The 142,546-nt window shown below is 46.6% G+C and overlaps 5 protein-coding genes and 2 non-coding genes across 9 annotated transcripts; all 7 read right to left on the bottom strand.

The window, feature by feature from the left end:
• Window positions 1-8,220: 8,220 nt before the first annotated feature.
• LOC115523957 (myelin associated oligodendrocyte basic protein) lies at window positions 8,221-33,806 on the bottom strand. Its single transcript, XM_032594648.1, is given in 6 exon segments — window positions 8,221-8,319; window positions 8,321-8,363; window positions 8,365-8,478; window positions 8,740-8,949; window positions 26,621-26,699; window positions 33,666-33,806. Coding segments are annotated over 4 exon segments (462 nt in total). The 5' UTR covers window positions 8,946-8,949; window positions 26,621-26,699; window positions 33,666-33,806.
• Window positions 33,807-67,886: 34,080 nt separating this feature from the next.
• Window positions 67,887-73,480, bottom strand: RPSA (ribosomal protein SA). The gene is made up of 7 exons (XM_030328707.1): window positions 73,406-73,480; window positions 72,428-72,593; window positions 71,268-71,386; window positions 69,471-69,716; window positions 68,609-68,737; window positions 68,338-68,503; window positions 67,887-68,049 (listed from the first exon to the last, which is right to left on the bottom strand). Exons 2-7 carry the CDS (start codon window positions 72,558-72,560, stop codon window positions 67,955-67,957), a joined length of 888 nt encoding a protein of 295 aa, XP_030184567.1. The 5' UTR covers window positions 72,561-72,593; window positions 73,406-73,480; the 3' UTR covers window positions 67,887-67,954.
• On the bottom strand, window positions 69,260-69,408 carry LOC115524353. Its single transcript, XR_003972056.1, has one exon. It is a non-coding gene; the product is annotated as a small nucleolar RNA SNORA62/SNORA6 family (small nucleolar RNA).
• Window positions 71,454-71,604, bottom strand: LOC115524354. Its single transcript, XR_003972057.1, has one exon. It is a non-coding gene; the product is annotated as a small nucleolar RNA SNORA62/SNORA6 family (small nucleolar RNA).
• A 2,890-nt stretch (window positions 73,481-76,370) lies between the features above and the next one.
• Window positions 76,371-96,995, bottom strand: LOC115523065 (caspase-14-like). Of its 3 annotated transcripts, none has more exons than XM_030328705.1 (7): window positions 96,196-96,750; window positions 94,557-94,609; window positions 93,204-93,353; window positions 89,960-90,185; window positions 89,371-89,487; window positions 80,019-80,128; window positions 76,371-78,444 (listed from the first exon to the last, which is right to left on the bottom strand). In XM_030328705.1, exons 1-7 carry the CDS (start codon window positions 96,548-96,550, stop codon window positions 78,343-78,345), a joined length of 1,113 nt encoding a protein of 370 aa, XP_030184565.1. In that variant the 5' UTR covers window positions 96,551-96,750; the 3' UTR covers window positions 76,371-78,342. The 3 variants fall into 3 exon arrangements, 2 of the variants coding, with proteins under 2 accessions (XP_030184565.1, XP_030184566.1); XR_003971629.1 differs by having other exon boundaries at window positions 78,355-78,444; window positions 80,019-80,201; window positions 96,196-96,995; XM_030328706.1 differs by lacking the exons at window positions 76,371-78,444; window positions 80,019-80,128 and adding an exon at window positions 82,679-84,429 and having other exon boundaries at window positions 96,196-96,994.
• A 3,921-nt stretch (window positions 96,996-100,916) lies between these two features.
• Window positions 100,917-111,706, bottom strand: SLC25A38 (solute carrier family 25 member 38). Its single transcript, XM_030329426.1, has 7 exons — window positions 111,258-111,706; window positions 106,383-106,504; window positions 105,740-105,824; window positions 104,880-105,059; window positions 104,476-104,644; window positions 102,895-103,061; window positions 100,917-101,761 (listed from the first exon to the last, which is right to left on the bottom strand). The coding sequence occupies exons 1-7, from the start codon at window positions 111,324-111,326 to the stop codon at window positions 101,639-101,641; spliced, it is 915 nt and encodes a 304-aa protein (XP_030185286.1). The 5' UTR covers window positions 111,327-111,706; the 3' UTR covers window positions 100,917-101,638.
• Window positions 111,707-127,899: 16,193 nt separating this feature from the next.
• Window positions 127,900-133,496, bottom strand: CCR8 (C-C motif chemokine receptor 8). Its single transcript, XM_030329834.1, has 2 exons — window positions 133,425-133,496; window positions 127,900-129,141 (listed from the first exon to the last, which is right to left on the bottom strand). The coding sequence occupies exon 2, from the start codon at window positions 129,109-129,111 to the stop codon at window positions 128,044-128,046; it is 1,068 nt and encodes a 355-aa protein (XP_030185694.1). The 5' UTR covers window positions 129,112-129,141; window positions 133,425-133,496; the 3' UTR covers window positions 127,900-128,043.
• Window positions 133,497-142,546: the final 9,050 nt, after the last annotated feature.

Genomic DNA, 142,546 nt, shown 5'->3' with positions numbered 1-142,546 from the left:
GGCCAAAAGATTGAACACACACCTGACCAATAAACAAATATCACCCATCTTTAGTGGATGGTATATAAGTTCATTTAAAGATGCTCAACACCATTAGGCATTAAGGAAATACAATATTAAAACTACGATGAGATAGCACTGCACACCTATTGGAGTGGATAAAGTTTTAAAAGCTGACAACACCAAGTGCTGACAAGCACGCAGAGCATCCCACGTTGCTAATGGGAATACAAAACAGTACAACCACTTTGGAAAACAATTTAGCAGTTAACATGTGGTCTAGCAATACCAGTTTTAGGTATTTACTCAAGAGAAAAGAAAATTTACACTCACGTGAATGTTTACAGCAACTTTATTCATAGTCATCAAAAATTGGAAATAACCTAAATATGCTTCAACTGGTTAATGGAAAACTATGATAGGCACATGCATATAATGGAATGCTACCCAGAAATAAATATGAAAATAGAACTGCTGATTTGTGCAACAAATAGTTCAATCTCTAACGCATTATGCTAAGTGAAAGAAGCCAGACTCAAGAGGGTACACACTGTATGATTCCATTTATATGACATTTTAGACTTATAAGGCAAAACCATAGGAACAGAAAACAGATTGGTGGTTGTCAGGGGCTTGGGGATTGACTGCAAAGAGGAAGTATGAGGGAAATTTGGGGGAGAGGGTGATGAAAAGACTCAACATCTTGATTGGGATGGTAGTTACATAATGGTGTGCAGAGAACTGTTTGCTGAAAAGGTCGACTTCTGCTGCATGCAAATTATGTTTCAACAAACCTTCTCTATGTAGGGTATGTGTTTGGGGGTGGTGTGTTTCACATATATACAAGTCACTTTTGGGGTCCATGGCTTCCTCCTTTGTCTGCATGCAGGTAACTTAACTACGACTGCGCAAAACTAACACTTAACAAGCTACGTGATATTATGGGCATAAATTCTACTTATGCCCAACTACCACTGCCCTGCTATGTGTTATTTTCCAGTGAGACTCAGCTGCCTGGAAACCGACATGGTGAAGACAGATGGCTGGATTCATCCAAAGTTAGAGTTTTTCCAAAAATATGAGACGGATATTCAGAGGGTAGGGGGGTGTAGGGTATTTTTAAAGAGATTAAAATGTTGAGCCACAGCTTCTAATTTGGAGAGGGAGGAGAGGGAAGAAAGGAGTCTGAATGGACATTTTTTCAGAGAAGAGATAAGATGACCAACAGGTACATGAAAAGATGTTTAACATCACTAATCATCGGTGAAATGCAAGTCAAAACCACATGAGATATCACCCACACCTATGAGAATGGGTATTATCAAAAAGACTGGAAATAACAAGTGCTGGTAAAGATGTGAAGAATAGGCAACCTTTGTGTACTGTTGGAGGGAATATAAATTGGCACAGCCACTATGGAAAACAGCATGGAGGTTCCTCAAAAACTCAAAAATAGAACTACAGTATGATCCAACAATTTCATTTCTGGGTATTCATCCAAAGAAAATGAAAACACTAACTCAAAGAGCTATATGTAGCTCCGTGTTCATTGCCATATTATTTATAATACCCAAGATATGGAAACAGCCTAAGTGTTCATCAATGGATGAATGGATTAATAAGTGTTCATCAATGGATGAATGGATTAATAAATTATATATACAATGGAATATCATTCAGCAATAAAAAGAATGACTACATTTGCAACAACATGGATTACCTTAAGGGCATTACACTGAAGGAAATAGTCAGACAGAGAAAGGACAAATACAAGCTCATAGATAAAGAGAACAGATTGGTGGTTGCCAGAGGTGGAGAGTGGGGAGTAGGGGGCAGGAGAAATGAGAGAACTTGGGTTCCTTTTAGTTTCATAAATTGAATAATTTACAATACAATACAATCCTATACAATATAATAAATATAAAAATCAAACTTCCTAGAGAACAAAAGGAGAGTCTGGTGAATGGAGAAGGAAAAACAAGGGTCAGAGCACTAGGGGTTCCTGGTGAAGTTTAAGAACAGTTGCTGTGGGAACGTTTGGCAAGCAAACTGGAAGAAAAGAGACTTGATGTGGAGTTGGATGAGCTGCTGGAGACTGTGGAGATGGTAACTGGTTTCCCATCCTGGAGAATAATCTCCATAAGAACAAAAGATTCATATGCAGCTCCATGGATCAGAGCTCAGCTAACCCTCAGTATTTTCCCCAGCCTGGTCTCTGGTGCTCAAAACTCTAACCTTCTCACCCACCCCCTGGCTCTCTCATCCTTGAGTAGGACTTGCCTTCATCTTAATGCCCACTAATGGGTCTTTCTCATTCCTTTGCAAAACCAAATGGCTTTTCCTGCTCCCATCAAAGGCCAGTCCCTCCACACATACTACGAAGGAGCGTTACTCTATCAACAATCTCCATGCCCCCTCTTTTGTTTCCAGTCTCATTCTCATGTCCATACCCCTTCCCATTGGCCCTTAATGTGCTCTAAGTTATAGGGGAAAAAAATCTAGAAGTAAAATTGGCAGTCATGTGTTAGGGGGGAAATTTGGAAGTTAAGATGGCGCTTAGCTTTCAATGTGGATGCTGGGAGGGGCAGTAGCGTTACTTGCTGAGATAGTAAATAAGAGGAAGAGCAAGTCTTCGTGGGAAAGAAGTCAAGCGGAGACGGTTGGGTTTGACAACATCCAAGTTGATCTGCTGGGCAAATGGGCCCAGAGTTTAATGTCAGGACTCAAGTAAGGTTTGAAAGTCATCAGTGTGCCCATCATGAAAGAACAAAAAATTGCCCAGGCAGCAAGCTCAGGATAAAACCCCAGAGGATCCCAAGGTTTCACAATTAGCAGAAGAGCAAGGATTCACAACGGAGGCAGAAGAAAAGTTCACACGGTAAATTAGGAAATAGAAGGGTCATGGAAGGCAAGCGAGCAGAGAATTTAAAAGTTTTTTTTTAAATGTTTATTTATTTATGAGAGAGACAGAGACAGAGCGTGAGCAGGGGAGGGGAAGACAGAGAGGGAGACACAGAATTGGAAGCAGGCTCCAGGCTCCGAGCTGTCGGCACAGAGCCCGATGTGGGGCTCGAACCCACAAATAGTGAGATCATGACCTGAGACAAAGTCGGATGCTTAACTGACTGAGCCACCCAGGCACCCCTAAAGAGAGCAGACAATTTAATGACTGAGTGAGTGAGTAGTCAACAAATTTGACAGACAGCACCATCGATATAAAGACTGGATTGAGCATTCATGTAGCAAAGCAACACAAAGACCACAGGGAAGCTGTTAAAGCGGGTGCTGCTAGTACCTGGCCTATGGCCCCTCGCCTTTACCACTGTGTGCACACTGGCTGAAATTCCAGATGGCTTTCTCTGCCTGTGGGCTCTTTCCTGCTACAGCAGCTCACTTTGCCAATTGCTTGGCAGGTCAGAAGTGTCAAGGAATTAACACTATCCTCAAAGCAGCATTAGTTGACAAATGACTGATGGCCTGGTGTATAAATACCCCAGCTCTTTCACCCTTTGGCTGGGAAAACTGAGTGCACGTCCTACATTAGCAACTAGGGCTCCCTAGCAGGACTAAGCCCTGGGAGCCCACAGTGAGAACTGGTTTGATAACACACTCTCTATCAGCTGCTTCCCTTTCTGTCTCACTTCCCCGTTCCTCCAGCATTCCCTCCCTCCCCCTCCCCCCAAATGAACTGCTTGCCCGAGCATTGTTGCTTCTGGAGGAACCTGCACAGGAGAAATTTCAGTGAGGTGCTATGGGAAGAATCGGGGCATAGTTGAGGAGTAAATGCAATTTAGAGAAGGTGATACATTTATGCTACTTTTTTTTTAATTTGCCTGAGAAGAGGAGAGACCAGACAGGGCCAGAGGCGAACTCAGTCATTATGAGACAACTGAGCATGTTTAAAAGCTAAAGCACTTTCTCTTGAGACCATAGAAAAAGGCTGAAGCTGTTGGGGAAGTGTAGCAAGACGCCGGAGGAAACACGAGTTGGGGGAGGAAGATCACGCAGATCACACATGAGTGGCAGAAAGGATTTAAAGACAGATGCATATCCTGATAAACATGTTGGGGCTGGTGGAGGCAAACTAGTCTGGAGAGAGGCTGGTGCTCACCATTCATGGTGGCACCAACCCTTAAGGCTACAGGCTTCTCCTAGCTGTGCTCAGCAGCTGTCTGCAACCATGGAGCCTTACTCTATCAACAATCAGCTGGAGGCTGGAGTAGTGCACATAGGGCATCAACTTGATCTAGGTGAGGGATTTGTGGGATGAGCGTGGCCAGAGGATGGGCAACAATGGCATTAAGGTTGTTAGAGAGGGTGGTTAACCATGCGCTCTAGACTGGGGGCATGGAACCAGGCAGGAGCTGTCCAAATGGAAGAGTACCCACAGCTCATGGGACCAGAGGCCTCTCTGGCTAACCCCGGCCTCCGTGAGAGCCTGCTCTGCTCAGGCACCATGCTATGGGGACGGCCACGATGTGTAGAAGCCTGCTCCTGGACAGGAAGGGATCTATGCCTCAGGTAGAGCAAGACTCAAGAGTTCAGTCATCCAAACTCATAAAAGCAATGATGCAATCTGAGAGGCAGGCAGACCAGAGCCCGATCTGAGAGTTACCTTTCCCTAACTCCACTGTTACCTGGGAAATGGTAGATGCATTTCTGATTCTGTTTGGCTGATGAGCCCAAAAATAGATTGCCAGGGTGTAAACATTGGGATGTGATTAAGCATAATATATGCCTGGGTGCGATTTTTCCACAAGCACGTAAGGAATAAATTCTTTCTAAGACATGAATACAAAGTCAATGCTTTTGCTTGTGTAAACTCAGGGAGGGCTCAGAAAAGGGACCAGAAGGGTTAGTTTGGCCAGTCCTGCACAAAGAAAGAGAAAATGGTCTGCGGTTTTCCAGAAGTGCAAAATGGCAGAATGTACCTCTTGGCATGAGGAAGGACAAAAAGAGGACAAAGTCATGTCGTAGAAGGGTCTGGAATAAATTTGGGTCTGCACACCTGAAAAGCAGGCAGATGCCCCTTATCTAACAGTCTGAACCTCAGCCCCAATACGTGGTTCTGTCAGTGCACACTCTCAGACCCTCAGAATAATTGCTCTGGGTCAATGCTCTTTGGAAGTAAGTCCTAGCTTGTCAAGTATGTAAGTATTTAGAATTGGATTGTTGTTTGGCAGTCCCGATAATTCCAAACAACTCGAACTATACTATTATAGATAGATAGATACAGATATAGATAGCATGTAGTCATTCAGTGGGTGTGTTTGTCTTAACCTTTAGAAGCAATGCCCTGTCATGCCTCGGCCAATAAAATACCGAACCCTGCTTGCTTCAACTTGAGACTCAAGCTAAAGCACCCTGTCTCCGAAAGACCAAATTCTGTGGAGAACCTGAGAGCCACTTAGAACTTTACCCTCTAGCAATACGGTTGTCTTTCTTGGGCTTTGATTTTATCACCTGCTGAAGTGAGACAAGAGAGTGAAAAGGCAAGCTGGGGAAGGAGATGAACCAGGCAGGTGGGACCCCTGAATGTGGGGCCGGGATAGAGACAGCCGAGCTCAACGTAGTTTCCTGGAGGGAAGAACAACATCATTGAGGAGGGCCGCTCCGAAATCCATCCGGGCGGCCGGACCAGGGGCGAACGTCATTTCCTTTGATTGCCCAGAGCTTGGTGCATTGCTGTGCACATGGTCTTGATGAATAAGCTAGAAAATACACGTGGGAAGAGATCGGTCCTCCAAGCTCCTGGTGTGCGGGGCCCAATCTGGTACAAGAAATTCTGTGAAAGAATGAGTCAAAGGTGCACACAGCACTGCTCGAAGATGTGCACTTGGCCCCAGTCACTCACAGGCCACAGTGGCTTTCAGAGAACCGCAGGTCCTCCGCTCCCAAAGCAGAGCCCTGCGGGGCCAAAAGAGGCTTGGCCCAGGAAACATGTGTCAACCTAAAGTCAAGGGTGACCTGTGAATCCTAAAATCTTGAGGAATTGAGAGTAGGCTAAATTAAGAGGGAGATGCCAGGGTTTCCTCCCATCAGATATGAGAATGTTTCAGTCGGCTGCAAGGAATTCTACCAGTCCTAAGTCTTGAATATTCTCTGGTTCTTGAGATCTACCCAAGGGGGTTACTAAGGATCCGAAAGGCCTTTCTCAATATCTTTTTTAACCTTTAAAGGTCAGAATTCAGGAGTGGCACCATTTCAGAAGGGAAGTGTGCTTCAGAAAATCTTTTTTTGAGCCTGTCTTTAAGTGCAGCTTAGTAGCTCTGCCTAAGAGTGAATTTTTTCCCATTAACCTTCCTCCCACCCCTTTGATTTGGGATAGCCAACGAGTGTCAACAGGGGGAATAAACTCGTGGCAAAGCAATGGCTCTAGTGCATCTCCTCAGGGAATCTGAGAAGGAAAAAATGAGGATCTCAGGAAGGGCTCAAATCGCGTATCCTCAGTGTCGTGGGACCCTAGGAACAGAGGCTTGTGGGTCCCCCATCCCAGGGGAGCGACAATGGCTGAGGAGGCAAGGACAGCCTGATACCCACTGAGAACAGTTAACTGAGGGAAGCAAATCACACCAGCCTCTTGAGTTCCGCTGGGCAGAGACAGATGAACTTGGCATTCACGTTCTTCCTCTCCTATCCATGTCCTGCTTGAACTCCCAGCCACCCAAGCAGCCATCACACAACTCACTACACATGGTGTGGCTTGAAGCACCCCCGCAGATGAAAGGCCTCGTACCCAATTGGTTTCTCTACTTCTCACAATTCCCTAACCACTTCCATATATCACAACTTACCTGGCCAGGCCCCCTGGACTCAGGCCCCTTGGGGGGCCCTCATTAAGGACTCGTTAACCCCTGCACACAGCTTCCTATTCCAGAGTTAGACCTGGCGGGCTCTTACCTCCTTCACAAACTAACCTCACCCCATCCTGCACCTTTCTAATGCTCTCACTTTTAGTGCCACGCGTGTGGCCCCTTCCACATGTCTTTACTGCACATCACAGACAACGTGGGTCACTTATTTATGGATGACGTAGGTCAGCGCTTCTCAAAGGGTGGTCCGCGTACCAGCGGAGTCGCTATGCTGGGGTGGAGGTGCTGCTTGTTGGAAAGGCAGATCTCCAGATCTCATGGGTCACCCAAGGAACTGGATTCTTTGGGGGGGGGGCATCTTTAATCCGCTCCTCCGTGGATTCTTCTGCATAGTACATCAGTAAACAGCAAGTGACATGCACCCCGAGTAACGGGCTATGCAGAGTAAGGATGAGAATCTCAAACACAATTAGCGCCCGCCATTAACCTACAAAGCAGCTTCATTTCCACATATTAAAAGAACTAAACAATTGGCCTGCCATGCGTGTGGGCAGGGACTATATGGGAAATCTCTGTACCCTCAACTCCATTTTGCTGTGACCCTAAAACTGCTCTAAAAATGAAGTCTATTAAAAAAAAAAAAAAAGCTGACCCTCCTAAGATGAGACAGGACAACACATCTCTGCCTCACCTTCTCTCTGCATAGGTTCCTTTTTATTCTCTACTTACCCTAGCCTAACCTCCTCTGTGAAGCCCAGATGGGTCAAACCCTGTTCCAGGCTCCCATAGCCCCAGCGTACTTACTGATATGACAACGTTAAGGTACGTACACCCTACACTGTGACCAACTACTCCCTTGTTTCATCCTGGTGAGTCACAACCTGACTTGTTCACTGCCGTATCCCCATCCCCCCACCATGACATATGGAACTCTGTGGAATGCTATCAAGTTTGTTGGATGAGTGCGCGGTGAATGGATGATGTTGCCACTGAGATTAACAGCAGCTGAAGTGTGTCAGGGGGACGGGTGATTGAAATGGCTGAACCTCCCTTTTCTACACGTGTGCAGCTATCCCTAGAGTCACCCTTCTTGTCTCTGAGGCACAGCGATGGAGGGCCTCATTTGCGTGCTCTGTTTCTGGGGTGGCTACTCTGAGTTTATACAGTAATCGGTTGCAGTCCTCTCGGACCAAAGAAGCAACAGCTACTGTCCCTGAAGTACTACACCCACAGCTTGATGAGGAAAACAGAAGCCACACTAGGTATTTCAAACATGGGGATTTAATGCAGGGAATTGACACGGGTTGGGTAAGGCCAAGAGAGGGCCATTGAGGTAGCCCAGACGTTAGTAAACACAGGACGCAGCTACTAACCTTAGGGCTGGGGCAACAAAAGGGAAGAGATGGTGTTACCAGAACCTAGAAGCTTTGATGGGGGACCCCCCACGGCTGGTGCCCGGCCCTCTGTGGGGGCTGCTGCGCGGCGGCTGCTTGGACTTCTGAGGGGGGGCGCTGCTTGGCTGGTGGTGGTCGGACCTCTGGGCGGGGGCGGCGGTTGACGCTCGGACCTCGGAGGGGACCGTGGCTTGGCCGGTGCTCTGACCACCGCGGGGGGTGCCGCTGGCTGTTGCTTGGGCCTCTGAGGGGACGTTGCCCGGCGGCTGGTGCTGAGGGGGCCAAAAGAAGCTGGAAGCTGGAGCCATGGCTCTCCTCTGCTCCTTAAGGGATGCTGACAGGAGCTGGAAATAGGGAGGCAGGCCCTGCCCCCCCCTCCCACCTTCCAGTCGCCCTCTGGTACCTTCGGAACCTAACAGGGAGCGGACCACAGGGCACTGGGGGAAGAGCGGCCCAGACTCGCGGAGCAGAGCAGGACTGGGCGTGGAGCCAGCGCCCAGCCGGATGCCCAGTGGGCAGTGCAGCCCACTTACCTGGTTTTCTGGCAGGCACAGCAGATCCAGTCCTCTTCTTTCTTCTGGTAGAAGCAGCCACTTTTACAGATGCTGTACTTCCGATCCACGATCTCCCGTTTGGAGTTGAGGAAGGTGAACGGCGGGCAGCAATGTATGCTGAAGTGCTCCGAAAACTTCTGGTTCTTGGAGAGTCTGGGGCCCTCCTTAACCGTTTTCTGACTCATCTCACTAGAAGTCATTGATGCGAGGAGAGGTGGGGAGACACGAAACAGCACGTCAGGGGGGGGCTTTCTACTCCAGGAGCCTAGGGCCGGCCATTCCCGCGGTCCAAAATTCACATTCAGCCTTGTCCTACACCCTGAATCTGGAAGCTCAGTTTCTGGCCCGGCTCTACAGAAAGGGAATCAGGGCTTATTAATTTTTTATTGGCCTACTTTTCAATCATGTTTTCCGAAAACGGACACTTTTTAACTTACGTATCAATGACCCGTTTAGGATAGGAAAAATATTACAAAACCAAACACACTTGTGGAAAAATAATATTCTAGGTTTCAGAAAGACCTCTTCTTTAAAATAATGATAATAATAATAATAGGTTGGTGCTAAAACCGTGGTCACTGTCATACAAAAAATACTACACGGTCATGAAAAACAACAGTCGCCATGTTTCCATCTCACGAACACAATGTTGAACCAACAAAAGGCTGAACACAAAGGAATATAAGCTGTATGATTCAATTTACATGAGGCTCAAAAACAGGGAAAGCTTAGTCTACAGTGCTAGAAATCCGAACATAGCTATGTTTGGAGAAGGTGAGGTCTGGCTAGGAAGGGGCATCAAAGTGCCGGCCGGGGGCAGATGTTCTGGGTCTTGATCTAAGAGGTGATTGCTTGGGTGCACGTGTATGTACAAATTCAGTGAGCTACACACTTAATTTTTGTGCATCTCACTATTTACTTGGGTTAAAAAGAAAGAGGAGAAGGAGGAAGATTGGGGAGGAGGAGGAAATCAAAGAGAAGTTGAGTCTTGAAAACAACCTCCCAAACAGGGGTAAAAAATTGAATCACTACAACACCCTTTTGAGGAATGCAACAAATGCAGTAATTGTCCCACCTAACACCACAACACTAGCACGCAGGGCACATAAGTGATTATATTAATCAATTAAGAGTCAACAAATACACACGGTGACATGCATATATTAGACACTGAGAAAGTCCTTGCTCTCAACAAACCCAAGGTCAAGGTAGACACACAGCTGTGCCGTCCGTAATTACAAACTGTGATGGTGATCAATAGACGTATGTACAAAGGTCGAGGGAAGCACACAGAGAAGGGATGAATTGTTTGAATTCAGAACAGATGATCTGGGTTTTAAGGATGAGTACATTAAAAACAACTGCGTTACTCTGAGGGGATATGTTCATTGTTTCAGGACATTCATGTGGAAGGTGGGTGGGTATCCAAAACACAGCAGCTACAGCCGCCATCTTGAGAGTCCCTCACCTCTGGAAGAAGCCCAGCCTTGGGAATGGATGTGATGAGTAGGAACTGAGCAAGAAGCCAGGCCAGGGAAGGCTCCCAGGAGGGGTAGTGGGCCTACCTTCACCCTTCAGGGAGAGGGGCAAGGGAAGAAGGAACAGCAGAGGCAGCCAGAGAGGTGGGAGGAGTAGCAGCCTCTTAGAAGAGAAATTTCCAGATTTGCAGAGGAGATGGGCAACAGTTCTCAAAGAAACCCTTGGTGCAAACAGGCATTTTTAGAACAATGAGAAACTGAAGTTGATTTTTAGGGTCTGATTCATTGTAAAATCCTTAAAGACGTGCCAAATCCTTACCCAAACCCTACACAATGTGGCAAAAAGTTCAGCTCAGGTTTGAAAATAAAGAAACACTGCAAGACTAACCTGTAGGAGTCATTTCTTTTCACTCCTGGCACATGGAGACAATGTTATCCGTCTTTTCACAGTCAACCCAGACCCCCCCCCCCCAATTCCTCCAGCTTTCTGGAATCCTCTTTTCCCAAAAGGGTCAGGTATTCAACACAAACAGCAGAAAATCTAGCACTTCCCCAAATTTTTAAGAATGACTGGCATGGGGTAAAAGGGGGACTTAAAATCTCTTGTGACTCTGAGTCCCCCCTCTGACAGAACTCTCAATTCCTACCCACCTGACGTGATGCCTTGGCCCACCCCATGCCTGTCCAGACCCACACCCAGCCATTTCTTCCCCCAGCACATCAAGGGAAATTTCTTAAATTCTCATTCCATGACATTTCTCACCCTCTGCCTTCCCCAACCATGTCCAGCAGGGGGCAGCCTCACCTCCTGCTACCCTCCGTGTGTGATTCCCTAAAGGAAAAGAGGTTCTCTTCCGTGGAACCTTGACATTCTTCCAGGGCAACCAGCTGAAAATCCACCCCTCCCCCCCTTTACCTTAGTATGATACTTATAGTCTGTGGAAAGGCTCTGGCTACTATTTCTCCTCGTAGTGGAAATGCAGCGTTTAGCTGGGGTACGTGATTAATTGCATATGCGCACTGCCTCTCCAACTCTGCCCGCACCATGTTCCAGTTCAGGAATGTTGAACCCCACACGCTAAGCAACAGCAATACACACGCGAGTCATTCTTTCCCAACACTCCAGGCTTACTAGTATATTAGTTATAACCACAAATAACAGCACAGGAAAGAACTCACATTTACTGAGCACCCATTGTATGGTGGTTGCTTTCTATGCCTCCTTTTATAACATGGGTATTATCACCAACAAACTAAAGACGGAAGAAGCTAAAAATCATGACCAACTTCATAAAGCCAGAAAGAAATAGACAGGGGATATGAATCCATGTCTGTGTGACCCCAACATCCCTGTCCTTTGACGAGGTCCAACACTATCTGTGCCTTGCTGTGCTCAACCCTCCTCTCCCCCAAAAGACTGGACCTTGGAGGGCTGGAAATGGGCCAGAGAATGGGATAAGGCTGCATAGATGCAAGGGTCTGTGTCTTGGGGTGAGAAAGACTGTAAGTTGGGAAAACAGCTCACGGAAGAAGGAAGGATAGAGACTGGGCCTGGGGACATCACACAATATGGCGGCCTAGACCTCCCTGTCAGAGCAAGAAACACATGATGGGGCACTGGGATGTAAACCCCTAGTGTCCTGAAGGCAGTGTGTCCCACGGGTGCTTCCTCTGCCCTTCCCCAATTGGCCCTTAATGGGTTTTAAAATCTACCTTTACTGTTGAAAATTAGAAAACTTGGATGGATAAAAATAACAAAAATCCCATAGTTAACCACTTACAAAATATTTGGACATTTTTTTATTTGGTAATATTTAGAGAAATATAGTTAATAAAAAGCAGGACCATACCTTACATACTCTTCAGATTTATATACTTGGAAAATCATCCATTTTAAGGTTTACAGATATACACATTATTTATAGTATTCTTATGCTTTTTAAATCTGTGATAAATTTTATAGTTACAGCCCCCTTTATAGTTCATATCATTTATTTGCATCTTGTCTCATTTTTCTTAATTCATCTTGCCAGTAGTTTTCCTACTTTATTATTCTTTTCAAAAACAGCTCTTGGTTTTCTTGCTTGTCTTTGCTCTTTTAAATTTTTTTTCTAGTTCATTAATTTCTGTAGGGATATATTATTTTCTTCCATTTTTTTCTAGGTTTATGTCCTTGGGTCTTTTTTTTTCTATATTCTTTTTTTTTAATGTTTATTTATTTTTAAGTAATCCCTACACCCATCATGGGGCTCAAACTCACGACCCTGAGATCAAGAGCCACGTGCTGTTCTGACTGAGCCCTCCAGGCACCCCTCTCTATTCTTGAGTCACACATTTCTCACATAGGCTTTTACGGCTACAACTTTTCCAGTAAGTACAACTTTAGCTGGATACCACGAGTATTACCTTAAGCCATTTTCACTTCATTTTAAATATGACTGAGTTCTTTGATTCATCCATTGTTTTTAAAAATCTGTCGCAAAATTTCCAAGTGTGCATTGACTTCTAATTTTAATGCATTCTAGTCAGGGAAAGTGGTCTGTATGATAATGACTCTTTGATAATTGTTGAGATTTGCCTTATGACCTCGTTCATAGTATTTTTAAATGTCCCACATGTGCTTGAAAGGATTGTCTTTTCCAGAACAATTTGGAATTATCTATGCTTGGGCACAGCAGCCATATTGGACCATGGCTCAGCCCGACAAGGAAGCCATGTTGAGGAACACAAAGACTGAAGGAGCCTGAGTCTGAGGACCGTGGAGCTGCTGTTCTAGGCCTGACTCTCAAACACTGAACATCTTTTACATGAGAGACAAAGTTGCATCTCCTTTAAACCACTATTATTTCAGTTGCAAGCGTGTACAATTCAAATTAAAATGCTCAGTTTCCTCATCTAAAAGAGGGTGTCTTCGTCCATGTAGGCTACCATAACAAGATACTATAAACTGGGTGGTGTACAAACAACAAAAATCTATTTCTCAAAGTTCTGGAGGTTGGGGAGTCCAAGATCAAGTTGCCAGCAGATTCCGTGTCTAGCGAGAAGCCCTCTCCTGATTCAGAAGTGGCATTTTTCTTGCTGCGTCCTCATGTAGTGGAATGAGCAAGGGAGCTCTCTGGGGTCTCTTGTATGAGGACTCTAACTCCATTCATTAGGGCTCCAACTCTCATGAAGTTCTTCCCAAAGGTCTACTCCTAACACAATCACATTGGAGATTAGATTTCAACATATGAATGTGGGGGGACACAAACATTCAGTCCGTAACGGAAGGAAAGAACAAATAATAATAATGCTTAAGAGATGCCTGGCCGGCTCAGTCAGTAGAGCCTGTGACTCTTGATCTCAGGGTGGTGAGGTTAAGCCCCACGTTGGGCATGGAGCCTACATAAAAATTTTTTTTAAATAATGCTTAAATCAGCAGCCCTTTAAAGATAATAAATAGGAAGAGAACCTAGCACTGTACCTAATGCAAATAATTTGCTTAATAAGTTCCATTTCCCTTTCACGAGAATTCCTTCGAATGGTCTAATTCTACGACTTTGTCAGACACATTCTCTAAGAATGTGTATATCTCTGATGACCTTTAATTCAAACATGAATTACATCTTTACTTACATTAGTGGCTAATGGCAAATCTTTATAAACACTACACGATGTTTTCACAAAAGATATCAGCTACTTGTGGGGCGCCTGGGTGGCTCAGTCGATTAAGCATTCGACATTGCAGCTCAGGTCACGATCTCACAGTCCATGAGTTTGAGCCCCGCATCAGGCTATGTGCTGACAGCTCAGAGTCTCGGTCCTGCTTCGGATCCTATGTCTCCCTCTCTCTCAGCCCCTCCCCCACTTGCACTCTCTCTGCCCCCCCCCAAAAAAAAACATTAAAAAAATAAATTTAAAAAAATATTTAAAAAAAAGATATCATCTAATTGCACAGCAAAGATAATATGAACTATCTGGCAGGATGAAGAATTTTAATTCGAAACTGTAAAATATTGTCTCAAGGCTTTCCAGATGTTTCCACATACTCTAAAACTAAAGAGGAGGGAGTGCCTGGGTGGATCAGTTGGTTGAGCATCCGTCTTTGGCTCAGGTCATGATCTCCCAGTTCATGGCTTTGCACCGCCAGTGAAAAGCCTGCTTGGGATTCTCTGTGTCCCTCTCTCCTTGCCCCTCCCCTGCTTATGCTTTCTCTCTCTCTATCTCTCAGAAATGAGTAAACATTAAATTTTTTTTTAAAGAATAAAAGAGGAGGGAAAGTAAGGCAGGTATTTGAAGAAGAAGAAAAAGGAAAGGAAGGAGAGGAACCAAAGAGAGGGGAACGAGAACCACCCCCCCCTGCCCCTACCACTATTTATTGACTACCTGCTATGTCCCAGATGCTTTATAGCCATCATTTCTAATTCCCAAAGTAACCCTTCTAGCTAGTCCCTACTTAACCCATATTAGAGATGAAGAAATCAAGGCCTGAAGAAGTACGCTCTCCAAGATCATATAATACTACTAATAATAAAATAGCAAACTCATTTCTGTCCATTTGACTAGTTGACTGCCAATATCCACTCTTCCCTTCAGTAAGAAACCTGGATTTTGTTTGGCACCCTAATAATGTCGAGTTAAGTACATACAACTGTGTGATCACACTGTAGCCAATGAGATATAGACAAAAGTCCACGAAGAACGTGACCTTTCTTTAATAATAGGCTTTATTCAAGAAGGGACTGCCCCCTGGTGAATGCATTCAGCCCAACTCAGCTGTTCCCCCGTTCCCAAGTGGTAAGATTATTTCAAGCCCTTGGACCTTGGTCCATAGGGCTCCTTCCCGCTGCTTCCTACCCACCCAACAATTACACAGCAAAACACCTCCATCATCTTTGCTCAAAAGCAAGTCACTCCTTCGAAACTTTCCAGAGCCTTCCCTTCCCCCAAAGAGAAATGATAGCTTCTCCCTCTTTCCAGCGCCAACTTTGTGTGCTATACATAACTTTAAGAAAGCATCTGGAAATTTTGTTATGCCTGCTTCACCACCTCTTTAAATTTTCTGTCCTTGGAGGCTTGTTCAATGCCTGATTCAGAACAGGTGTTCAGTTGATACTTGATTAAAATGAGAGAATGAATAAGGACATTTCTCACAAGTGCTTCCTGTCCCCCGATGCTCTTTAGCAGTCCCCTCATCCCCGCAGGGACCTCTGCTCTGGCTCAGGCAACAGAATCTGTTCGATGAGAAGGGCAACACAGGAAGGGACCTTTCCACCTGACCTTGAAAGTTATAAAACTGGGCTCTTTAGAAAGAGCATTTCCAAAGACTCTGTGAACCTGCTACATCTTTTCTTAATTCATGCAAATTAATTAGCAAGCTTTAGTCAACACATTTAATTACACATCTTAGAGATGGCACCAGCATCTTTGTATTTAAACATGTGTTTAAACATGGCTTCACTTTTCCCTAAGGGGACTGCAGGTGGCTACTAGGACCTTCAATGTAAGATGGATTTTCTTGGATGGAGATAGAGTGCATTATGCTAAGCAAAATAAGTCAATCAGAGAAAGACAAATACTATATGATTTCACTCATATGTGGAATTTAAGAAACAAAACAGATGAACACATAGGAAGGTGGGGTGGGGGGAGAGAAGAGAGGGAAACAAACCACAAGAGACTCTTAACGATAGCGAACAAACAGGGTTGCTGGAGGGAGACGGGTGGGTGATGGGCTAGATGGGTGATGGGTACAAAAGGAGGGCACTCGTGATGAGCACTGAGTGTTGTATGCAAGTGATGAATCACTGAATTCTACTCCTGAAACCAATATTGCTCTGTATGTTAACTAAAATTTAAATTTAAAACATAGATCCAAAAACTAAGATGGATTTCAGGGGCGCCTGGGTGGCTCAGTCGGTTAAGCATCGGACTTCAGCTCAGGTCATGATCTCGCAGTTCGTGAGTTCGAGCCCCGCGTCGGGGTCTGTGCTGATGGCTCGGAACCTGGAGCCCGCTTCACATTCTTTGTCTCCCTCTCTCTCTGTGCCTCCCCTGTTCATGCTCTGTCTCTCTCTCTCTCTCAAAAATAAGCATTAAAAAAATTTTAATACTTAAAAAATTAATAAATAAATAAAATGGATTTTCTTCCTCCCATCCATCTGCCCTTCCTACCATGTTTTCCTAAAAGAGAATTGTAGGTATTTGATAGAAGTGGAATGTCGCCCTTGTCCCGGGCCGTCCCTCTGGCAAGGAAAGACAATGCAAGCAGTGAGCTGATGTGGCAGCACAGGAAGTCAAATGTGGAAATGGGTGCAGGCTCTGTGAAGAGTGGACACAGGTCAGCACTTGGGAAACACACTAGTCCTTCAGTTCTTAGCAGTCAGATCCTCAGAGCCATGAGCAAAGGCCTGCACTTATCTTGTTTAAGGAACTCAACATGCGAAGCACAGGAAGCAAGCCTTCACCCCAATCATGTAGGGCAGGAAGCCCATGTGAGAACAATATTCTGGCTTCAGATATCAAGACTCCAAAAGAGAGACAATGATCCGTCCCGAGGACTTAATGTGTCATATGGATTAAGGAATGGGATGTTTAATATGTGCTTAGGGAAAATTTTTCATTAAAAAATGAAGCAAGAACTGTTGGTGGGAATGCAAACTGGTGCAGCCGCTCTGGAAAGCAGTGTGGAGGTTCCTCAGAAAATTAAAAATAGACCTACCCTATGACCCAGCAATAGCACTGCTAGGAATTTATCCAAGGGATACAGGAGTACTGATGCATAGGGGCACTTGTACCCCAATGTTCATAGCAGCACTCTCAACAATAGCCAAATTATGGAAACAGCCTAAATGTCCATCAACTGATGAATGGATAAAGAAATTGTGGTATATATACACAATGGAATACTATGTGGCAATGAGAAAAAATGAAATATGGCCTTTTGTAGCAACGTGGATGGAACTGGAGAGTGTAATGCTAAGTGAAATAAGCCATACAGAGAAAGACAGATACCATATGGTTTCACTCTTATGTGGATCCTGAGAAACTTAACAGGAACCCATGGGGGAGGGGAAGGAAAAAAAAAAAAAGGACGTTAGAGTGGGAGAGAGCCAAAGCATAAGAGACTGTTAAAAACTGAGAACAAACTGAGGGTTGATGGGGGGTGGGAGGGAGGGGAGGGTGGGTGATGGGTATTGAGGAGGGCACCTTTTGGGATGAGCACTGGGTGTCGTATGGAAACCAATTTGTCAATAAATTTCATATATATAAAAAAAAATAAAAATAAAAAATAAAATAAATTTTGGTATGAAGAAAAAAAAAAAATGAAGCAAGAAATTCTTAATTTATTTCAAATCAGCTCTGTTGTATCCCCCAGAAAGGACTTTTTTTCATCTCACTATAACGGCATAATTGGTGTAGCTGTATTGGCTGGGAAAGGAGAGAGAAAACTAACTTCTGAATTCATTCCACCGTGATCACTTCTGGCATAAATTAACTCTTCCTAGTAAGTGGTCAAAGTTCAGCTCCCGGGCAGAACTATTCCCCACCTCCCTCTGATCCTTCTCATGGTGGATAAGGGTACAGTCCTCATGGCGATGAGGGAAGGGGTGGCTGGTCTGGGTAGTGTCCTCGTCTGCTGGCCATGGGGTGCCATAGCATTAATGACACAAGTTACTGCTGCTCCCACCAAGCCACTGCTCATCAGCGTCCCCGCTCAGTAACCCCCATTCTGGTCGAGCTGAACAGGTGGACCTCTCAGCTTCTCCATGCCTACTCAAGGTAACTCCTGGTTCCCATGCATGAGCTACAGGTGGGGAACGGAGAACCCTATCTTGGGGCCATTGGCCTAGACAGCTCCCCAGCCAAACTTGTGCACTCACTCATGGGCCACATTGGACGTGGCTGACGGCAGGCCTCTCCCAGGGACTTGAAGCCTCTCCTCACTGTTCCTGTGTGTCGGTAGGACCTCCCCATCCCCACCCCCACACACCCCACACGCATACACACAATTTCACACCTATCTGGACCTTTCTACGACACCCTACCACATCCCCTGCTATGATTCTCAGGCTTCATCTGGAGAAAAGAGAGAACATGAATCCTCGTTCCTTAACTTTCCCTCTCCCCCCCAACCTTGAATGAGCTTCACAAGGTGAAGAGTTCCTGCAGAAATTTGCAAAGTGGAGAAGGCTTGAGCAAATAAGGGCATATTCTTCCTAGACCTTTTCTTTCCTTTACTCAACTCCTCCTGATACATGGTTATAGATTCTCATTAAATCCCCACCCCCCACCCCCGCCACCCTCTCTGCCTTCAAGCGATTAGGAAATCGGTAAGGAAGAGATGGAAAGTACCAGCAATTGTAATTCTCATAGACTAGTTTCGAGAACAAGATGAAATGTCTGGTATTTTTTTTTCTTAATTTTGTTTAACTTTTATTCATTTTTGAGAGAGCATGAATGAGGGAGGAGCAGAGAGAGAGAGACAGAGAGACAGAGAAACAGAGAGAATCTGAAGCAGGCTCCAGGCTCTGAGCTGTCAGCACAGAGCCTGACATGAGGCCCGAATCCACAAACCATGAGATCATGACCTGAGCCGAAGTCAGACGCTGAAACGACTGAGCCACCCAGGCGCCCCTGAAATGTCTGCTATTTAAAATACTAGGGGCACCTGGGTGACTCAGTCCATTAAACATCCGACTTCGGCTCAGGTCATGCTCTCACGGTTCATGGGTTTGAGCTCTACATCACATTCCGCACTGACCACTTGGATATCTCTCTTCCCCTCTCTCTCTGTCCTTCCCTGGCTCGCTCTCTCTCTCTCTCTCTCTCTCTCTCTTTCTCTCTCTCAAAAATAAGTAAAAATAAAAACGTTAAAAAATAAATAAAAATAAAATAAAATACTAAATTAGGGGCACCTGGTTGGCTCAGTCAGTGGAGTATCGTGACTCTTCAGGGTTGTGAGTTTGAGCCCACATTGGGTGTAGAGATTAGTTAAAAATAAAATCTTAAAAACAAATAAAATAAAATAAAATAAAATACTAAATTATCTTGGAGCATGGAGAATTAACTTCAAGTGCTTAAAATATTTATAAATCTTGAATGAATTTCTGTTAAACTTACCTCCACTTTACAATCTAACATTTACTCTGAAAAGCAAAGCCCTTGAGAGCAATAAACTCTTTTAACCTTTCATTCCTTGAGAGGAGACAGACATAAAATACATTTTCAGTAATAATGTAAGAATATGGAGGGAAAAAATTGTAAATGGGTTTTTACTTACTGGGAGGGACATTCTCTGGGGACAATGGTAGGAAAACCCCCAGCTTCATTCCTGCATATTCCCCCAGAAACAGGGGACGGTCTTTCAAGAAGTTGTCAGAACAGAAAAAGGACAGCATTCATTATTCTACACATTTCTTAAAATCAGGCTGGTTTTTTTTTTTTTTTTTAAATCAGGCTAGTTTATTAGAAAGAGAAGGGAGGCAAGGGGATTTCCTAGCGTTTTTGTGCAAATACAGTGGAATCGGTCACACTTTGATTTTTGTTGAATTATTAATATTTTATAATTGATTAATCATGGAATTATTCATTCGCCATTTGAAGATTGACTGAATATTAGGCAGCCCTTTCACAAGGTGAAAGAGATTGTACTGACATAGAAAACATGTCCAAAATATCCAGTGAAGGCCACAGGAAGCTAGATTCTTTATTGCATGGCATTGACTCAGGGCACCCAGCCAGCCCAACTAAAACCAGCTGACGATCTATATGATAGTCTCTCAAGTACCCCCGGACACCTCCGAAGCTAACAGCCTCAGTAGGGGCTGGGACAAGAACCAGGGGGCCCTCAGCAAGGTGGCTGCACACTCAGACCCTGCCTTTATTTGTTTTTTAAGATTTTATTTTTTAGTAACCTCTACACCCAACGTGGGGCTTGAACTCACAACCCCATGATCAAGAGTCACATGCTTTTCCAAATGAGCCAGCCAACCACCCCGCAGACCCCGTCTTGAAGAGATGAGATACTGGTCCTCTGGAGACCTCAAGCAATCGTGGGCAAATCTTCAAGCTGGCGAGCTCCCTCTGACGTGTAGGAGGGGCTTTTAGAACAGTTTGTGACCACAGTGGACTCCAATGACAGAGGGGGCCAGGTGACATCAGGCTGCCACATGTAAAAATTATACACAGCAAAAGACCCGAAGTAAATGTGGCCAAACACCACCCACCCCTCAGCCATCCATTCGAACATTTACTGAATGCTGAAGTGCTGAGGCGAACAAGACAGAGAAGGTCTGGGTGCCCATAGAGCGCAGGGGACAAGGATGAAGACTGGCCAGCCCATCTCATGAACAAGATAGCACATGTATGACTGCAGCGTAATGAGGGCTCTGACGGAAAGGAGTGGGATACTAAAAGACAATACAGCAGCGAGACCACTTTAGACTCAGGGGCTAAGGCGGGGCTCCTGAAGAAGAGATCATCTGTCTGAGATCTGAAGGATAAGTGGGAGCCAGAGGAGGACAGAGCTCCAGACAGAGGTCCCGAGACTTGATGTGCTGAAGAAAACAGAGAAAGGAGATGGCTGGAGCATTGCGAGGCTTCAAGGGGAGGCACGGGGAGGCCATGAAGGGCCTTGAAGGTGAGATAAAGAATAGGAAGAATGGAAGGCATTGAAAGATCTTGACTAGAAGAGGTAAGTCTTCCTGTTTATGTTCCGTGAAGATCCTTCGGGCTTCCTGCAATGTAGACTGGAGGCAAGGGGGAGTGGAAGCAAGGAGACCAATGACAGAGGACAAGGACTTCAGCCAGGGCAGGGGAGCAGAGGTGGATCTTGGAGGCAAAACCAATAGGACTCGAGGATGGGTCAGATGTGGGGTTTGTGGGCAGTCATCCTTGCCATGCCTATGACTTGAGCGAATGCCCAGTGGAACCATTTACTGAGGTGAGGAAAGCCGTAGGGGAGCGGGGGAAGGGTACCGTTGTGAACACTCATTTATTCAACATATCAACTGAGCACCTACTGTGCCCCAAACATGTTAAATCGGAGATGCTTATGAGGATCTAGGGGTGATGATGACACACAACAGACTAGAGGGATTGGCAGATGCCTCGAAATTGTTAAGGATCAGAGCCTAACTAGTTTCCTACAAGTGAACAGTGTGGTTGTTTCCCATCTGTTATTATTGCAAATGGTGCTGTAGTGAAGAAAGCGATACACCCTTCATTTCCCACATGTGCAAATACCTGAGGGATGAACCACTAACAGTGGGATCACTGACTCAGGGAAGACTATGCATTTGTAATTCTAAAGACTTTGATGGATTTTTTTCCAACTTGCTCCCCATGGGATTTGTACGAATTACTATTCTATAAACAATGCATGATGGACCCCATTTTCCCATCACCTCAGTAATAAAAGTAGGTTATTACACCCTCAGATTTTTGCCGATCTGATAGGTAACATGTTTCATAGTGCAAACCAAAGATGCAAATCTCAAAATGTTTTAGATTTGGAAAGGCTATATGTCTGATTTACCATACTGACAGAATAAGAGGGTATATAAACACTAAGTAACAAACGCTAAGAAAGCATTCACTAAAATTCAATATCCACTCATAACAAAAAAAAACTCTTAACAAAGAAGGAAGGGAAGGGGATGTTCTTAATGTTATTAAAAGCTAGCTACCAAAATACCTATCAATAACGGCTTACTGTGGGTGAAATCTTAGAAACATTTTCATCTGAATCAGATACCCCAGGAAGGATGCTCTCACTACCACTATCCACACCGTGCTTGAAATCCTAACCAGTCAAACAAAACACCGTGAAACTCTACAAACTGTTAGAACTGAAAAGGAAGTTCAACAAGATTTCTGGACACAAGATCAATATTCCAAAATCAGAACCATTTCTAAAGATGAAGAAGACTGAATCAGAAATGTAAAATGAAAGAATCCATTCAAGCTGGACACAACATCACAGGACACCTACAAGTAGAAGGATATCTGATCAAAGAAATGCAAGAACTTTATGAAAAAATTTGCAAATCTTTTTTTGAGGGCTGCAGAAGAAACAGTATAAGCAGGCTGAATATGTGCTAATAAATATCAAATTTTCATGTCATTGACAAGACGATTTCATACTTCTTACGGACCTATAAAGACGGAGATGAGCCAAGACAATTTTGAATTATACACACGTGGGGCTGGAGGACTCAAGAAAATGACAGCGAGGAAACGTAATAGACGCCCATTCCAATTGACCTCCCTCCAAAAAAAAGGAGTGACAAGGGACTCCCAGAAGCGCACAGGGATGGGAAATCAGGGAACAGGGTCTGGGCTGGAGTTCAAGGCGCACCAGGGAGGAATGCACGGGGGCGCTTTGTGGAAGAGATGTTTCTGGAATAAAACCCCGGCGGGGGCAGAGGCCTCACTGCAGACCAGGGCTTCGTTCAGCTACCACAGCCTTCCAAAGCTCCTCCCCTCTGGAAAACAGTTATCACTGCAGTGCTTAGCCATTGCACGCTTAGCACCTTCCTCACAGACCTTTAACGGTTCCTAAAGCCTTGCTCATTGTCTCAGGCCGAGGGTAATGCTTTCCTCTGGGTGTCGATTTGCGCGCTAAAAGGCAATGGCTTCCGAGTGGCTTAGTCCGCAGCAGCAAAAATACATGGAGAAAGTAAACTTGGGTTGTAACCACTGCGTGCTGTCTCTAAGGAGGCCTTTATCCGTTTGACCTCCTTTATCCATGTGTCTATCTCCTTGGCAACCAAGATGTCTACAAATCGGTAGAAGGAATGTTGAGCGGTGGATTCTTGAACTGGGAAACCGGTTCCCGGTAATGGAAAATTTCATCTAAATATTTATTTTGATTCAGGTGCTTTTCCACAGAGAGCATCATCTTGCCAAACTCCGACACTGACTTGGGGAACGGCTGACGCTATAAAAATAACAGCATAGAAGTGCCTGGATTATCTTGGGGTTGACAACCAAGCAAAGCCCGCGTTGCTTTGCTCTGTGCCAGGGGACAAGGACAAAGGACAGTGGCCCCAGGACCACCCTACTCACACACCACTATCTCGTACACTTGTGCAGAGCCCTTTCTGACAACAAACGCTACCTGACTCCAGCTGTTCTAGGAAAAGGAACAAGTGTGACCCAAGTTTGATATCCTTAGCACATAGATAATATATTTAGCAAATGTTTTGGGGGTAAAAACCTTGCTTATTATAGCGGAGCCACAGAAACGTGTAAGAAGTACAGTAGTTTTCTGAATGTAATTTTAATAACATGACATTCTTTCTTCTAGAAAGTATGCAACACATTGTTTTAACTTATGGGTATGTGAACTTTACACTAGAATTTTATATAGATCAATAAGTCTACAATTTTCTATAACCAGGGGGGGAGGGGGGTGGTGGGCAGGAGGGTCCAGGAGAAAGAACCAAAGGCATGAGTTTGTCTCCTCATGTATCCATTTCCCTACTCAACAGAGTCTTTCCCCAGTTACAAGGCCAACGCCTTGCTTCTTAGTTAATATCTCACACAAGACTCCTCATAATTTGGTCTTTGCCCACCTTTTCCCTGTACAGAGAACCCATCTTCCAGATTTGCATTATCTTAGAGGGGAAACTTAAATGTAAATTTGGCCTGTGGTCACAGCAAGGGGGTAAAAGGAAGAACCTGGATTACCTGATCAGCTGATTTATTGTTCCACTGACCACTCGGGGAAGGTGAGAGCTGTGAAGCTGCCTTGGGTTCTCCAAGGGCATCAGTTTCAGGGAGACAGAGAAAAGAACCAGCCAGAAAGAAGCTGAAATAAGCACCGGGCTGTTGACTACCCTCTACCTAATTTTGTGTCCAAGGACACAGTGGTGAGTCACCAACAGCAGCTACGCTGGTAGACTTCCTCGGATGGATGAAATGCCACTTAGCTTGTTCCATTTTTGCAATTTATTTCCTTCCATCTTTATATTTACTTATTACATTGAAATCACTCATCTAACCAAAGAAGCAGGAAGGGGAGTCAAGGATGAGTCCAAGGTGTGTAGTTCAAGGAACTGGCTGAGCAGCAGAAGCATCTACCAGAAGAGAAGTTTTAGGGGAAGAGGCTGACTCATGAGTTGAGTTTTAGGTGCACTTGAGTTGGGGTGTTTGAAGGGCATCTAGGCTGAGATGTCAAGTGAGCATTTCAAAGAAGATGGAATTTAAGTTGTGGGAGTATAGGGAACAACTGAAGCCCTGGGATGGCATTGCCCTGGCATCAGACTGTGGAGTGAGGAGAGGGTGGGGTGTGCCTGGGGGCCCTCCCGTGTTTCCAGGCAGGCAGAGGAGAGGTGATCGGCAGAGGGTAAAGAGAAGAACTGGGGCTGGGGGAGGTAAACTGGGCTGTGTGGTATTGTGGGAGCCAAAGGGAAGGAGGGTTTCCAAAGAGTGAGTGGACACCTTGGTGGAATGATTCTGAGAGGTGGTGTAGTAGGAGGACCAGAAAAAGCGCATTGAATTAAGTGATACAGAGGTAACTGGTGACTTTGACAAGAACTGTTTCCATGGCGTGGTTGAGACAGAAGGTAGATTAGAGATTAGTGGATTTGTGGGGCTGAAGGCATGGAGAGACACTGTAGGCAACTCAGGCCAGAGATCTGAGAATGAAGGGCAGGAGAGCAGTGGTAGGGAGAGGAAGATGTAGTTTCGAGACTTTGGGCAAGCGGAGGGGTGACTGGTCAATTTGTTGATTTGTGGAGGGGTTTTTAGTTGTTGTTATAATGAGACAGATAAGAGCAGCATGAGTGCTGATGGGAAGGGACTAAGAGAGGAAGAGACTGAAACCAAACAAGAGAGAAAGTAAGTAGTGTCCTTGAGGAAACCCCGAGGAGACGGGAGTGCAGAGCACACGCAAGAGGCAAGAGGGAAAGCAGTTGGCTGTATGAAGTTCCCACCGAATGGATTCCATTTTTCCAGTGAAATGGGAGGCAAAAGAAGCTGAGAATGAGACGGTTGGAGATTTGAGAAGAATAACATGCGTTTAAAAGAGATTTTGTAGGGGTGCCTGGGTGGCTCAGTTGGTTGAACATCTGACTCTTGACTTTGGCTCAGGTCACGATCCCAGGGTGGTGGGTTCGAGCCCCGCCGTGGGCGAGACGCTGAGCATGGAGCCTGCATGGGATTCTCTCTCTCTCCCCCTCTTTAAATAAATAAATGAGATTCTGTAGACATTTGAAGGTCAGGCTGCCAGTTTAGATGGCCTGGGTGGGGTCACAGACTATTCATGTGTAGTGATAGAGGTAGCCTTCTGCCTCACTGTGTTTTTCCCCAGTTGTTCTCAGTAGCCAGGGCACAGACAGGGCAAAGACACATGGTTCATCTAAGGACGGGATTTGCCAGAGAATTTGCAGGAAAATCATTGACATGATGGATTCCAGAATCTACCAGTAATAGGAAGAAAATAGATAGAAAGGGGCACCTGAGGAATAGATACATAGAGGGACGGGGAGAAGAAAGGGAAAGTCAACTCAAAGCACCTGGCCGAAGAACAGTGGTTGTGGGGAACGTAACAGAGCAGGTTGAAAGAAAGGAAGGCTGTAAATGAAATGCTAGATGTTGGCACCATTTGATTCGGAAATGGAGTCGTTTCGAGTATTGTTGAGTGCCGTAGCATGCGATGGACAGATGAGGCAGACTGGGTAATTGACTGGAGTAGTGAGTAGTTCATTCACAGGAACACTGAAGTCATGTGGGCTGATGGATGGAGTAGGAGCGGAGAGGGATGGGGAGGCTGACCACAGAAACATCGGTGGAGGAGGCGTGACTGGAGGCCAAGTGAAGACGGGCACAGGGAAGGGAGCACGAGCTTCCAGGGGGGGGAAGACCAGCTAGGGAGTGAAGGAGTAGTGGTCTGAAAGTGGCAATGAGGAGGACACTGGCTCACCCAACCCTGGAGCCACTTAGAGCGTACATGTCCCCCATTTGACCGGCTGACAGATGAAGCCTTGTTATCAGAGGACTGTCCCGGTTCAGTTAAGACAAATAGAAGGAATCCCCCGAGTAGGGTTTAAAGACAGGGGAAGGAAGTCTCTTTTTCACAGAATGGCTCCTCCCCCATGCATAGGACATGAGTTTGCCAAAAGTGGACAAATGGTGAAATGGTGGCCGGGGTCATGGTCCCTTTGCTGTAGAGAAGTGTTTTTGTTCTTTTTTTTTCATAGTTGTATGTCCCCAAATCCAGGATACCGTGAAACACCTGCAATAGTTTCTTTTTTTTTTTTTTAAGCGTTCAACTCTTATGGAAAGTTTGATTGCTCAGTCTTTTGCCGATTCTGCTTTGACGTTTTGAATACTAGGAATCATTATACAATAATTTAGATGCAGACCGAAAAGAGTGTAAGAAATTCATTTTGTACCTGTGTTTTCATCCGTACACATCTGGCAATTAGATCTCTGTTATGAGCTTGTCTTGGTATCATTTGCTCCTTTTTTCCCCTGAAAGTGAAGCAATAGAATGTGTTCTGGTTAATTTGGTGTTTTGGTTATTGAAGTTGTCATAAATCCAAATGTGCTATACACAGAGCTTCATTCTCACTGCCCTAAGAAGGATTATGATGTTCAATTTAGATGTGAACTGTCAGTTGGGGGCTAGGGAGAGGACAGCATTACAAAATGGCAGGCAAACTTTTTAAAGACCATCTTATCATTATAGAGGAAAAGTGCTATATGTCCAGTTAATTCACTGTCATTAAGGAAAAACTCTTCAGTCACTTCTCCTAGTAAATCTGGAGCTTTACGACAAATCTGGTGTTTTGCTTATAACACTAATGAATGAAATTCCTAAAATACATGAAATGTTGGAGTCTGGCTTTAAAAATGCAAGCCATAGCAATTAAGCGTCTCAGGAAGAGAGTTAGACTGTCCTCCTCCAGTACAGCTCCTGAGGAGAGACGTTAAAAACTCAATGAAGGAATCCAATTTGATATGACATTAAATTGAGAATTTCAGAATATCAGTTTTGTTTTCCCATGCAATATGGAGATTTGTGACCATCCATAACCATCTGTGCCCTTATTTCTTAATATATATCAAATCCTGGAAGTGTCGTTTGAACAAAGGGGTCTTATAGTTCCAAAAAATAACCTGCAAAAGAAACCTGTAATTCCCATTAGTTGTTCTTTTAAGGTTCCTGGACCCAATCCCAATGTTGTGGGGGGAGGGGTGTCCTCCCACCACGCACACAACACCAAGCAATTCTTGGACATCAGCAGGGTGTCGGGGAATTCAAGTCAGTTCTGACGCTACTCGGAAACAGCATCAGATTCCACAGGTTAAGAGTTCTGTTCCACAAGACTGTCTCTCACCCCCCCATTTCAGACTCCAGACCCATGGCAAACCCCAGGATGTTACCTGTGCTTCTACAAAGTGGCTACAGCTTGGAGGTTTTAACAACCTCTTTGGTAAGTTCCATTAATTTGCTAGAGTGACTCACAGAACCCAGGGAAACAGTTATTACATTTCAACAGCCAAGTGAAGAGATACAGAGGACAAGGTTTGGGGGGAAAGGGGTGGAGCTTCCCTGCCCTCTCCAGGCACTTTGCTGCCCCACATCTCCAAGCATTCACCAACTGGGAAGCTCTCCAAGCCTTTGGGGTTTTAGAGAGGTTTCCTTATACAGTCATGGTTGACTAAGTCACTGGCCATTGGTCAACTCCCTTTAGCAGCTCTCTCCCCAAGGTCGGGGGAGTAGGACTGAGAGTTCCATTCCTCTAATCACCTGGTTGGTTCTCATGGCAACCAGGCCCGTCCTTAGGGTACCTAAGGGCTTTCCCAACTCACCTCATTAACATAACAAAAGACACCTTTATTGCCCTTATCCTAGGAAATTCCAAACGTTTTAGGAGCTGGGAGTCAGAAACTGTAGATAAAAACCAAATACACAACAAAAATTTATTTTGGCCATTTGAATGACCAAATGTATATTTCTTGTAAATCACAATATCACAGTTGTCTTGGTTGATAATTTGTCTTAGTTGACAGCTAATCATTGTAATAATGATGCAATTGACAATTCTGTGTCACTAACTGTAAAAATTATTGTAAGATTGCTCCGTCAAATCAGATGATCATGTTCCTTTTAAATTTAAATTAAGTTAAAAAAAACTTTCTATTTTTACATTTATTTATTTATTTTTGAGAGACAGAGAACAAGTGGGGGATGGGCAGAGACAGAAGGAGACACAGAATCCAAAGCAGGCTCCAGGCTCTGAGCTGTCAGCACAGAGCCCAGACAGCCCCACGCAGGGATCGAACTCACAAACCATGAGATCATACCTGAGCTGAAGTCGGACGCTCAACCGACTGAGCCACCCAGGTGCCCCAATTTAAATTAAGTTTTAAAAAGTACATTGCAAAGGGGCACCTGGGTGGCTCAGTCGGTTGAGCGTCTGGCTTTGGCTCAGGTCATGATCTCATGGCTCATGAGTTCAAGCCCCGAGTTGGACTCTGTGCTGATGGCTGGGAGCCTGGAGCCTGCTTCGGATTCTGTGTGTCTCTCTCTCAGTCCCTCCCATGCTTGCACTCCCTCTCTCTCTCTCTCTTAAAAGTAAATAAACATTAAAAAAAATTTTAAAGTACATTGCAAAAATAAACTATTGAGACTACACTAAAATAAAAAGCTTTTGCACAGGGCAGGAAACCATCAACAAATGAAAAGCCAACATACCGAAAGGGAGAAGATATTTGCAAATAACATACCTAATGAAAATGAGATTTCAAGATACAGCAAGCAAGCTGAGATAAAGGATCTCTTTAAAAAAAAAAAAAATAGGGCAGGGATGCAGGTACCTACCTAGCTCAGTTGGTAGATCATTCAACTATTGATCTTGGAGTTATAAATTTGAACCCCAAGTTGGCTGTAGATACAGATGACAAGGTACTTAAAAATATAAACCTTTAAAATGAAATAAAATAGGGCCAGGAGGCCATAAGGGAGAAGGAATTTATGCACGTTCTCCTGAAGGAACTGTGAACTCTTCACCAGCTACAAGCCCTAGGGCTGGACTCCTTCCTCACCAAGACACCAGAATCTTCACCATTCTTCAACTCCCAAAGGAGCCAGTGAGATTTGACACGTCTCAATCCCTCATTTGCATATTAACCCAACCAATCCCAGTTCACCTCGCTCTAATCCCTGTTTTGCATAACAGACCTGATTGAGAATTGCACTTGTAACCTTTTGCCTTTATAGCCCTGTCCCCCTTAGTCTTTCTCTGAACATAATTCAGGTTTCTATCTGAATCTGTGTTTCCCTTATTACAATTCTACTTGCTCAGATACGTGCCTCTTAAATTTTCAGTGAATTCTTATTTGGTCAACATCCATGAGGGGTTAATATCTTAAATACAAAGAGAACTTATGCAACTCAACACCCCCTCCCAAAAAAAAGAGGAATAATCCAATTTAAAAATGGGTAGAGGACCTGAATAAGCATTTTCCCAAAGAAAACATACAGGTGGCCAACAAGACACATGAAAAGATGCTCAACATCTCTACTCACCAGGGAAATGCAAATCAAAATTGCAATGAGATACCACCTCACACCTGTCAGAATGGCGAGTATCAAAAAGACAAGAACAGGTGTTGGTGAGCTTGTGGAGAAAAGGGAACCTTCCTGCACTGTTTTGGGACTGCAAATTGGTGCAACCACCATGGAAAACAGTACGGAGTTTCCTCAAAAAGTTAAAAATAGAAGTACCATACGACCCAGTAATTCCACTAGGGGTTATTTGCCCAAAGCAAATGAAAACACTAATTTGAAAAGGTATATGCACCCCACATTTATTGCAGCATTATTTATAATAGCCAACATATGGAAGTAACCCCAGCGTCCCTCGATAGATGAATGAATAAGGATGTGGTACGTACATATCCATGCAATGGAATATGACTCAGCTATAAACAAGAATGAGATCTTGTCATTTGTGACAACATGGATGGACCTAGAGGGTATTATGCTGAGTGAAATGAGTCAGACAGAGGAAGACAAATACTAGATGATTTTACATCTAAATGTGGAATCTAAAAAATCAAAACAAACGAAGAGATACTCTCCCTTAAAGAATATTTCAAATGAGTAAAGGGTAGAAGCAATGAGGGAAATAGAAAATCATCATTAGAATACCTGGGGACGCACAGGACTTCTCTATGAGTATGTCTTTCATACACAAACCAACCAATCGAGAGCCTACCCTTGTCAATTACCCTCTTTATCAAGGTCCCGCAGATTACGCCAGCATTCCTATCCTCAACACCCCAAGGCCAGGAACCAGACAAATCAGAAGAGCCCTTCTCAACAGGCCTTCCCAGAACCCACTGAAATTATTCAAACTAGCTCATCCTGAATTTACCTAGCCTGTTTACACTGCCTTACCCAGTCCTCCCTCCAAAACACACAATAAAGCTCTTGCCCATATTTTCCCCTCATTCCCTCTGGCTTCTGATCACCCTGGTGCTTCCTCATGTGGCCCTGCGTGGTCAGGCATATGCCCTCCTTTTGGTAACTGTGAGTAACAATCTTATCAATGGCAATCATCTTCTGATCTGCTGCCCTCCTCAAGCCTAAATAAAAACAAAATCCTGAGTACACTTTCAAACAGACTGGTCTTTTACTCACCCAGAGCACAGCTAATACCTCCAAGTTTTTACCTGTACATTAGGGGTAACAGGGTTACAGAAATCAGAGAGGCCTGCACAGCCAAAAAGAGGTCACTTTTGGAGCCTACACAATGGAACCTAATCCTAGGGTCCCAGCCCAGCCCAGCCCAGCAGACTTCTATATTGTGGAAAGAAACTCAATTCCCATCCATAAGACTCTTCTGGCCTTCCAAGGCTTCCATGTACTGGCCCCCAATTCTTTTGGCTAAGTGAGAGAAGGAGGACCTCATTTTTCAACCCAGGATGGCTCATTATGGGAACACATAATCCTCTAAGTAAAAATCATTTCTTCAACTCCAGGGTGACTTCCAGATAAGACAATCGAAACAGCTAATGCTACATTTTCCCAAAAGCTGAGTTCCTCCATAGTAAATAGTTGTATGTCCAGAACTCTAAATTTCTAATCTAATTCCATATTTAGGAAAGAAAATATCTATCTACCTCATCCAGGGAACAGTCCTGTTAAAGCCATAATACATTTACTTGACTACAAAGATCATATAAGAAGTTAACAACTGCTTTACATTTATGTTATGATGACTTCAGCATTTTCTCTAGGGGGAAAAAATGGATGCTTTCTATTTGGAAATCTTAAGAATCTATTTAAATAACTTTCCCAAAAGAGAGGAAGTCTGTTAAGAAGTTAGTCTCCACCTTCAGAATGATAAAACTGTCAGTCACCTCCAAACAGAAGTTTTCTCACAAATAAAATGAAATTTCTTTCTTTTCTAGCACTCTGCCAATGTGCTAAAGGTCACCAGCAGGCCTGGAGTGGCTATCCAAGACCACTCTTTGTGAACTGTATGTTTTCAGTGGATGCTTAGAAAGGAACAATCACATTCACGAAATGAACACTCATAAAGCAGTAGACATGAATCTAGCACATGCAAAGAATCTACGTTAAAAACTTCACTATATACCTACCAAGTTCATGTACATATTGTTGCAATTGTTATTTTTAACAAAAGGGTAGCACTTACACACTTTTGGTGAATACTTGAGAATTATCTGTAAAAGCTCTAGATTTTAGATTTTGTGTGTGTGTGTTTTCTTGTAAGATTTTAGGTACTCCTTTAAATGTTTTTTAATGTTTATTTATTTTTGAGAGAGAGAAAGACAGAGGTGAGCAGGGGAGGGGCTGAGAGAGAGGGAGACACAGAATCCGAAGCAGGTTCGAGACTATGAGCTGTCAGCACAGAGCCCAAAGCGAGGCTTGAACTCATGAACTGTGAGATCATGACCTGAGCCAAAGTCAGACACTTAACCGACTGAGCCACCTAGGCGCCCCTAAGAACTCATTTAAAATTCTAGTTACCATTAGCAAACCCAGACCCCGAGTTAGAAGTCTGTACAATCAGATTCAAAGATAAATTTGGAGACATACAGTCTGAAATGCAAGCATATTCCTTACAAAACTGCCTAATCTGGACCTAATCATGTGAAGACATCAGATCAAACCTATACTGAGGGACATTTAACCAAAGAAAAGGCCTATACTCTTTAAATTTCTCTATACTCTTTAAATTTCTAAATTTCTCAAGGTCATGAACGAGAATGACTGTCTCAGGTGCCCTTCCAGACTAAAGGACACTATAGACACATGGCAAGTAAAGTGATGCATGATCTGGAACTGAAACCTGGGACAACTGACAAAATCTACCTGTCTGTGGATTAGATAATAGTATTTTCTCAATGTTGGTTTTCAGTTTTGATCGTGTCTGGAAATTCATCTCAAATGGCTTAGAAAAAAATACATATAGTGTATATAGAGAAAAAGGAGAGAGACTGACAAAGAAAATGTGGTAAAATGTCAACATTTGGGTGATCTGAGTACATCTGGAATTTTTGTACGGTTTGCAGTTTTTCTGCAAATCTGAAACAATTTCTTAAAGCAGACTCAACACTCAACCTGGGGCTCGAACTCACAACCCCAAGATCAAGAGTTGCACGCTCTACCAACTGAGCCACCCAGGCGCCCCCGAAACAATTTTTAAAATCCACTCACGAAGGCATTCTCCCGCTAATCCAAATAAACATAAAATAGCATAGCTATACATATAACAGTGATCTGTTTTTTTCCTTCCTGTTTGATTTCACAAAGCAGAAAAAATTATTTTCCCTATTTTTCACCTAGTACTCTAGCCAAGTTAATTGTTTTATTCCCATGACACATAATCTTTTCTTTCCTTGTTCTACCCCACACACACTGGAAAACTCTGGTTTCTAAGAGATTCTGCACAAGATTGAGCTTTAACATCTTTCCATTTAAGGTTGTTAGTCTACAGGGAGCAAAATTCTAACAAGATTTGGGCTTTCTTGTTCCATAAGTATCCCCCATACATAAACCCAGCTGCATGAAGGAAGACTTTTTCCTAGATAAGAAGAAAACAACTCATTTTCAAATCGTGACAAATAATAAACGCATACATAGAAAAAGAAGCTAATGGCTCTATTAATCTAGTTCTGGGAACATCAATCTTTAAACCTGAAAGAATCTGAGTTAGGGTTTGGAACCTCTTCCCCAGGCTCAGACAATTCCCATTCCAGGAGGGCCCTCTGCTCACATTAGAATAACCTTGCTGTCCTCTGCTCTTGTTTTCTCCACCATCTTATGTTCTCCCGATCTTGACTGCTATTACGCCAAACTGCCCCTGGAATATAATGAAATGGCCCATACCAAAATGTGCACTTGCCACTTGAAGATGAAGTACAACCTGAAGATGAAAACCTATGGAATTCCCTTACCTTCGAGTAGCAGTTGTGTGAAAGAGGCTCCACCGGATCGGGTCCCTGGGGGGGTTGAGGTTACCTCAATGCATGCAGAATATATAGGGAGAGATTATATATCCGGGTTTTTCATTACACAAGGTATTTTTGATGGGTTCTCAGCCAAGATCCACTTAAAAACAAAAGCCACACAAAGACTACAAAAAGGCCACACAAAGTTTAAACAAAAGGCTAAAGAAAGACCAAACAAAAGCCAAAGAAAGTTTAAACAAAGAGTGAAACAAAGACAAAACAAAGGCCAAACAAAGACGAAAACAAAGACAAAAACAAAGGGCAAAGGAAAATCTAAACAAAAGCTAAGCTGAGCTACAGCCATACTATACACACACACAAACCCACACATATGCGCACCCCACATCCACACTATATCTCCACATACACTCGAATATTTCAGTCCCCCACCTTCTTCCTCCCACATAACCAACACTCCATGTCAAAGCCCTCACCAAGGCTCACTCCATACCAACTCCACGGCACATCAAACCACATGCCAGGTCCAACCAAACCAAACATCAGCTCCAAACCACACACCCTTTGGTGTGTGATTTGGAACCAGAGACATGCATAGAGGAGAACATGAGAAGACATGGGGAGAAGATAGTCAACTACAAGTCACAGAGAGGGATCTGGAATAGATCTTCTCTCACAGGCCTCAGAAGAAACCAACCCTGCTGACACCTTGACCTCAGACTTCAAGCCTGAGGACAGCGAGGCAATACATTTGTTACTTATGCCACTTGGTTTGTGGTACTTTGTTACAGCAACCCTAGCAAACTAATATGCCACAGTCCCCGTAAGTACTATTTTAATTAATTTTCATATTTATCAAAATAATATGCCACCTCACTCCGCTCCATAATCCCACTTACCAGAGGCAACCACATTGCCACATTTAACTTTTTTTTTTAGCTATTTTTTCTAGATTTATTTGCACATTGCTAAATAATTCCACAAACAGCCATTTATATACTTATTATTTATTGTAGGCTTTTGACTTCTTAATGAGGGTTTCATTTTCTTACTCTCTACTCTTTGCTCTCTCTTCTCCTTCACCCACTGAATGTAGTCTTGTCAGTCAGTATATCTATTCCTATAAACATTATTTCCTACGACGGTGTCTGGGTGGCTCAGTGGGTTAAGCGTCTGACTTCGGCTCAGGTCGTGATCTCACGGTTCTTGAGTTTAAGCTCCGTCAGGCTCTGTGATGACCACTTGGAGCCTGGAGCCTGCTTTGGATTCTGTGTCTCCCTCTTTCTGCCCCTCCCCTGCTTGTGCTCTCTCTCTCTCTCTCTCTCTCTCTCTCTCTCAAAAATAAATAAATATTTAAAAATAAATAGGTAGATAGATAGATAGATAGATATTATTTCCTACAGAACTTGTAATCAACTCTATTATTTCCTTCCTCTTTACAACTTCATTTTTTTTTTTGGAGTTAATAATTATCCCGTTTTTGCTTTCATTTATTTATTTTAATTTGCTTAGTTTTTTATTTATGTATCATTCATTTTTTTCCAAATATTCCAGCAGGTCTCTCAAATATCTATCAATAATTTTCTCAAGCATTCCTATCCGTCAAATAATCATTTCCATCTATTGTCTTCTGTGATTGTCTATTCTCTAATTGTTCTGTTTTTAGACTGGATGCTCTCAAAGCCAGTGCAGGGCGGGGACTCCCTTTCATTGCTTTCCTGTAATAGATCACCAGTGCCCCGGATCCCATGTCATTCTCATTTTTGCTTTGCCCCTCATTTTCCTGAAGCACAACCTCTAGTATCTTCCTTAGAAAGGATATATATGTATATACAATAAAACCATGGTTTGCAAGCAAAATCCATTCTGGAAATATGCTTATAATCCAAAGCACTTGTATATCAAAGTGAATTTCAGGAACCATCGGCTCAGTTGTGATCACGTGACATTCGGTGTCAGCTACTACTCGTATTGCAAGACGTCGCTCGCTTATCAAGTTAAAATTTATTAGAAATGTTTGCTCATCTTGTGGAAAACTCACAGAACAAGTTACTCGCAATCCAAGGTTTTACCACATATGTAAAATGAATCTTTTCGAGTGCTCGAATACCTGAAAACTGCTTTATTCTATTCTCACACTTGGTTGCTTGTTTGTCTGGGTATAGAATTCTGTGTTGAAAATTAGAGTTCTGGGGCACCTGGGTGGGTCAGTCATTCGAATATCTGACTCTTGATTTTGGAAGTCATGATACAAGAATCATGGGATGGAGCCCTGCATCAGGCTCTGTACTGAGCCTGGAGCCTGGTTAAGATTCTCTCTCTCTCTCCCTCTGCCCCTCCCATGCTCTCACTCTCTCTCTCTAAAATCAAATAAAAAAAATTCTTTTTAATTTTAAATTAAAGGGGCACCAGTTGATTAAAGGTCTGACTTCAGCTCAGGTTATGATCTCATGGTTTGTGGGTTCAAGCACTGACAGCTCAGAGCCCGGAGCCTGCTTTGGATTCTGTGTCTCTCTCTCTCTCTGCCCCTCCCTGCTCCTTCTGTCTCTCTCTGTCTTTCAAAAATAAATAAGCAGTAAAAAAAAAAAAAATTAAAATTAAAAAACAGAAAACTAGAGTTCCTCAGAATTGTGACTGTATTGTTTTTCTGTGTTTTTTTCCTACAGGGCAACTTATTGTTGAGAAGTTCTAGGCCTTTCAGATTCCCATTCTTTTTGTGATTTTTTTAAAAAATATTTTATTTCGGGGCGCCTGGGTGGCGCAGTCGGTTAAGCGTCCGACTTCAGCCAGGTCACGATCTCGCGGTCCGTGAGTTCGAGCCCCGCGTCGGGCTCTGGGCTGATGGCTCAGAGCCTGGAGCCTGTTTCCGATTCTGTGTCTCCCTCTCTCTCTGCCCCTTGCCCGTTCATGCTCTGTCTCTCTCTGTCTCAAAAATAAATAAACGTTGAAAAAAATATTTTATTTATTTTTGAGAGAGAGAGAGAGTACGAGCAGGGGAAGGGAAGAGAGAGGCGGAGACACAGAATCCGAAGCAGGCTCCGGGCTCTGAGCTGTCAGCAGCAAGCCTGATGCGGGGCTCAAACCCACGAACCGTGAGATCATGACCTGAGCCGAAGTTGAAGACTTAACTGACTGAGCCACCCAGGCGCCCCTCCTTTGTGATTTTTAAAAAATGTCTGGAAATGTTCAAGGTCTTATTTTCAACCTAATTGTCCTGAACCACCCCCCCCCCCCCCCGCATTCCTTCAACGTGAGTGTTTTCTCACCCCCACTTGGTAGGTCATTTTCCCCTGGAAATTTGTAACACTCTATTCTTTAATTTTTATGTAGTTTTTATTCATTATCCCTGTCCACTTTCTTTCTTCTGCCTGAAAACTTTTATTGGTTGGCTCTTGAAAAGTAATGATAGAAAACTAAATGGATCCTCCAAATTGTTCCTCATTCCTCTCTTTCCCAGCTTACAGTTCTTTGACTTTTGGTTCCACCTTTCGTGAAGTTTTCTTATTTTATTCACTGTATACCATTGTATATTTTCTTTCGGTGATCAGATTTTTCAATTCTTTCTTGTTTGCTGACGTTCCCTTTTTCAAAGCACATAGTCTTTTCTCTAAGCCCCAGGGAGATAGTAACTATACTCTGTGGGATTTGTTCATTACTTTTGTTTTGTTTGCTTCTTTGTTGGCTTTGTTCCTTAAATTGAATTAGCGAGCTTATTCCAGATTCCTTCATCTTTCTTTTGTTTTCATCTCTCCTCTTCCCGTTGAAAGCTCTCTCCTTTGTCTGCTGACCTTCACTGTCTCTTTCTGTCCGTTGGGCATTCAGGGGGTGACTGGATGCTCCAAGTACCAGCACAGGGCTTGTTGACGAGTGGTCCAATGGGCAGCCACTCTGGCCTTTATGTGGGCAGATTTGAAAACCTAAGTAGCTGGAAGGTTTTCCCCTAGGGTCATTCAGGTTGTTCAGGGAGGAGCAATGCGTTCTCCAGCCTGGAAGGAGTAGGGATGTTAGGGGAATTTGAATATCTTGCTACTGATTCTGTGATCGGGAGAGGCTAGGGACGGCACGACTCTGCGGATGTGTCCCCTTTCCAAGCCCTGCCCATCACCTCTGCTCTCCACAGATCCTGAGTCTGGAAATTTCTCCATAATCAACGTCCAGTGACCGGAGCAAGTTGGTGCAGTGAACCTGGAAATCCATTCAGGATGTTGTTAAGCTTATTAAGCTTATTGATTTATTTTGAGAGAGGGAGTGCGCCTGTGCATGCAAATGGGGGAGGGGCAGAGAGAGAGGGAGAGAGAGAATCCCAAGCAGGCTCCGTGCTGTCAGCACACAGTCCCGTGTGGGGCTCGATCCCCTGAACCGTGAGATTGTGGACCTGAGCTGAAATCAAGAGTCGGACGCCCAACCAACTGAACCACCCAGACACCCTTTGAAAGCACTTAAATTGGAATCTCTTCCACTCTGCCAGGTCAGTTACTTCCTCCACCAAGTCTGTATGTCCCCAAAATGGGTTCTAATCGCTCCCTTTTTGGTGTCTCCCTTTCTTGGGGGGCTAAAACTTTTAAAAAATTCTCTACTGCCCCTCTGGAATAAAATATTTTTTTAATTCTTTACTTTTTAAAAGGATACTTTTTACTACTATAATTTTAATAAGTTTTTGGAAGAGAGAGGAAATAAAATAAGCATGTGGAGTTAACCTGGCACTTTTCTACAATACATTTTTTTTTTTATTTTATTTTTAAGCAATCTCTACACCCAATGTGGGGCTCGAACCCGCAATCCCAAGATCAAGAGCTTCATGCTCCACCAACTGAGCCAGCCAGGCGCCCCTAACCTGCCACTTTTAAGCAACAAATGCAGTAATTGGTTTAATTGAGATATAATTTACATACCACGGAATTCACAATTCTGTGATGTAAAATTCAGAGATTTTTAGTATATCCACAAGGGTGTGGAGGCATCACCACTACCTAATTCTATAAAATTGTCATCACTCTAAAAACAAACCCCAACTTATTAGCACTCAGACATAATACTATTTTATATCAGCACATAGAGAGTCAAGCGTTCAATAGGTTAGAGAGTATGGCAAATATTTTGTTAGAGGGATTACTGACAATGAGTATAAAATGAGTGACTCATCTATAGGAGAAAATTACCCTAGGAAAGTCATCGGTGAGATAAAGACATCCCCATGTTTCACCTAAAAACTGAAATGTACGAAATGTACATAAAGTCGTATCCGCCGTTAGATAAGCCCTTCTCCCTATCAAATTATGTATCAAAATATGTGTTGTAAAAGTTGCTTTTTGATTAAAAGGATAAAAGACAAGCGAGAGATTTTCAGATTCCTAACAAGAATGCTATTTTTTTCCTGTAGAATAGGGGGGGGGGGGTGGAGTTTTATAAATAACTGTAAGACCATTTAATTATTACAAGACAATTCGTTGATTACATCTGAGAGAAACAAAAGTCAATGGTTTCCAGTCTGCCCTTCAATCCTCGCTTTCAGAGCAAACCTGTCTCCTCCAAGACTTTGACTTTGGTCTTGTAGATCTTGGACTACACAGAGCCCGACTTTCGATGGTAAACAGAGGATTATGATACCAACTGAGCCGCCAGCCGCTCAGACAAAGCCTCTGTGTGTTCCCAGGCTCCACACCCAATCCCTCTCTCCCTCTGCACTATGCCAGGGGCCAGTCACAATTGTGTTCTGGCCAGTGGGGACCTGCAATCATGTACATTGTGTTCCCTAATTGAGGGTCTGGTTTTGTCCAAGTTGCTGTGTTAAAACCCGGTCTGCGGCAGACATGCCTTTGCTACTCAGCTTCCTGGGCCCTGTGCGTGGATTTAGTCCTTGTAATATTACCGCTAGAGCGGGAAAAGGTGGACACAGGGTAGCAAGATGCAAGGCTTCTAGCAAAAGGAGAGACTCAGAATATGATTGTGTCGGTGTGATGCGTTAAAGAAAACCGGACCCTATCAGTAGGGTTAAGGATAGATTTTATTCAGGAACTATTGCAATAGGGGGAAAGAGACTTTGATATAAACCTGGGTTTAATTCCAAATACAATAGGGACGGTGGGGATTTATAGCCAAGGAGCAGGTTGGAGGAACTGGTGGGTAGAAAATTACCAAGAGGCGAAAGAAAGAAAGAAAGAAAGAAAGAAAGAAAGAAAGAAAGAAAGAAAGAAAGAAAGAAAGAAAGAAAGAAGAAAGAAAGAAAGAAAGAAAGAGAAAGGGACGCCCCGATGTCTCAGTTGTTTAAGCATCCAACTCTTGATTTCGGCTCAGATCACGATCTCACAGTCGCAGAGATGGGTACCCAGAGGTGGGGTACTTCTGGCTGAAGCAGCTTGACAGGGTCCTTGCTGCAGGTGAGCCAGGGAGATCAGGCATCCACCTGGAGGTGGTGGGGGTGAGGAATTTGGTCAGAGATGGGCTGGGGGATTCTCGATAAACTGACTTAGCCAGATTCTTGTTCAAGTTGGTCAAGGCAAAGACAGACTTGGAAGTCCCAAGGTGGAGGCCTAATTGGAAAGAGGCACCAAAGGAGCCTGACTGAGGTTGGTCAAGAAGGGTGTCTGTCACATGTCAGCATGCTGCAGTGAGGGACCCCTGATTCTAGTTAGTGACGTCAGTTATCTAGAGACAGGAAATACACACAGTGAGATGCGACCCGACGTTAATGGGAATAATCTTATTTAAAAAAGAACTGTCTTTGTTTTTAATTTTAGGCTTGCCAAACAGCCAAGAATGTACCATTTTGTTACCTGGTAGTTTGTTGAGAAAGTGCCTTGAGAAAGTCACAGTTGCCATGTAATCTGCTTCAAAAATAAAAGTGCCTATCACACCGCCCACACTGTATTATTATACAATAATACCTCTGGCTTCTCTAACTTATTGCCCCTTGACACACTAAAAATCTGGCTTCTGATCCTGTAAATCTGAAGTCTACATTAAGTGTAGACAGCACACACGTGACTGAGAACAGACGATCTTTAACACAGTCTTTACTGCAGTTTGCATCTAAAGTTCCAAGTGACCCTCCTCCTCTGCTCTTGACTCCACGTTTGGCTTCTGGGCAAGTGCAGCCTCACTGGAGGAAAATCTACAGCGGGTTCCACGGAGCCCGCGCTGCGCCCTCTCATGGGGCACAAGAACCCTGAGATCATGACAGGAGCCAGAGTTGGCTCTTAACCGACTGAGCCACCCAGGCCCCTCCTGTAAATGAATTATTTTAAATTTGGGTTGTGTTTTTGTTCAAAATCCATCACAACTCTGCTCAATAGTCGATGAATGGAGCACCAAACGACTTCAGTGTTTGAAGCTTTAGCAGATCACAATTATCATTAAACCTGAGGAACTTGGTAATCAGTTCCCACCCTGCCCAGCACCTCTCTGTTGAGACCTGCCTCCAGAGTCCCCAGTGGATGGATCGCCCACTTGGCCACAGCACTTGCCTGCCCAGTGATGTCCCCAGTTTCCCTTCCCCACTCTGCTAAGTGTCCAGGCTTCCTGAGATGGCCCCCCACCCCAGTAAATTACTTGTACTAGATTCCTTGTCCCCGGGTCTACTTCAGGGGGATCCCAACCTAAGTACAGACCACAGGATGGTCTTCCCATGAGCCTTGCCCTTTATTCCTTCATAAAATATGGAGCCTCATCAAACCTGGAAGGTGTATCTGCCTCGTAAGGGAAGGCGTTCCCCACCTGGACCAACTGAGCCCTAGGTCATCCTAAGCTTTTGGCACGATTCAGCCAAGTGTTTGCTTCTGTTTGCTGCTAAGACAGATGCCACGACAGTCCTTGGTCCTACAACCAGTTCCTGCTCCAACAGGTGCAGTAGCAGCTTCTGAGACCGGGGCCTCTCCATATGAAGGTGCTACCCATCACTCAGTTTTAGATTGTTATTAGCTTCTAGATATACTCTTTTTTAAAATAATACGAACACGGGGCACCTGGGTGGCTCAGTCGGTTAAGCATCTGACTCTTGATTTCGGCTCAGGCCATGATCTCGTGGTTTGTGGGATTGAGTCTTGCGTTGGGCTCTGCACTGACAGTGTGGAGCCTGCTTGGGATTCTCTCACTCCCTCTCTCTCTCTGCCCCTCCCCTGCTCGCTTACTCTCTCAAAGTAAATAAACCTTAAAAAACCTTTTCCTAAAAACAAAATAACATGAACCGATTATGGATATAGTATATGTTAAATTCTATAAGTGCGCAACACTGGTTACTAAAGGAAAACCACTTTATGCTTGAACATTCGGGCATTGCAGATAGACACATATCCAACCGTAGTGATTCGTAGCAAAGCCGTGAAGTCCACACTCGTGAGGCTGTAGACTTGGTCTCGTGGAACCAGTGACTGGAAGAAATAAATACTGAAGGGCAGGGCACCCAGGCATGCAAATAAGGAACGTGTAGTGTCTCTCAACATCTGCAGTGTCTTTGTTAGTCGCACAAAGTGTGATTTTACACTCTAAGGACAAATGCCCTCAGTCTTTGTACAGATTTGACCATAGTGGGTCACAATCAGAGTTATTTTATAACATGAGATTCTAATCTCTCTGCAAATAATTAACATTTTGAATATGACTTACTTGCAGCGACTGGTTTAGAAGAAAAGAAAAACAACAAGGCCCCAAACCAAGATTCCATGAAAACGTTGGTTGAACACGATCTTTATTTCAGGAAACATGCTGAGGAGATGGTATTTTACGGTCAGTGTTTTCATTTATTCATTTAAATATTTAATATTGATTTGGTTTTTCTCTCAGTAGATTTCAGTGAATCACAGTGTTCGGCATGATAACTTGGTAACTTGTTTTTATTATGAAGAATTTTTTTAAATATACACAAAGTTCAGGGAGAATTCTGTATTTGTTTTTACCTACTTCCAGTAATAGTATTTTCCTTTCTTGTTTCATTTGCCCCCCATTTTCACTCCCCCCCCCCCAGACCCACACACACTATTTTGGTGGGGAAAGAGGGAAAGGATCAGAAGTTTAAACATCAAATTCTAGGGTCGCCAAGTGGCTCAGTCTGTTAAGCGTCCTCAGGTCATGATCTCGCGGTTTGTGAGTTCGAGCCCTGAATCAGGCTCTGTGCTGACAGCTCAGCCTGGAGCCTGCTTCGAATTCTGTCTCCTCCTCTCTCTGCCCCTCCCATGCTCACGCTCTGTCTCTCAATAATAAACGTTAAAAAAAAAATTTTTTTTTTAAGTCAAATTCTAGGGGCACCTGGGTGGCTCAGTCGGTTAAGCGGCCGACTCTTGGCTTCCGCTCAGATCATGAGCTCATGGTCCGTGAGATCGAGCCCCAGGTCAGACTGTGCTAACAGTGGGGAACCTGCTTGGGATTCTCTGTCTCTCCCTCTCACTCTGCCCCTCCCTCCCTCATGCTGTCTCTGTCTCTCTCAAAATAAACAAACACACAAAAAAGATATGGTTACAGAGAGAGCACATAAAAACAAAGTTTCTCCTATCTTTTTTAAGTTTTTCTTTTTAAGTTTATTTTTTTTTAATAACCTCCACACGCATCGTGAGGCTCAAACTCACACAGCAGATCAAGAGTCACATGCTTTTCTGAGACAACCGGGCACCCCTCTTATCTCCAATCTATTTTTTTAATGTTTATTTATTTATTTTTGAGAGAGAGAGCGCACAAGCTGGGGAGGGTCAGAGAGAGAGAGAAAGGGAGAGAGAGAATCCCAAGCAGGCTCCTGTCAGCACTGAGCCAGATGTGGGGCTTGATTTCACAAACCACAAGATCTTGAGCTGAAATCAAGAGTCAGACGCATAAGTGACTGAGCCACCCAGGCACCCCTCTAATCTTTTTTTAAAATTTTATTTATTTACTCTCTCTCTCAAAATTAGACACTAAAAAATTTTTTTAAGGTTGGGGGGAGGTAAAAATTGGGTAAAAATAGGGATATTATAAAATAGACTATCCTACTTATGTGTTTCTCACATCAGACACGATGGTTGGAAGCAAAAATAACACCATTTGGTGTTCTCAATGTATATAGTGGGAATACTTAAGACAATTACATTTTAAAAGTGGGAAGCAAAGGGTCGTAAATGGAAGTAAGGTTTCTGCACTTGGCTGATTGAGAAGTTATGTATGTATATTGTCACATCTAGAGCAGCTACCAAACAAATTTTGACAAAACGATATACTAAAGCACAATATAAATCAGGGTGGAATTCTGCAGATGTTACGAGGAGCCCAAGAGAAGGCCAGAAAAGAGCGACAGAAGAACAAGGGGGCCGGAGATACACTGAAAACAAACAAAAAATCCTCAGTCTCACATTAATCAAATGGCTCTCAAGAGGCTAGATCGTGACTCTATGTCAAGGTTTTGTGTTTTCGTTTTTCATTTTCGGATAAGAGTAATAATAATTGTGAGGAAAACACGCTGCTGTAATAAGCCAGTCACAAAAAAGACAAATAGTGTATGGTACCATTGCGAGGTCCCAAGACCCCCTGTCCAGTAACAGGAAGGTGATTTTTGTATTTCTGGAACTTTGATCACTGGAAGGCAGGACAAAGCAAGCTTTCTAAAATTGCCTTAAAATAATTTTTTTTAATGTTTATTTATTTTGGAAGGAGAGACAGAGTGGGAGGGGCAGAGGAGACAGAATTTAAAGCAGGCTCCAGGCTCCGAGCTGTCAGCACAGAGCCCAACGTAGGGCTCCAACCCACGAACCGTGAGATCGTGAGCTGAGCCGAAGTCCCACGCTTAACTCACTGAGCCACCCAGGCGCCCCTAAAATTGCCTTTTTTTTGACAATAAGTGTGGGATTGGAATTTGTCTTCTGTGGAGGGCTTTTCTAATTCTGAGAGGAATCTCCTTATGTGACATGCGGGAGTGACTCACTCGATAAATTATTATACATAAAAATAAATGGCCCCCTAGCTTTACTTATATTGCTAGTTTATTATAAAGGACCTACCAACTCAGGGGGCACCTGGGTGGCTCGGTGGGTTGAGCGTCTGACTCTCGATTTCGGCTCAGGTCTTAACGTCACAGTTGGTGGGATTGAGCCCAGCGTCAGGCTCTGTGCTGACAGTGCAGAGCCTGCTTGGGATTCTCTCTCTCCCTCTCTCTCCCTGCCTCTCCCCCACTCTCTCTCTCTCTCTCACTCTCTCTTCAAATAAATAAACCTTAAGGGAAAAAACAAAAAACAAAAAACCTAACTCAGGGATCGTCAAATGGAAGAAAAACGGGGAAGAGATATTTCAGTGCAGGGGGTGGAGGGTGGTCTGTACAGATGTCATGTGTCCTCTCTGAGACAGCCACATTCCGATGAGTCCTTCAACCCAGAAGCACTCTACGTTTTTATTGTATTTGTATTTGTATTTTTAAGTAATCTCTATGCCCAATGTGGGCTCCAACTTGAGACCCAAGATTGAGTCACATGCTCTCCCAACTGAGCCAGCCAGGCACCCCCACCCAGAAGCTCTTTAAAGGATACTTTATTTTCCTTTTATCTTTTTTTTTTCTTTTTCTTTTTTTCTTAAATTTATTTCTTTATTTTGAGAGAGACAGAGACAGTGTGAGCGGGGGAGGGCAGAGAGCGAGGGAGAGAGAGAATCCCAAGCAGGCTCTGCACAGAGCCTGATGCGAGCTCAAACTCACAAAACTGTGCGATCATGACCTGAGCTGAAACCAAGAGTGGGACGCTTAACCGACGGAGCCACCCCGGTGCCCCTCTTTTTCTCTTTATTTAAATCAAGGTTTCATCACTTAAGCACGATTGATTAAATTGTTCATCATTGCTGATTGAACACAATCTCTGGTCCCTCTTGCCTCCCTGGAGGTCACAGTGTTAGGGCTGTGCTGAAAGTTCTGGCCTTCTGATCACCTGCCTGCTTTCTGGGTGAGCAGCTGCCATCCTGAAGTGATCTAGGGGACCCCACTTTGAGTCATCTTAGCATACAGGGCACTCTTCTTCTCCCTCAGGAATTGCCAAGGATTTTAGGAGCTCTGTGCCAGGAACTGGGGACAAAGACCAAACATATACATATCTATTTTTTATTAGACCAAACAAGAAGGGTAGGAAAATTCTGTTAAACTCATTTATCTGCATAAAAGTAGGTAGATACCTCTTCCTGGCCCACTTCTAGACCTATCTAATACGACTTCTATTGACTTTCTATCTAATGGAAAGAAGAGAAAGCCAAAGTAAGACCCCACAGTGGAGACATACCTCTTACTCACAGTGGGTTCCAAGGGCCAAAGCATCCGCCCAGGGCTCCCTGGGGACAGAATTCTACACAGACCGTTCAGAAGTTTCTCCAGCTCAAGCTGACACCTAGATCTGTTGTCAGAATTCTGTATTTAACAATCTATCTTTGACAAGAGCTACATTAAGAATGCATTTGGCATCTTGAATTTGTTCACTCATGCTATGAATAACTGAAACGCAATTTCACCAAACCCTGCTCAATCACATTAGGAGTGATTTTCTGGTGTTTTCTATTTTATTACCTCGCTCATAATGCTATTCCCTTTCTTTATAAAGATGCTAGGTGGACTATTTCATTTGAAGAAGGATTAAGAGTTTATTCTGTGTGGTTTGGACAGCACTTTCTTATATTCATAGGAAAGTGGAGAAATCCATAGCTGTTTCTATAATCAGAATCAGGGAACTTTGCTCTGAGTTTTTAAGTTCCTTTTCTCTGTGATGTACAAAGTGATAATCCTCCTTGGTGAAATCTGAAAGCATTTTCCTATTTTTTTTTTCTTTTGAGAGAGAGAGGGTGCAAGTGAGCAAGAGGCAGAGAGAGAGAGAGAGAGAGAGAGAGAGAGAGAGAGAAGAGGGGTGGCTTGTGTTCTCCTGAAGCGGGGCTCAAACTCACGAACTAGGAGATCATGACCTGAGTCGATGTCAGATGCTTAACTGACTGAGCCACCCAGACATCCTCCTTCTCTTTTAATGATTATTTCCCAAGATGTAAGTAATCTTTCAGCGCTCTGACGCGGGGATACAGAAGACAGGACTGATCAAGGAACAGTGGAAAGTATTCGGAACAATCTTGTGACCTCCCTTTAGGGGGAAAGACCACAAGAAGGAAAAACAAAGGATCATGGAGAGTCCTGTTTTCACCCCAAGACTTTACTCCTTTTGTTCTGTACCGCGAGCCCTCTGGCCAATCCTGTATTAAGTGTTCTTTCCAATCACAGCTGTCGCTTTACCTGGCGACAATGGATTTATTCCATTTATTTATTATTATTTATTTATTCTGATCCATGCCTTTGGTATACACCCTGACCCCCACCATGCAAAATATGATCTTCCTCTTACCAAAATCCAGAGGTAAAAAAAATCTGCCCTACCTTATGTCATGATAAAGCACAGAGCTTTAGTAATTAGGAGAATGTAGCATTGGCCTAGGGACAGACTCATAGAGCTAGCTGGGGGAAGGACAGAGAAACCAGGATCAGACCTTGCATGGATGGACCCCGGATTTCTGAGAGATAGCAGTTCTACGCAACGAAGAAAGGATGGGGTTTTCAACAGAATGTGCTGAGGGTTGTGGCTATTCATAGGATTTTATATACGGTTATGAAACCATTTGACATAAGTTAGAGTTTAAGACCCACAGTGGAGAAATTCTAGCACACCAGGCCCTATCCAAAATGTTCAGACACCCTTATTGGTAATGGCCAGAACCTAGAGATAATTCAAATGACCATTGCAGTTGCTATGGTCTGAATGTTTGTGCCCTCCAAAATTTGTATGTTGAAATCCTACCCTTAAATGTGATGGTATTAGGTAGGACATGGGGCCTTGGGAGGTGATTAGGCCATGGGGTGGAGCCCTCAGAAATGGAATCAGTGCTCTTAACAGATAGATGTCACAGAGCTCCCTAGCCCTTCTACCCTGACCCAGAAGAGGACCCTCATTTGACCATGCTGCCATCCTTATCTGAAACTTCCAGTCTCCAGAGCTGTGAGCAATACATTTCTGTTGACCATAAACTACCCAGTCCGTGGTGTTTTGTTACAGCAGGACGTGTCGTGAATGACTCGACAGGAGCATGGCGACTGTTGACGGAAGCACAAAAATAACATCGAGGAAAGGAAACAGATCACACAAAGCATAGTAAACGTGCTATGCTTCCATTACAGGAAACTCAAAAACAAACGGACCCAATTCGAAAGCGGGCAAAGGATCCGAATAGATAGCTCTCTAAAAGAAGGAAAACAGATGGCCAATAGGCAGGTAGTCATCAGGGAGATGCACGTCAACACCGCAACGTAAAAGGCAGATAATACCAGTACTGGTGGGGACATAAAGAGAAATCATCACCCACTGCCGATGGGAAGGTAAAATGGCCCAGCCACCTTGGAAAACCGTCTAGTAGTTTCTTAAGGTATAATCCAGCAATTCCACTCCTAGGGACATGAGCAAAAGAAATGAAACCATATACCCACACAAACACTTGTACACAAACGTTCGTAATAGCATTATTTATAACAGCTCAAAAGTGGAAACAACCCAAATGTCCATCAACTGGGAAACAGATTTTTTTCAGTGTGGCATATCCATACGATGGTAGGTTATTCCGCAAGAAAAAGAAATAACGCACTGGGGTGCCTGGGTGGCTCAGTTGGTTAAGTCACGAGTCAGACGACTCATGATTTGGGCTCAGGTCATGATCTCATGGTTCACGAATTCGAGCCCCTGACGGTGTAGAGCCTGCTTGGGATTCTCCGTCTCTCCCTCTCTCTCTATCCCTCCCCTGCTCTTGTTTGAGGGCACTTTATCTCCCAAAATAAATAAACTTAAAGAAAAAAGTCCTGCCACATGCTACAATATGGATGAATCTTGAGAACATTATGCTCAAGTAAGAAACCAGTCACAAAGGGCTAAGGACCATATGTTGTATGATTCCATTTATATGAAACGTCCAGAACAGAAGGTATCTATAGAGACAGTCAGCACATTAGCAGTTGCCTAGGGTTGGAGAAAGAGAAGGGAGGTGGGAAAGGGAAATAGGGGATAACTGCTAATGGGCATGGTTTCTTTTCGGGATAAGGAAAATGTTCTAAAATTGAGTAGGAAGAAGGTTGCACAACCGCTTGAGTATATTAAAAAACACACAGAAATCGCACCCTCTTAATAGCTACATTGTATCGTACGTGAATTATATCTTAATAACGTTGGTTTTTTTTTTTTAATTTTTTTTTCAACGTTTATTTATTTTTGGGACAGAGAGACAGAGCATGAATGGGGGAGGGGCAGAGAGAGAGGGAGACACAGAATCGGAAACAGGCTCCAGGCCCCAGAGCCTGACGCGGGGCTCGAACTCACGGACCGCGAGATCGTGACCTGGCTGAAGTCGGACGCTTAACCGACTGCGCCACCCAGGCGCCCCATTAATAACGTTGGTTTAAACACACACACACACACACGCACACACACACACACACACACAGGAAAACTGAACAACGTATGAATCAAAGGGGCATGTTTAGGGGTAAAACAAAGTCAAGTCAACCAAGCTATCCCCAGAGTAGGAGCTCTGGGACCATGGGAGAAAGGAAAGGTCAGAAAACAATTCACACGGTATGTTTTGAGGAAAGCATCTCTATATATGTAGTGAGAGGAAAGCAAGAAAAAAAGTAGTTAAAGAAATCACTCCAGCCCTCCTGGGAAGATAAAGCCACCTGCTCGCCCTCCCGCTTCCTCCTGCTGTGAATCAGAGCAGGAGCAGGCCCAGAGCCCAGTGGGAATACGGCCAGCCCCTCGCCCCGGGCATCTGCACACCGGTCACGCACCTGCACCGGCGGGCACTGTCCCCTCCCTTCCACACAGACAGGGGGCCTGGCCAGAGCTGGAGCCGAGCCCCGCGTTGTTCTCAGAATCCCCCGCCACCACTAAACCGCTCAGTGCCATTGGGCCAGCTCCTCAGCCTCCGGCCTCTACACCCGGCTTTCCCCTCACCATGTTGAAATTAACACCCTTCCTAAAAATGACAGCGTCCTTCGGGTCCCTCTGCGCGGGCACCTGCCTCTCCCCTCCGACCCTTGGGTTTCCCACCTGCCTCTCACAGCCACCCGCTGGCCTCTCTGCATGGTTCAATATGTTCTTAGAAGAATGCTTCGAGGGGATGGTTATGACCTTTCACGTTTTCCAGAACTTCCTTTACTTTACGCGCTGCCCTGGTAGAATTGTCCTTCGCAACAAACGTTCTGACATCTGGGGCAAAAGCATACAGGTTTACTTCCCAGCCAAGGCCAGAAGGGGGCGTCCTTAGTTGGGATGGGATGAAGCTAGGATGTCACAGGGGAAACAAGGGCTGGGGGGCGGGGCTTAAAGAAGTGAGGGGAGAGGGTTCACAGGGGACCACATGGCAGATACAGGAAGGGGGGGGGACCACAAGCCCCTGGCCTGCTGTGATCACCCCAAGAGTGACCCTCCCATTCCTGGGCACACAGTTGAGTTGGAAAGGCTTCAAACTGACCCTCTCCCTACCAAGACTCAGGGCTCCACCTCCCCTCCAAAGGCACTTTTAAAAAACTACCCGGGCGCAGCACGGCGGGTGGTAGGAAAGGGCTCTCTTCCCTGGGAAAACGTTTCTGAGGCCTCAGTAAGCATCCTGGGGCCTGTCGGCCACTGTGCCCTCTCCCGGAGCCCTCTGGGCAGCCCCGTGAGCTTGGTCCGAGGGAAGGCGAAAGCATCTCTTTCTCCTCCACTCCCTTCAGAGGTCTCCACCTGGGGTCCCCCCATGCCCCCACATCTGGGATACTCAGTCCCCTCAGCTAAATTGAGCACCTCTCCCCTTCCTTCCGCTAAACACACCGGCTTCTCCAGGACGGCCACGCCAACAAACACACAGCCACACACTTAAGACACCCACACAGACACGCACTGTGCCTCCAAGGCCTGTAGATGAGCAGGTGGCCGCCAGAGGACAGAAGACGCCTCTTCCAGAGTGGAGGCATCCTGTCCCGAGGCTGGGCTTTCAGCTGCCTTGATCTTGCGTGCAGCTGGAGAACTGGGCAAAGGACAGAATGAGCGGGGATGCCGGCCAGGCTGGGGGAGGGCAGGAGGGGGGCTCCAAGTCAGCTCATAATCAAGAAGACGCCCCCCTCTTATCTTTTCCTTTCTTGGGCATAGGCTACAAAGGTTCTCGGCCTTTTGCAGAGGTCGGTGGGGGCGCCAGTGTAGACAGAGGAACGGTCATCAAGGAGACGCAGACGGGCCCCAAAGCTCCCGCCTCCCTGGGAACCCTGCCTCGGCCTGCTTGAAAGCCTGCCAATCTGGGAGTAAAGAGGCTTATGCCTTTTTCCATGATAGGTACTTTTATTTTTATTTTTTTTTTAATGTTTATTTTTGACAGAGACAGAGAGTGGGGGCGGGGGGCGGGCAGAGAGAGAAGGAGGCACAGAATCCGAAGCAGGCTCCAGGCTCTGAGCTGTCAGCACAGGGCCCGATGCGGGGCTCGAACCCACCAACCGTGAGATCATGACCTGAGCCAAAATCGGATGCTCAACCGACTGAGCCACCCAGATGCCCCATCATCATAGGTACTTTTTTAAAAAATACTTGTTTGGGCACCTGGGTGGCTCAGTCAGTTAAGCTCCTGACTTCTGCTGAGGTCATCATCTCACCGTGTGTGAGGTCATCATCTCACCATGTGTGAGTTCGAGCCCCGCATCTGGCTGTCTGCTGTCCGCAAAGAGCCTGCTTCAGATCCTCTGTTCCCCTCTCTCTCCACCCTCCCCTGCTTGTGCTCTCTCTCTCTCTCAGAAATAAATAGAACATTTTTCAAAAACTAAAAAAATACTTGTTTACTTCCAGTTGTGTCATTTTTAATTATACCAGTAACTTTGCATCTGCCTATTTTCTTTGTTGGAAATCGAAGTTCAAATACTCTTTGGTATCGCTGTAAACCCCTGTGCCCTCAAGTCCTGCTCAGTATAACCGCTTCTGGGGTGTCTCTCTCCAGGCCCATCCTTACGCTTTATATTCATATACATATACCCCTTAATACATAGGAGTTTTATTGTCTTTGTTTTAAGTTTATCTGAGAGAGAGAGAGAAAGCGCAAGCAGGGAGAGTGGGGAGAGAGAGAATCCCAAGCGGGGCTCGATCTCACGAACCTAAGATCATGACCTGAGCCGAAACCAAGAGTCGGAGGCTTAACTGCTTAACTGACTGAACCACCCAGGCGCCCCAGGAGGTATTTTTTCATTTAAAAAAAAAAAAAAAGTCCACGTGACTATATTCGTATACTTTTGCTTGTTCAGCAGTGTTTTTAGAATCTGTTCAGATACATAGGTATGTGGATTCCTGGTTAACCGGAGTACGTCCTGTTTTTATCACATGCACGGACCATCTCTGGTTTTGCCTCTCCCCTGTGGATGGACATGTAGGATGTTCCCAGAGTTCCTGTTATAAACAACGCAGCGGTAAGGTTAGCACTAGCCCCGTGCCCAGTCGGAGGGGCTTAAGGCAGCGGGGGGCTAGAGTGGGGAGGACTCTACCAAGGCCTTTGGTCAGAACTCCTATTGAATAATGATAATTAGAAGCAGACACGCTTTTGGTCCGATAGGTCCTTTTAAATTCTGCCCAACACACCCCTTATTATTGCCCGCAGGGATCGACTGCTCCCTCCCTCTGTCTTCCTGGCAGGAATGACATTTCTTCCTGGTAGAATGACATTTCGATTTTCACGAGTGCGGCCGAATATCTGCTCCAAACTCCATTCCAGAGCGGATTGTTTTCCATCAGCCTTTAAGACACCTTTACTTCGGATTTTCTTCTCTCGCCTGGCCCTCTCAGCCTCCTGGGAACTTTCTCTCCCTCTCCCTGGCCCTGGGACGGGGCTGAGCCCAGCTCTCTGATTTCATCCAGTGGCTCCAGTACATGTTGGTCAATCCGGCCCACATCAGACCCCCATGTCCACAGCCTGGACCCCTCTCCCTGTGAATCCTGGATGGGCTCAGGGTATCTCTGCTTACAAACAAAACGTTCCCAAATTGAACTTGGCATCCCCAACCCTCTCCCCACCACAGCCCTACCTTCTTTTACTGCCGCTTCCCCATCTCAGGTAGGGGCAGGGGCAACTCAGCCACCTTCACCCTTGGCCCACTGTCTTCAAAGCCCTGTCCCCACTGTCCCGACTGGTCTGTGATGTATGTTCCTCTTACTTATAGTTTTAAAAACAAGTCCACAATTCTCCAACCGAAAGGACCGTCTTCTAACCCAGGCCACCTCCTCTCCTTGGTCGCTCAGCCACACAATCTCCTGGCCAGCTTCCCACCCTGGACTTGCCTAGGAACTTCATCCATTGCCCCCCCCCCCCCCCCACCGTCCCCAGAGCTTCCTTCCACACCACACGTCCATTCGAGCATAGAAGCCTCCTGACCCGCTTCCACTCTCCTATCCAGCGCTGTCCACTCCCGTCTCCCCCAGCTCTAAGCTGCACACTAGCTAACCAGAGAGGCTCCCCCAAGTTATGACTTCTCCAGGCACCTTCCTCCCCTCAGCCTGCAACACCCTGCAGACCTTCCTCGTGGGCAACTCCTCAGCCTTCCTGCCCCCACTTAAATAGAGCGTCCCCTAGGGCCCTCCCAGCACCAGCGCCAGCCCCACCCCACCAGTGATGGAGATTAAATTCTGAATGCTGGGTCATTGAGGGCTATTGGAGGCTGATCTGGGTTGGCTGGGGACCGTTGGAGATCTGCTGGAGGCCTTTGGAGGCTGGCAGGGGACCGTTGGGGATTGGCTGAGTGTCGTTGGGGATTGGCTGGAGGCCTCTGAGTGCCGGCTGGAGACTTTTGGAGGACCCTTGGGGACCCTTGGAGGCTGACTGGGGACCCTTGGGGATTGACCGGACTCACTTGGGGGCTGACTGGGTGCCATTGGAGACTGGCTGGAGGCCTTTAAGGGCTGACTGGGGGCCTTTGGAGGCTGACCCAGAACCCTTGGGGATGGGCTGGCTTTACTTGGGGGCTGACTGGGTGTCGTTGGGGATTGGCTGGGTGCCCTTGTGAACTGAGTGGGGGCCTTTGGGGATTGGCGGCTATTGTAGACAGTTGCTGAGAGCACTGAGGGAGGGAGGCCTGCGCTCAGTGCGGGCGGCCCGAGACAAACAGGGCTGGAAGGTGGGGTCCAAAGGGTAGGCGCCAGGGGGGCCCGCTAGTGCCCTGGACCTGGAGTGAGGAGGAATCCGACGGGAGCCCCCAGTCGCCGAGGCCCCGGCAGATGAGGCAGCACCATGGTGCCCTGGAGCAGCCTCCCCGGCCGAGGCCTCGGAGCCCCTGTGGTCTGCAGGGCGAGGGCGCCCCCGGGGCAAGGAGCAGGTGGGGGGGCGGAGAGGCTGAGCCCCCTGGCATGTCCTGGGGAGGGGGGGAGGGGGAGGGAATGGGGGAGGGGGGATGTCGGGTCGCTGTAAGTCCAGGGCCGCCCCTGCCGGGAGCCCCGAGATGCCTCGCGGTGCCGCGAGGGATAGGGGACTGCACTCGGTTCCCCATATTCCTGTGCGCCCTTCCCGACCTGTTTGAGCACAGGCTCCAGTGTTAGAGGCTGTGGGGGACTGGGGCAGGGAACTTCTCTGGCCTCAGCTTCTGACAGCTCTGCTTTCTGAAACCCTCCCCCCAGGGCAGCTGCGTCCCGGTGGCCTTTGTCACCCTGCTTGCTTCCCGAGGTCAGGGCCCGGATCACCTGTGACGCCCAATCTCAGGAACTTCCCTAATTTTTTGTCTTACGGTTAGTTGCCTTTTGTCTCCTCTCATCCCTCCACGGGGTCACCGCGGCCCCTGCATGTGCTCATGCCTTTCTGTACCCAGACTTGGGGAACCTTCACATCTTGAGACTGGGCTTGGACAGGGGACTTGCTTTGGCCAATAAGACAATAGCAAAGGTGATGCAAAAGGAAACTCAGAACTTGCCTGCTCCTCCTGAAAACCTGCCTCCCTCCATTCGAGCAAACCCTGACTCTTCTGATACATGGCATGGTGCCCATAAAGACCCGGCTGAGAGAGAATGATCCAGGAATGATCCAGCTCCCAGCCCTCCTGCCACCTGACCCCAGACATGTGAGGAAGCCCAGCCCAGGTCTGCTGAGCCTGGCCCGGACCAGAGGAAGCACCCGGCGGAATCTCGACTTCAAGTGTTACTGAGTTGAGGTACAGTGCCCTGTGGCAACAGACGGCTTGTATACTATTCAAACTATTTGTTCTCCCCACTCTTCCCTCTTCCACCTTTCTGTCCGGACCCTGTCACAGCACCTCCACATGAGAGTTTCTAAAAAAGCATTTCCCCAATTATTATTATTTTTTTACATGGAGCCCCCTGTGTCAGAATGGCCTGGAGAACCTCTTGGAAATATGGAGTCCCGGGAATTGCCAGGAATCTCTGGGAGTGCAGGATGAGAATCTTCAAGTTGACAAGTTCCTCTGTGCCTTAAGACAGGGTTGGTTTTTTTAATTTTTGTTTTAGTTTTTAAAAAAGTTTATCATAAGACATGTTAAAATTTTTTTTAAATATTCACTTACTATTGAGAGAGCGCAAGCCAGAGAGGGGCAGAGGGGGTGGGGGAGAGAAATCCCAGGCAGGCTCTGTGCTGACGGTGCTGGGTTTGAACTCGCAAACTGGGAGATCGTGACCTGAGCCAGAATCAAGAGTCAGACGTTTAATGGACTGAGCCACCCAGGCGCCCCTCACAAAGACATGTTTGGACAGGTCCCCTTCCTCATCCACAGTCGCTGCGGGGGTCCGATTGCCCCATCCAGATGTTGACCTCAGAAGATAACCCTGGAGAGTCTAGAAGACGTCAGCAGTACAGTGTGCGACCCTGAGAGCTGGGGGCGCCCAGCTTCCCCTTCTCCTCTCCGTGGCTCCGTGCTCTACTCCGGCCACTCGCAGGGCTGACTCACCGGGCCAGCCTTCTCTCAGGCTGATCTCTCAGCCCAGGCACTTCTGAAGACTGAAAATGAAGCGGGAGGAGGAATCAGGGCGAGGTCTCGGAAAACGGTCCTCCCATTCGATTGACTTCGCGTTCAGGAGTTCACTGAGGACGTCAGTTTTACAATAATTCTCTCTCTGCGGTGCCCTGAGCTTGCTCTTCTAAGAAAAGGGGCCCCGGATCCGGGCCCTAAAGAGAAGAGAGTCAACCTTCTCTCCACCCTCTGCTTTACCATCTCACTTCTCCAGAAGGTGAGTCCCTAGGAGGGCGCTTGGCCCAGGCCCACCACCACGTCTTTTCCCTCCTGCGGGCTCTTCCCGGACTGGCTGAGGGCGAGTGCTCAGAAGGTCTCGCCGGCTGCCCAGCCAAGTGCTCGCTCAAGGGCTACCCGCTTGTGGCTGGAACACTGAAGACCGAGGGCTGACCTCAGTGACTTAGAACAAAGGGATCGTGTGAGCCGTGAAAACCCTGAGGTGTCCTGATCCCCAACACGCAGCTCCTGAGCAAAGGGTTCCCCACGTCCAGGCTTAGACCAGACTTGGCCGCTTCTACCAAGAGCTTGTCTGACAAAGACCTTGACAGACGAGGTTGGATTTAGCCCTTCACCAGTGGATTTAGCCACCACGGAGGCGGGACAGGTGAGTTTCCTAAGCCCACGCCGTGGAAACAGACAAATGCATGAACGTCAGCAAAGATGATAGAATTATGAAGGCCCGGTTGTGACAGTAGCCGGGACAGGGACGACCCTTAAATCCTCCGTAGGTGGCCCAAGGTTCGGTGCCTTTATCCTACCACTGCCTGTTTCTGGACGAAAGAAGAAGCCTTAGCTGTTTGTCGGTCACTGGGTCCTTTTTCCTTCAAATATTAAGTGTCCCCCCAAAGCTACTTTTCCCACCAAACTCCTTCGTGCTGTTCTTTTTCCCCAGCAGTCACTTGGACTTGGGACTTACACTTGAGATCCAGCATCCGTAGACAGACGCCCTTCTTTTTTTTAGACAATAACCAAGCCCAGAGAAGGGACCCAAAGAGGAATTTGGGGAGGTGACATCTGAACTCTAAGAATGTTATTACTCTTTCTTGAGAAGGAAGGAAACAGTCGCTGGATGCCTGCCACGTGCTGTACCTCCTGTGGCTGGTCATTTCACAAAGATGTCCTTTGTCCTTGAACGGCCTCGGGTACACATTGCCATCCTTGCATGTGTGAGAACATGGACAGAAAATGCATTCCTTTCTTTGCAGGAGATGACGGCCAGTAGGTGCCAGTGGGGTTACAGGTACTTTAACTAAATTGCCTCCAACTAGTTCTCATGACTCCTGCTGGAAGACCACCGGATTCGATTCCTGCTTTAGCTGTCCTCTGATGGACCGAGGTTAACAAAAGATAACGGCTACAAAAAATGGAAAACTCATCCAGTGGCTTCATTCTTGTAGGGGTCAACTCCCTTCCAGGATCCACTTTCCACTTACTTTTTTTTTTTTTTTTTTTTTTTTTTTTTTTTTTTTTTGTATCTTAACAGCAACAGTTTTTGACATTTCCCCCACAGAGATTTTAATAGTTATCCGTGCGAGATCGTCTGATAGAAGCAGCTTGGCCATTCCAAAAGCGGGTCCAGTGTGTCAGCAAAGTTCTGTGAAATACGGGTCGAGTTTCATGACTGACCCTTAAACTACAGATGGCACTTGCACAGGAAGGTTGCCCTTTAGGTGCCACGTTTAGGGGGGTGCCTGGGGGGCTCAGTCAGTTAAGCGTCCGACTTCTGCTCAGGTCATGATCTCACAGTTCGTGGGTTTGAGCCCCGCGTCGGGCTCTGTGCTGATGGCTCAGAGCCTGGAGCCTGCTTTGGAATCTGTGTCTCCCTCTCTCTTTCTCTGACCCTTCCCCGCTCAGGCTTTATCTCTCTCTCAAAAATAAATGAACATTTAAAAAAACAAATAAGTGATTAAAAAAAAACGCAAAACATGTTTAGGACTCCTCACTGGAAATAGCTTTTGGAACCAGATTAGAAGTCATAGAACCTGGTCTCGTTCATAAGAGCCAATTTCTATTTTCCATCCCAAGTGGTAATATGCAGTTTAACTGCCCTTTTATTTGCCTCATTGATTCCAAACTTCTTTCAGTTTTTATGAGAAATTTAGTTCATTCTCTTATAAGGATTTCTCACCTTGGAAAATATTTCAAAGCCCCTTGAGCTAAGGACTTTGAGAGGGGGGCACCCCAGAGGAGTTCCAGGGTGGTAATAAGCTGTCACCTCCCAAGTGGAGTGGCTAAGCTGCTGCCCAAGGGGATTCTTTAGAAGGTAAGAACAAGAACTCAATTAGATTTATCTGGGTTGTTCCACAAAAGCACACCTCAATCTGGGATGTGTATAATATGCACCAGGTTCTTTGTGCAGAGTTAAACTGGATATTCTTTACTGAAAATTTTCAGTCTCATATTTAAGGTGCTGGTCTCCTGAACAATGGTAGATGGCATTTTAACAAGTGGTTGGGGTCTGTGCTTTGGCAAGTAATGTACTAGCGTGGGTCCTGGAAGGTTCGAACGAAATGAAATCGTCTAAGACAAAAGACAAGAAAAAGCAACCCAAGATAGGGTCATTCTGGGCCTGCTCAGACTGGGATGGCAACCGGGATGGGACAGCATGTCCTTCTCAGCCTCAAGAAGGTGTGGTGAGAAAGACACCCGTTCCCAACCACGCCTTCTCATTGTGAATGTCCCGCTCATCTGAGTTGGAGGAAGTCCTCTGGTGATACTGAGCCCCTCGGATTGCCCATCACTGGCAAGATACGAGGGGTTCCAAGCAATTCCTTGTGAATCTGTCACAAAAGGGACGCTTTCCCCCCGGCCTTTGACCTGTCTCTTGGTGGATCCCTTGTGAAGGTGAGAGCCCGAGTGACAGGTGAGAAGCCACGTTTTAAGCACCGGGTGTCACGTTCTGGTCCTGAGCACCAGATCTCAGATGGTGGGAAAGGCACAGATCCTCACCAGGGTTTGGAAAATACTAGCGAGGAAACGTCACATGCAGCATTCCTCTGCCCTCCTGTGGTTAACAGGATGACTGATAGTGACCTGTCAGGTGCCCTGCTTAGGTTTGTGGATTTAGATGAACTAAAGCCATAAATTCCTCCACTTTCCCAATTTAGATGGTAGTCTCTATTACAGGCATGGGTAAGGTGAAAGATACAAATTCTTTGAAAAAGCAAATGGGAGGTTTTTCTCAAGTACTGTATCTTTAATTCATAAACCAACCATTTTACAGGAAAAAAAGAAGTGGTATAGATCTCTCTCTCTCTCTCTCTCTCTCTGCTTTTTAGTGCCTTCACATGATAAATGCCTTTCTATTGGTCTTCTTTCCAAATTGCAGGGTAAATTCCTGGAGGGTAGGGAATGTTACTAGCTCTTTGTCAGATCCCATGTTCCTAGCTCAAGGAAGAGCACATTGTTTTCAGCAAATATCGTTGAGTAGCAAAATTACAAGGTGTAAGAGTTTACAGTATTTTTTCTCTTTGTTTTTGCAGCACTGGCAGGCAGTGGCTTTTTTATTTGATCACCTTAGGCACAGATTATTGCCGGTAGAGGGGATCGTATGCTACCAAGACCCATTTCCTTTAAAAAATACATTTTTTTTAACATTTATTTATTATTGAGAGACAGAGAGACACAGAGCATGAGCAGGGAAGGGGTGGAGAGAGGGGGAGACACAGAATCTGAAGCAGGCTCCAGGTTCTGAGCTGTCAGCACGGAGCCTGACGCGGGGCTCGAACCCACAAACTGCGAGATCATGACCCGAGCCGAAGTCGGACGCTTAACCGACTGAGCCACCCAGGCGCCCCTACCAAGACCCATTTCTCGTGGCATGGCGAAATTCTCAAAGCAGTGAGCCTTGCCGCCTCTCCCTGGATATCGAAATCAAAACAGGTCAGCAATTGCTCTCTACCAAAGGTGAAAGGCAAAGAAACAACCATGAATCAGATTAACAAAAGTCAGTGCTTTGTATGGTGGGCGATGATACTCTGAACCCCGAACTCTCTTTTGTCGCTACTAACCCTGCGAGTTCAGAAAATGTCCCTGTCATGTGGTCCCCAAGCCTCAAGGATTTTCACGATAGCTGTGTTTGTAAAAGGAGAAATTTTGTAAAATGTGAAAAATAGGAAAACAAACACACAAACTACGTGGTGGCCACGTAACAGTTCATTACATAACTAACCTATACAATAGGTACGAACGCTAAAATATCACGGAGAAGTGCTTACCGTCAATTCTGTAGGAAAGTCAGCTGGCTCTTGTGGTGTATAATTGCCTAACTGCATCGCCTGAGAAGTTCATTGCTATGATACAAAGGAGCGGCGATAGCGAGCATCCGTTTCTTTCTGACCGTGGTGAAAATGCCTCTAGGATTTTCCATCACAGCAGCTGTCTATTGTGGAATGACCAACTTTCCCAAAGTGAAGCTGCTTTTTCATTTCTTCTGCTCACAAACACTCAAGTGTCGACAGAGCTTGACAGGAATGACTTCCCCTTGGCTCCACACGGCATCCGCGGAGATGGCTCAAGCTGAGACCGGACCATCCACTTCCAGTCCGGATCACCCCCATGACTGGAAAGCGAATGCAGGCTGTGGGCTAGCAGCGGCGGGTCGCGGGTCTGGGAGCAGGGGGCCTTGCTTCTTCTCCAAGTGGGTTTCTGCCCTGGATGATGGCTGTGTTCCCAGAACAAGTGTCCCAAGAGACCCAGTCCGAAGGGGGTGGGCACTCTTATGCTCTATCCTTGGAAACCACCCAGCATCATTTCCACTGTTGCTTATTAGTGGAGGGAGTCGCAAAGTTCCACCCAGGTTGAAGGAGGACACAGATTCCACCCATGACATAGTGGCAAGGTTGCATTATATAATGAGTGGGGATGAGAGACATTCTTCTATTCTAAATTGTTTTTAGTGTTTCTTATTGAGAGAGAGAGAGACAGAGTATGAGGGGGGTGTGCAGAGAAAGAGATAAGGAGACACAGAATCCGAAGCAGGCTTCAGGCTCTGAGCTGTCAGCACAGAGCCCAATGTGGGGCTCGAACTCACCAGCTGTGAGATCCTGACTTGAGCTGAAGTCAGACGCTTGACAGACTGAGCCACCCAGGTGCCCCGACATCCTTCTAGTCTAAAGTTGACATTTTAACCTCTCTTATTAACAAAGACATTGAAACGCTTGATCTTCGAAATGCACCCCCCTGCTCTTTGTATATATTTTATTGAATGCTTTTTTTTCCTCTTTTTGGTTTTTACCCCAGAAATTGGATGCTGTGCTTTCTTCGTTTCAATAATGTTTACCACCAAGGAATGCATCTCTAAGGATGTTACTAAATAATGCCAAACTGTACCAATTTATACGCCCACCAGGGAGTGTGAGAGCTCCTGTTCCAAGCCCTGTTACCATAATCTGATTTTACCAGATTTCTTTCTTGTTGATGGTAGGTTTGTAATGGAAAAGAACACGTGGATCCTACTTTACTCTCGCCTTCCTTCAGGCCATCTTTCCAAAGAGTGAGAATGTTATCTCCTTTAAAGTCTGCCCCTTCAGATGCATAGCTTGTAACTGTTTGACTTGGTTATACAGAAATATCTGGCCGAGTATATGGAGACCAGAGGTAGAATGTGCCTATATTAGCAAAACTCTGGATCCTTCCATTTCTGCTTTAGTGGCTGGCTAGAATTAGCTGGAGTTCTTGTCTCTCTCATGACTTTGCTCAAAGCAGTCAAAAAATGGTCAACATAGGCCATCATTCTGGATCTTTCCTACCATTTCCCTAATGCTACATAATTGATCAAATTGTAGTCCACCCTCCAAAATAATGCTGGTAATAAAACCTGACCAAACATTCTACCACCAGGTAATCTGAGGTACCAGTTTCCCAGTCTACGCCCAGCTACAAAAATCAGGGGACCTGTTACTATGGAAGAAGGAAGGATGGACATTGGTGGACCACGAGCACTCTTGGCCACAGCCTCCTTCTGGCATCACTTTTGCCCCCCTTATTAACTTTTTGTTTTCTGGAAAAGTCTTTAGATTATCCCAGTTCTTGGATAACAGAGCTGGGTGGACCATTCATTTTTCTCATTCGACCGTCTCCTGTCACCATTGATGGGAACACTCGGGTATTCTTGTCTCCTTGGCTGCTTTCAAGAACACTTTCATTTTTGGTGTTTCCTTGATTCCTCAACAACGTAAAGGATATGTTTTTAAAAATTGATCCTACTTGGTACACAGTGGGATTCCTGAATTTGTGGATGCATGAGAATTTCAGAAAGTTCTCAGCCTTTTCTTTTTGACACCGACTTTCCTCATTAGACTTTTCTCCAACAGTGTCTTATTGTTAAATCTGCTCTGTTTCTTTTAAATTGTGATCATATTTCTTCATTTCTAAGTTGCAAATGCAGAGTAGTCATAGACATTGTTTTGAAAACCAATTTACTTAACAGAATCATATCCATATGAAATGATATACACTAATACAAAAACAAAAAGTCCTCTATCAGGGATTTTGAAATAAATGTCAAACCAGCCCTTCATTCCTTCAGGCTTACAAGCCTGTGAGGCCCCGGGCACGGTCCTATGTATGGCCATGATGGTCTGGAGAACTACTTTCCCAGGCTCAAGGCTGTGCCTTTCTCTTGCAAAGCATAAATTGAAGATACCTTTGGGTTAGGATAGGGCATTGGGTAGAAGGGAAAACAGAGGTCAATGGCTGAGTAGGTGGTGGAGGGCCTTTTGGTGGGGACATGATCATGGGCACTTCTTGGCAATGTGGGGTGTGCCTTGTGCCAGTGTGAGCTGAGCCAGCCACCATGGAGAGGGGAAAGTGCTCCTTGGGCCATTGTCTTTCATTAAGGGTACGGCGGGGGACAGAACTGGGGTACATGTCTATGCAGTTAGAGATTTTTTCTTGGTCCCCAACTCATTTCCAGACATATCTAAAGGAGAAGGGAGAAAAAATGTAGGTGAATTTTCCAGGGGGCAGACAGGAGATCTACACCTTTCACATAGCAAGGGCTCCAAGAGACTCGATGGCCTCTGGTAAAGGCCCCCAGCCCCCCATGAGAGTAAACCTCTCTCAGCTCCACTTGGTGAAGCTGCGTGGAGACTCCTTCCAGAGGGGTTTCTTCGTGTTCTTTTTTTATTCTCCCCCACGATTCTCTCCATTTGTTTCTCTTTTCTATAGCCTAATGCCTAGGATTCTTGTTTTAGGCAAACCTTCTCCGTGTTCCCATCACTTCTGTCCCCATAGAAAATGGTTTCCTTGTTAACTAATGACTCGCCTCCCCGATCAAAATATATGCCACAAGGTCCCAAGCTTTGATTTCATTCACTACTCTATCCCCAGTGCTTAGCATAATGTCTGGTCTAGAGTAAGTCCTTAATAAATATTTGTTGAATGTTGAATTCTGATTTTACTTGAGATTCTTGGCAGAGATAAAACTGATTAATTCTTGGGTTATTCCTAAGTGAAGCCTGCTGCACTTAGCACCAGAAGTATGACAGGCTCTGCTCTACTCAAGGAGTACAATGTGTGGCTTGGAGGTTTGGCGCAGGTTTTTCATGGATGGAATTTAGTAATGCCATCCTTCCCTTGCACAAAAGGTCTGGACTGCTCAGGCAGGGTCAGAAGCCCCATGGCAACGGTGACATTTACCATCGGATATCTACATTATTTAGAATATGGATAAAGTTGTTACGAGATCCCTAAGAGTAGTTTCGTAAGGGGTACGGCTTAAAACATCTTGAGTACCTAGGAATAAATTTATCAGAAGATGTGCAAAACCTCTCCAGGAAAACTTATAAAATTCCATTGAGGGAAGGACATAAAATGAGAAACTGGCAAGAGATAAAGGTTGTTCATGGATCAAAAAACTCAATGCTGTAAATCAGTCGGCACTGCCCTAAATTATAGAATCAATGCGATCCCAACTGGGTTTATAGTAGAACTGTACTAATTGTTTTAAAAAACATATATAACAAGGAACCGATCAGTAATAGCCAAGACCCTCTTGAAGAAAAGAAGGCAGGAGGATTGCCATACCTGTTGCCATAATAGATTATGAAATTCCAGTAAAAAGGGAGGACAGTGGGGCACTGGCCCAGGGACTGACTCACAGAGCAGAGGGTAGAAGAGGGAGGCCATGGGATCCTGCATGGATGGGCCCTGGACTTTGAGAGGCAGGGGTTCTGACCACTGAGGAAAGGACGGTGTCTTCAATAGAAGTTACTGAGGTTCGTGGCTGTGTTTTTATAGGATTTTGTATACGGTTGTGAAACCGTCTGACGTTATCTGGTGAAGTTGGAGTTGAAGGCCACTGTGGGGAAATTTTGGTGCACCGGGATCAAAAAATGTTCAAAGGAGCTGTGTTGACAATGGCCAGAACATGGAAATAACCCAAATGGTCATTCAGGATATTGACGTCATGGACGACTCTGTAGGAACATGGCAACGGGGATGAAAGGCACAGAAATAACACTGAGGACAAGAAGCAAATCACACAAGATATGCTATGTTTCCATCTACAGGAAGCTCAAAAACAGGGAGACTAGAAACAATCCTTGAAAGGGCCCACTTAGCTAAAACAATCAAGTGAACCAAGGGATTGCAGGAGAGGAGCCCTGTGACTTCTCGGGACAAGGAACAGGACGTTCCCATGGCAAACTTCTCAGGTCCTGGCACCTTTCTGTTTCAAAACCTGCATAAGGATTGCAGAGGCCTTCGTTTGATTCTTATTCAAGGATATACAAATATGTCTTTTGTCATCATCTGCATATATGGTGCATTTGACAATTAAAAATTATTTTTAAATTCTGTACTAACAAAAGACAATGTGACACGTAGAATGTTTACTACGTGCCCGGACCCAGGGTAATTGCTGTGCACAGCAATCCCCGAATCACATCCCTATGAATATCCCCATGCCGGAGTCACTTGGGCCACTTGATGACGTTGTCTCTTGCCCAGAGCCACACAGGAGGAAGGGGCTGAGCAGGGCTTTCATCGTCTCAGGCGTGTCTGATTCCAAAGCCCGCTTCTGCTATCCTACCTAGCGGCACATGAGGTCAAGAGTAATGCAATAGCCAGGGTCCCTTCACGGGTCACTGGGATATATGAGGGTGTCCTTCGTGCTCGGCCATGACCCAGACCAGACCCGGTCTCACCCGCCCACTCCTCAGAAGACCACAACCCAAGCCAACCTCAGGGAGTACAGCCCGTTCCTGAAACGCCACGTGAGCCCGCGGCTCTGACGGAGGGGAACGACTAACACCCTAGTGAAGTTCAAAGCAGGCGACGCAGCTGCCTGTGCTGAGCCACGTGCCACTGGACAAGGCGCCAGAGAGTGGGCACCTCAAGCCTTGGTGGGAGCCTCAGGCTTGCCAAATGGAGTTTGCCTCTCCAGCTCCTTCTTAAACGCTCAGTAAATCCCTACCATTTATTCTTAACCACTTGCTCTGTTCAGGGAGTGCTTAGTGCTATCTCCCAAGTGTCAGATTCGGTATTAGGCTGAGTCCAGTGGGGATGCCGATTTGCCCTTGCACTGGGATGCGAGACACGTGTCCTACGGAAGGAGAAGTCCCCAAGGTATTTAGGAAAGCGGGGGGAGGAGAGGGGAAACTCTACAGACCTCTGTATGGAATTGTTTCTACGAGTTTAGAAGACAAAACCCTCGACGTGCCTCCAGAGCTGGAAGCTGTGGTAAGAACAAGAAAATCCTGAAGCCGGAGGCTTGATCGCCGCAGGTTAAGCAGTGTTTCCACAATAAAGAAAAAAGCCGTGTATTATTCACAGCAGTTTCCAGGGTCAGGCGGGACAAGAGATCTGTCTGGGAAGACCGTGCCTGGGTGACTAGAGGAGGCCCACTCGGCCAACTCAAGTGCAGTACCGGGGAGGGAGGGGTCTTCCTCCTTGATCCAGTACTGGTCCCTGAAGACTCAAGGCTGCCAACGCCCATGGGGGAAAGCCCCAGTGGCAGGTGGCAGGGTGAACACTTGGAGGGGGAGATTAGTCACTTAGATTCAGCAGTGCTCGGGCACTGACCATCGGGTAGGCACCACTGAGCCGAAAAACGGGTGTTTGAATTAGCTTAAGATGCTTTTCCACATCGGGCTGGCTCAAAGGCACTGGCCTGCAGCCGTATGGGCCCGGAGTGGAGTGACTTAGGTCTGGGCCACCTTGGGTCCTGGGTTGGGGCAGAATCTCAGTTGACATGAGGAACAGAACCTAATTCTCCTGGAGGCAGCGAGGAGGGTGTGAGGCCCCGGGCAAGCTGAACCCAAGTAGGATCTGTGAGAAATTCCATCTGGGATCTGGCTGCATCACATCGGGCATCAACCAACTGGGCCAAGGGAATCCCGTCTCTGGTCTTTTCGGTCTGGGGTTCAAGTCGAAGAACTTAGATTCTAGGGGGAAAAGGCTGTTTGTGGAACTGCTGTGGGAAGCCAGGAGGCAAGGGCCAGGGCAAGGAGCAAAAGCAATGCAGACAGGTGCCCAGGTTGGAAGGCACGGGCCCCTGGTACACACGGCTTGAGGGTAGGGATGGGAGCTGGGCCAGCAATTACCAGTCAGCATGTGATGTCAGGACTATTTTCTGGAACAGACTAAATTGCCAGGAAACCTACTGTTTTCCTAGTCCTTTCGGGAACAGCCTCCTCCACCTCCTCCACCGCAGAATCTGATAAATGAGCTCTTAGCACCATTCACGCCTCCTCTGAACCTAAGGTCTTCCCCGTCCTCCTCCCGCACCTGTCCCTCACTCCAGCCATCCTGAATCCAGGAATTGGTGGGGTTGACCATTTGGCAGCACTTGAAAGTGCCACGGGCTCAAGGTCTAAGCACATCAGAGCTCTGCAGGCCAACGGCAGAGGCGTCCTTGCTCTGAACAGTCAGCGCAGAATCCCCACGAAGCTACTGATGCTTGGGCTACGGGATCCCTTCATTGCCCCTCCACCCGGGAAGGAGCCCTGGGAATAAGGGAACGTGAACACACACAGCTCTTCCAAGAGGGGAGTGAACCGATGTAAATTCAGGCTCCTCAAAACCTGGGCCCACCCTATTTCTCCATTCTCATTTTTTTTTTAAAGTTAGAGTGGGCACGTGAGTGGGGGAGGGTGGGGAGGGAGATGATCCCAAGAAGGCTCCGCTCAGCACTGCTGGTGCAGAGCCCAATGTGGGGCTCAAACCCACAAAGCTGAGATCATGACAAGGGCCAAAACCAAGAGCCTGACGCTTAACTGACTGAGCCACCCAGGCATTCCCCTTGTTTTAATGGGTCAAATGTTATTGTGAAATCAGGAAAGCTGCTAGACATTTTAAACAATTGAAAATGTGTAGTAAATGGCAAATATGGAGAACATCATCTAATGCCCTTTCCATACACCCATACAACCCTCCTAGAACCTGTAGGCAAGCTGACCTGGTGACAGGCTGGGGGCCCTCTAGTGGCTCCAGAGTAGAAGGCATCCCACCCGGGCCCTAGGCAGGTTTTTCAAATGCCAGATGTTATCCAAGGTTTGGCTGCGTAACTGGCATTAACAGCAGGGTGGTGACTGAGAATCAATTTCCTTCAGAACTGACTCGGCACAATGTACCAATGCAGATGGTAATACAAGAATATTGGGTCGGACCTAGGGAAAAATATTTCCAGGGTTACCACCTATTTACAATTATTTAAATCTACTTTCACAACAGCTGTTCCCTACGCAAAAGGGAAGCGCAGGGAAACTCCTAAGAAAGCAGCACTGTCTTCTAACTAACGTGGACTTTAAGATGTGTACACATACAACGGACTACTTGGCGATGAAAAAGCATGACATCTTGCCATTTGGAACACGAACAGAACTGGAGGGTATTATGCTAAGTGAAGTTAAGTCAAAGACAGGTACTTAACAGAAGACCACAGGGGAGGGAAGGAAAACTAAGTTACAGAGAGGGAGGCAAGCCCTAAGAGACTCTTAAATACAGAGAACCGAGGGTTGATGGAAGTGGGGGGTTGGGGGGGGAGACAGGAACTGAGGAGAGCACTTCATGGGATGAGTACTGGGTGCTGTATGTTCAGTAGTGAATCACAGGAATCTACTCCTAAAGCCAAGACTACCCTGTAGACACTGTATGTTAGCTAACTTGACAATAAATGATCAAAAAACAAAATTTTATTTAAAAAAATGGAAAAAAAAGAGTAGGCTTTAGAAGTAAAAGGAACATCAAGGCCTGAAGTAATCCCAGGCATCTTGATTTGGAATGCAAAACAGACAGACATGGACCCAACTTATAGAAACGGTTTATTTTCCGTCAACCTTATTTCCATTTTGCTTCTCCGCAGAGCAGCAGCTCAAGACCACTCGGTGGTGGTTCCCACCCATTCGGTGGCCTGAGCAGTGGGGGCTGCAGACCAGTCTTCCGTGGCGGGCTGAGCGCTCCAGTCCTCTGTTAAGGAAACACCAAAGAGCAGTCAGGCCCCTTCGGTGTTCTCGTCACCCTACCCCCACCCAGCACCGTGCCCTGAATCCCACCAGATACACATTTCAAAGGACAAACAGCCGAGGCCAAACCACTTCGAAAACACCCAACTCCCATCTGTCAAGTCAGCAGCTCAGCTATAGCACACTGGGATGCAAACCTCAGCTAGACGCTACATAGCCAGGGAGATCCTTCAAGCTAGACTAAAAACCCCCCAAGATGCAAGCCGCCCGCCTGAAGCGTCAGGACCCGTACCGGTGGGGAACTGCTGGATAGGCACGGAGGGCACCTGCACGCCTTCGGACCAGTCTGCGACCTCAGGCTGCGCAGCAGTGAACTCAGGAGCTGGAGCAGTCCACTCTCCCTGAAATTCCTCCTTGGTCACAGCCTTCTCGGCAGCAGCCTGCTCTTCCTTTTCGATCTGGTGAAGACAAAGCGCACGGGGACCGTAAATGTTACTTCTTGAGCACAAGCCAAGAGCTCTGACTGACTGACGTGCCCACGAGCCTTTGGGGAGCAAACCTACCTCTTCAGGATCCCTGTAGAAGTAGAGGTCAGGCATGACCTCCCAGGGGTGTTCACGGGAGATGGTGCCACGCATGCGCAGAACTTCCCGGGCCAGCATCCACCACATCAGACCCACCGAGTGAGCTCCCTGCGGGAGCGCCAGGTGTTAACAAGCGACGCTTGGTCAATCCCCAACAGCACGTCCTTCCCCAATCCACCCATCTGTCCCATCATCCAGGTCCTCGGTACCGAGAGACAGGAGACCCGTCTCTTGGTTTGCAGACAGTGTACTTCTAACAGAGCACTCCGGAAATTCGTCTCAACCTTGATGGTCACTGGAACCAGGGGGATTAAAACACAACTATCAAGACTCCACCCATGAAATGAAATACCTGTGAGTGCCTGGACACGGATACTGCTATTAAAACATCTCTTTGGGGGACTCTTACACGGAACCAGGGTTTTGAGACCCAGGAAACCGGGCCAATTTGAATCACAGGCAACCCACCTTTTTAGGATTTCATAGCAGTTCATCCAGTTGCTCTGAAAACAGAAAGGCCTAGTAATGCCCGAGAGGCCCAAGCAGTTAAGAAATACGGAGAAGAGCAGACGAACACACACGCCACTTAAATGATTTCTCCTTAAAGTTGTTCTGACACACTCGAATCATACTTGTAGCAAGAATTACTATCAAACTCCACTCACTGGGCCAGAGACCCTTGTGGTGTTAGCGAAAGACTTGCCCCTCGTGTAGCACACTACCTACACTTGTGAGTTCATCGGCCAGAGCCTCAACTCCAAGCTCTAACAATGTGCAGAGAAATGCCCAGCTGTTTCCGTAGCGCTCTCGTGAGCTCTGGTGAACGTCACAGCGTTAATACCTTGTTGTTGCAAGGGATGGCGATGTCCACGTAGCGCAGAGGAGAGTCTGTGTTACACAGAGCGATGGTAGGCAGGTTAACGTAAGACGCCTCGGTGAGAGGCTGGTGGTCAGCCCTGGGATCGGTGACCACCAGAAGTCTGGGCTCCCGGAAGGCTGCCTGGATCTGGTTAGTGAAGGTTCCGGGAGTGAAGCGGCCAGCAATAGGAGTGGCTCCGGTCGCAGCAGCAAACTTCAGCACGGCTCGCTTGAAGAACGAACATCGAGAGTTACCAGCGCTCGAGAAATGGCATCGCAGGAACTCCCCCAAGCGTCCGTGTGCCGACACCCGGGTCTGTAACCGCCGAAGCGGCTCCCTTCCAACAGTGAAAACATCAAAGCACTTCAGACACCCAGTCATTCTTTGTCCTCCGCGTTCCCCGACAACTACTTGCAGAACTGGGGCCCAGAAACAGTAAGCACGCCCCACCCTCTGATCCTGTCTGGAATGCTCTCCCCACTCCCACCGGCTGGTTTCAAGAACCGGGCAGGTCACTCGTGTGCTTCCACATTGTTCACGGGGCCGTGACGACGAGTCAACACAGCACACAACAGTGCCCGACACACCAATAAGCACTTCTCTGCTCTGGTCGAATTCCATCGCAGCTACCCTATGCACCACAGCAACATACCCTTCCTTTTTACCCCGTAAAACTTATTTCCTGCATCCCTAAAAAAGGCAGAGTTACGTTTTTTCTGCTACATCCCAAACCCCCTGCAACACTGCCTGCCCAATACGGATGCTCAGTAAATCTTTGCTGAGGAAAGCCATGAGAGTGGTCACTGGGTCCATTCTACAGCAATCCTTAAGTCTTCTACTGTGTACCAAACTAGGGGTCCTGATACAAGCCAGCCTATGGAGAATAACCCCCTGCGCAAAGCACACCTTCAGTTCGTGGCAATCAATTTTATGGTCAACCTAAACAATACAAACGAACCTATCTTACTACACGATTTAAACATCTGTCAAAATCCAAGTCAAATATCTTTTTCAAATTAGAACTGGGGTCAATGAAATCCTTGCTAAACCTCCTGTAGTGGACTGTTGAACACGTTTTAAACTCTTCAGGGCCACTTATATGTGGATTTTTTTTTTTTTAACAGCACTCTACAGTATTTTCCCTTCTGGCTTATTCTTTAAAATACAGTATGTAATACATACAGCGTACAAAACGTGCTAATTGACTACTTAGGCTATCGGTAAGGCTTCCAAAGGTATTGAAGGCTATTAACAGCTGAGTTTTGGGGGAGCCAGAAGTTAAAACAGATTTTTGACCACGTTGGGGGTTGGTGCCCTTAATCCACCATGCTGTTCAAGGCTCAACCATAAATCAATTTTTAAGGAATCCACTGGTTTTCTCCACAGAAAAACAAAGAATTGTCAAAACAGAAATGGGGCAATACAAGTTTTACCCATTGGCTATTACAAAAACTAAGTTATTTACGCTAGCAAAGATTTCTACTCTTGCTTGGAGACTTGGATGAGGACTGGCACCCTGTTAGAAAACCTTTCTGAAAAATCCTGGAGTTGACACCAAAGCTTGGACCCAGTGTTTCATCATCGTCAAGAGAAAGGTCTGACTACAGAGACATGTGGTAAACCATTTTTACAGGATTAGGTCAGTACCTAGCGGCACAAGAAAACACACAGGAAAAAACAAAGCTCGACACTCTACCAGATGCCAAGTAGCGTGTAAACTGAAAACACCGAATCCGGGCAATTCAAGATTTCTAAAAACCAAGCATATTGTTTCCAAACCTGGCCAGTATTCCGGGATGATATGACACTGACATCAGCTGGGTTTTCAATGGCAACGATGGCCCGAGCTGCCAGCAGAAGCTTCTCCCAGGTTCTCTTCAGATTGATGATGTAGATACCTAGGTGATGGCAGAAAGCTTTGTAGTACCAGACTTAATTTTCAAGTGGACTTTGTTCTAAAAGGCTGAATGTGGCAGCGAGTACTATCAATCTCCAGTCACAGAGGCAGGCTCTACTGGTGTTAGCGAAAATCCTGCAATTTATCTAGCACACTTCCGACACTCAGAAGTTCATCGGCCAAGGCTGGCCTCCACCCTGAGCTTTAATAGTGTGCAGCCTTAGTTCGGTAGACAAAGTGCATCTTCTTGGTCCTTTCCTGCCCTAAGCCTCCATCAAAGCCCCATCCAGATTCCTGTAAGTTCTCACCCACCTCCTGGTCTCCAGCCCCACTTTCCTTACAACCTGTCTCAATGCCAGATTTCACCCCAAACTGCTTCACAGCACACAACCCCCAGGCTTAAGTTCTTCAGTGGCTCCATCTGAGCTTGAAGCACTGCCTTGCCCAACGTTACCTTCCAAAGTCTTCACAACCTACCTTCCCTTTTCTAGTACCTTCCAAGCCTCCTCATTAAGGTCTTAGCTCTTGCTCAACTTTACTCTCAGAATTCAGTTGAACGAAGGGAACGCCTGACCGGCTCAGTTAGAACATGCGATCCTGGGGTCAGGAGTTTGAGCCCCACATTAAGTACAGATTACTCAAAAACAAAGATCTTAAAAAAAATAAAATTCAAATGAACCTGCTTTCAGTACCTGTGAAATACAAGACACTATGGAAGATAAACTAATGAGCTTCCTCATCATTTATACATCTCACAGCTCCTTCATGGCCCAACCTAAGTCCCAGAAACTATCAACTGACATACTCTTGCACTGGAGCCCAGAAAGCGGTCCTTCCAAAAACCACCAGTACGCTTTTGTTTTTTGCAAAAAAAATTTAAAAAAAATTTTTTTTAAGATTAAGAGATGCATGCTGTATCAACTGAGTTGACCAGGTGCCCTACGTTCACTTAAGTCTCAAAGCTTACTTCCGATGTAGACATCTGGTTTCATTTATTACTTAGTTGGAATGCCCTCCCTCCCAAATCAAAGCAACAACTGACCATCACTTTTCCTTTTGTAGATGTACTGTTCCATCTGGAAGTCAAGGTTGGTGCCACCTAAGTGGGTTCCTGCGGCAAGAAATTTGAGGACATCCTCCTCCTTCATTTGCAGGACATCAAGGGCTCCGGACATTGTGAAAGTTTCCCTTTAAGTTACGACGGGAACCTGGAAAACAACGGTTAACCATCCAGCTATTTTCAATTCATTTCAGTGGGTTATGGGACCAGGTGCAATTCTAACCACCCTGGCGAGCCAAGCAACCTATTTGAAACACAGCCCAAGGACCACACCTTTTACAGTAGTGTAATGGACAAAGACCCAACAGAACAGACCTATCCCACACATTACACAATTGCGGCACATCTTGAGTGCGTGGAGGTGGGAAAAACCAAATAATTAAGCAAAATGAAAACGGTGATTTGCCACTTAACATTCCAGAGGGCAACCGTGAGTCGAGTTACCGATGAGCAAAAATAACCAGATGCGAACAAGTTTATTTTCAAGCGGATTGAAGGCAGGGCGCTTCACAATTATTTCTCTCTACGGTCACAACTGATTTTCTACAAAACCTTGCAAGGTATCTTAACGCGAACGGGATACGTCAACCAGCCCAAATAGCTGTCGTAAACCGGGACCGGGGCCTGAGCTCACGGCCGGCCGAACGCCGGGGTCCGAAGCAACTGCAGCGCGGTACGCTGATCCTGTTTGCTGCGCCACGGCCGCCCAGCCGCAGCCCGGCCCGCACCCTCACCCGGTGCCCTGGCTCCAGCACGACCTCCGCGCGCTCCGGGGACACTGTGGGAACCCGCGGGCCCGAGTTCGGCCACGTGCGGGCGGCTGGGCGCAGAGCCGGAGATAGACCCGCTTCGCCTGCTGGCTTCCATCCCCAGTCCTCACACCCCTCACTCCAGCGGAAGGCTATTTTAATAGCCTTTGGGACTATTTGGGGGACGCCGGGAACCCCACAAGGGACTCACGCAAAACAACGCCGTATGGACCCCTCTCTGGGTAGCGCGGAAAAAGGCCGGCGGCCGGAAGTGACGTCCTTATATACTCCGCCGCCAGCCAATGACAGCGAAAGCTAAGCGGAAGGGTGAATGGGCCGCCTAATCCAGCGGGGCCTTTTGCGACGTTAGTGCTTTCCGGCCGCGGCGCGCGGCCACCTCCGCTGTAATTCATCAGGGACGTGCAGTTGGAGGCCGAATCGGCTTTCTGGTCCCTGTCGTAAGTTGAAGTGTCTTTACGTAGGGAGCCATGTTGAGCACAGCGTGACAAAGTATTCGTTCAACAAAAGCCGGAGAAATTATTTTCATTTCTTGGAGAGCAATTTATCAGTACGTAATTCAGATTTTGAAAGTTCGCTTACAGGAAATTTTCCTGAAAAGCTTAAAACGAAAACACTACAGATGGCAGGTTTCTTTTTCTAGAGGAAAAGGAATCAGTATCGATAGATGAGTAATTAAAAATTCATTCCGTTCATATAGTACTATGCAGCCACTAAAGACCTGCAGGGTGGGGGAGATTATTTTAAAAAATTGAAGCCAGTATTAATTAAACTTCAATAATAAAAAAAATTGAAGCCCTGCACATTAAAAGATGATGGTAAAGAGACCGCCAAGTTATTAACTTATGTATTGGGTTTCCATCTTTGCTGCACTTGCGAATCACGTGGAGAGCTTTTAAACATGTGCCCAACCCAGATTTTAAAAATTATATATATATATATATATATGTGTATGTATATATATATATATATATATTTTTTTTTTTTTTTTTTTTTTAAAGAGAGTGCATGCTCGGGTGAGGGGGAAGGAGGGGAAAGGGGGAGAAGCAGAGGCAGAGGGCCTGAGCTGGGGTTCGAACTCATCAGCGGTGACCTGAACTGATGTCAGAGGTTTAACTGGCTAAGCTTCCCAGGCACTCCAAAAATCTGATTTTTTAAATGGAAGTATTGCCATAAAACATATTTGTATATATTGTGAAATGATCACCACAATGAATCTAGTTAAAATCTGTCACCATCCAGTTACAAAAAGTGTGTTTTCCTTGTGATGAGAACTTTTACCCTCTTAGCAACAGTGAAATACACAATATGGTATTATTAACTATATTACATTCCCAGGACTTAAAAAAATCTGATTCTTATAAGTACCTCCCTAGGTAATTTTAATGTGTAGCCAGGCTAAGAACCACTAATATACTAGTAGAGAAACTGGGTGAGTTTGTTTTCGTCTCATTTTTAGCATTTTTGAAATTTTCTGAGGAAGACAGGTTAAAAAATTAAAAAAAAAAAACAAAACTCCATTGCAGCTGATAGAGAAGGAATGAAAACTTAGGAATGGCTTTAAGCATCCTTAGAAACTGCTGAAAATATCTGGAGACATTTTGGCTCCCAAAGAAAAAATAGCTATGTGGAAAATAGAACAGGTGGCTTTTGGGGGCAGTTTTCTGTCACTGTATTGCATGACTTCTCTGGAGGGGCTTCCCCAGCCACCTCAACAGCTCCCTCCCATATGCACGCCGGAGTCCCAGGACTACTTCCTTTGTTGCAAGAAGGACATTGTACTGGGGCGCCTGGGTGGCTTAGTCATTTGGGTGACCAGCTTTGGCCCAGGTCATGATCTCACAGTTCATGAGCTCGAGCCCCGTGTCAGGCTCTGTGCCGACAGCTCAGAGCCTGGAGCCTGCTTCAGATTTGGCGTCTCCACCTTTCTCTGCCCTTCCCATGCTCATGCTCCGTCTCTCTCTGTCTCTCAATAGTAAATAAAATGTTTAAAAAAAAAAAAAGACATTGTACTGTAATTATGTTTGGGTGTTTGTCCACAAAATAGTATTTTTCTCACAAAACAACTTTGCTCTTGAGAACCAATCCGCGTAAGGAAAATCCTTGGTGAGGAAATGAATCGACAAAAGTCCAAAGATGAAGAAGGTACTATAGTAAACCACGGTGGGGAGCCCATGGCCCAAGAGGCACTTGTCAAAGAAAATCTGTAGCGAGCAGCTAAGTGTCCTCCCCACCTTCCAGGGTCCCTGGTCGTCTGCACAAGTTTCTGCAACATTTTTTATCCGTGCCTGTTTTTTTTTTTTTTTTTTTTGAGAGAGAGAGAGAGAGAGAGAGAGAGGGAGGGAGACACAGAATCCAGAGCAGGCTCCAGGCTCTGAGCTGTTAGCACAGAGCCCTTTGCGGGGCTCAAACTCAAGAGCCATGTGATCATGACCTGAGCCGAAGTTGGATGCTTAACCAACTGAGCCACTCAGGCGCCCCCTCCCCTCCCCCTGTGCCCTTTTTAAATAAAACTCTCGGAATTTCCTTTGGCAAACTTTTGATCTCGGGCATTCATATTTAAAAAGAGAAAAACTCGGCTTAAGTTTTTTTTCCAAATGCAAAATTGTGGTAGGGACTGTAGTTTTGGGGGGATACACTTCATGTGGCATTGGATGGCTAGAGGAGACCCTGTTCTGGTTTACAGCCGAGAGAATACGGAGGACACCAAGTTGGCCCCAGGCTTCAAGTTCATCTTGGGCACCTTCCCACCTCCCTCTCTAACCTGACTTCCTCCTTGCTCCTCCTTGACCTGTTTGTCTGGTATGCAGCCATGCTCCAGTCCTCTCCAGGAATCTTACCTGCCGTGGCCTGAGCAATGTTCCAAAATAACTGTTCCCTCCTTTGCCCCAAAGCTCATTCGTTCCCTTAGTTAACTGGCATGGGCCTGTTTGTTGAAAGGATTCTGTCTTATAACTTTTCTCTCTCACTTGGCACTTTTTGTCTTGTATTTTCATGCACTGGAATGTATTTCATGCACTGCCGCATTGCTAACTGGGACTCTGAACTAGTCACTTAACCTGCCTCAGGAAACGAGCTATTGCCTGTGTTCGCTGCTGCCGTCCCCCTGAAATGAGTCCCTGGGCCTGGAGTCCCAGGATTGCACAGGATGCAAAATGAACAGAGAAGGCTCACCTGATGTTCATATTTTATGAACCAAGGTGACGTTTTAATGGTCTATTAAAAAAAAAAAAAAAAAAAAAGCAAAGTCACATATCAAACATCAAAACTCAAAAGTTTTCAAAGTTAAATCACACGTATTTAGACTTGAAAAATCACATTAACTAAAAAGGACACAATTGTCCCTGAAATGGAGACAGGCCTGGAGATTCCGGGTTGCTTCAGTCATCGTGACCCTCGGTCTTCAGAGCATTTCCACCGAACACCTGCATCCTCACCCAGGCCCAACGGTCTCACACAACTGCCAGCTTGAACCTCTAGGATCAGGAATAGCCACACCTGCAGCATATTCATCAACAGTTTACTAAGAGGCCGAAGTTCAGGGAAGTCCAGTGACTGGATGAGTTCTCAGCCGAGCCAAATCTCCTTTTATGATGTGGAAACCAGGGTTTAGTACAGTCCAAAGTTACACGAAAAGTGAGAACGCAATCACAACGAAAGCTCATCTTCAGCCCGGAGTTTGTGAACTCTGAGTAAACGCAAGTCTACATACAGTTTTCCTTCTGGTGGGATGGGACCCAAGCCGCACCCTAAAGAATGTGTGGCGTAGAGAAAGCACACGGTGGGAACAAAGGACGCTTCAGGCAGAAGGGAGAGAATGAACCATAGTTCATTGTTCAATGAACATAGCCAAGAGCATTCATTCAACATTCATTAACCCACAAGCCTGATTCTGTGAGAGGGGATGCCTGAGGGGAGGACAAATCATCCCGTGTGGTCAAGACCCAGGACAAACGGGCAGTACAGGCCTGACAGAGAAGGACTTGGAATATTCTCCTAGGGCAATCTGAGTATATTCCGCAGGCAGCGGGGAGTCAGAGGATTATTCACAATGGGATGGGTTTTGTAAAGAGATTTAAGGGAAATGTAGGTTGACTTCCAACTTAGGGAGTTAAAGACGCCACAGGACAACCAACCAGGTGGGGATGGCCGGAAGGCGGCCAGATGCACAGAGGTAATGAGGCGAGGTCTGACGAATGGACAAAACAATTAAAAGACAGAGACTAGTCGTTCACCAAACATTCATCACATCGCTTCTGTATGTCTTAAGGCACCGATGGAAGCTGGGATACAGCAATGAATGAGACACACAGCCTCTGCCTCTTGGAGCTTATGACTGAACTGGAGAGAGATTCGTGGCCACTGCACGGTCCTTTGAGTACAGTGGTGCTAAATGCTGCAGAAGAAAAGCACCGGGTCTGTGAGCACTCGGGAAGAGCTGACCTAGCACGAGGCCTTGGCGAAAAACTTTCCCGTGCGGAGGATGCTTGACCCAAACCCGGAGGGGCGGAAAGGACTGGAGTGGAACAGAGCATCCCAGGCAGAGAAAACAGCATTCAGAGGTACCGCGCAGCAAGGGAGAAGCTGGGGAATGGGTGGCGGGTGGAAACACGAGGCATCAAGGGCAACAAAGTACAAACGAAGACACCCGGGTCAGACTCGAGAATGGCTTATGGAGTCAAAAAGGAGACGAGTCTGGCTGCAGACAACAACATGGGGGAAATCGGGCGAGCCAGGACAGGACTACACAGAGACAGCTCTTGAAGACTAAGCCAAGAAAACGAGGATGAACGCCAGCACCAAAGTAGGAGAGGGTGGAGTGTCATCAGTAAGGGAAGCACATTATAAAAATGGTCCACAAATCGAGCTGGGCTTCCCTGTTTTGGTAACAGCTCAGGAAAGCCCATTTTCAACAACAGTGATCTTTTCAAAGAAGTCAGATTATTTACAAGCGCCAACTATACGTGGCCCAATCTTGGAAAAATACACATATATGCAAAACAAACTGGAGAAGTACCACTGGTGACAGAAATAACCCCAAATGATAACCATTCGAACCGCGCTACAGACGCTCTCTGTTCTTTACACCGTCGGTTATAAAGCAGCCCTTAGTTTTTCATCCTCCCGACGTCAAAAGTACACAGATTTAGTTAAAGTCGATTCCATGACAAGTGACACTTTTATGGGTTCCTCGTGTAGATGAAACTCAGTGTGCACCACTCTGTTATTCACCTGGAAGATTAAAGTACAAACTGTTCAAGAGCCCTGAGAGAAAGCCTTTTAGTCAACCCTACGGCGTGAAATGGCAGAATTCTATGCATTTCGGAAAGCAACATGCAAATGGCGGTGGAAAGAGCATGGCCCCCAAGTGCCTGGAATGCAGCTGTCTGGACTCCAGGGTCCACAGACCTGGGTTTGGTCTCAACTTGCCCCTGGGGATGAGTAGGCAAGGGAACCTGCCGTAAAATGAAAGGGTTGGGTTATGCTATGTCCAAAGCACCCCGTGGCCCTGTAATCCCAGGGTTGGCTGTGAGCACATCAGCCACCCTTCCACGTCACTGGGCCGTGAGGGCCTTTAATGCAAAGGCCCCATCATGCTCATTTATGGATTTTTTTTTTCTTTGCCAGTGTCCACTCAGCAAGCACTTTAAAAATAAAGGGTGTTCGGTAAAGGCTTAATGAACGTCGGTCAGCCAAACAATTTTTCAGCTAGCCTTAGCTACGATGGATTTCCATTTACAGTTGGCCAAATCTGTCTTTATTATAACATTGCTGAGAAGCTGACAAGAAACTGTTTTCTCAGAGAAATTGAGCGATAGAAAATACTCGGGCATTTGGTTGGAATGAGTGTCAAAATTGTCTGTGGTCCCTCCCTTTCACGTCCCACCCCCACCAAACTCTGACCTCAAATGAGGTGAGAAGGAGTTTGAAGGGCTGTTAAGCATCATATGTAAATTATTAAAATTAAATCTTTCTATTTTAAAGAAACAAAAATAGTTACCATACCTTGGGCAGGTGTGGACTAATTCATATGTAATCGTGATTAGGGCATGAACTCTAGAAGCACTCTGCCCAGGCTGGGGTGCCAGCTCGGCCACCGACTCGCCCCCATCTGTCACAGGGGATGTGAATCCCAGGAGGTCCCTGAGGGGTGTTGGAAAGCTTAACTGGATTCGTATCTGGGAAGCGCAGAGAATGGTAACTGGCGTGGAGTGAGCCACGCAATCGATGTTAGCCTCGCTGTTACTGGGCGCTTCTCTGATCTCTTCTCATTAGCTCTCTGTGGGCGTAAACCTCTCAGAATGAGAAGAAAGTTTCTCTTCAATCCTGATACGATAAACTACAATAATTGGGCCATTCTCCAAACTAGGGTTCGTGTGCAAATCCACCGCCATTATCGAGCACGTGTTCATTCAGTGAATGTTTACTATGGGCTACAAGCTGGGGAGACAAATGTGAGCTGGAGTCTGTCCTTAGAGATGTCCTAAGGCTCTGCCCTCTCTAGGGGTGCTGAGTCGGGCCAAAGCTGGCTGCCATGGTGGGCTACACAGCAGGCAGGGTCTTTAAGGCTCACCTAATATCCAATGCCCTTCTATTAGCAAGGAACGGAAGGTGTCATTCTGTTTCCCTCGGCAGGTGGCTCAACCATGTTTTCTGAATGCTACGGTCATTGTAAGTCATGATCGGCCCATCACTTCCAAGCAACTTTTCAGTATCTCTCCTATTTTCATGGGTAAAGCCAACCTCATGAAAATGCTCCGATCAAGTACATGAATGAAGCACGTGTTCACTTAGAATCTACTTACTTTGGTGAAAAAGTCAGCGATGTGCCACTTATTTCCATGCTGTTTAAAGACCTCAGCCATCGCTTCAATCATCACCGAGCCCGTGCGAGGGTGCCGTAAAGCAACGTGATCTACAAAGTGAAAATATTTCATGTGTTTTCCTCCTCTGGTTGCACCGAACTTTTCTTTTACCCATAGTGAAACCTGTAAAATGGTTTTGAACTGAGAATACGGAAGCATTCTTGTATTAATAGGAGTGGGCCTGGGTCCATAAGAGACACAGACACAGAAAGAGGAAGCACTGAGCCTCCCAGGGGACTCCTGTGACCAACAGCACATAACCCCTCAAGAGGGCAATTCTCTTCTATCAATCAATTTTTAAAATAAAACTTCTCAAATATTCACAAAAGGAGAAAGCAAAGTTTAACAAACTCCCATATAATCATCCCCCAGATTCAACAGTTATCATTTTGCCATATTTCCTTCATTTATCCCTTCTTTCTATATTTCTTAATGTTTATTTATTTTTGAAGGCGGGGGAAGTGAGAGAGACAGAGACAGAGACAGAGAGAGAATCTTAAGCAGGCTTGCACTATCAGTGCAGAGCCCAATGTGGGGTTCAAACTCACCAACTATGAGATCATGACCTGAGCTGAAATCAAGAGTCAGATGACCAGCCAACTGAGCCACCCAGGTGCCCCGTCTATTTTTTTTTTTTTTTATTTCTGACTTTTGCTATAGGATCTTAAGCTAAATACCCCCCAAATACATCAGTATAGAATTTATTTTGGGGTCCTCAAAAAAATTTAGTGGAATTGTTTTTATTAGTAGTTAGTAAAAAACATGAAACGTTGTCTTTTTTTTAGTGTGGAAATTTGATGGGAATATCAAAATTGTACCCTCTGATAATAAATCTAGGTTGGAACAGAAAAAAAAACATGGATACACCTTTGCAATCTCAATATAGGCAAAGGTTTCTTAGAACACAAAAAGCATAAGCCACAAAAGAAAAAGATGCTAATTTGGACTTCATCGAAATTAAAAACTTGTTTTTTGAAACACGTTATTAAGAAAATGAAAAGCAAGCCACAGTTTGGGAGGAATATTTGCAATACATACCAGGCAAAGAACTTGTATCCAGAATATATAAATAATTCTCAGGGGTGCCTGGGCGGCTCAGTTGGTTAAGCGTCCAACTCTTGGTTTCGGCTCAGGTCATGATCTCCCAGTTTGTGAGCTCGAGCCCCACTTTGGGCTCTGTGCTGACAGCACAGAGCCTGCCTGGGATTCTCTCTCTCCCTCTCTCTCTGCCCCTCCTCTGTCTCTCAAAATCAATAAACTTAAAAAAAATTAAAAAGAAAATAATTCTTACAACTTCATAAGAAAACCAACAACCCAACAAAAAATTGGACAACACACACGAACAGACATTAAGCAAAGAAGATATGTGAGAGGACAACACGTACGGGAAAAGATAATCACTAGGCCTCCAAGAAATGCAAATTAAAACTACAAGGTGATACTATTCTATACCCATCAGACTGTCTAAAATTTAAAAACAGATCAAACCAACTGAAAATGAGGATGTGAAGCAACTGGAACTCTCATACGCTGCTGGCGGAAACGTAAACAATACAACCACATTGAAAAAGAATTTTCAACTTGGCAGTTTCTTTAAAAGTCAAACACACCTACTATGTGAACCAACCATTCCACTTCTTCGTATTTACCCAAGGAGAACAAAAACATACGCCCAAAGATGTACACACGTGTGTTCACAGCGGCTTCATCTGTAATAAGCAAAACCTAGAAACAACTTAAATGTTCAGTAACAAGTGAATGGCTGAGCGCATTGTGTTAACATTGTGTTATATTCACACAACTAAATACCACTCAGAAATAAAAAGGAATGAACCACTGATATACAAAACGACATGGGTACAACCCGAAACCATTATGCTGAGTGGAGGAAGACAAGGGAGGGAGGGAGGGAGGAAACCTACATGCTATATAATTCTAGTCATATAAAATTCCAGAAAATATAATCTAATCAGTGGTAACAGAAAACACAATCGTGTTGACTCAGGGATGGGGATGGAGGTAGGGACAGATTCAAACATGAAGAAAACTTTTTGCGGTGACGGCAATATTTGCTTATCTTGATCATGGTGATGGTGTCATGAACACATACTTCCATCTGTTCGAATGGTACACGTGGAATATGTACAGCTCATACTTCAACTATATCTCCATAAAGTTGTAAACAAATCCACAGAACGTATCTGTTTAGTATAGGAACCATACAGCAATTTCAGTATTGTCCCTCTTGGAGTAAATCTGAGTTAGAAACACCACATCACGATGTTTGACAATCCATCCAGTGTTCTTCAAACTGCAGGTTGCGGCCCAATTATCAGCCAACAAATCAATTTAGCATACTGAAACTGTATTTTTTAGGGGCGCCTGGGCAGCTCAGTCAGTTAAGCATCCAACCCTTGATCTCCGCTCAGGTCATGATCTCATGGTTGGGAGTTCAAGCCCCATGGCTCATCCCATGCTTGGGATTCTGTCTCTCCATCTCTCTGCCCCTTCCCCGCTTGTACTTTCTCTCTCTCTCTCTTTCTCAAAATTAATTAATTAATTAATTTAAAAAAATGAAACTGCCTTTTTTGAAAATGGGATAAAATGGGATATAGTAGAAAATATTAAAGTACACCAATGCAGCAAGGGTAGCTATAATTTATAAAACTAGTGTGTTACATGTGTATTTATACTTTTACATAAACATATGTGATAGACTATAATGAAGTGTAGATTTTATCAATTCTAATATTGAAGTTTTCTGCCCCCCCCCCCCACTTAGGCATCTCTGAAATCTGGATGTGTTATATAATCTCTTCCGTGTCACAGAGTAATTAATTGGTAGCTCCCTGAGGACACAAAATAATGGTATGTCTTACAATCAAGGCATTAGATTTGATGCAACACAATAGCTCTTTCTTCCTGTAGGTTGTGGCAAATAACATTTGAAAGCCTCTAACCTAACATGGTCTGCAACCCCGTGGAGGATGTGCCAGTCAGCAGAGCGAAAATCAGTGTAGCTGCCAAGCATCTTATTAAATGAAAGATTATACATTTCTTGTCACTTTGAAAATAATCAGCTATTGTCGTCCATGGCCACAGGTTCAGTTCTCAGGACAGACTCTAGGCCACAAAAAAATGAGTCCGATGAGTAAAAATGGAGAACTTTAGACTCGGGCTGAAAGCTAGTGAATTTCCGCAGATTTACCAAACAGGGTCAAATTAAAAAGTCATCAGGACCGGGATTCCCCCAACATTGCATTAGATGATGACTCTGGCCAGAGAACAAGAGCTCCAATCACTCCCAAGACTGAAAACAAGTAGCCAATGAACACATGAACACTTTAGAGCTTCTCTTATATATAGGTGAGATGGCTTGGTCACAGGCCAGGAGGGACAGGCTCTAGAACTCACAGGGGTCAGGTAGCTGCTATAAACTTCAACGGTGAACTAGATGTCGGAAGCCCGAATTTTGTTGAAATCTACTTTCTAAAAGAGGATAACTTTAAAATGTTTTAAATCCACCTTTTTTGCCCTTGATCTTAGCCAAAAGTCAAGCCGTGATTAAATCCATTGTTTGAATAGATAATACATTCAAATGGTTCACAATTCATCTATCAGTAGATGAGTAGATAAAAATATAGATGTATATTTATCTTACATGGACACCCATGCGCACACACACCCATAGGCACAAGAGAATATTACTCAGCCATAAAAAAGAAAGAAATCTTGCCAACATGGATGGACTAGAGGGTATGCTGCTAAGTAAAATAAGCCAGACAGGGAAGACCTGCCATATAATTTCATTTGTATGGGGAATCCAAAAAGCAACAAAAAATGGACTCAAACACAAATGGTTCACAATTCAAATTATAAGAGGAATCCATCAAAGTCTCCCTCCCGCCTCATCCCACGCCCAAGAAATCAAACTCACGATCTGTGAGATCACAACCTGAGCCACCCAGATGCCCCACAGCTGTCTTATTTTCAGTAACTGTTGCATTTGAAACTTCACCATGATGATTCTTTTCAACTGCGGCACAGTATCCTACAGTATGAATATACCACTCCCAGTGGCTTTTAGATTCCTGCCCCTTCATTTGCCCCACTAAGCAACTTCAAAGGAGTGCCCAGAGTAGAGTGCTCGACTCAGCCCCATTCACCACTTTCCTGGTATTAGCACTGAAAAGTCCAGTATCCCAGGAGACCCCTCCATCTCGGGCAAACTGGGACAGTTGGTCGGCCTTTCCATGTATATACATGTGCAGAAGATTCCTCTGTGCAGAAGCTCCCAAACTTTCTCAGTTCATGGTGCCCTTAGAGTCTCAGTAACTTTTTCACAGCACTCCTAGGCCAAAAGAAATACCTAAGAGATCCATTTACTAAAGTAGTTAGTTCCAAGCTCAGTATTAATATCTTAATAGCTGGGGCACCTGGGTGGCTCGGTCAGTTACGTGACCGACTTTTGATTTCGGCTCAGGTCATGGTCTCACAGTTTGGTGCTTGAGATCAGGGAGGGTCTCTCTCTCCCTCTCTCTCTCTCTCTCTCTCTCTTTCTTTCTCTCTCTCTCTCTCTCAAAATAAATAAACACTTTTTAAAAAGTTACATGTTATAATGTGAGGGATACAGTAAAAGCAGTACTCAGAGGAGATTATTTGAAAATGCTTATATTTTGGGGATGCCTGGGTGGCTCAGTAGGTTAAGTGTCTGACTTTGGCTCAGGTCATGATCTCACAGTTTGTGAGTTCAAGCCCTGCGTAGGCCTCTGTGCTGACTGCTCAGAGCCTGGAGCCTGCTTCAGATCTGTGTCTCCCTCTCTCTCTGCCCCTCCCCTACTTGTGCTCTGTCTCTCAAAAATGAATACATGTTAAAGAAAAATTTTTTTTAATGCTTATTTTTTGAAAAGAGAGAAAATAATGAGCCAAGTATCTAACCAAAATAGTCGGGAAAAGAAGAGTAGAATAAACCCCCAAATGAAGAAAAATGGAAATTTTAATGAAAATTTATGAAATCAAAATTAACGAAATCAAAAACCTATACTAGAGAGAATGAACAAAACCAGAAATAGGTTCTTTTTTTTTTTTTTTTTTTGAGAGAAAGAGAGAGAGGGCACAAGTGAGCAAGGGGCAGAGAGAGAGTGAGATTGAGAAAATCCCACGAGGGGCAGAGAGAGAAGAAGAGAGAGAGAGAGAGAGAGAAAGAGAGAATTCCACTCAGGCTCTGAGCTGTCAGCACAGAGCCCAACTCAGGGTCGAACTCACAAACCGTGAGATCATGACCTGAGCCGAAGTCGGATGCTTAACCAGATGCTAAGCCCGGCACCCCTAAAAATAGGTTCTTAATGAAACCACTGGCAAGACTGATCAAGATCAAAAGAAGGAAGCCACAAATATTAGAGATAAAAGGAGCATTACTATAGACTTACTGGACATTTCACGTGATAAAAGATACAACGAACCCCATGCCAAGAAATAATTTTTTGTTTTTCTCCCACGGAGAAGCCAGTTTTCCCAGCAGTACATATTGAACAGCCCATTTTTTCAACACTAATTGGTGATGGCTTGTCACATACCTAGTTGTCCTGCATATCTGGTTCTGCGTGTACATTCTCTATTCTATTCTAGTGGTCTGTGTATACATAGAATTTTTATTATTGGTATATACTAAGTATTCTTTTTTTTTACTGTTGATTTATTTTTGACAGAGACGTAGAGACAACAAGCAGGAAGGGACAGAGAGGGAGACACAGAATCGGAAGCAGGCTCCAGGCCCTGAGCCGTCAGCCCAGAGCCCGACGCGGGGCTCGAACGCACGGACCGCGAGATGGTGACCTGAGCCGAAGCCGGATGCTCAACAGACTGAGCCACCCAGGCGTCCCTATATCCTAAGTATTCTTATGTCACAAGTTCCCTCAAACATCTGCATAGGTCCCTCTCTCATGTCCCTCAAATGTCCACACAACAATCAGCTGCTCCATGGGACACCTCTACACATCTCTTTTTTAAAACGGCCATCTCCACTCCTCTCCCTCGATACTCCCTATAACCCTCATCCCTGCATTATTTTTCTCCATAGCACTTATTCACTGAAAGGGAACCATCCCATAGCAAAGTGTGCAAAGCCTTAGGGGTACAGAAGAGCTCCATAAACTTTCATAAAGTGAACACACCCCATAACTAGAAACATCTAGAAACAAGATGATGCCGGCATTCCAGAAGTCCCCTCCTTGCCCCCTCTGGTCATTACCACCCCCAACTAGAAACATCTAGAAACAAGATGATGCCGGCATTCCAGAAGTCCCCTCCTTGCCCCCTCTGGTCATTACCACCCCCAACTAGAAACATCTAGAAACAAGATGATGCCGGCATTCCAGAAGTCCCCTCCTTGCCCCCTCTGGTCATTACCACCCCCAACTAGAAACATCTAGAAACAAGATGATGCCGGCATTCCAGAAGTCCCCTCCTTGCCCCCTCTGGTCATTACCACCCCCAACTAGAAACATCTAGAAACAAGATGATGCCGGCATTCCAGAAGTCCCCTCCTTGCCCCCTCTGGTCATTACCACCCCCAACTAGAAACATCTAGAAACAAGATGATGCCGGCATTCCAGAAGTCCCCTCCTTGCCCCCTCTGGTCATTACCACCCCCAACTAGAAACATCTAGAAACAAGATGATGCCGGCATTCCAGAAGTCCCCTCCTTGCCCCCTCTGGTCATTACCACCCCCAACTAGAAACATCTAGAAACAAGATGATGCCGGCATTCCAGAAGTCCCCTCCTTGCCCCCTCTGGTCATTACCACCCCCAACTAGAAACATCTAGAAACAAGATGATGCCGGCATTCCAGAAGTCCCCTCCTTGCCCCCTCTGGTCATTACCACCCCCAACTAGAAACATCTAGAAACAAGATGATGCCGGCATTCCAGAAGTCCCCTCCTTGCCCCCTCTGGTCATTACCACCCCCAACTAGAAACATCTAGAAACAAGATGATGCCGGCATTCCAGAAGTCCCCTCCTTGCCCCCTCTGGTCATTACCACCCCCAACTAGAAACATCTAGAAACAAGATGATGCCGGCATTCCAGAAGTCCCCTCCTTGCCCCCTCTGGTCATTTGATGCCGGCATTCCAGAAGTCCCCTCCTTGCCCCCTCTGGTCATTACCACCCCCAACTAGAAACATCTAGAAACAAGATGATGCCGGCATTCCAGAAGTCCCCTCCTTGCCCCCTCTGGTCATTACCACCCCCAACTAGAAACATCTAGAAACAAGATGATGCCGGCATTCCAGAAGTCCCCTCCCTGCCCCCTCTGGTCATTACCACCCCCAACTAGAAACATCTAGAAACAAGATGATGCCGGCATTCCAGAAGTCCCCTCCTTGCCCCGTCTGGTCATTACCACCCCCAACACTCTGCAGCCCTGAGGGCAAATAGTATCCTGACTTCTAACACCACAGATTAGTTTTGCCTGTTTCAGAGCTTTATATAAATGGGATCGTAAAGTAGCACAACATATAGTTTCTGTGTTTCTCGTCTGTCTCCCCCACTAGTGCAGAAGTTCCGTGGAGGCAGAGAGTTTTAGTTCTTCTGTTCAATACTGAGCCTCTAGCCCTTAAATGTATATACAGTCCAGCAGTCATAAAACTCATTCGTTCCATAAAACTGGAGCTTGAGGTTTCTCGCCTTGACCCTGAACTGTTCCATAATAATTCTGCAGTTAGTTTATATCAGGAGCTCATCTCCTTTTATCGCTGACCGGTAGTCCACGTGGGGCACACCGGGATTTGTTTATTCGCTCTCCTGTTGATGGTCACTTGGGTTGTTTTCAGTCTTTGGCTATTTCAAATCAAGCTGCTATGAACTTCTGTGTGCCAGTCTCTGTGAGGCCACATGCTTTCACCTCTCTTGGAGAAACAACCAAGGAGTGAGATCTTTCGTCTAACCCTAGTGGGGAAGTTTCTCGCATCTTACCACTAAGGATGGTTTCATTTTAAGTGGTGGCCCTTAGTTTCCTTTGCTTGCATTTCTTTACTCACATTTTATATCAAATTCCACATAGAGATGGGATATATATATATATATATATATATATATATATATATTTGCAAGCTACTTTAATCCTCTTTTCAAGTCAAGATAAAGCAGTGCCTGGGTGGCTCAGTCAGTTAAGCGTCCAACTTCAGCTTGGGTCATGATCTCGCAGTTCATGAGTTCGAGCCCCATTATCGGGCTCTGTGCTGACAGCCCAGGGCCTGGAGCCTGCTTCAGATTCTGCATCGCCCTCTCTCTCTGCCCCTCTCCCACTCGCATGTGCTCTCGCTCTCTCTAAATAAGCCAACAAACATTTTGTTTTTAAATAAAAATGAGCCTAAAAAAAAAAAAAAAAAAAACCTAAAGAAATGTCCTGGACCCCTTAATTCTATCTCTCCAACATTTTTGTTTCCCCTCACAAGTGAATCAAGTCCACCCTCGCATACACAGATTCTTTTGGACTTTAACTTATTATCAGTAATAAATAGTATTAGTAACAATGACGATAATATTATTAGCAGAATATATTAGTAATAATAGTATCTAATTTCTTTTTTTTTGTATTCACTATGCCATTAATTATGATAAGCACACCTGCTTTATAGAATTCAATTTATAGAACATCCCAAAGACATAAGTGAATTCTATCATTCCCGTTTTACATGAAGAAACTAACATAGCTAGCAATTAAAAAATACTGAAGGTCTCAAATATACTAAAGCAGAACTAGCTTTTGGGCCAAGATCTTTTTCACAGAAGAGCCAACCGTCTCATTCACCATGCAATACTTTGCTCGGGGGCCTGTGCGTTCCTGGAAGAATGATCTGCTTCTTTTGTTTAGAGATGCCAACCTGCCATCTCTAAAAGTGGGAACATTTGCAAACGGAGCTGGAGAGGTTAACAAAAGATTCTCCTTCTAGATGTCAATTAGTAAGGCACAAACAATGTAAGGGAGGCCTGGGTGGCTCAGTCGGTTGAGCGCCCGACTTCGGCTCAGGTCATGATCTCACGGTCTGTGAATTCGAGCCTCACGTCGGGCCCTGTGCGGACAGCTGGGAGCCTGGAGCCCGCTTCGGATTCTGTGTCTCCTTCTCTCTCTGCCCCTCCCCAACTCACACACACACTCTCTCTCTCTCTTAAAAAAAAAAAAAAAAAAAAAAAAATTAATTAAAAAAAAAAGATTCTGAGAATCATCACGAATAACTTAAACCTTCTGGAAGAAAGTGTGTGTCACTGGCATCTACCCTCACTGTCTCACCTGCCTGGGTAGGATAGATGATGAAGTAATCACTGAACGTGGGCAGCCTCCTCTTCTCAGATACGTCATCAGACTCCATGGGTTCATCGTCTGTCTCAACACCATTATCTCTTTTCTCTATTTTTTGGAGAACAAAAATACACACTACAGTAATGCGCCATTGACACCAGGAACCCTTAATCAACGTCCCAACAAGCTTGCACCTCCAGAAGAGGGAGGAATAGCCACAGAAGCTACGGAAGTCGGATATCGGATGCCAGTCGCCTGGCATCACATGGACGGCGGGATGGCCCTTGGGAACTGCACACATCTCTCTCAGATCTGAGGCTCCCTGGCCTACCCCATGATGTGAGTGACTGGGACCATTCCTCAGCCAGAGTTAATGATTCCATCCCAGGTAAGTGTCCCTTCTGTCCCTTCCTCCCAGCCCAAAGTCTCTAGTACCCCACACAACTAAAGTCACATCAGCCGAGTGGCCTCTGATCGTAAACAAACGAACAAATAAATATTTGTAACTTCTTTTTCTTTTCTCAGTCATCCATATGAGAATGCCCTAGACACAGGACTGGACCAAGAAGTCTCCACTCACCTCCTCTGCAGGCCTGGATTATAAAGATCTTTGGTTTCTCTTGAAGCGCCGGACAATTTTTATTATTAAACATTTCAAAAATGTCCTCCAGGCTGACTCTCTCACCATCTTTCATCTTAATAAAGCCTTTCTCCCCGTGGGACATAAGAGTAACAAGGCAACAGCCAACATCATCCTTAATTTCATTGAGTCCATCCCGAAATGATGATATTTTCCCAAGTAACTCCTGTAAAATAGGATCACATATTCAAAATAACTGGAGGGAAGTAAAATCAGAAATGCCGGAGATGATTCTTTTCAGTAGGCAATCCGAGGATATGACAAGTACGAAAATAACTACATCTCAGGCAGGGTTCGTATGAGGTAAGTATCAGTTCCTGAACTTGTCCCTTCCCTTTTGGTTGCTCTCAGAATTCCCGTAATTTCTGTTTGTGCCATTGGTTCTTGTTTAACAGAATTAGGGCATTTCTGATTCTCTACTGCAAAAAAAACAACATAATGATAGCTCCCCAAAGGGTTAGTGTATGTAAATTTTATATTATTAACTTATTTTAACATATAAAGTTATTGTTTTCTAAAATTAATGCCCTCAATAAGCTAGAAATGGAAGGGGATGGAGGGATCTGCCAATAATATACACCTGCCAGAACCTATGGAGAGGCGTCATCAGAATCGAGCCCCCTAGAGAGAAACGCAAGACGGGAATGGCGGCCATCACTGCTCCCGTCAACCTTGTAGCCAAGATTCCAGTCCCTTCAATAAAGCATGTAAAAGTGAAATGAAGTCTAAATACGGTAAACAAAGAGCCAAAACTCATTTTTTACACATATCATGACTTTCTAGAAATACGAAATAATCAACCAAGTAACTACTGGGACCAGAGGCCAGTGAGCTGACTGGATACAAGATTAACTCACAAAGATCAAAGATCCTCTCCCCCCACCCCCCACTCCGGTTACCTGGCAACAATCTTTTAAACCCCATAACAGAAAAGGGGGTCCCATTCACGGTCACACCCAAACTAGGACAATACCTAGGAATAAACCTAAATGAAGAAAGGATAAAGCTTTAGGGAAGAGGCGACAATAAACCATGACATGCCCACGCTTCTCTTAATACTACTGATTTGCTGATTCACTCCAAATGAATCTCAATTCAATGTCATGGCAATCAAAATCCCAACGGGTTTCAGTGGAAATTAACCAGATTATTCTCCAGGTCACAGAGGACAGACAATCCTCAAGAAGAGCCAAGCATATTCATAAGAAAAAAAAAAGACAGAGAGAGAGAGAGAGAGAGAGAGAGAGGAGGGATAGCCCTATCAGGCATCAAAATGTCCTTAAAAATCATGGTGAATGAAACAGGGAGATACTGGCTTAGGTATAAACAAATATATGAATGGAATATTTTAGATTCTAGAAACCAATCGAATTATATATGGGAATTTATTTCACAATAAAGGCAGAGTTTTAAGTATGTGGGGGAAGGACACATTATTCAATAAATGTTGAGACAACAGACTATCCATGTGGACATAAGGTGAGGCTTCCTACTTCACACTGTTCCAAAAATAAGATTCCAGAGTAGAAAGGAAAACCTTAAGCTATAGAGAAAAATAATTTAAGCATTTTCTAAGTTGGGAAGGCATGGGGTTTAATCAAGACACAAACAACAAGAAGCTGACAAGAAAGACTGACAAGTTTACTCACAAAAAAATTAAAAGACTTCCATATGACTTAGGACAACAAAAAATCAAGTCACAGGGTAAGAGAAACATATTTGCAGTATGTTTTGTAAATGAATAATATCCAGGAAAATAACTATAAGAACAAGAAAAAGACCACCCAGTAGGAGAAAGGGCGAAGGAAGACAGAACAGATAATTTACAGAAGGAAAAAAAATGGCCAAAGGATGTTTAACCAAACTAAGAATCGGAAAAACGAAACTCCGAACAATGAAATACTTTTGCCAGTGACATTGCTAAATATTTATAAACGTTGCCAGGATGCAGGAAAAGTAGCCACTCAAGACCCTGAGGAGCATAAACTAAAAGAACATTGGCAGTTTCTGCCATTTGAATGAAAAGGACAGGATTAAAAACCATGCAAAATGAAGAGATTCTGGTCCAAGCCTTGGGGAAAGGACATTTGGGGCCAGAAAATTCTTTGCTGTGGGGGCTGTTCTGGGCATTGTAGCACCCTCCAGTTGTGACAGCCAGAGATGGCTCCAGATATGGCCAAATGAGGGGGACAAGTCACCCTCAGATGAGAACCAGATTTAAGGTAACAACTAGCAAGGGACAGGATTCCAGCCGAGGCAGCCTGTGTGGCATCCACAACCCCATGCCATGCTGTTCCTTGACATTCATTAGCAGTGACTCCTGGGATCTAAGAAGGGCTTTCCTATGTTACTGTCCCTAAATAAGGGCAGGTCTGAGTCATGTCTCAGCTAAGGTCAAAGAGATCAAATGGAGTTCCCACCATCCTCTTCCACCTTATTTTTTTCAGTACAATCAAGTTAAGTCACAATGCAATTCTGCCCAGTGCTATCGGCTCCCTCCCCACGCTTCTCCCAGGGTTCTAAGTGAGTCCCACAAAGACTCATGCTGCTGGAATCCCTCTGGCCTGCCTCCTGATGACCTCTCAAAGGGGTTTCCTTCGTCTTTCCTGCTCCTAAATGCTCTGGAACTTGCCTACTCCAGACTCCACCTTGTCCTTGGCCCCCTTGCCCATCTTGCCAAGGATGCCTTCTGGGGTTCCCTTCCCTCTTCAACTGCAGGGCCCTAGCCAAGACTGGAGCCCAAGAGGTCCCTGCCTGACTGGAAGGGGAGGTAGGGTATCGCACACGTAAAATTACAAAAGCATCAAGAGTTTTATCAGGACACACATGTCATTGAGCAGCAGGTAGGTCCTGATTCTTACCAGGTGTTAAAACCCAATTTTTTTTTTTTTTAATTTTTTTTTTCAACGTTTTTATTTATTTTTGGGACAGAGAGAGACAGAGCATGAACGGGGGAGGGGCAGAGAGAGAGGGAGACACAGAATCGGAAACAGGCTCCAGGCTCCGAGCCATCAGCCCAGAGCCTGACGCGGGGCTCGAACTCCCGGACCGCGAGATCGTGACCTGGCTGAAGTCGGATGCTTAACCGACTGCGCCACCCAGGCGCCCCTAAAACCCAATTTTTTAAAAAAGAAAGGAAAATTGGAAGATCCAAGTTAGGTTCCTCATTGTTTTTTATTTTTACCATTTTGTTTGGATCGATGCACGAAGTATGCTCAAACTGGCATTGGCCAAGCCATTCGGTCATTAGCATGACGTCCCGGTGAGCCCCGGGTCTGTTCTTCTCCACACACATGAGGAAAGCCTTCCGCTTGCCACTCAGGTCATAACAGTCCTATTTTCCAGGAAAGCCAACAATAATTAAACCAAACCAAACTCAGAAATCTAAATGTGTCATAGATACAAAATAATGAGTTTCTCTAGGGATCGATGGTGAGGTTTCCCAGTTTGGATCAGGGATGCAACACTGATTGTCTCTCTTATTAGTTATGGAACGGGGGTGGGGGGAGTCATGACTTGATTTATAATCCTTTCAAATATCTTCCTCAGACTAGGACTAATAGGCCAATCTCAGTTTTAAATTCCTACATATAGCTAGAGTATCAGTTTAAGGAAATATGGCGGACAGAGGAAACGGTAAATGACCACACAAGGCTGCAATCATCAAAATCCAGAATGTGGGACATTCTACAGACAACTTGGTTTCTTTAATAGATAAATAACAAGAAAAAAGGCTAAAGAAAGAAGAAGCATCCTAAGTTAAGAGTCTGAAGGCACAAAGCAAACAACTGTAATTGTGTAGGCCCTGTGTGAATCTGTATCCTGATTCAAACCACCCACCTGCAAAAGACATAGGAACGAGTCAAGGATATCTGAATGCTAACCGCCTCTTCGCAAACATTAAGGAAGTTGTTTTTAGGTAGAATAATGGTATTGTGGTTATGTTTTGCAAAACCTCTTTCTCCTGCTAAAGATTCAGAGATCCACACGAAAGGGTCCGTAGATGAAAGGGACATGATTATCTGGATTTGCTTCAAAATAATGGGAGCGGGAGCACACAAAACAAGATTGGCTCTATGTTTCTAATTTGCCGAAGCAGGGTCATAAGTACGTTGGGCTGGAGTTGGGGAGATTCGTTTTTCTATCCCACTTTACTATTTGTTCAAAATTTCCGTAGTAAAACTTAAAAAAACCAAACGCTAGAACCAGCAATGTACATAGTCGTCCAAGGCCATACAGCCAGGCATTGAACTTCCATTGAAGTTGCCTCACTTTTCTTGACTTGTCAAACAGAAATAACAGCAGTTCCTACCTTGTTTGGTTAATGCACGCACAGTGGTTGTAACTGGCTAAAGTTTATCTTCCACTCTCATAACAAAAAGGAGTGAGATATGACCACTTGAGAAAACCATACAGATTGTCTTTAACCAACAAGAACAGCACACACAAAAATGTTAAAATGGCAGTTCAAGCGGCTAAATAAATACCATCCTTCCTAACCAGTGTGCGGTGCTGGAGTGAGAGCAAAAATATTTACCAGTTCGCCATCCACACAGTCATAGCTTCTCTTTAGAATCTTTCTTGGAATCTCTGCATGAATTTTCATGAAAAGAGAAGAAAACAGGAAAAACACATTATTATTTTCCCATTTTTTAAGTTTTAATCAAGATCCACTGTCATCCCTACTAACAGGAAGCTCCTCCCAAGGAATTCTGTTGCCTCTTACGTTTTGGGGGTCCAGCAGGCTTCAACCTCGCTTTAGAACAGGTTCCCTGGATTATGAACACCTTCCTGCAAACTCATGAGGCTGGAAACTTAAAACAGGCTTCCCGTAGGCCGCAGATGGATACAAGGGCAGGAAGAGCCAGGCCAGAGATAAAAAGGGACAAGGGCTAACTGACATATTACTGCACATGTACTTCCTGGAGAGGAGATTAAGACATCGATAAAGGGAAAATTGAAGTAAAGGAACTAGGCATTAAAAAAAAAAAATAGCATAATCTCTTAGCATTTAATTCCAACATTTAGTGGGTGCCTACAGTGTAGAGCCATAATATTGTGTAGGTTGGATGAGTCTGGAAAAAAAAGCCCACTTTGCCAACAGTCTAAAGAGGTGATAGCAAAAGTGATACATGACCAACGAACCTGGGAGGGACGACACAAGTGCTTTGTAGGTGCAGTGAAAGCAGGGAGAGTCAAGGCTCCACAGGGCCAGTATTCTGCCTGTAGGCCATGTGTGGTGGGCCATTACAGTTGTGATGCATTACAAATCTAAACAAAATCAGCAACAGTAACACACCTAGAAGCTCAATCAGATCAGAGGCATGCCGATGGCAGAGGTCACCGACGGTACATTTTACTGTCGCTCCCATGTAAGTGGCTCCCATGTAAGTGCTGCTTCCTCTCTCTCCTCTCTCTCACATACGTATTATGTACACATCCGTTTATCAAATCGGGCCGGGGGGGGGGGGAGCCCCACCTCCCTCAACCTGCTCCATACTACATTTCTTGATCATAAGACACATCTTCCCAGATTGACGGCAAATGGTCTCATGGTGTGCAAGAAGAGCCACCCCTTCCGTAAATACACCCCCTGGAGGTGTGACAGTGGGGTTTCCAACACTGGGCTTCTCACTGCACCATTTGGAAACCTCCCACATCATAATCTCTTGAAGGCAGTCGTTAACTCACTGCACCATTTGGAAACCTCCCACAACATAATCTCTGGAAGGTAATCTCAGGCCTGCTGCTGAGTCGATCTGCTCTTTGAGCCGACCCCCAAAATGTGCTCGTAAACCCTGATGGCCGCTCTTCGACGGATCACTAGCATTCCGCGCCTGGGGATGGCGATTCTACGGGCTGCTTCACCCAAGGTTCCCACCTCCCACCGCGCGTCACCTGGGTCCTAGGGCACCCGCCAGCCCCTGGCTCCGCTAGCCTCCGCCCCGCGGGCTGCCCGGGAACCCGCCCCCAGCCCCGGCAGCCCCCAGATCCCCCGGACCTCTCCCCCCAGCCCGGCTGTCCCCACTCTCACCCAGGCTCCGCCCCTCCGCCGGGCCGGCCGCCGCGCACCCGGGCCCCGCCCCCTAACCCGGCCGCCACCACCCCGCCCCCCATCCCGGCCGCCGATCCGGGCCCAGCCCCCAGCCCCGGCTCGCGGCAGCGCCCCCGCTCACCCCGGCGGTCGTCGTCTTCCGCGCTCTGCCAGCGCGGCAGCAGGTCGGCGCGGCGCAGCTGCTGCAGCACCTTGATGAGAACGCGCGACACGGCGGGCAGGTAGTAGTGCTGGGCCAGGAGACGGGCCAGCCCCGCCTTGCTGCCGCCCTCCAGCTCCAGCCGCAGGGGGCTCACGCGCGGCCCCTCGTCCACGGTCTTGAGGAGGACGCGGAAGTGGCTCAGCTCCCGCGGGGACAGCAGGTCCAGCGTCTCTTGCACGCGGCTCTGCAGCTCCTCCACGGTCGGCGTGATCTTCGGAGGCGCCTGGCGGCCGTCGGACCCCCAGCGCCAGCCGCTCCCAAGGCTCGTCGCCATGGCCACCCAAAGAAGCTGCAGCGCCCGGGCCGGAGGGGCCACCCGCCGAGGTCTCAGCCCCGCGGGCCGCGCACGCCTCCCGCTTCTCCCTTTGTTTTGTAAAACGGAGGCGTTTCCGCTCGTCTTAGCTACGGCCGGGCGGGCTGGCGGCGGCGACCTGGAGATCCCGCCGGGCTTCCTCTGCGGCCCCGCCCCTGCCTCGAAGCCCCGCCCCCACCCGCCCGTTCCCGCTTAACCCTCGGAGCCCGGGTAGGGAGAGCTTGGTGGCGGGGGCTCCTCCGTGGTTCTCCGCCGTGGCTGCGCGTTAGGGTCACCTGGCTAACTAACTCCTCGAGCTCAGGCCACAGTCCCGGCTGATTACATTCGAATTTCTGGGTGGCAGACCCAGGCATCAGCCGTTCTGAAAGCTCTTCAGGTGAGGGGCGCCTGGGTGGCTCCGTCGGTTGAGCGTCCGACTTCGGCTCAGGTCTTGATCTCGGGGTCCGTGAGTTCCAGCCCCGCGTCGGGCTCTGTGCTGGCAACTCGGAGCCTGGAGCCTGCTTCTGATCCTGTGTCTCCCTCTCTCTCTGCCCCTCCCCTGCTCATGCTCTGCCTCTCTCCGTCTTTCAAAAATGAATAAACATTAAAAAAAAAAAACATTTAAAAGCTCTTCCGGTGATTCCAATGTGCAGCCTAGTTAGATCCGGAGTGTTTATCAGCTACCGAACCCACTGGCTGCACTTGGACGCTGAAATAACACCTAGAGGCTATTTGCCTGGAGCCAGCTTTCACTGGAGAGGGAGAGGTGAAAAAGGTTGAGGCTTGAGAATTTGAAGTCGGCAAGAAGTTGGAAATGCACACTGCTCAGCCTGGGAGTCGTGGAAGGGACATTGCCTTGGGGAGCAGATCTCAGCTTGGCAACGGCCCGTTACTGTCACTGCTGCTCAGTTCCCTGACTTGCTGGGGACCTCAGGAGCTCACTCTAATTGTGATTTGCCTCAAAATTACTTACCCTGTGGAAGATCTGGTGAAGGAAACTCAAGACCTTGTTTGCATCCCGATTCTAGTAAGCCAACTGTAAAAACTCCCTTTTTAAAAAAGATTTTATTTTGGGGGCACCAGGGTGGCCCAGTTGGTTAAGCCTCCAGGCTCTTGATCTCTGCTCAGGTCATGATGTCAAGATTGGTGAGACTGAGCCTTGCATGGGGCCCCCATGCTAACAGCTTGGGGCCTGCTTGGGATTTTCTCTCTCCCTCTCTCTGCCCCTCCCCAATCACAGGAAAACACTCAGGTGTGCTCTCTCTCAAAATAAACTTAAAAAGATTTTATTTTTCAGTAATCTACACCGACTGTGGGGCTCAAACTCACAACCTGGAGATCAGTCTAGTTCCACAGACTGAGCCAGCCAGGTACCCCTAAAAAGTCCTATTCGAGATCACTGGAAATGTGAATATGGGCTGGGTTTTGGAGGATATGCAAAAAATTTGTTAGCGTTTTCCAGGTGGGATAATGACATTGTAAGAAACATGTCCACCATTTTTAGAGCTGCAGATTTTTAAATTTTTTTTTTCAACGTTTTTTATTTATTTTTGGGACAGACAGAGACAGAGCATGAACGGGGGAGGGGCAGAGAGAGAGGGAGACACAGATCTGAAACAGGCTCCAGGATCTGAGCCATCAGCCCAGAGCCTGATGCGGGGCTCGAACTCACAGACCGCGAGATCGTGACCTGGCTGAAGTCGGACGCTTAACCGACTGCGCCACCCAGGCGCCCCGAGCTGCAGATTTTTAAAGATGAACGATGGGAAGGGTGAAATAGCCTGATGTCTGAAATCTGCTTTCATAAAGGAGAAAGTGGAAAGACAAGAGTGGCAAAATCCTGATCCTCAGTTTTCATCTCAGTGATGCGAATGAAGGGCCAATGTACCATTTGCCCTACTCTGTGTTTGAAATATTTTGTTTATATATTTATAGAAACTGAATGTAACAGCAGCTTGAAATCTTTGCTTCTGTCCTCTTTGGGCCCATATGCCTTACTAGGCCTTATCTGTAGTGGCCAGACAAGTGTTTGCTTCCACAAAGCTCTGCCTCTAAATAATTTGAAGTCTGAGGCAGCCAAGAACAAGTCAACTTGTTAAAGAGGCACCGGGCAGAGTTTCCAAAGCCAGCTGAGACTCACAAACTTTAATAGCTGTGACAGACTGCAGGAAAGACAAATTCTTGGGGCCTGGAATATGCAGATGTCCAGGACCACATCCCTCTGGAATCAAGGTTAAGGGCAAATTCCAGTTTTACCCCATGTTTAGAGAAAATTAGACTGTTCCTCCAAACCTCATTTGCCCCCAAAGAACAAATGAGCATGGAAGGGGACTCTGGTGGCCAAAACTCACCAACCAAGTAGAAGGTGAGCGAACTGGGGGGAAGCCTGTACCTCTGGGCCTCACCTCTGCCCCTCCCCTCCCAGGGGCTCTTGGCAGGTTCCCCACTGACAAGTTAGGCTCCCCTGGCCCAAGATGAGGGTCAAAGATGACCCGAACACCCTAACTCAGGACCCAAGTTCTTAGGAGGCAGACACTATACCTAGGCCTGTAGTGACTGGCCTGCGTTCCATTCCTGTCCCAGCACACATCTGTCCTACGTGACCTCCTACTTTCCCCAGCACAGGGCCTCCCGCACCTAGGTCACCAAGCCCTGGTGGCTTCAGGGTCACTGAGATTAGGATCCTCCTCTGCCCTCTCCCATACTCCTCCATTATTTTGAATAGGATATTTATTTATTTATTTAACGTTTATTTTTGAGAGCGAGAGAGACACAGCACAAGCAGGAGAGGGGCAGAGAGAGACACCGAATCCAAAGCAGGCTCCAGGCTCTGAGCTGTCAGCACAGAGCGGACACGGGGTTCGATCCCACGAACTGCAAGATCATGACCTGAGCTGATGTCAGAAGCTTAACCAATTGAGCCACCGAGGTGCCCCTTGAATGGGACATTTCAACCTAAAGCCTAAAGTATAAACATCATTAAATTTATATGCATCACAGGTTGAATTGTGTTCCTATGAATGTGATCTTATTTGATGATGGGTCTTTGCAGATATAATCAAGTGGAGGTCCTTCTAGAGTAGGGTGTGCCCGAATCCAGTTACTCGTGTCCTTCAAAGAAATTTGGACACAGAGACAGATGGACAGACGGGAGGCTTTGTGGAGACGGAGGCCGATTGGAGTGACGAGTGTCAAGAATTGCCAGCAACCACCAGAAGCCACAACTGTCCTCCCCTAGAGCCTTCAGAGAAAATTATGTCCCTGCTGACACTTTGACTTGAAGACTCTTAGGCTCCAGAACAAATTTCTGCCAGAGGCTACCCAATTTCTGGTCACTGGTTGTGCGGCCCCAGGAACCTACCACAGTGCAGCAGAAACATCTGCTCTTTTAACCCTCACCATCACCCTAGGAGGTAGGGAATATCCCGATCCCCGCTTTACAGGAACAGTTGCAAAGTGTGTCTAAATAAGTAGAGAACCAGGCTTTCCATCTGGGCCACCTAGATCACAGCCCATATCCTTAACCAGGAGACCAATCTTCTTTCTGCTGTCTGCTTTCTTACGTATGGCTCTTTCCGAAGTTGAAAAGTTGATAGAAAAGCCTGGGTACCCAACTTGAGTGGCTACAATAAATAAAACAAACAATAACGTGTGGAGGAGGATGTGGGGAAATCAGAACGCTTCCGCACTGCTGGTGGGAACGGAGGATGGTCTGGAGTCTGGGAGTTTCTCAGACGGTTAAACACCGCCACCACATGATCCCGCAGTTCTCCTCCTAGGCACATACTTCCAGAAGAGCAATGAAAAGCTAGGTCCACACAAACACTTGTACGTGAACGTTCACAGTGGCATTATTCCTAAGAGCCCCAAAGTGGAAACAATTCAAGTAGTCCTCAACTGAGGAATGGATAGTACGATGTTATGTGGCCACGCGCACAACAAAGGACAGTGCTGAACGTGCCACATGGATGAACCTCAAAAGCGTTACGCTAAGCGAAAGAAACCAGATGCGAAACTACAAATTGTACGACTGCATTCATAGGAAGCGCACAGTAAAGGCAAGTGATGGATGGAAAGCGATCAATAGTTCCCAGCGGCTGGGGCTCAGAATGAGATCTTTAAATCTGAGATCTTGGGGGCTGAACGTGTTCTAAAACGGATCTGTAGTGATGGTTGAGCCCCTCAGTGAAGTTACCAAAAATCACGGATTGGTTTATTTGAAATGAGGGGATGGTACAATGTGTGAAATAAAGCTTTTTAAAAGATGTTTAGGTCGAAGGACCTATATGGGTCAAGAGCCAGCCGCCTTGGATTAATTTGGTTATTTTAGAACACAGAGGGGACACTATTGAGGTTTTCCAAACAGTTTTCAGTGATAAAGTGCTTCACTTTATTTATGTGAATTTTAGCAGCAGAAAAAAAAAAAAAAAAAAAAAAGCCAGAACAATTCAGAATTAAAACAGGGCAGAGGCCAAGAACAAAAAAACGTTATTTGGACACTTAGAGGCTAAGAAGCCACTGTCCCCACTTCTTTAGAGGCTCTCCAGGTGATTAAGTAACCACCAGTTAAGTAGCAACATCTTTTTTCCCCTCATCCTAACAGCACCCCAGACACAGCCTTCAGCCTGGTGACAAGGACCCCTCTCCCAGCAGATGGGCTTCCCCCACTGGAGCGCCTCGGCCGCAGCGCCAGTCCGCGGATTCTCTGGCGGTGCGATTCCTTGCCCAAGGACAGATCCAAACGGCAGCCTGGTGTAGGTGGGTGTAGGTGAAGCGGAGCCACCTGACAGAGCTCTCTCCAGAAACCCCTTTTTAAGAAGTACTGCAGGATGGGCAAACCCTCTCCTAACTCCCTAGCGCGCGGTATGCATCAGTAACACCTCTTTCGGGAGATCCTGAAGGCTTGAGTCGGGCCCATCTATTCTCTACTCAAACTGGGTAACTGAAGGTGACGTAGCTGCCTGGCTTTCCAGACAGGACATCCTCTAACTCCGGGACAGTGAGACGGAGCAGCCCTTGGCAAGAGCCGGGCAAGGCAACAGAGCCCATCTGTCCCCAGGCCCCTCTCGGTCAGGACTTCAGGCCCATCTTGGCCATCATCTCCTCGTAGACTGTCCATGCCATTGCTGCCATCAGAGTTCTGCGGAGGGCCCGGGGGACGCCACCTTGGAAGAAGCCACGCAGCCCATAATCCTACAAGGAAAATGAACGTCAACACTCTGGAAGCAAAGCGGCAATACAATGAACGCCCCTAGCACACAAGAGCTAGGGTCTCCGTTACCCCATTGTTGAGTCTTCATTTTCAGACTTTTATAGATAATGCCAAGAGTATGAATAATGGACCCAAGAAGGCAGTGAACTCGAAGAGGGTTTTTTTGGCACATTTGCGAAGCTTTCTTGCTTTATCCAGGGGAATGCGTTTCTCGGCTGAAAATCTTCATCAAGGGTTGCCCTATAGCGCTGTGCAGCTTACACAGCTCACAGAGGCACCAAGCGCCAGCTGGCGGCTGAGTCCCAGACCTCAGTCTGCATGCCAAGCCCCGGGCCCTGGCTCCAGGCTAGAGGAACAGGTGCCTTTATGATGATTTGTCTGCCTGGAGGGAGCTTCTTTCCATAGTTTCGTAATATAAGAATTAGAGACAAAACGCCTGTTACTCCTCTAGAGCAAATTTCTAGAAACAAAATAATGTGTTTGTGCGGTTTTTTGGGGACTCTGGTTCCTCCTAGGTCCTTGATCGGATGACTAGACCCTCCCTGCTCACCTGATTCAATAGGTCTGGGGTGGAGCCCAGCAATTCCAAGTTTAACGAATATAACTGGTGGTCCTAATGTAGTCAGTTTCCCCCACCCACCACCAAAAACTCCCCGCAACCAACCATAGGTTTTTAGCAGTGATTTCAACCTTGGCAACACCTTGGAATCACTAGGGAACTTAACTACTGATCCGGGCTTCACCTGCTCCCAGGCATTCAGATATCACCAGCCCAGATTATGATCTGGAAGTGAGGACTTTTCTTTTTTAGTTTATTTATTTATTTTGAGAGAGAGAGAGAGAGAGAGAGAGAGAGAGAATGCAAACCACGCAGAGCGAGAATTCCAAGCAGGCTCCACACCGCCAGTGTGGAACCCAAACTCATGAACTGTGAGATCATGACCTGAGCCAAAATCAAGAGTTGGACACTCAACCGGCTGAACCACCCAGGCGCCCCAGGGAGTGGGGACGTTTTAAAGCTCCCCAAGTGATTCTAATGTGTAAAGGGCACAAGATACTGCTCTAGACAGAGCCATAACCCCAGTAAGAACCAATATTTAGTCCATAGCCTTACTTTGAAAATGAGGGTCACCGCCTGGCCAATCCACCGAAATTTCATTGGGGTGAGCTGCATATGAGTTTTGATGACATCCGCAGGTTGAGTTACCAGGGAGGCCAGAATACCAGCAAAGATCCCACAGCTGAAATTTACAACAGGAATAAGGACTGCATCCAACTGGTCTGAAATAGGACAAAGGCAACATTCGGTTACAAATAAATCCCACACTCAACTGGGAAGTATCCCTACTAAGTTGACCACTAATCCTTCCCCAAAGTTAGAAGGATGTAGATTCAGACAAGTTTAAGAAATAGACATTTAAAGGTACACTATGTGTAGATGGAGTAGTGTGAGTTAAAAATCGCCTTTTTTTTTTTTTTTTTTTTACAACTATCGCCATCATAATTCATTCGGGCAAGAATCATGGGCTAAAACATATGAATGAAAGGAACAGGATGTTTTATATAGATGCATACAGACTCCAGATATCTCCCCACTGAGACGCTTACAAATGACAAAACAAAAAGTGAGTTTTCAGTGGAGACACTATCTTGTCCAAGTGATATAAAGTTAGTATCGCCCACAGTGGGTCAAACCAATGTCATGAGCTTCCTGACATGGAGATATTTAAGGGTAAAGGGGCATCACTCCTGCAACTTGCTCTTAAACAGATGGGAATAAACAATTATACATATAGAGAAATCAAAAGTGTACATCCAAGCTCCCTTACTGCCCTAACTTTCCATGGCAAAATGAAGGCTGTGACCTGCAGTGTCACGGCCCCCGGTGCCTTGGGCGGAGCAGGAAGCCTCCTAAAAAGCACCCCAACTGTACCTGATCACCACTGTCATGATGGCATGCCAGCTTTCCCACTTACGTGACCTTGGTTGCATATCCTTTCTCGAATTATCCAGAGACCCCTTACTGAACACAGGTTCATGCCACAGAACGTGTTTCCATTAGCACCTGGCTCCGCCTGGGTGAACGTTTGCTGCCCACTGATTGTGTCCTTGTCGTATCCAGATGAGCTTGCTGGTGGGGTGGGTCTGCCAGAACGCCTGAGGTTTGGCACCTTTCTCTCCACCCCAACAGAGGCTCAAAACCACTCTTAACTGGGAACACAGCAATGGAGGTGAAATGGTACTTTCCTTCCAGCTCCTACCCTACTGGCGTTTCCCAGACTTGTCTGATGAGAATCCCACCAACTGCTTCTTGAGGAATAGACTCCCAGGTCTTGTTCCAAAGCTTCTGATGCAGGAGGCCCTGGGCAGGACCCAGCAATCTAAAGATGGGGTAACTCTGCAAAGTATTATGGCAGGACTTCTGCGAAACACGCTTTCCTTCACCGCCTACCCCACTCAAGAATTTTAGTACTACCAGTACTCTGCCATAAGAGACTCTAAACTGGAGGGGGCAGGGACCAAGTCTATCATGACCACCACTGCATCCCAGCACCTGACATGGCTCAGTTCCTAAAACTCTGCCAAGAATCTGGAGTTGCTAAGAACATTAAACAGTGTCGCACAGCAGAGGAAGCAGGGAGGATCTGCGGTCCCGGAGCTCTCTCTTCCCCGCCACACCTTCGACCGTCCGTACCGTGGGTCATGATGTTTTTGGTCTGGTTGTAAAACATCAGGTAGATTCCAGAAAAGGGTGCGTCACGCAGAAGTGTTGCTGTCAGGCCACTGAAGAGTCCCCGGTGCCCCTCGCTGCGATAGATGTTCTTCAGGGCTGCGTAGATGCTCTCATAGCCATACCTCCCGCTCTGCAAGGGAAGCACAGGACCAGTGGCTGGCAGGGCGGTCCCGGGCTGGAGTAACAACCAATGCGACTCCAGGGTATGTGGCATTACCGGGGCACCGGAGGCTCTGGTTCCCACGTGGCTTGGGTTCTCAGACCACAGCAGCCTCTATTTTCGATTCTAAATCGGGGGTGGACATCGGACGGCGGTCCAGTGCCTCTGGTTACCCAGCCTTGAGGCCTAGAGCAGTCAGACTCACCTCGTAACGGGTCTTGATCACAGTGATGGGTGACATGCAGACCCCTGCAACTGAGCGAGAGCCCACTCCCAGGATGACCGACTCCAGGGCGGTTGGTGGATGGCCTCGCAGAAAGTACTGCTTCAAGGAGTAGAGGGTGCCGAAGTAGATACCAATGCCGGGGACACACCTCACGATGGACTGCAGAAAACGTCAGAGGGGGGGAAAGAAGTCAAAGGCTGACACAGTAAGACACCGTCTTAGCCGGCTTTTCCCAAAACAAGGCCAAGGTTTGCGTGACTAGACTGAAGGTGCGGAGGGACACCAAGAAGAGAAAGGGGAAGTGAGAGACAGGAGGGAAGGCAGCTGACAAAGGGCGTGTTCCCTAAGCCACTACCGCCCCGGGCAACTCAATCCCTTTGGGGAACTCTGGGAATCTTGGTGTAGGGCGCCTCCCTGTTACCCCGCCATCTGAGGAGGGTGAGCGAGAGTTTTAAGTATCCAGTGTCATCTTCCGTCGACTAAAGGGCTGCTGCGGGCCTGGGTGAGCGTTAATTCCCTGGCACTTCCGGCAAAGTGACTTCCTAGGGCCAGGAAAGCCGGCAGGTAAAGAAATGCAGGTGTGGCCTGTGTGCTCTGAAGGGCAAGGACAAGGACATGCTGGCAGCTGAGGGCACCAGCTGCATCTGCTCTGCCGCTTGCCCCCAAAGGGCATACAGACGTCCCATTTCCTTCCCCGAGCCCTCAGAGCTAGCAGCAGGAGACCAACCGACGACCTCGTAGGACGCTCACCTATCCTAACGAGAGGATACGTGAGGTGCATGAGAAATGGCTGGCTATTACAGCAAAGGGTGCAAGAGAAGACCCAAAACGCAGCTTACAGGAGACATCCCTTTCCAAAGGCCCAGAATGCTCTCCGTGCGAACCACCTTCAAGAGAAGAGCCAGCATCCCAACACGCCTGGATCTGAAAGCAGACAGAACGGAGACACAGGAGAAAAAAAATGACTTAGACCCCCATCCTCGTAAAAGAGCTCCCCACCCAAAGACTGCTTTGCGGGACTTCTTTCCTAAGAACGCTCGGGCGTCTCGGCAACACCTCTTGGGGTAACTCCGAGTTCGGCTACGTTCGTGGTTTGGCGCGTACATGTCGATCTGTCCATTCACACTGGAAGGATGAGCTCCCATTTTGCATGCGTGTCGTATACTTCCCACAGTGCCAGGCCCGGTAGGGGCATAAAAGAGCCACTTAACATTTGTATTATTTCCAGAAAACCACCCACACGTCTCGTAGCAGACAGCACAGTTAAAACATCACAGGCTAGCACGAGAAAATGCGAATGTCCCCCCATTCAATTAACAGGAAATGTCGAAGAAAAGGTGGGCGAAAAGTTGGGCCTGGCCTGTGTTTCTCTCGAAGCATCCAGCAGGATGGGCATTGACTTAACATCGCTGAGAGGCACGGGTGTCTGAGAGAAGTTGCTGAAACCAGTTCCTCAAAGAAATGGGGGGCGGCAGGCCTTACCCATGGGCTGGGGGCTGGAGAGTCTGCAGGCGAGTTTTGAGGAGGTCTAGGGGCTGGAAAAGGAGGGTGGAGCAGGTCCCACTGATGGAGCCACACAGGAAAGCTTTGATCACCGGATGCAGCTGCAGGGCAAGAGAACGCTGGGTCAGCAACTCTGTCGCCACGGGCCTCAGCCTTCTCCACCCGAGACCAGTCAACTGCTCTCTAGGGGGGCTTAGAAAACCGTCCGGTGGTGCTCTGTGTTCCCTTCCCACTTCAGAGAAGGGAAAGGTGTTCCCAGGAATGCACGGTGCTGGCATGTTGTGCAGAACATAATATCCTGCTGTTGGGATCTCTCCAGCCCTAGTGCTGAGAAGGAGCCAGGAACATCAGGCCCCCAACCACACCTCCCTCGGTCTAGCTAGAGACAAGTTATTGGCCATCTCCTTATCTTCACAGAGCAAAGTCAACTGAAGGGGAGTGTCTGAACCAAGGTCACCGGGGTCTCTTGGTTATCAAACCTGTAGATATTTATAGGAGCAAGACAGAGAAATGAAACCGCAAGTTCAGTTTCAATGTAAGACATGGGCTACTTCCTGAAAAACCTATGAACTTTCTTAACTTAAAGCTTTCCCTTTCTCTCTCCTATCCACGCATCTCCCTGCCACCTAAGCAGATCACAGACAGTCCAGTAGACCAGCAGCCACCCCCGGGTTTGGTGGCTCTCCTTTAAACCAGGACAGTCGCACACGCTGGCTAATCTAGAGGCACCACCAGAAGGGGCAAGGGCTAGATGTACTTCCTCTGAGCCCGACACAGTAGAGGTCTCAAAGCTTGCCTCAGAATCCGCTCGATCACAAATGTGTGACAAAGGCACTTTAAAAAACCCAACCACGGAAGAAAAGGCCTCTTTTCCAAAGGAGACACTGGGCAAACTCCATCCTAAAAGACCTTCCTTCTCTCTCCTCATTAAATGGCATTTGCACTATTATTTTTCAATAAATGGTACGCTGTGGCCCTAAGACGCTATTAAGATGAAGTCACCGGTTATACACACACAGCCACCAACCCAGAACGAAAATGTTTGTAACCTGTGGTTATTTGTCCCCCAGGGGACAGAGATCACTCCACGTTTCTAGCAGACGAGCAGGTCTCCCATGATAACTGAACCCACTTAAGAGACGAAATGAGTTCAGATGATAAATACTGGAGGTTATAACTCTGCTCAAACGGCTTGCAAAATATCGAAGGGGTGACAGAATTAGTAAGACAACACGTACGACCAAGCAAAATGTGTACCTCACCGGTCTGCCGGCACACCATTCCCTGTCCCGCCAGGAGGGGTGTCCTGCTCCTTCCGATAACTTGGAAGCCATGTGTAAAGGGCACAAACAACTGGCATCCTCTACTCTGCCTGGCAGTGAGCCTCGAACCCCCGTCTTTCCAGCCTGATGCCACATCACCTCCCCTCCCTCTTGGCTGGTCACCCCTCAGCCCCCACGACTTGCCATCCAGCTAAAGGTGCCCCTCTCACGCTCACCAAGGATCCCTTTCCCACCCCGGGCCTTCTCTTACTCTTACTCGGCCTCCTCTGGGACACATTTCAAACAGCTGGCTGCCTCTTGGTTTTCGGCTCCCCTCGCCTTTTCCCTCAGCCAGGGTGGTGGTGGTTCCTCTTATCTCCTCCAGCCACAGCCCCTCGGGGGGCCACCTCACCCACACTCCGCACACCAACGCCCGCACACCAACGCCCACGGCCAAGCCCAGCACTTCCCCCAAACGCCCCCAGGCATCTACAGCTCACGCTCCAAAATGGAAACCCAGCCAACTGTTGCCCACACTCTTGCCCCCACTCCACCCCACAAGATATCCCAGCAGCCCATTTGGGAGTCGCGTAAGACTCCTCAGCAAATGCAGAAGGAAATGGCAGATAAAATTAAATTTCCTTATAACCTGCAGCCCATTGACAGTTGAGGCCGGCAGAGTTCTCCAGGAACTCCCTGCGGTCTTAAAGATGTTAACACTTTGCTGGAGGGAAAAACAACCCTAGCTTGACCATAGCCAGGCCTCCAGGCTCCGGTGCGCCTTTTTGCCCTGAAGATGTCTCAGGAAATCTTTCTTGGCGGTCAGCTCCGGACCCCACCACCGCTCCAAATTCCCATCAGCTGTACTGACTGCTTCAGGACTGAGTCCGGCTGATGACCCTCAGTGTCCCCAGAGCCTGCCCCCGTGGATCTCAGTGGCCTCCTCGGCAACCTCCAGCCTCAGCCCGACGAGGCCACCCTCCCCTGAACTGGAGCAACACTGGATGAGGCATCTGTGCATAGCACCTCAAGATCTCACGGCCCTTTGAAAAGCTAAGTCTTTAAACCCATTTTACAGACGGAACTGGGGCTCACAGCGGTTATGAATGTGTCCTAAGTCACAGGGCTTGAAGCCACTGGCTAGGCTTACAAGGCCTCCCATGAATCGAGGGGCCCCTGCTTTCCTTTTTGGCTTGTGTTCTCAGCCTCCTCCTCCCTCTTGCATAGGGCGCAGCCGGAAGGGATCCTCTGCCTTCCTCTAGCCTCCGAAAACCCCATCCTAGCTCCTCTGGCCTCTGATTCATCCGGGGGAGGGGGGGCCTCTGCCCAGATCTCCCCTGCTGTGGGAAAGCCCCGAATCCCCGCCCCCCACTGGCATTCAGGCTCCTCCTCCAATACTTCCACTGCACCTGAGCCCACCTCCCTTGGGTCGAGGACAGAAGAGGCCACTAGCTGTCCTGTTCACGACGGTACCTCCAGCACCGACCACCGAGCCTGGTGCACAGTCAAAATGGGGCCCCACAGCCAAAAATGGATGAGTCATGTCATCTACAGGAAATCTGCATATGGCTCTCCCTTGAGCACAATTCCATAGGATAAGGCTTAGTGGGCTCAGCCCGCCCCTTCCCAGGACAGGCTCCCTTCAGCCCTTTGCTCCAGTAAGGCTGTAGGAATGACAAGGTGCTTACAGCTTCTGAGAAGTTCTCGGTGCGGTGCGGCTTCCCGAAGGCTCTCACAGGTATTGTATGGAATTTGTTTTCAGGCTGCTGTCCTTCACGTGCATGCTCCAAGTACACCCCCTCCCCCCACTGTAGCAACTATTTTATGTCTTCATTTTCACAGCACAAAGCTTGGAGATGTTATTGGTTTAATAAATATTTGAATAAAGAATAGAGTCCGTAACTTCTTTAACTTTGTAAACTTCCAGGTCCATTAGCACACAGCAGATGCTAAATATATACCAGCAGTATAAACTAACCTCTAATAGTTAAAACACACACACACACGTAGTAGCATTATTTAAAAAACAAAAACCGAAAAACAGAATTGGGGCACCTGGGTGGCTCTGTCCTTTGAGAATCTGACCAGCTCAGGTCATGATATCACAGTTCGTGAGTTCGAACCCTGCCTCTGGCTCTGCCCTTAGCCCAGAGCCCGCTTCAGATTCTCTGTCCCTTTCTCTGCTCCCTCCACCCCACTCACACTCGCCCTCTCTCAAAAATAAACAAACGTTAAAAAAAAAAAAACAACAACCAGAATTTACACTTTTCATTTGAATAGGCTTAAGATCTTGTCCTATGGCAAGCACATCCTTTGAAGGCATGTTTGATTTTCTTTTCAAGTTATTCAAGTTAACAACAAGGAGTAACAATTTGGTTTTTTGAGGAACCGGGGCAAAAACAACCAAATGATACACAGTACACAAAAGCATAAGCATAGGAGCGCCTGGGTGGCTCAGTCGGTTGAGCATCCAACTTCGCTCAGGTCATGATCTCGCAGTTCTTGAGTTCCAGCCCCGCGTCGGGCTCTGTGCCGACAGCTCAAAGCCTGGAGTCTGCTTCGGATTCTGTGTCTCCCTCTCTCTCTGCCCCTTCCCCGCTCATGCTCTGTCTCTGTCTCTCAAAAATGAAAAAACGTTAAAAAAAAAAAAAGTACTTAAACAGATAGTAAATAGATTCCCCAAGCAATTTACTCCCCTTTAAAAAATTAAATCGTAAATCCAATTCAGATCTCGAGGTCAGAGCTGAAAGGAGATGTAGAACCCCAGTGGTGACCTTTATTAAGGATTAAAAAAGAAACGAAACAAAACACCTCTGACCCCGCCCGCCAGAGCTGGTAGACGAAACCACAACCTCAGGGTGAGGGCGGACAGCGCCCCCGCCCCTCCCAGCGCTAAACCACGCGGCTTCCCGCCTGCACACCCCGCGAGCGGTAACTCCGGCGGCCCCGCCTCCGTCTCCACCAATGGAGGCCCGGCGGCACGACCACTGCAGCCAATCCAGACGCAGGGGGCGTGGCCCCGCGGCCAGGCCTGCCGCTCTAGTTCCCCGCCGGCCGGGAAGCGGAGACCCAGATCGTGATCTCCCGCCCGAGCCGCGGGCGCAGTGGACCCACGTCGCTCCAGCAGCCACCTCTTCTCAGGCTTGTTGCTACCCGCGGTCTTTGCGACGGTCCAAATACCTGCCCGAGCGCCCTCCCCACCACGGTCACTCTGGGAATCGAACTCAAAAGCAACGTCCGGTAGCGCTCTCACGTCGTTCAGTGTCGCGCGGGCACACTCGCCGACACCCTCAAGACCCCGGCAATTCCTTGCCCACTCTACCCAGACATCAAACATCAGCGAGACCTTCGCCAGCCGGTCCTAAGGAGGGCTGCAACTGCTCTCCTCCCTCGCCCCACCCTCTTCAATTCCCTTAGTCAATCCATCCCTCCTGCGCCACGTCCCCAACCTGTTCTGCGCGCATCTGGAGAGCGGAAAAGGCTCCCAGAGGGCCGCTGACCCTTGGCAACCTCCAGAATATCCCCCCCCCACCCCGCCACGAGCCAGCGGTCCCGGAGCGGCCAACCCCTGCCTCCACTCCCCGCAGTTTACCATAAGCGTCTCCACCCTGTCTCCGACATCTTGAGGCTGCAGCAGCGCCGGGCGTGACTTCTGAATCATTGGAGACGAGGCCGGCAAGTGCGCCGGGCTCAGTGTGCCGTCAGTAGGAGCTCGGGCCAGCGCTGGCGACCCCGGGGGGCGAGGGTGACGCGGCCGCAGTGGTGGGGCGCCACGCGGTCAGGCGGCGGCTCTGCCGTCCGCGCTCGTCGGGGGCCGGGCCCGCGCTCCCACCGCCCCTGCGTGGCTAGGCGCGCCGCCCCGGGAACTTCTCGCAGCTCTTCACTTGCTCCGCAGAGGCCGTGGCTCTGCTCTCCCGCCCATCCCGCCCTGTAACACGCTTCTGGACCCCAGAACAGGCAGGATGCACCGGGGAGGGGGTGGAGAAAGCCGGAGGAACTGCACGGAACCGTGGGATTTCGCTTCCGGGGTTGGACGCCGCCGGTCTGGAGCGGGTGAACGGGTTCGCGTTAGTGCCACCTAGCGGAGACGTCCAGAACTGCAGGGCCCGCGGTTGCCCTGAGCTTGAAGGCGCGTCTGCGCGGAGGCCTCCCTCCAGCTGCAAGGTCTGGTGCGAGATTTGAGCTGAGCTCGTTTGCTGTAGAGACTTGCCCTGCCCCATAAGGTAGCCTGGAGCCTTCCGTGCCTATTGAACTTCAAGTGTGGTTCGTGTGCTTGTGGACCAGAATTTTGCATTGTATTTAATTTTAGTTAATTTGTATTAAAAAACGGAAGCAGTGTGGAATAACTTTCCGTTAAACACTTTATTGTCTTGGCAGACGCACGTTTCCTCTTGAACGCTGGGAATGTAGCCTAGAATTGACCAGTGTTGTTAAGTAATCCGTGCACCACATTTCGAGACTTACAGCAATATGGTAAAATAACTTATTAATAATCGTTATATTATTACGTTATAATAATTATATTATTATTATATTAACCTGATATTTTGGATATATCAAGTTAGGCATATTATTAAAATTAATTTTGCATGCTGCTTCTTCCATCTTTTTTTTTTTTTAACATTTATTCATTTTTTGATAGAGACAGGGTGTGAGCAAGGGAGAGACAGAGAGAGAGGGAGACACAGAATCCGAGGCAGGTTCCAGGCTCTGAGCTGTCAGTACAGAGCCCGTCACGGGGCTAGAACTCACGGACTGTGAGATCATGACCCGAGCGAAGTCGGACACCCAACCGACTGAGCCGCCCAGGCGCCCCAACTTTTTCTGTTTTTTAATATGGCTACTAGAATTTAAAATTACACGTGTAGCTCACACTACATTTCTTTTGGACCACGCTGGTCTGGATGTTTCAGATCATGGTTTATCTCTCATCTGGACTGTGGGAATAACCTTTATGGTCTCCCACCTTCCCATCATTCCTTGTCTGGGAGAGACATGGGAAAGTATTGCTACTGGGATCCTGACACTCCTGTTGAAAAAAGCAGGCACACAACTTCAATGTACCTGGTTACCTGCAGAATAACTTTTCGTGACAATTATTTGCTACTTTCTAGCATTCATTCTCCACTGGGGGGAAATGTAGGTCAGGAAAGATACTTATAATTTAGGGAGCAAGATGCTGTTATTTTAAGGCTTCATTTCTGTGTTATTAAGGCACAAGGAACAGCAAGAAAGTAGTTCTTTATCTCCAGAAGGGATTAAGCAAAGCATAAACATTAAAAAATTACATATACAGGGGCGCCTGGCTGGCTCAGTCTGACTTGCTCAGGTCATGATCTCACAGCTCATGAATTCGAGCCGCATTGCTCTGTGCTGACAGCTCAGAGCCTGGAGCCTGCTTCCAATTCTGTGTCTCCCTCTCTCTCTGCCCCTCTGCCACTCATACCCTCTCTCTCAAAAAACGAATAAATGTTTTAAAAAAACGTAGAAATACATATACAAATCTGGCTGGTGATTGTTAAAAACTTTCCTATCCCTCGTTCTAAGGGCAAGGCTCATTTTCTTTGTGCAGTGTCAATATCTAAGCTAAAACATTTATTTTTAAGTAGAAACTTAAAAAAAATTTTTTTTAAATGTTTATTTATTTTTGAGAGAGAGACAGAGCCAGAGCATGAGCAGGGGAGGGGCAGAGAGAAGGAGACACAGAATCTAAAGCAGGTTCCAGGCTCTGAGCTGTCAGCACAGAGCCCAACACGGGGCTTGAACCCAGGAACTGTGAGATCATGATCTGAGATCATGACCTGTGAGATCATCATGAAGTCAGACTCCTCACCGACCGAGCCACCCAGGCGCCCTGAAACTTTTATTTTTCACTAGAATTCACACCCAGTGCAGAGCCCAGGGTGGGACTTGAACTCGCAACCGTGAGATCAAGACTTGAGCTGAGATCAAAAGTCAGAGCTCAGCTACCTGGGTCACCCAGGTGCCCCTGAAACTTCTTTTTAAAGGAACAGCTACATTTTCCCCCAGAGGGCAAGGGTTTCTACTTTTGAGAAACAGAGTGGATTGGCAGATTTCAGAGACTGCTCTTGGCCACTCTGGGAATGGGGGCCCAGAGTGAAAGCCCCCTGCCCTCTGGCCGCCCTACCACCAGCAGGAGGGCTTGGTTCCGGGCTCAGAAGAAGTGGGCTGGCTTTCAAGCGTGGTACGTGCCTTCCAGCTTTCCCTCCTCGGTATCTGTTCCCGCCACACTCCCAACCCTGGAACCCAGAGTCCTGCCCCGCCCCCCAGCCCCTCCAAACCCTCTCCCATGTTCTTGGAGATTGGGAAATGTATGAGATAATGTGCAGAAGCATTACCCATTAGCAGATGAGGAGGGTTTTGGAGCAATACTTAATGGCAGAACTTGGAGCAGTGAGTTAAAAAATAGAAGAAAAATATACGGTGAAAACATGGTGTGTGACCTGAGTTCCAGACAAGGTCACTGGGGCGCCTGGGTGGCTCAGGTGTTTGGGCGTCCGACTCTTGATTTCGGCTCAGGTCATGATCCCAGGGTCTTGAGATCAAGCCCCGCGTCGGGCTCTGCGCTAGGTGTGGAGTCTGCTTAAGATTCTCTCTCTTTCTCCCTCGGCCCCTCTCCCCAGCTCGTGCTCTCCCTCTCAAAAAATAAAAAAATAAAAAAATTCCAAAAACAAGGCCATTAACATCAGGCATAGCTTTCCTGACTTGTTTGCAGTCGGCAGAAGGTGATTTTTGCTTCTATGACCTAACATCCCCCAGTTACACAGTAAGTCTCCCAAACCCCATCTGGCCCCTTTTGCTGAGTTGGGTATTAAGATTTCATGATGCTTGGGGCACCTGGGTGGCTCAGTCAGTTGAGCGGCCGACTTCGGCTCGGGTCATGATCTCACGGTCCGTGAGTTCGAGCCCCGCGTCGGGCTCTGTGCCGACAGCTCGGAGCCTGGAGCCTGCTTCGGATTCTGTGTCTCCCTCTGTCTCTGCCCTTCCCCTGCTCATGCTCTGTGTCTGTCTCAAAAATAAATAAAAACATTTTTTTAAAAAAAATTTAAAAAAAGAAAAGATTTCATGATGTTTTCCCATCCCGGTGACTGTAGTCACTCTCTATCCAGGTTACATAACACCCTCTTAAAGTTTTATTCACAAGTTTTATTGACATCTGGAGTTTCCACCATCCAAGAAGGAAAAGGCTGGCATAAGCATGGGAAACTGGATGGGAGAGACAGAATCTGCTCCCAAGGCAGCTTTGGTTCCCTGCCCTCCAGGCCTGGAGGAGACGAGCCTTCCAGGGCCTTCCAGGGCCAGGCACCTGTGTCACTTCCTTGGGGACAAGGTCGCTGGAAGGGTGAAGAGTCCATAGTGAGTTGTCCCCCATGCTTCCGGGAAAACCAGCTCAGGGAGACTTTTCCTGTCTGCCTGGAGCCAGAGCTGTTTCTGGAAATGTCTAGATTCCCTTTACTGTCGTCAAGGCAACGAGCCCCCTTTTGCCCTTGGAAGCCGGGAGGGGGTCAAGAGGGGAGACATGATGCACGTGGCAGGCCACAGTCCCCTCCCCTCTGATGTGGAAAATATTGAGGTTAGGAGCCCACAGTCAAGAAAGAATTCTTTTTTTTTTTTTTTTTTTAATAAATTTCTTTAAATTCAAGTTAGTTCCCATACAGTGTGGTACTGGTTTCAGGAGTAGAATTTAGTGATTCATCTCTGACTTACAACACCCAGCGCTCATCCCAACAAGTGCCCTCCTTCATGCCCATCCCCCATTCAGCCCCTCCCCCCACCCTCCTCCCCTCCAGCAGCCCTCAGTTTGTTCTCTGTATCTAAGAGTCTCTTAGGGTCTGTCTCCCTCTCCGTTTTTTATCGTATCTTTCCTTCCCTTTCCCTATGTTGTGTGTCTTCAATTCCACATACTTCTTGAGACGCCTTCGGTGAGAAACGATGGTTTTACTAAAGCCCGGGGACAGGACTGGTGGGCAGAAAGAGAGGCGCTGGGATCACGAAGAACAGTTGCCTATAGACTTGAGAGTTGGGGGAGGCACAGACAAGGGGAAGTTTCCAGACAGGCTTTTCATAAGCTACAGAAGACCTAGGGGGTCCTGGAGGCCCAGTCAGCCTCGAGCCAAGGCTGTTCTTCCCCCTCGCAGAGCATTACCAGTCAAACAGTGAGGGGTTCCTGGAGAGACAAGCCTGCCTCGGCTGTTTGCCAGTGGGTTGCAGGTTATAAGGAAATGTAATGACATCTCCGTGTTTTTGCCTTTGTTCTTCACATCACCTTCCATCTTCTCGAGCCTCTTTACAGCCAGTGGCCTCCCAGAGAGGTGAACGGGTGTTACGATGGTTCCATGGCATAGCCCGTGGAGGCTCCTCTCCATTTGAGCGTCCCCTCCCATCCCAAACAGTCTGAAAGAACATTCTTCAGAATCTCCAAGGGCCCGGGGCTGCCCTCAGCAGTGGCGGAAATCATCCTCTGTGCCTGGTCTTGAAGATGGGCACAAACCCGCAGGGGGAGAAAAAGATTCTAATGGCTTTCCCAGAAGCTCTGGCAAAGAGAATGGTCCTGTTGCTGTCTCGGGCTTCGCCAAGAGGGAAAGACCTTTCTTCCTCCCGTGCCAGTGATAAAATTATGAACTGGGGTTTGTGAGCGAATGGCTATGAAAGAACTCTTAAAAAGAACTTTTTTAATGTTTATTTATTTCTGAGACAGAGAGACACAGAGCATGAGCGGGGCAGGGGCGGAAAGAGAGGGGGACACAGAATCCGAAGCAGGCTCCAGGCTCCGAGCTGTCAGCACAGAGCCCGATGTGGGACTCGAACTCACAAACCGTGAGATCATGACCTGAGCCGAAGTCGGTAGCTCAACCGACTGAGCCACCCAGGCGCCCCAAGAAAGAATTCTTGAGACGTCTTTGGTGCAAAAAGGTGATTTTATTTAGGCCTGGAGACAGGACCCGTGGGCAGAAAGAGCGGTGCTGGGGTTGTGAGGAGTGACTGATTACATGCTTGTAAGTCTGTGGAGGGCAGGGGGACAGAGATAGAGTTGGTTTCCAAGGACTTTCTGGATGCTGATAGCAGGATCTCACAGGGCCCCGAAGATTTAGCCATTGTTAAGATAAAGTTGCCCTTGGGGCGCCTGGGTGGCTCAGTCGGTTAGGCGTCCGGCTTCGGCTCAGGTCATGATCTTGCAGTCTGTGAGTTTGAGCCCCGCGTCGGGCTCTGGGCTGACAGCTCAGAGCCTGGAGCCTGTTTCCAATTCTGTGTCTCCCTCTCTCTGACCCTCCCCCGTTCTTGCTCTGTCTCTCTCTCTGTCTCATAAATAAATAAACATTAAAAAAAAATTTTAAAATAAAAGATAAAGTTGCCCTTAGTTTTTAATGACGTGGAAACATTAAGGCATTAAGGCAGCCATAGACTTCTTGAGGAGGGTCACACGCTGTGGGTCTCTGGCATCTTTCAGTGGGCTGCAAGCTATAAAGGGACTTAATTTAAGCCACAGTTTTCGGGCCTTTGTTTCCCTCATCGCCTGCAGCCTCACCACTGAGCGGAGGATGACCGGGCTAGGAGACAGAGCAATGCGGTACCGCTCTTCATGGGCTGGTCTCCGAGAAAGCAGTGAAACAGCAGGCTGTGTGTGTGTGTGTGTGTGTGTGTGTGTGTGCGTGGGGTGCCCCTGCAGAGTGGGAGTCCTGGGATTCTACTCCAAGGGCCGAGATACCAGGGGCCACGGAAGAAAGAAGCTGTAAAGCAAACCCAGGCTCTGTGGCATTCCGTGTGTAACCATCCCGTGGGAGCCACAAACCTCTCCCTCAACATTGCCACGAACCATTTCCCCGTCTTCTGCACCCATCAAGCCCCTCTTGCTTTCCTGCCATCTTCCCAGGGAGGAAACGGAAACTACACTTTGGCTACAAGTTCACAAACACAAGCACCTGGTTTCTCCCGGTCCCTGCCCAGCCTGAATTGCCCACAGGGGTGAGTGGGACCCACCCACACTTTGTGAACCGTCGAGTGGCCCTACCCACGCGTGGCGAGTTATCTCCGTCTTTGGCAGGACGGCCCTGTCAGTAAACAAGTATTCCCTGTGAGATGGTGAGTTTTACGGGTCAACCTGACTAGGGTTATAATTCCCAGTTATTCAGTCCTCACTAATCTAGGAGTTTCTGGGCAGGTAAATGTTCATCACACCTACGATCAGTGCACTGTAAGCAAAGGAGGTTATCTTCAATGATCCAAGTGGGCCTGAGGTAATCAGCTGGAAGCCTTGAGAACAGAACCAAGGCTGCCCTGAGGACGAAGCAATCCTGCCCCAGGACGATAGCTTTAGTTCCTCCCCAAAGTTCCCAGCCTTGATGGTCTGCCCCGTGGATTTGGGACTTACCAGCATCACCATTGCTTAAGCCGATTCCTTGAAATAAATCTATTCTATCCATCTATCTATGCACTGATATTATATATATAATAGCTATGTTGATTAATATATTAATATAGTATTTTATATGTGTGTATATCCACGTAAATACACATTTCTCTGGAGAACTCTGACCAATACACCTGGCTTCCCCTCCTTGCAGGACAGAGAGTGTGTCCTCCTCCTCCCCGTGTGTCCTTGAGACCCCACGGAGGGAGAGGGCTAGTATGCAGAGAGAGTGGCCTTTGGGAGCAGGCCAGGCCACCGGCATCCGATCCTGGCTGTGTCACCTGCTAGCTGTGTATTCACCGCAGCTTCCCCGTTTCTCAAATCGGAGATAAAAGTACCTACCTCCCAGGACTGCAGCAAAGATCAAATGAAATCACGTGTATGTAAGTGTTAAGTAAGAGGCTAATTAAACGTAGGGAATTATCATTTCAGTGGGGGCCCAGTAATTATTTGCAGACTTAGGTCGTTACAGGCACGTTGGCTGGTGTTCCCTAAGTCAGGGGTGGCCGAACATAGCTCATCAGCATCCCACGTAGATTGTTTATGTTTGAACCCATAACCCATCTTCAAGCCTGTCACCTTGTCCTTGGATGAAAAAGGAACATCTGAGATTGGCCCATGAGAAGAGCAAAAGTAGAAAGTCCTGGGGCACCTGGGTGGCTCAGTCAGTCAAGCGGCCGACTTCGGCTCAGGTCATGATCTCACGGTCCATGGGTTCCAGCCCCGCGTCGGGCTCTGTGCTGACAGCTCAGAGCCTAGAGACTGCTTCGGATTCCGTGTCTCCCTCTCTCTCTGCTCCTTCCCCATTCTTACTCGGTCTGTCTCTCCCTTTCTTAAAAATTAATAAACATTTTTTTTTTTTAAAGTAGAAGGTCCTCTTTGCAATCAGGATGGCTACACGAGCCCTTATTTTCCATCATAACCCATGGAATAACTCCACACCCACTCACTCCTCACTTGGACCCAGGCAAGGAAACAGACCTCTTGAAGGTGATGCTCATGGTTCCTGTAAAGACCGCATCGTGTGTCGTCATGAAAAACAGTGGTGCCAGGGTGGGTTAAGTGTCAGACTCTTGGTTGGGGTCAGGTCATGATCTCACAGTTCATGAGTTCGAGCCCTGCGTCGGGCTCCTCGCTGATAGTACGAAGCCTGCTTGGGTTTCTCTCTCTCCCTTTCTCTCTCTCTGCCCCTCCCTGCTTGTGCTCTCTGTCTCTCCTCTCTCTCTCTCTCTCTCTCTCTCTCTCTCTCTCTCTCTCTCAAACAAACAAAAAACACTGGCATCTATCACAGTGCCCAGATAATCCACTATGGATATCCTGCGGGGCCAGATGAGGGGAGAAAAGGAAAGAAATAGTCACCTGGGGTTTCACTTCGCACAGCCAAGTGCTGGTGAGGCGAAATGCTGGAGGTTCCCCGCCATCCGGGATCGGATTCTTGCCTCCCTCCTGCGCAGCCGAGAAGTGAGAGAAACACACATGCAAGACAGACAAGCGACTTCTGAAGCGAGTTGCACCTGCTTAGGAGGGAAGGAGCTGTTGGACGTGGCAGAAGGCTTTCACTCCACCGCCAGCCTCAACTCAAATTCTGCTGAATCCGGCTTTCCCTCCTGGGTGAGAGCCCCGACTCCGAATCCCACACTTGTAGCCACGTGCCCTCAGGCACGTGACCACCTGGGGCGTCTGCGTCTTCACCTGTAAGATGGGGAAAATGCAATATCTCCTCCTAAGAGTTTTCGTGAGCAATTAATGCAACCAAACTCCCGGTACCGGGTCTGGCACGCGCGAGGACTGAAGATGCGGACTTTTCGTCCTTATCACTTTTAAAATCCGCTGCATTTTCCACTGCTCTTTAGGAGGCTCGGGGATCAGAGATGAGGTCCCTAAATAGGGTGGGTCGCTGAGGGGGCAGGTGGAGTCACTCTTCTCCGGGGGGTCCATAGAATGGCGTTTATGTTCCTCTGGGCAGCAGTCACCGAGGACCTGCTGGGAGCAGCCACGGACTCACCAGCTAGCCTCGGGCCCCCTCCCTCCTCTTCGGCCAAGAAAAAGCCCATTCGAGCTGCCGGCTGGGAGGGTCCCCCGGCCTCACCCAGATGGGCCCTCCAGGAGGATCCCAGGCTCTCTCACAGGCAGACGCGCTTCTCTGAGTCACTGTGAAAGATGCCATCCTCCAAGCCGGGGTCTCCCCCTCTGTGACCCCGGGGAAAGAGGTGGGAGTCTCCCACCATTTGGACGAGAGAGGAGAGCTGGGACAGGGAGGGGACCTCAGGCCGGAGACTGACCCTCGGGGTGGTGCGTGTCTCCAGGGCAGAAGGCACCTGACCCAGAGGGGGTTCCTCAGGATACCCCACTGCCCTAGCTTCCCACCTGCACCTCTTGGAGTGGCCCCACACACCTCTGAGGGAGGGGAGCAGCTTCCAGGGAGGAGAAGAGGTCAGCTGCGTGAGGAGCGGACCGCCCACGAATTCTATCGACCGAGTAACACACACTAATGGGCAATGCACTGATTTGGGGCCGCTCCGGGGATTAGCCGATGAAAATCCTTCCCGTAAGATAAGCAAACCCGTCCCCTCCTCTGACTGCCAAGGTCTGAGATTTAGGTGGGATTTTTCCTCTACAGTGTCATCTCCAAGGGAAATGGGGAGGGTCTCGAAGACTTCATCCGAGCGATGACTTCTGATGACTTCATCATCTGATGACTTCATCAGATTGGGTGAAGCCTCCAGTCACTCATCCAACACCTGCAGTTGGGCTGCGAATCTCAGAGCAGGATTTCTCACGACAGGTTAGATGTATAAAATCAGAAGTCTCCCAGGGCCACCCGGGTGGCTCAGTCCGTTGAGCGTCTGACTTCAGCTCAGGTCGTGATCTTGCGTTTCCCGAGTTGGAGCCCCGCATCAGGCTCGCTGCTGTCCGCGTGGAGAGCCTGCTTAGGATCCTCTGTCTCCCTCTCTCTCCGCCCCTCCCCTGCTCACGCTCTCTAGCTCAAAAATGAATAAACGTGAACAACAACAACCAGATGTCATCCAGTGATGTCCTCCGTCCCTTCTAAGCTTCTGCCCTTTTCCATTTGTGCTCCTTCAACCCACTGGGGAAACCTCAGCTCAAACTGACCGCTAGGGGGGAGCGTGAGTGCCGTCCCCAGCAGGTTCTGGCTCCCGGCCTCTGGGACAGCAGGATATGTGGCTGGTGGTGTTATTCTCATTTCACAGACTTGAAAACTGATGCTCAGAGCAGTGAAGGGACAAGCAGCCAGGAGCACAGTGGAATAATGGGAAGGAGTTGTGGAGAATGAATTCAAACGCTGCACTATCATCTACTTGCTGGCAAAAGAGCCCCCCGCCCCCCCAACCCCGCAGGAGGGCAGGGAGGATTGGAGATCATTACCAGGCCTTTCCCCAGACTTAAGAGGCTGTCTGTCAGCGCGCCTGGGTGGCTCAGTCGGTTAAGCGTCCGACTTCAGCTCAGGTCACGATCTCGCGGTTTGTGAGTTCGAGCCCCGCGTCGGGCTCTGTGCTGACAGCTCGGAGCCTGGAGGCTGCTTCCGACTCTGTGTCTCCCTCTCTCTCTCTCAAAAATAAATAAACATTAAAAAAATTATGTATTTCTCTTGCCATCTGTGTAGGTAAAAAAGGGCATATGCATGTAACTGTGAGTCAATAACCCAGCCAGGAAAAAACAGCAACTGTGTAAGCACAGGGAGGACTGACGGGCACCAGTGAATAGGAACTCGAACCAGGTAGAAGATACCAAAAGGTGTTGCCATATCATGAATTATCCAGAATTCCTGGCAGGAGGGCTGGGCACTTGCCTCTGGTTTTCTCCTCTGTCTGCTAGAAAAGGGAGTCTCTGGTTGAGCCTCTGGTTGTAATGTGGCAGGAAGGAGGCATAATAAAGCGGGTGGCCGGCCAAGGTGGGCCATCTCAGGAGTGAAGCCTGGAGGACCTGGGGGAGCAGGACAGGGAAGAGGCAGGCAGAAGACTGTGTGTGTCTTTGAATCGTGTACCAGCCGTCTCACCAGGAGCCTCGAGGTTTAACCGGGCCGCAAGTTCCCATGTGCAGGTAGGCATCCTTCCAACATGCAGATCTGACCATGGCCCTGTCCTACCCATGACTCTTCTGGATAAAGCCCGAATTCTTTAACACGACAGCTCAGTCCCCGGGCTTGCTTTCCGATCGGCTCCCCTGCCGCCCTTCCCTACCACGAAGCATTTCTGCTTCTGCAGTCCTGGGAACCTGACATGGTCTCTCTCATCTCCGGACGTTGGTACTTGCTCTGCCTGGTGAAAACAGGCGCAAGTATTAAATACAGGCATGAATTAACGAGTCAGACCCGGATAGCATCAGGCGCAGTCTGCCCCCTTTTCTTGGACTTTTCGGGTTTCCAGCAGTCACTTGCGGTCCAGTGTAAGGATTATTCCCTCCCCAATGCCGGCTGGAGCCCCACCATGATGGAGCTTTATAACGAACTCATGGAGAAGACAGTGGGTGGGTCATGGACAAGGCTATCGGGGTCCTGGTGCTTTGTGCAGTATCTTAAAGGGCGGACCTTGGTAGGACTGCTAACACTGTCCTAGTAAGTTAGAACCCCTATATCAAGATCACTTACCCTGGGCTGGAAGAGGGGCTCTAATAATGCAGAACTGTTGGCAAAACTTAGCTTATGTGTGGGCATTTTCCTCAAGGTGCTCTGTGCCCCAGAAAATCTCCCACCTCTCTGGTGTGGCTTGCATTAGCCTGAGAGTCAGGTACAAGGCAGTCTGAACATGATGATCCTAGACTCACATGGTGTTAGGCTAGGAAAGGACCTTGGCGGCCACCTGGTTCAACTTGCTCATTTTACAGGTGAGAACAGTAAGGCCTTGAGGGGAGACACAGTGAGGTTTGGGCAGAGCCTACACTAGCATCAGGAATCCTGCCTCCTGGTTCCATGCTCTCTCTTTGCCGTGTGCAGTCACTCCTGCAGTCTCCTTATACCCACCCACTGAATCCTGTAGACCAGACAGGTGCAGCACAAGTGAGGAAGTGGGAAGGGGCAGTGCCTTCACCCTGGCACAGCCAGCCAGGGTCACCAGGGTGATGATCAACAGTGACCAGGAAGAGAGCAAAAAACTTCAGCATCTGTGTATGAGGACCAGGGGTCCTCACCTCGTCTTGTTTCAGGAACCCACTCCTTTATTCATGGAACAAATGTATATATTTTGAGTTCATTTATTTTGAGAGAGAGATAGTACAAACAGGGGAGGGGCAGAGAGAGAGAGAGAGGGAGAGAGAGAACCCCAAGCAGGCTCCACACTGTCAGCACAGAGCCTGACTCGGGGCTCACACCCACGAGGCCTCGAGATCGTGACCTGAGCCGAAACCAAGAGTCGGGCGCGTAACCGATTGAGCCACCCCGGTGCCCCTCATTCAACAAATATCAATCAAACACGTATAATCACACTTACTGGCATCAATGTAAGAAATCACTCTAGGAAAAGAGGACTTACGAAGCACTGGGATGACAGTATGATGAAAGTTCTACAAAGACACAGACTACCAGGAAATTGCTGCTCGGTTCTAATTCAACTGGAATTTCAGGGTCTGGACATTCAGAATGAGGAGCTAGTCTTTGGTTATTAGCGACCTAACATAGTAACAGAACTCACGGGATGTCCAAAATAAAGTAAATTTGTGTCTACACCAGGAGAAAGAAGGACAGTTCTCATGTTTTTCAGAAGTTACACGCTTTGGAGGAGCAGTGTGGCTATCCTCAGCACAGATTTAAACATTTCAAGATAAAGCTGTCCGGACGCTTTCCTAAAACGAGTAGGCTGCCCTCCAGGCATATATTTGCAATATGGTCAATATAATGGGTGTCAATTTTGCCGAATGAGCCACCTGTAATTGAAATTATGTTGTTAACTTGGAAAAGAAAAGGAAAAAAAAATTGCTCTGAAATCGGAAATCAACGTTTGGTATACTTTTAATATGTATTGCAGAATATTCTATCTGAAGGATATTTTTTAGATTTTATACGTATTAGGCACCCTCATGGTACTAAAACCCTGTCTGTAGAGAGAGGAAAAGAAACAAAACCCCAAATAATTTCTGTTTACAAGAGAGAAACTAAGTATAAGCAAATAGTTTGAAGGAAAAGAGAACACACACGGTAATTAAAAGAAAGCTGCTATGACTGTATTAATGCTGAGCATCGCAGACTTTCAGTCAAGGAGTATTGTTGGAGGAAAAGACACATTTAATGATGACAAAAGAGGGCGCCTGGCTGGCTCCGTAGGAAGGAGCACATGATTCTTGATCTTGGGGGTCGTGAGTTAGAGCCCCACCTTGGGTGTAGAGATTATAAGTAAATAAACAAACAAACAAATAAACTCTTTTAAAAAGGTTAAAAAAAAGTCAATTCAATAGAAAAATGTATAAATCTGGGCACTTGGGTGACTCAAGTCTGTTGAGCGTCAGACTCTTGATTTCAGCTCATATCATGATCCCAGGGTCAAGGGATCAATCCCTGCTTAAGATTCTCTCGCTCTCGCTCTCTCTTCCTCTGCCCCCCTCCACCTCTCCCGTGCTCGTGCTGTCTCTAAAATAAAAAAAAAAAAAAAAAAAAAGACTTAAGAAAGGTATACAGATCTTCTATTTGTGTGCACCGAATAACATAGCTTCAAGATATATGCAGCAATACTAAACAGGATTAAAATGAAAAATACACTGGCAATCACAGTTAGAGATTTTAGTGTACCTTTCACAGTGACTCGTAGAACAAGCAAACAGAAAATCTCAGAATGGAGACTTGACCAATCTGATTAACCAGCTCCAGGCAACAACCACACAATATACTCATTCTTTTCACATGTACGTAGCACATTTACGTAATAAACCACGTTCTGAGTCACAAAACAATTTGCAATAAATTTCAGAAAAGAAGCATCTGGCAGCGCAGTCGGTTCAGTGTCAGACTCTTGATTTCGGCTAGGTCCTGATTCCCAGAGTCGTGGGATCCAGCCCTGTGCCGCCTCTACAGGGAAGCCTGCCTGGATTCTCTCTCTCTCTCCCTCTGCCCCTCCCACTCTTGTGCGTGCTCTCTCTCTCAAAATAAATAAACTTTAAAAGATTTTTCAGGGTGGCTCGGTCGGTTGGGCGTCCGACTTCGGCTCAGGTCCTGATCTCGCAGTCGGTGAGTTCGAGCCCCGCGTCGGACTCTGTGCTGACAGCTCAGAGCCTGGAGCCTGTTTCGGATTCTGTGTCTCCCTCTCTCTGATTCTCCCCCGTTCATGCTCTGTCTCTGCCTGTCTCAAAAATAAACAAACGTTAAAAAAAAATTTTTTTTAATAAAAAAATAATAAAATTTTCAAAAACCCAAATGTACACCTATGTATTCTGGAGTCAAACTAGAAACTAAAGCATAAAGAAATCCCTGTGTGTTTGGAAATTTTCAATTAATTTTTTAAAGTTTGTGTATTTATTTTGAGAAAGAGAGAGAGAGCGCGCACTTGGGAGTAGGAGAGGGGCAGAGAGAGGGAGAGGGAGAATCCCAAGCAGGCTCCTCGCTAACAGGATGGAGCCTGATGGGGAGGTGGGGCTCTATCCCACCAACCATGAGATCATGACCCGAGCCAAAATGAGGCGTTGGAGGCTCAACTGACTGGGCCACCCAGGAGCCCCTAAATTCATTTCTGAACAACTCATAATAAAAGGAATTCACAGTGGAAAGTGGAAAATAATTTAAATTGAAAATCAGTGAAAATCTGTTGTATGAAAATGTGTGGGATGCAGTGTAAGTGGTGCTGAGAGGAAATTTTATAGCTTTAATGGTATCTTTCAAAACTGAACAAAGGTTGGAGCACTTGGGTGGCCCAGTCGGTTAAGTGTCCAAGTCTTGATTTTGGCTCAGTCGGGCTCCGTGCTTGGTGTGGAGCCTGCTTAAGAGCCTCTCTCTCTCTCCCTCTGCCCCTCTCCCCCACTTGCGCTCTCTCTTCTCTCTCTCTTGCAAAAAGAAAAAAAAAAAGAACAAAGGTTGATAATCAGTAATCTACGTTCCATTTCAAAAAGCTGGAATAAAATAGAAATCAAGCCTAAGGAAAGCAGGTAAGATAAAGCGAAGAGTAGAAATCAGTGTAAACACAAAACCAGAAGGTCAACAAAGCCAAAACCTGGCTCTTTGAAAAGATTGATAAAATTGATAAACCTCATAAGACTGATCAGGAAAAAAAAAAAAAAGAGGGAAAATACAAACTGCCGATAATAGGAATGAAAAAAGAAAAGGACATTATTTCATATTCTCATGTATTAAAAATACTGTAAGAAGATATTAGGTACAACTACATGCTAATTTGACAATTTAAACTGGGAAAATGCCTTAAAAAGCAAAACTTTCCGGAACTGAGACCAAGCAAAAACAGAAAATCTGAATAAACTTTACCTGCCGAAGAGACCGAACGCATCATGTGAGATCTTCCTACAGAGAAATTGCAGATGATCTCACGAATGGGCCTCGCCAAGCAAACCTTGAAGGGGGACATCATGCCCAATATTCTACACAAACTCTTTCAGAGAGTAGTGGAAAAAGGAGCACTTCCCCACACATCTTTTGGAGGCCACATCTGACCAGGACATTTTTTTTTTATTAAAGCATAATTAACATACGGTGTCATATTAGATTCAAGCGTACCATATAATAATTCAAGAGTTCTATACATTACTCAGTGCTCATCATGAAAAGTGTAGTCACCACCTGTCACGAAACAATGCTACCGACTGTATTTCCTGGGCTGTGCTTTTCATCTCCAGAACTTGTTGATTTCACAACTGGAGGTTTTTACCCCTTAATCCTCTTTATCTGTTTCTTTCACCCATCCACTCACCCACCGACCTCTCCTCTGACCGCCATCGGTTTGTTCTCTGTATTTAAGAATCTGGTTTTGTTTGTTTGTTTGTTTGTGTCTTTTTTCTTTGTTCATTTGTTCTGTTTCTTAAATGCCACATATGAGTGAAATCACATGGTATTTGTTTTTCTATCTCTGACTTATTTCACTTAGCATAATACCTCTAGGTCCATCCATGTTGTTGTAGATCAGACCAGGATATTTTATTTTATTTTATTTTGAGAGAATGCATGCACACGGCAGGGGAGGGGTAGCCAGAGAGGGAGAGAGAGAATCCCAAGCAGGCTCCACACTCAGCACAGAGCCCGACTCAGGGCTCGATCTCACAAACTGTGAGATAATGATCTGAGCTGAAAACAAGAGTTGGAGGCTCAACCAACCGAGCTACCCAGGCGCCCCACGACCAGGACATTTTATAAGGAAAATTATAGGGCAATATTTCTTATGAACACAGATACAAAAATCCTGAGAATCCAATGATTTATTACAAGGATCATGACCAAGAGGTCATTTTTTCCAGGTAAAATGCAGGTTGATTTAAGATAAGCAAATCAAACAATGTAGTTCACCAAATTAGCAGAATAATAGAGGAAAACTATACGTTCACCTTAATAGATAAGAAAAAGCATTTGATAAAACTTATATGGATATATATCAAAAGCATTTGATAAAACTTAAATGGACAGACTCAACAAAAACTAAGGAAAAAATCCCAAAGTTAACATTATACTTAAAAAAAAATTTTTTTTAATGTTTATTTATTTTTGAGAAAGAGACAGAGTGTGAGTGGGGGAGGCGCAGAGCGAGAGGGAGACACAGAATCCGAAGCAGGCTCCAGGCTCCGAGCTGTCGGCACAGAGCCCGACGCGGGGCTCGAACTCATGAACCGTGAGATCACGACCTGAGTCGAAGCCAGACACTCAACCTACTGCGCCGCCCAGGCGTCCCCGTAACCCCGGTTCTCAGAGTCTCCCTTCGCATAGCCTCAGACTCTAGCTTGAAATCACTTGTGTCCCCTAAAGGAAGAGCAGGGAGGAAGGCAGAGGCCTGCTTCCGGGCCCCCCCCCTCACAAAATGTAGTCTATGCTGGAGGATCGCAGGGGGTTCTGGCAAGAGGAGGAGGACCTGTCCCAGCCCTCCCTGGGGCTTTGTCTTCCTGCGTAGAGGAGGATGTGGCCGCGGCTCTTCTGGAATATTTCTGAGAGGTGTTTCTTGAACTTCTCGCCCGTGAACGCGTAGATCACAGGGTTCACGCAGCAGTGAGTGAAGGAGATGGTTTCTGTGACGTGGGTGGCATAAATGAGCCGCTGGCTCAGGACACATCCGTCCAAGACCTTCATGTTGAACAGGGACGTGAGGAAGAGGACCACATTGAACGGGACCCAGAAGAGCAGAGAAGCGACCACGACAACGAGCACCAGCTTGATGGCCTTGGCCTTGTTGCGGTTTTGGCAACTCCTCAGTTGGCGCAGAATGCTCACGTAGCAGAAGATAAGGACGGTGAATGGGACCAGCAGACCTAAGACGTTAATCTCAAAGTGGATGAAGATCTTCCACTTCAGAGTCTGCTGACCGTAAGACGAGTAGCACTGTAGAACGCCGTCTTCGGAGGCCACTTGGTACAATCCCAGTAGCGGGCTGGTGACCACGATGGCGATCAGCCACATGAGCAGACTCAGGGCTGTGCCCATTCTGGCCGTCCTCACTGTCATGGCGTGCACGGCGTGGACCACTGCCAGGTACCTGTCCACGCTCATGAGGGTGATGAAGAACATGCTGCTGAAGAAGCCGATGTAATAAAAACCGGAGACCAGCTTGCACATTGCGGTCCCAAACACCCACTGGTCCAGCTGATAGTGGGTCTGGAAGGGGAAGGAGAAGACAAAAAGCAGGTCCGACAGGGCCAGGTTCAAGAGGTATATGTCTGTGATGCTCCTCAGCCTCTTGCAGGCGACGAGGACCAGGATGACCAGGCTGTTCCCCAGGAGACTGAATACAAACAAGACACAGTAGAAGATGGCAAGTAACAACTTGTTATCTCTTTGGATAAGTTCCCCGTCGCAGGGGCTTGACGAGAAATCGGGATAGTAGTCGTCAGTTACTGTTGTCACGTTGGGCTCCAGGGTGTAATCCATCGAGGCGGGAGGACCAGGTCAAAGAGGCACCTAAGAGAGATTCGTTCCTTAGAAATATTTTTATTTAAAAAATACAGTCTGAATTGTAACCATCCCTACCCCTGCCCCATTCATATGTTGAAGCCCCGAAGTCCTGTTACGGACTGAACATTTGTGTCCTCCCCAAATGCATATGTTGAAGCCCTACCCCACCTTGTGATGGTATTAAGCAGTGGGTTCTCTGGGAAGTAACTGGATTAAATGAGGTCGTGAGGGTAGAGCCCTGGTGAATGGCATGAATGCCCTTCTAAGAATCACGAGCCCGCTTGCTTCTCTCTGCTCTCGGCCATGAGATACAAGGAGGAGTTGGCTGTCCGCAGCCTGGAAGAGGGTTCATCACCTGAGTTTGCGTTTCCCAGCCTCTAGAACGGTGAGAAACAAATTCCTGTTGTTTATAAACCACCCCTCTATGGTTTCCTGTTATAACAGCCCCGAACTGGCCAAGACACCACCAATGTCATCTTTGGAGAGAGGTGAGCTGAAGGAGTCGTTAAAGAGGAATGAGAGTCTGAAGATCTGGAAAACTCTCAGCCCGTCCATAGGGCAAAAACGAGGAATTGTTTCTGGAGAGCACGCCTCAGGTGTGGCTGGGCAATCACCCCACACAGAGATCACCCGCAGAGTCAACCAGCCGTTTCACCAGCAGCCAGGGGTAGAGACCCTGCTAGTTTGGACAAAAGCTGCAGAGACAGAGCAAAAGAAAACCAACCCCCTTGGGCTTCTAAGATTCTACGAGATAGGACAAGAGAGCCATGTGCCTGCGAGTACATTTTATCCTTCAAGGAAAGGGAGGGACGTCCCTGAAGATGGAGAAGTCATCAGGCCACCTGCCCCGATGGAGGGCCAGGGCTGTTTGGAGGCCAACCCCGCCCAGTGCCATGGGGGAGGGTGAGGCCACAGCCTGGGGCCCTCAGATGACGCTGCCACCTGGTGGGCGGGGAGGGCAGAGCGCCCAAAGGAGATTATTCTTGAGCCTTACAACTTTTGGGCTTGCCTGGGACCCACCATCTCGCTCTTCTTTCTGATTTGTTCCCTGTGGAATGGGACCGTCTGTCCTAGGCCTGTCCCACCGCTGCCTTTTAGAAGCTCATAACTTGTCTGGTTTCATAGGTTCACAGCGGGACAGGAATTTTGTCCCAGGATGAATCACACCCCACGTCTCTCCCATACCTGATCTGGAAGATATCCAGGTAAGACTTTGGATCTAGAAATGAGGCTGGAATGGGGTAAGGCTTTGGGAGCTGTTGGAGTGGAGTGACTGTATTCTGTGCGTGAGAAGGACATGAATTTTGGGAAGCCAGAGGGCAGGGTGTTAAGGGCTGACTCGTAACCCCATATGTCGAAGCCCTAATTCCCTCTGTGATGATATTTGGAGACAGGGCTTCAGGAGGTAAGTAAGGTTAAATGATGTTGTAAGGGTCAGGTCCTGATCTGTTTGCACTGGTGACCTTATAAGAAGAGGAAGAAAGACCTCTCTCTTCTTCAGTTCATGCCCAGGGAGAAGGTCATACATGAGGACACACAGAAGGTTGGCTGTTTGCAAGCCAGGAAGGGGCTTTTACCAGGAACTCAATATGTCAGCACCTTGACCTTAGACTTAGGTCCTCCAGAACAGTGAGGAAATAAATTTCTGCCATTCGAGCCACCCCGGACTGTGCTATATTGTTACGGCAGGCCAAAACGACTTGGGAGCTGTCAATATTTTCTGTCCAAATTTTCTGTAAACCTAAAGCTTCTCTAAAAAATAAGGTCTATTAACATGTTTTAAAAATTGAAAACTGCCTCAGCTGACCAATACGGGGGTGGGGATTAGCTGGGCTCAGAAATGCCAAATTTTATGAAGACAATTTAAGTACCTATCATGCCGCCACCCAGAATGAGCAATTGCTAACATATTGCCAGGTTTCCTTTTGGTTCTTTTTTTTTTTTCTTTCTCCTTCCTTCCTTCTTTCCTTCCTTCCTTCCTTCTTTCCTTCCTTCTTTCCTTCTTTCTTTCCTTCCTTCCTTCCTTCCTTCCTTCCTTCTTTCTTTCCTTCCTTCCTTCCTTTCCTTCCTTCCTTCCTTCGTTCCTTCCTTCTTCTTCCTTCTTTCCTTTCTTCCTTCCTTCCTTCCTTCTTTCCTTCTTTCTTTCCTTCCTTCCTTCCTTCCTTCCTTCCTTCCTTCCTTCTTTCCTTCCTTCTTTCCCTTCTTTCCTTCCTTCCTTCCTTCCTTCTTCTTTCCTTCCTTCCTTCCTGTCGTTCCTTCCTTCTTTCCTTCCTTCCTTCGTTCCTTCCTTCTTTCCTTCCTTCCTTCCTTCTTTCCTTCCTTCGTTCCTTCCTTCTTTCCTTCCTTCCTTCGTTCCTTCCTTCTTTCCTTCTTTCCTTCCTTCTTTCCTTCCTTCTTTCCTTCTTTCCTTCCTTCCTTCTTTCCTTCCTTCTTTCCTTCCTTCCTTCCTTCCTTCCTACCTTCCTTCCTTCTTTCCTTCCTTCCTTCCTTCTTTCCTTCCTTCCTTCCTTCGTTCCTTCCTTCTTTCCTTCCTTCCTTCCTTCTTCCTTCCTTCCTTCCTTCCTTCCTTCCTTCCTTCCTTCCTTCCTTCCTTCCTTCCTTCCTTCCTTCCTTCCTTCTTCCTCCCTCCCTTCCTTCCAGGCTGCCTGCCTAATGCAATAGAGATGAAACTAAAGCTCCCTTTAACTGCACAACGAGTCTCCACACCCTGGGGGCAATTACTGAAACCAGTATGGTGTGGTTCATTCTGAATAGTTTCCCCCTGTACTTTTACAGACTTAAATGCACCCATAAATAATATATAATATTGTTTTGTGCTCCCTGTTGACTTACACAAATGGTGTCCTGTCTCTCATTACCTATCTTTCTTTTCTTCTCCCAGCTCTGTTGTTCTAGAAAAGTAGCCATGCTATTCTAAAAAGTTCAGTTCCTTCTGTTTACTGCTTTTATAAGCACCATACGTAACTATTTTAAAAGTTCAACAGAAAAAGATCATCGAAACCATACCGGCCACAGAAATTACTAATATTTCTAAGAATAAATGTGATAAAAACTGCAATTCAGTTATGTAAAATATTGTAAAATTTTGTTGAAGGGTAACAAAGAAGACATGATTAAAAGGGAAACGTATGCTCTGTTTATGCGAGGGAAGACCCAACAATGAAAACATGATAATTCTCAGCCTGATAGATACATTCAAGGAACTCTCAATTTAGACATTATCTTTCCAAGGTGTTTGGCTGCGGAATATTCAGACCCCCCTGTCCACTAGGCCACCTTTCTGTAATTTGAAATGCTAACCAAGGTAGCCATTTTTAAAGATATTAATTTCATTTAAGTATGTACCCCCAAATAAATTTAAAAAATACTTTCTGAAGTATGAGGGTGGGCCTTTTTTGTTGTGGCTAGTGTCTCTCAAAGTAACAGTCTCTCCTCCTACATCTTCCTTCCTACTTGTCTTGCAGTTATTTAAAAAAAAAATTATTTTTTCAGTTTGCCATCCTTCTGTTCTGCTCTCTGAATATCCTAGAGTAAGAGGGGGCCTCAACTCATTCCTTCCCCAGGTCCTTCCTGCTGACCCCCCAATCCACACTTCCCCCACGCTCTCTCATCGGTAAAATCCAAGCGAAGTTTTAAGAATGTCCACCGTTTATCACAGGGGGCCAGGCATTTCAGACGCATGACTTCATTTATTTCTCTTGAATCCCTGTGAAACAGGCACTCAGACCTCCTTTCTGTTTCTGGAGTTCGGGTTGTACCTGAATCTCAGAGAGCGTCAGTCCATTGACTAACGTCACAGAGAGGAAGACCATAGAGCCAGGCCTCAAAAATGCATCTCCTCCAAACCCTTCATCTCTTCCATATCTATTTTGTGGGGAGAGTAAAAACACTCCAGTCTTTTAGAGTTCAGGCCACCTGACTTCCAAGTTCTAGACTATTTTGTACCCGAGTGATGGTTGTCTGACACAAGCCTTGTAGCCAGCAAAATTACAGCCTCCTCCCAGATGCCTGGTGGTGAGAGGTATTTTCTTATCTACCTTCCCACTCTTTTGACTCCCTCCTACTGTCCTGCAGAGAAAATGGCATGGCTTGCTTCCCTCAGTCAGAGCCAGGGGCAGCCGCTAAGACATCTGCAGGTTTGCGGACTCAGGACACGCAACGATGAAAAAACGACTCACCTCCCGTGCCCAGCTTCTGAAAGCTTGGCCCTCCCTTTGCTTTTCTCCCAAGGACATAAAAGAGTCCTTGCCTAATATCCTTCTTCCCCGGGGATGTTTATTAATACATACCTTAATTTGAGCCTTTGTTCTGGAGACTTCAGTGCTGCTATTTCCTTCTTTGCAGAACCTGCCTCGTGTGTGTGCAGCTCAGTGAACAAGAGCTCCTCTGGAGGAAGGTGTCTTATCTATCTGTGGTGAGTGGCAGAATAGGGGTGGACCTACCATCCCAACAGTGACTTAAAAAGATCTCACCCAAGGACACATAAGAGCTGACAGATTAGCATATGAAAATATGCTCAACACCTTATGTCATTAGGGAGTGGGAAATTAGAACAGCAGTGAGGTAGCCCTCCATAATTATTAGAATGGCTAAAATCCCAAACACTGACAACACCAAATGCTAGAGAAGATGCGGAGGAATTCTCATTTATTGCTGGGGGGAATGCAAAATGGTCCTGCCACGTGGGAAGATGGTTCGACAACTTTTTAGAAGGTTGGCAATTTTTCATGAAGCTAGAATAGGTTTATCATATCATCCAGTAATCGGGTTCCTGGGTATTTACCCACATGAGCTGAAAACATATCCTCCCCCCCAGAACCTGAGCATATGAATTTATAGCAGCTTTATTTCATAACTGCCAAAAGTTGGAAGCCACCAAGATGTCCTTCAATTGAGGAATGGATAAAAGCTGTGGTAATGTGCACGACGGAATATTATTCCGTGATTAAAAAAAAAAAAAAAGAACTATCAGGCCACACACACACAAAGACACCTCATGCATATATTGCTACGTGAAAGAAACTCATCTGAAAAGGCTACATCTGAAATGATTCCGACTAGGTGACATTCTGGCGAAGGCAAAACTGTAGAGACCGTAAAAAAAGATAGGCAGTTTTCAGGGGCTCCCGGGGAGGGGGGCAAAAAGGTGAAGCGCAGGACATTTTTAGGGGGGTGAAACTATTTTCTATGAAACTGTAGTGGTGGATACATGTCCTTATGCATTTGTCAAAAACCAGAGACAGTACAACTCAGAGTGAGCCCTGACATAAACCATGGACTTCGGGTGATAACAATCTATCGATGCTGACATAATCAGTTATAACAAATGTACCAATCCTAATGCAAGATGTGAATAATAGAAGAAAGCGTGCAGGGTGGGCAGGTGGTATTATGGACTGAATTATGTCCCCCCCAAATTCAAGTGCCGACGCCCTCACCCCCAGCGTGATAGGATTTGCCTTTAGAGATGCAACTAAAGTCAAATTAGGTCACAAGGGTGGGCCTCTGATCTGGTAAGACTGGTGTTCCTATAAGAAGACGAAGATGAGCACTTGGCCGTCAGTCAGTAGAGCACGCGACCTTGATCTTAGGGTCAAGGGTTCTGCCCCTTCCCTTCTGGCTCTTGCTCGCTCCCTAAAAACTGAATAAATAAATAAATAAATAAATAAATAAATAAATAAAATGAGATGGCAATTTTATCATTCTTTTGAAGTTGTATAATTTCTACCTGCACCTGCTTTCCTTCACAGCATATAGCACGCACAAGTGTGGTAGGTACGTGCGTGTATATGCATATATATTGGAATTTCAGTGGTAGCAGAGACAATTTCTGAGAGTCATTCCATTGCTTCCATGCTGTACGTTGAAAATATGATCATGATTGAGTGTTCCCTCTTTTCATCCTACGGTGAGCAGAGTAATAATGTGATGGCCATGTTGCTTATGTCTGTCAACATCCTTTCTTTAGACGTATCTTTAGATCAAGGGACATCCGTCTAACTCCCATTCCGTGCATTCCCGGTTGGGCTGCCAAGCCCACCGATGCAACGCACACACACATGTACACACACCAGTACAAGGACGGATGGCTCCTTGACTCAGGTCTGGTCAAGGAAGATGTTTCACTTTCCCATCCACAGTCATGATTTATTTACAGACTCTCACATCTTGAGCCCCGTGTGGAAACAAGAACATCTTTGAAGGATGAAACCGAGCAGGGGAAATTAGAACCAAGAAACAGAGAAAATACATAATTCTGATGAAATTGTTTGTGCTCCTGGAATGACAGTTGTGTGATTCATTAGTGTCCACACACACACACCCCCAGCACCACCCTTTTACGCATCGGCTAGTTTCCAGGGGGGTTTCTGGCACAACTAAAAGTGTAGATACTGATTCAATAGCTCTGGTTATTGAGTGCCTTTTATGTGCCAGTTCCTTTGCACATTTCATCCTCATTAGGTCTCATAAAGATTATGCACAAGAGTTATTCTCTCAGTTATTCCTCGGTTTGAGGAAACTGAAGCTCAGAGAACTGAGGCGATGTAGCAGTGGTCACCCAAGTAGTTAACGGAAGGCTAGTCTTGAAATTCAGGTCCAAGGGATTACAAAGCCTGAACCTTTAATTTCATCATCTTGAAAGTGGCAAATGTCAGAGCCCTTGGGTTCTGGCCTGTGTTGCTGGGTCAAAACTGAGCTTTAGGCTTTCAAAGTAAACTCTTTCAAACAGCAAGCCTTTTGAGGCTCACCTTCAAGCAATTTCCCCTGGCCCAAGGGAGTGAACAGGTCCCCAGATGTTGGGAGGGAGCTATAGAAGTTCTAGACACTCCCCACCTACAATTCATGCAAGGACGCAGTAGATTCCTCACATTCGTGGTCCCAGTGTTTTATGGGGCAAGCAGAGACCTGAAGGCACATGCTCATTCTTGTAACTCTCTATTACCATGAAAATATGCCCCAGCTCATCAGCTGGAGGAGAATCAAGTTACTTCACGCATCCTAGTCAAGACCAACCCAGATCCGTCAGCCAACTCCATGAGCTCAGTGTGTAAGTGAGCCAATCCAAGATCAACGGGGCTGCCTCGCTGACCACCACAGATGTATGAGCAATAAACGCTTTGTCATTAATACCTGAGACCTCCCCCCACCATTGTTTGTTACACAGCATTGTTGTGTAAAAAAAACTAACCAATACAAGCAGTCTTGCCAGATTAGGAGGCAGAGAAGCCCATTGTGGCTGGACACATTCTTTGTGTGTAGAATGAGGATGATAGTTTCCTTCTGGAAGCTTGTGAGGAAGAAAGTGAGGTACCAGCAGGAAGGTGGAGCAGATCACAGGTCGTCCTCTAATCCTCACTCTTGAATTTACCCCTCCTCCCATATTTTCACCCCAAATATGGAGTGGAGGCAAACAGGGGTTTCCGCCATTCTGTTGGACACGGTAACTTGGGAGACACTTTGCACAAATGTGCGTTAAGGAAGTCAGAGAACATGCTAAGAACAGAGGGTGACAGGAAAACCACCGAGGCGACCAGGAAAGTCTCCGCTCGCTGCCTCCACCCTGCAATACAGCATCTGTGCAAAAGGGCACAGGAGCTCCGCTGAAAGGAGCCTGAGAAAAAAATATAAAGTGTCTGCGAGAACCTTGGGGCCACCTTTTGGAAATCAACTTAAGGTAGTAATCTGAAATGCAGGAGGGAAAGTAAGCTATCTACAAAGGTACAGTATGATATAATTTATAGTAGGAACAACTTGGAGGGAAGGAAAGAAGGAAGGAAGGAAGGAAGGAAGGAAGGAAGGAAGGAAGGAAGGAAGGAGATTAGGGGCGCTTGGGTGGTTCAGTTGGTTAAATGCCCAACTCTTTTTTTTTTTTTTTTTTAATTTTTTTTTTCAACGTTTATTTATTTTTGGGACAGAGAGAGACAGAGCATGAACGGGGGAGGGGCAGAGAGAGAGGGAGACACAGAATCGGAAGCAGGCTCCAGGCTCCGAGCCATCATCCCAGAGCCCGACGCGGGGCTCGAACTCACGGAGCGCGAGATCGTGACCTGGCCGAAGTAGGACGCTTAACCGACTGCGCCACCCAGGCGCCCCTAAATGCCCAACTCTTGATCAGGTGGTGATCTCACGGTTTGTGAGTTCAAACCCCGCCTAGGGCTCTGTGCCGACTGCACAGAGCCTGCTTGGGATTCTGTGTCTCCCTCTCTCTCTGCCCCGCCCCCCTCGGCTCTCTTTCTCTCTCCGTCTCTCTCTCAAAATAAATCAATAAACTTAAAAAAAGAGAAAAGAAACTAGATGGCTTCATTCTACTGCGGTACGTGCACAAATATTCAGTCGTTGGAAGAGTACAATGTCAGGTGGAAAAAATACCCCGTGTTGCAAACTTGATCCTTTGCGCTTTCTTCCGCGCAGTGATGGCAAGAGGCATTTCGGGGACAAAACTGGGAAGTGATGAACAGTGTTTATTTCCCCTGGTTGAGCTCACACCAGGAGGGCCACTCGCATGGGGGATCGTATCTTGCCTCACCAGGAGACACGAAGACCTAACTGGGTCTGCCGAAAACAGACCCGCTTTGGCCACAAGGACCTTCGCTGTGGAGTGTGGACCACCCCGAGGAGGCAGCAGAGAGATGGGGCACAGCTCCAGGGAGCAGTAAGGGAGGGGTGAAGAGGAACCAGAGCTGTTCTCCTTACAGCCCCCCCCCCCGGAGGTATGTGGGAGTTCCTCTCGCAAACAGCGAGGAGGAAGGTAAGCGTTCCCAGGACAGGTGACATCCATGTCGCTGTTACACTTCGATGTAGCTGCAATTTTCAAACGCCCGCGCATTCCTCTAGCTTGCTTCACGATCCCCGAATCCAGTCTTTTTGCCTCCCATATTTCATCTCTTAGAAACACCTGCTGGTGCCCGTGTTGGGACCTGGGTAACCCCCCTTACCAATGTCATTCATGCTTTGACGCAGTCTGGGGAAAACCCCGGATACTTTATGTGAGTTTTGTACCTGATAAGCAAAGATCAATGGTTCACCAAGTGGTGACACTCAGGGCCCCCAGGTACTGCTGACTCACATCACAATGGCAAAAACTACGATACCTGTTTCGCCCCCAGTGGGGGGAAGGAGCCGTGGGCAGCCTACCCTGGGCCGGCCAAGCGGGCCTGAGGGACTGAGGTGGAATTTCCCCACGCCCGGGTTCCAGGTCGGCCCAGAATGACAGCACGGCACCTGGCCCAGAGGGAGTGCTTTGTAGGTGGTGACTGAGCCGAGGGCCGGGGGAGTCACGGGGGGCGGTCTGGTTTCCATCCACCACCTTTCCAGAACCGCACAAAGCGGGGCCGCTCGGTGGATGCCTAGTTTTACCAAGCAACCCGGTTTGGGCGGAGGCAAGTCCAGTTGGTGGAGGTGACTCTGGGGCCGATTGCGGTGACTTCCTTGAGATGCTTTGGTCCACTGCTCCTCTGTCTTTGACATGGTGCCTGGTGCATGGCGATTTCTCCGTAAATCACTGAACGGAGTGTGAGACAAGATGAGGGCTTGGGGTCGGCTGAAGAATTGGAGAAGTTGTTGAAGGGTCCTTGCCCAGCCAGGCCTGAAGGACGAGCCCCTCACCGCGGCTCCGGGGCTGTCCGCGTGGGGCTGGCGTGAGCCCCGTAGGGCTGGGCACCTGTCTGCCCTCAGCCAGCGTAGCAGCTTTCTAAGGCAGCTGTCGAACAAATTACCACCAACCCGGCGGCTTAAAGCAACTGAAATTTGTTCTCTTACAGTTGGGAGTCCAGATGACCAAAATCCAGTAGAACTGAGCTCTCCGGGGCTGTGAAGGGTGAGTCCTTGCTTCCCTCCGTGCAGCATCTGGTGGCCACTCAGCAATCCTGAGTTGGTGGTGACATCACTCCAGTCTCTGCCTCTGCCTTCCCGCCTTCTCTTCTGTGAGGTCTCCCTCTGGTTCTACCTTATAAGCGCTCTGGTGATCGCATTGAGAATCACCTGGGTAATCTGTGATAACCTTCCTATCTCAAGGTCCTTGACTTAGTCACATCTGCAAAGTGCCTTTCTAAATAAGGGGGCATTTGCAAAGTCCAGGGATTAGGTTTTGATATCTTTGGGTGGCCTTTGTTCAAACTCCTCTACCCTGACTCTAAAGACAGGAGACTATGATATGGCTAAAGAGAACCTTTGTTTTCTCACCTTCGGCCATACATGGGGAACCCCAGCGTTCTAGAAGGCAGCAGAAGTCAACTACACACCCCAAGTCACATACAGCCTCCAGAACTGACAGCCTCTTGGGTCCACCTCCTGCTGGACAGACACACTCAGTGCATTCTGGAAGGAAGATCCTCTGGGCAAACATATTTCAAAAGGTACTTTTTAAAGTTTATTTATTTTGAGAGCGTGCACGCACGTGCGAGAGAGAGAGCCCAAGAGAGGAAGGAGCAGAGAGAGAGAAGAAGAGAGAATCCCAAGCAGGATCTGCACTCTCAGCACAGAGCCGGATGCAGGGCTCGATCCCATGAACCACGAGATCATGACCTGAGCCCAAGTTGGACACTTAACCGACTGAGCCACCCAGGCTCCCTCAAAATGTATTTTTAATAATATTTTCCACTTCTGTCGTTGATAGACTTCCCAAAGCTTTGGGGAAGATCTTAATTGAAATCCATTGTCTTTTTCTTCATCTAGTCTCCAAAACTTAGAAAAATCCTCTCGGCGGTTTCAGTAATCACCACATACAATAGTTAATTTTATGTGTCAACTTAGCTAGGTCATAGTATCCAGATATTTGGTCAAACATTCTAGATGCTTTTATGAAGGTATTTTTTAGATGAAATTAACATCAAATCCATGGACTTTGAGCAAAATAGATTACTGTCTATAACGTGGATGGGCCTCATCCAATCAGTTGAAGGTCTTAATAGAAAAAAGACTGACCTCCTCAGAGAGGGAATTCAGCAAACCACCTGAACTTGAATCGCAACTGCCCTGAGTCTCCGGCCTGCTGGTCTACCCTGTGGATTCTGGAGTTGCCAAGTTCCGCAATCATGATGGCCAATTCCTTAAAAGAAATCTCTCTCTCTATGTATATACACATCCAATTGGTTCTGTTTTTTTCTGGAGAATCTTAATGTACCATGCGAACCACGAAACAAAAAAACACTATAGTTAATGGTGTAAATAAATAAGCAAGATTAGGAAGGAGAAGTACTGAGTCTCCAAGTACTGGGTTACTGGGTTACATGTCTTATTAGTCACGGATGACTCCTTAGATGCACCATTATATTGAATCACCACCAATCCCTCCAAAGAAATCGCTTTAGCTCAATCCCATAGCTGGTTCAACACAACTTCTCTGACAGCTAAAGAACATTGCAGAGTTCAGAGGGTTCTCTTTAGGAGAGAACCTGGTTTGGGTGTTGAGGAATTTTATAGGTTTAAGGTGAAAGACTTTCCACTTCCATGTACTTCGATATTTTGTCATTTGAGATGGAGCTTGTGCAACCAACTTTTTTTTTTTAATATTTGTTTATTTTCGGATAGAGAGAGAGAGAGAGAGAGAGAGAGCATGCTTGTACAAACAGGGGAGGGACAGAGAGAGCAGGAGAGAGAATCCCAAGCAGGCTCCACACTACCAGTGGCAGAGCCCGACCCAGGGCTTGATCTCATAAGCTGAGAGATCATGACCTGAGTTGAAACCATGAGCTGGACACTTAACCAGCTGAGCCACCCAGGTGCCCCTGCACCACCGACTTACGGGATATGAGCACACCTGCTTTACATAGTGAGTTTGGGTCTAATTTTTTACAACTTAGGGGACCTTAATGGACAGGGGACCTGTCCAACCATGTCATATGCTTTGATGGGATATACTATAATAGAGCCTTCTGTGACTTTGGGAATGGACTTTGTTGGGGAGAAAAATTTTTCTCTACCTTTAAAATTCTTATAGCTAGTCTAAAAATTAAATTGACATGAGACAAATTAACAGGAGAAAAAAACAAGGTTTAATTATGTGAACATACAGGCTCAGTAATGAAATTGAGACCCCTCCCCACCAACAAATGACCAAGTTATGCAGTTTTTATGCATTTTATTTATTTTTGATTGATTGATAGAATTTATTTTTTATTATTATTTTTTTAATTTAATTTTTTTAAATTTATATCCAAAACAGTTAGCATATAGTACAACAATGATTTCAGGAGTAGATTCCTCAATGCCCCTTACCCATTCAGCCCATCCCCCCTTCCACACCCCCTCCAGGAACCCTCTGTTTGTTCTCCATATTGAAGAGTCTCTTCTGTTTTGTCCCCCTCTCTGTTTTTATATTATTTTTGCTTCCCTTTCCTTATGTTCATCTGTTTTGTCTCTTAAAATCCTCATATGAGTGGAGTCATATGATATTTGTCTTTCTCTGACTCACTAATTTTGCTTAGCATAATACCCTCCAGTTCCATCCACATAGTTGCAAGATTTCATTCTTTTTGATTGCCAAGTAATACTCCATTGTATGTATATATACCACATCTTCTTTATCCATTCATCCATTGATGGACATTTGGGCTCTTGCCATACTTTGGCTACTGTCGATAGTGCTGCTATCAACATGGGGTGCATGTGCCCCTTCGAAACAGCACACTTGTATCCCTTGGATAAATATCTAGTAGTGCAATTGCTGGGTCATAGGGTAGTTCTATTTTTAGTTTTTTGAGGAACCCCCATACTGTTTTCCAGACTGGCTCCACCAGTTTGCATTCCCACCAGCAGTGCAAAAGACATCCTCTTTCTCCACATCCTCACAAACATCTGTTGTTGCCTGAGTTGGTGGTTTTGATTTGTATTTCCCTGATGAGGAGTGATGTTGAGCATTTTTTCATGTGTCAGTTGGCCATCTGGATGTCTTCTTTGGAGAAGTGTCTGTTCATGTCTTTTGCCCATTTCTTCACTGGATTATTTGTTTTTTGGGTGTTGAGTTTGATAAGTTCTTTATAGATTTTGGATACTAAGCCTTTATCTGATATGTCATTTGCAAATATCTTCTCCCATTCCGTCGGTTGCCTTTTAGTTTTGCTGATTGTTTCCTTTGCTGTGCAGAAGCTTTTTATTTTGATGAGGTCCCAGTAGTTCATTTTTGCTTTTGTTTCCCTTGCCTCCAGAGACATGTTGAGTTAAGAAGTTGCAGTTGTTATACGTTTTAGACAGACATAAATCTGTGATGAATTGACACTATAAAGAAAATTTATGTTTGGAAGCTTCAATTAGCAAAGAATTGTATCCTTTTTAAAAAATGTTTATTTATTGGAGCGCCCAGGTGGCTCAGTCGGTTAAGCGGCCAACTTCGGCTCAGGTCATGATCTCGCGGTTCGTGGGTTCTGGAAGTAGTGAGTCCATTCATGTGTTCATTTTTTTTTCATTAATCCTA

The sequence above is a fragment of the Lynx canadensis genome, chromosome C2 (assembly GCF_007474595.2).
Source record: "Lynx canadensis isolate LIC74 chromosome C2, mLynCan4.pri.v2, whole genome shotgun sequence".
NCBI lineage: Eukaryota > Metazoa > Chordata > Mammalia > Carnivora > Felidae > Lynx > Lynx canadensis.
The sequence above is the reverse complement of the archived record's forward strand: the minus strand, read 5'-3'. Positions and strand labels throughout refer to the sequence as shown.

Excerpts from the sequence above, each read along its gene's own strand:
- RPSA (XM_030328707.1), bottom strand. The coding sequence starts at position 72,560 with ATGTCCGGAGCCCTTGATGTCCTGCAAATGAAGGAGGAGGATGTCCTC. Across the intron at positions 69,717-71,267 it reads CATCCCGGAATACTGGCCAG|CGAGCCGTGCTGAAGTTTGC; the intron begins GTTTGGAAACAA and ends TCGTTCTTCAAG. Across the intron at positions 68,504-68,608 it reads TCTACAGGGATCCTGAAGAG|ATCGAAAAGGAAGAGCAGGC; the intron begins GTAGGTTTGCTC and ends TGTCTTCACCAG.
- LOC115523065 (XM_030328705.1), bottom strand. The coding sequence starts at position 96,550 with ATGGCGACGAGCCTTGGGAGCGGCTGGCGCTGGGGGTCCGACGGCCGC. Across the intron at positions 80,129-89,370 it reads CATCTATCCTACCCAGGCAG|ATCACGTTGCTTTACGGCAC; the intron begins GTGAGACAGTGA and ends TTCACTTTGTAG. Across the intron at positions 78,445-80,018 it reads TCGCTGACTTTTTCACCAAA|GTGAATAACAGAGTGGTGCA; the intron begins GTAAGTAGATTC and ends TTAATCTTCCAG.
- SLC25A38 (XM_030329426.1), bottom strand. The coding sequence starts at position 111,326 with ATGATTCAGAAGTCACGCCCGGCGCTGCTGCAGCCTCAAGATGTCGGA. Across the intron at positions 105,825-106,382 it reads CTCCAGCCCCCAGCCCATGG|ATCCAGGCGTGTTGGGATGC; the intron begins GTAAGGCCTGCC and ends GTCTGCTTTCAG. Across the intron at positions 103,062-104,475 it reads CAAAAACATCATGACCCACG|ACCAGTTGGATGCAGTCCTT; the intron begins GTACGGACGGTC and ends GTCCTATTTCAG.
- CCR8 (XM_030329834.1), bottom strand. The coding sequence starts at position 129,111 with ATGGATTACACCCTGGAGCCCAACGTGACAACAGTAACTGACGACTAC.